The sequence below is a fragment of the Maylandia zebra genome, linkage group LG20 (assembly GCF_041146795.1).
Source record: "Maylandia zebra isolate NMK-2024a linkage group LG20, Mzebra_GT3a, whole genome shotgun sequence".
Taxonomy (NCBI): domain Eukaryota; kingdom Metazoa; phylum Chordata; class Actinopteri; order Cichliformes; family Cichlidae; genus Maylandia; species Maylandia zebra.
This window is the reverse complement of record NC_135186.1, coordinates 34,432,840-34,549,643: the sequence shown is the minus strand read 5'-3', so window position 1 is coordinate 34,549,643 and position 116,804 is coordinate 34,432,840. Positions and strand designations below refer to the sequence as shown.

At 42.1% G+C, this 116,804-nt stretch overlaps 5 protein-coding genes across 9 annotated transcripts; all 5 read right to left on the bottom strand.

Moving 5' to 3' along the window:
* Positions 1-361: 361 nt before the first annotated feature.
* On the bottom strand, positions 362-4,076 carry pim2 (Pim-2 proto-oncogene, serine/threonine kinase). The gene is made up of 7 exons (XM_004568181.4): positions 3,593-4,076; positions 3,009-3,109; positions 2,845-2,895; positions 2,109-2,317; positions 1,840-2,009; positions 1,549-1,725; positions 362-1,428 (listed from the first exon to the last, which is right to left on the bottom strand). Exons 1-7 carry the CDS (start codon positions 3,648-3,650, stop codon positions 1,250-1,252), a joined length of 945 nt encoding a protein of 314 aa, XP_004568238.1. The 5' UTR covers positions 3,651-4,076; the 3' UTR covers positions 362-1,249.
* Positions 4,077-7,286: 3,210 nt separating this feature from the next.
* On the bottom strand, positions 7,287-46,889 carry otud5a (OTU deubiquitinase 5a). Of its 2 annotated transcripts, none has more exons than XM_023152248.3 (9): positions 46,037-46,889; positions 39,162-39,252; positions 20,276-20,340; positions 20,032-20,188; positions 19,808-19,956; positions 18,103-18,288; positions 15,879-16,083; positions 15,666-15,737; positions 7,287-9,230 (listed from the first exon to the last, which is right to left on the bottom strand). In XM_023152248.3, exons 1-9 carry the CDS (start codon positions 46,622-46,624, stop codon positions 9,097-9,099), a joined length of 1,647 nt encoding a protein of 548 aa, XP_023008016.3. In that variant the 5' UTR covers positions 46,625-46,889; the 3' UTR covers positions 7,287-9,096. The 2 variants fall into 2 exon arrangements, with proteins under 2 accessions (XP_023008016.3, XP_004568237.3); XM_004568180.4 differs by having other exon boundaries at positions 39,162-39,255; positions 46,037-46,888.
* A 7,858-nt stretch (positions 46,890-54,747) lies between these two features.
* si:ch211-180f4.1 (leucine-rich repeat neuronal protein 1) lies at positions 54,748-78,108 on the bottom strand. The gene is made up of 13 exons (XM_004568179.5): positions 77,888-78,108; positions 64,542-64,704; positions 64,304-64,449; positions 63,279-63,380; positions 62,795-62,979; positions 62,038-62,280; positions 61,512-61,634; positions 61,260-61,382; positions 60,578-60,992; positions 59,272-59,401; positions 59,000-59,178; positions 58,232-58,390; positions 54,748-57,969 (listed from the first exon to the last, which is right to left on the bottom strand). The coding sequence occupies exons 2-13, from the start codon at positions 64,621-64,623 to the stop codon at positions 57,421-57,423; spliced, it is 2,436 nt and encodes an 811-aa protein (XP_004568236.1). The 5' UTR covers positions 64,624-64,704; positions 77,888-78,108; the 3' UTR covers positions 54,748-57,420.
* On the bottom strand, positions 72,479-75,859 carry LOC143414416 (uncharacterized). The gene is made up of 4 exons (XM_076878717.1): positions 75,036-75,859; positions 73,966-74,114; positions 73,101-73,265; positions 72,479-73,023 (listed from the first exon to the last, which is right to left on the bottom strand). The coding sequence occupies exons 2-4, from the start codon at positions 74,020-74,022 to the stop codon at positions 72,934-72,936; spliced, it is 312 nt and encodes a 103-aa protein (XP_076734832.1). The 5' UTR covers positions 74,023-74,114; positions 75,036-75,859; the 3' UTR covers positions 72,479-72,933.
* A 269-nt stretch (positions 78,109-78,377) lies between the features above and the next one.
* On the bottom strand, positions 78,378-116,366 carry elk1 (ETS transcription factor ELK1). 4 transcript variants are annotated; one of them, XR_001341563.3, is made up of 12 exons: positions 115,296-116,366; positions 103,616-103,824; positions 103,339-103,524; positions 103,070-103,243; positions 102,004-102,150; positions 100,859-101,281; positions 100,622-100,772; positions 100,331-100,479; positions 98,533-98,616; positions 97,123-97,224; positions 91,120-91,385; positions 78,378-78,394 (listed from the first exon to the last, which is right to left on the bottom strand). XR_001341563.3 is itself a non-coding variant. In XM_004568178.4 (12 exons), the coding sequence occupies exons 2-12, from the start codon at positions 115,318-115,320 to the stop codon at positions 91,287-91,289; spliced, it is 1,749 nt and encodes a 582-aa protein (XP_004568235.2). In that variant the 5' UTR covers positions 115,321-115,609; positions 115,705-116,366; the 3' UTR covers positions 82,104-91,286. The 4 variants fall into 4 exon arrangements, 1 of the variants encoding a protein (XP_004568235.2); XR_191642.4 differs by lacking the exon at positions 78,378-78,394 and adding an exon at positions 79,401-79,417; XR_191641.4 differs by lacking the exon at positions 78,378-78,394 and adding an exon at positions 82,104-91,024.
* Positions 116,367-116,804: the final 438 nt, after the last annotated feature.

Below are 116,804 nucleotides of genomic sequence, written 5' to 3'. Positions count from 1 at the left end.
GCAAATTAAAAGCACTGCTCAGACAGACTCTGTGCTCACAGCCCAGCGTCGTGCAGCTTGTTTGGAGTTGACATAAGAGCTACGAGGTCCAGTTCTAGGACTGCGTTGTCTTCACAGGTGAGAGCAGGTTCGCTCTGAGCACATGGTCAGAGGGGCCGATGGCGCAATATGGCAGCCTCGCTTCTGTCAGTCTGCCCCAGGGCAGCTGTGGCTACAACTGTAGCTGCCTCCACCAGTGTGTGAATGTGAGAGTGACTGAATAGTGGAATTGTAAAGCGCTTTGAGGGTCTCGAAAAGTGCTATATAAATGCAATCCATTATTATTATTATTATTAAATAAAGACAAAAAAATAGAACAACATGATGAAATGAATGAATCTTTTATTCAAACGTTGGATCGGTTTTGTTTTGCTTTTGATCCAAACTCTCTATTTAATGTAAATAAACTGAACCAAGTGACCCCGATGACTCACTTTCTCTTCTTTTCACCATAGAAAAACCAAATACATAAGTATCTACAGAGGCAGCACATCCGCAACAAAAACAGGACGTGGGAAAAAAAAAAAAAATCCCCACCTTCACATCAGAAAATGAAAAAGTCTTTTTTCCATATTAAAAACACAGAATTTTCATTTTACTGATAAATCGAAGCTGAAACTGAGAGTGACTCAGTGACCTGAAGCGTGATTGAAAAAAAGTCACAGCTTGCAGGTTTCAGCTTAAAAAAAAAAAATAAAAAAAAAAAAATAAAGAGGCTGAATTTCCTTTGAAAACAGTGTTAAGATTAAAGTGAAGCAGTATCACCTCAAAAAACTCAGCTTCACGGTGTAAAGTAACAGCAGGTGTTTGTGTCGAATTTCTTCTGTGGCACATAAAAATAAAATAAAAATAATAAAATAAATAAAGTCAGTGTTTGTCGTCCTCAGAGTCGATTCAAACAACCCGAAAGATTATCAGAAGAGCTGCAGATCAGCAACTTCCATCACAGCAGCAGCTCCGTTGTGATTACTTATGTGACCTCTGTCCTGTAGGGGGAGCCGGTTGTCCGTCCGAACTTTTAAATTTCAGTCCCGGAACAGCTGGAACAAACCCTGGGCCAAAATAAATAATCAATAAATAGGCAAACCAGCTGAGATAAATAACTTCCAGACGAAGGTGCCGCCAGGTTTAATGTGACAAACAGGAAACGGATCAGGAACGCGCCCAATCGACGATCCTAAAGTCCTTAACAGTCCAGAGTCCTGACACTTCAAAGGGATTGACAGGGAAGGGAGCCGTGCTCCTCACGCAGGCCTCCCCTCTCCTCTTCCTCCTCCTCTTCCTCTTTGTCATTTCCTGCCTTCATCCAGGGATGCGACAGAATCTCCTCCAGAGTGGGACGATCCTCCGGCTGGAAGGATAGACACCAGCGAATCAGAGACTGGCATCCTGGTGGAAAAAACAAAAGAGAAAGGATGTGAAAAACTGGACCACATATTTAGGAGGGGGTCATGTGACCCTGAACCCCAGTCAGGAGGAAACTCCTGTTGAGAAGAACCTGATGCTCACCTTTTGACACCCGCCTGGTGAAACTGGGGCAGGCTCTGTAAATCTCCATGTCGTGCTCAAAGGGAATGTCGCCGCAGACCATGTCAAAGAGCAGAACCCCCAGAGACCAGACGGTGAGGGGGACGGCCTCGTAGCACTGCGATGCGATCCACTCAGGGGGGCTGTAGACCCGAGTTCCTAAGGACGCAGGAAGTGAGACGAGGAGGGTTACAACGTGAAACTTGGAGGCACTGAGAGGGGTTTTGTAGGGGGAGGTTGAGAAGAAGCTATGGGTGTAGAGTGACTGGGTACCTTGAAACTCTCTGTACGGCGTGTCCTTAAGCACCGCCCCCGACCCGAAGTCTATGATCTTGATATCCATCGTTCTCGTGTCTATCACTATGTTCTCGTCTTTGATGTCCAGGTGCACGACGCCGCGGGAGTGAATGAATCGAAGCGCTTCAACCACCTGATGGAAAATCCTATCGGGAAGAACAAAGAACCAGGACGTTAGCGAAAATGTCAGTGACCTCAGCAGAACGCAGTAGCATCATTCAAAGGTGGCGGACGGGAGCGCAAACCTGAGTGCGAGGCTTTCTGACAGCGCTCCTCTCTCCGTGATGAAGTCGAACAAATCCTGGCAGTGCGGCGGCCTCTCCATCACCAGCAGGAAGCCCCGCCCCTCCACCTCGAACCAGTCCAGCATGCGGATGACCCCAGGGTGGCCCCCGTCCTCTGACAGCTGCTGCAGCAGAGCAATCTCCATCGGAACAGGATTGACCTCATCTGGCTGGGGGGAGGAAAGAGGAAGATTGATAAATTATAAAGAAATAATCTGTAGTAGTAGAAGTAGATCATGTCCTAATTTTTGTTTTTGTTTTTTAATTTCTAGTTTTTAAATGAGTCATAGCGGAAATCACAGTGACTGATACTAGTATGCAAATTAACTGACTGTTTTCAGGACTTTCTGAGTCACACGTTTGGGTTTTAAAATCAGAAACTCCAGCCTGGTGTTTTTGTGCCCTGAATCCTCGCCTGCAGGTGGCTTCAGGTGTTTTTTGCCTTGGTGGGGAAACCCAAATGAATTCGCAATGAATAATAATGAATAAAGAGGTGGTGGTGATAGTGGGGAAATCCTGAGGTGTCATTTACCAAACCGTGACGTTACACATTTCCCAACCACCGCCCACAGCTGCAGTTCACCTGAGCCACCGGCAGAGGGCGGAGCTAAACAATCTGAGCTTTGTTTACAGGCGTCACTCAAAACACCTCGTGCGTTTTGGTACACATTTAGTTTAAAAATAAATTATCACTCACCAGTCTGGTCCACTTTTGAACTCTGTCAACGGCAATTTGCTTAATGGCAACCTGGATGGACAAAAAAGGAGTAAAATATTAAATAAAAATCGAATTCTCGAGCAATAATAACGGAGAAAAGGCGCATCTCTTATAATGAACAAACACAGGCGGGTATTATTTACCTGTAGTCCATCGGAGAGCCTCTGGCCTGAAAACACGGAGCCGAAACCTCCGCTGCCGAGGAGAGGACCGCAGCGATACTGACTGAGGAAGGGCTCCTTCACTGAGGGCCAAAACACAAGGGTCACATCAGTGCATGGCTCACACTTACAGACCGTACATCCCCCAACAAGACAACAGAAACTCAAAATACCTTAAGATTTCTACCGTTGTACACAAAAAACGTCACTGCGCACAATTATTTTTAATTTAAAACTCGGATATCTGTCTGATATTCCAGTTTCTTAAACTAAAATAACCGAAATAATCGTTTATAATGTCGGACCAATGCACTCCAACAAATCCAGCGGGACTTAATATATAATATTTTAAAGGCGCCACCTTTAACGGTTTCCCTTTTTAAATTTCAGCGTTTTTTAAACGTTTCACAGCCCCTGAGCGGGCTGTTAAAATCGCTGTTTTTTTGCATGCAGTCTGGCTGCAGCGTGCAAAAGCAGCTACTGCGTTTTGGAGGCAAATTAAACCAGTTTACACGTCCTTATTTGACATGTTTAATCACACATATAACCTTTCTTGTAGTTCTCACCGTTCTTTCCTCGGACTTCTTCCTCCAAGTCGAACTCCATGGCTCTCTTATCCAGCATTTTATAAAGTGTTCCGTCTAGTTGAAGTTAATAAAAGTCCATTCTTCTGTGGGCGGAATAGCTCTTCAGATTTTTAATGATGATTTTCCGTCTTTAACCGATTAAAGCGTTATGCTTTTAAAATCCCAGAAAAGTCAAAGAAAAAGTCCTTTAAATATATTTACTCCTGGTTAATGCGGTGGAAACGCGTTCACAGAAGAGTCAAAACCCTGGTAACCCGCTCCGTCTCTGTTGACCGCCTTCGCTGCTCTACTACAGTGTTTTGTTCCTTATTTAAAGCTATCTAACGCAGCCCCGCCCACTACGCCCTCACTGTCCAATCAGCCGTGTCAATCAGCGGAGCCGTGTGCTCAATGTTTTGAACCGGCTACATTCAAGTCGCGCCTTCATGAATATTCAAATCCCGCGAGAAGAATTCGTAGAATTTGTTTCAACGAACTATCGGAGGAAGCGCGCGCTGATATCTTGACGGGAAAGAGCGGGGCGGTTTCCCCTCAGGGACACGCACGCGCGCACACACCGAAACCAGCGGTTCCTCAAAGAGTCGTTTTGTTGAGCTTCTGTCAAAGTGACGAAGTTTTGTTACCTGCTGACTGGGGTCGCGCCTCATTATAAATGCGGTATTTTTAAACGGTGAAAGCGATAATTACGAGAAGGTCAAAATAAGACAAGTGAGTGCCAAGAATCCGTCCGAGAGGACCGCAGACTGCCCCTGAACCTAATGAAGCTGCTCAGTCTGAGCTTCTTACCACAGAATCAAGTAATCCCATCATTTAACTGACGTCAGATTTTTAAAAAGTTTTAAACTTTCCCCCAGCACGAAGCTAAAACCTTTCTTAGATTTTAAACCATCCTGCAGGGCTTTTTACAAATTAATTTGGCGTTTACAGGAACATACAAACTGTCACATTTAAATAAAAAACGCTGCCTGCGCCTCTTTTAAAAGCTTAAAACACCTTTGCTGCTGATAGTGCTCATGCTCTTATGCTTATTAAGTTTATTATTATTATTATTATTATTATAAGTGCTGTGTGTTTGTCTAAGTGCTGTAAATACAGCTGATTTATTGTTTTAATCCGTTTTCTTTGGACTAAAAGAGAACAACTTTTTTTATTGGTTCAATTACCTGTAAAGGGGGGGGGGTAAAAGTAAACACAGACCTGTACCTTCCCCAGCTGCACCAAGGCCGATCAGCAAGCACTCCAGCGGGTGGTGAAAGAAGCTGGCAGAATTATTGGAACAAGTCTGCCAGAGATCAGTAATATCTTCCCCACTCGCTGTCTGAGGAGGGTGCACAGTATCCTGCGGGACCAACATCACCCTGCGCGCCACCTTTTCCATCTGCTGCCCTCAGGGAGAAGGTACAGGTCTATACAGGCCAGAACATCCAGACTGGCCAACAGCCTGTATCCACAGGCTGTGAGGCTCCTGAACTCTCTGCCCCCCTCTCACGGACAATAACCATATCCAACTTCTTAATAGCAATAAACTGGTCTGCATTGGTGCATCATATCTTTATTCTCTTCCCCCTCCTGCCCCCCCCCCCTCTTTCTTAAATAGATAACTATCATATCTGATATCATATCTCACAGTACAATAATATTGAATGGGTTGCATTGTTGTATTTTGTCATGTTTCTCAGGTCTTTGTCTGAATTTCTACGAACATTATTGCTAAGGATTGTCTTATTGCATTGGAGTCACACTGGGTTAAATATGTACACTTGGGTTTTAAGGGGTATTTATTATTTTCTTCTTTTTTTTTGGGTTGTATGGAAGCCCCAAACGCAATTTCATTGTTCTTGACAATGACAATAAATAAATAAATACTAAATACTTTGAGAAGTTAGTAATTTTAAAGCAGTAGCATGCATGTTTACAACCACCAGTCAAATTTAATAAAAGCTACTGAAAGCTTTGCCTCAAATAAAAAGTTTTGCTGTTCTTCCATATCTGACCTTTCTTTGAGTACCGTCTCATTCTCTGGCTAACTGGTGAAAATGGATCATAATGGATCACAGGACTGTAAGAAGGACAAAGCAGATTTTACTCCACTGCTAATGCAGAAAAAGATTTCATCCAAGTCGTGATCTGATGAATTTGTTCACAAACCTCAGTTTCACTAGTAATACTTTGTGGCCTTCATCAGAGGATGAGTACTCAGCACTGTAGTTACATGATGGCCGAGCTCTAACACCAGTCCATGGCAGCTTGCTTCCGCCACTGATTTTTATTTTTTGCCATCTATAACTTAAAATTTCGAGTTAATTTCTCAAAATGCTGACTGACCCCCCCCCCCCCCCAACTTTCTCATGTTTCTGAGGTGCTAAAAAGCAAACAGAAGCAACTGCTCTTAAACATCAATGATTCATATTCTTACTGGAACTCATTGTTTCATTTGTAAATCAGAGAGGAACATAGAGGTCAGAGAGAAAGCTGCATTAGTTAATCACACTAATATAGTGTTGGCTTTTTGTTGGTTTAACTTTGTGTTTGTGAGACAAGGTTAACTGTTGTTTCTCTTTTCTGAACTGACTGCTTCTTGTCATATTTCAGTCCAGAACAAAAGGACCGGGTTTGTGTCAGAAGTTAGTGAGGGTGACCTCTACCTACACGACTTAATACAGCTACAATTGGAAAAACCCAGAACTTCATCAAACCACATCTTTGTTGATATACAAGTCCTGTGTCAAAAAGTGTCTTCTTTACAGGGTAAAGAGTAAATTTAGGTCCATCGCAGAATCATTAAACCACAACTTCTCATCTGGATTCAAACTTGTGATATCTTTCCACTCTTTCGGTATATTACCCTGTCTCTCGTTCTGGTGTTTTTATACGTATAATAGAATGACCTCCATCACTTTGGCTACGTTCACTCTGCAGGTCTTCGTGCTCTATTCCGATTTTTTGATCAAAACTGATTTTTTGTCTGCTTCTTCACACTACAAATACAATGTGACAGCAAACGCGCTCTAGTGTGAACCCTCAAAGCGGCCCGCATGCGCAAAAGAAGACGTCACACACAACGCGCTCTGTTTAGACCCAGACCAAACAGCATTGTGTGACTGATGGCCCTTAATATAAAGACTTGTTTCGGACGTTACATTTTTGCTTTAAGTTATTTCGTTATTTCGTTATTTACATATGGCCTAATAGTTATCCTTATTGCTGTTTTAGAGGAGCGGTGCTTCAAAGGATAGTTGCAATTTCTGTCAGAATCTGCAGATTATACAGTACAAAGAAAATGTTTGCATTTCTCCAACGTTGTCTTCCCAACACTTTCACTGGATGGCCAGGAAGTGTTCGCGATGTCTTCTCGGGCGCTTCTCCGGTGCTGATAATTGGTGTCTGTCTTGTGTCGGTGACGTAAAAGACGGATTTAATGCGACATGACTATTCAAACAGCGGTCGCTTTCTAAAACATCAGATATGTATCGGATTCAGTACCACATACGAAAGTGACCCAGATCGGATTTGAAAATATCGGATTTGTGCCGTTCACACTGTCACACCATGATCGGATATGGGTCGCATAGGGTCAAAAAAGTCAGATTTGATGCGCTTTCGCCTGCAGTGTGAATGTAGCCTTTGGCTACACTTTAGTGAAAAGGAGAAGGAAAAGAAAAAAGAAACCACATTTTTTCAGAAACATTTTCCTCTTTTTATTCCAAGAAAAAGTTTTTTCATCCCAAACGAGAAAATAAAATAAAACAAACTTATATTATTAATAATAACAACAGTAATCAATCATTAAGAGGATAAGTATGACAATTCTCTCTATTTTTCTCTGTTTTTTTTGTTGGTTTTTTTACGCTTTTCTCTATGATGATATTGGTCGTGGTCAATTAAACATGCAGCTAAATAAGTCCGATGATGATGATGAAGGTAGAGGAGGAAGAGGAGAAAGACAAAAAGAGGAATGGGTTGTGGGGGGATGTTACAGGCCGTGAAGCTGGGGGCGCTTTTTCTGTTTTAGAAAGTAAATGTGTCGACATAAAATGGCCGCCAGTAGCGGTGGAGGGTTGGTTTGGCTTTTTACAGCCAAGCTAAGCTTAGCTAGCATTAAAACATAATAAGACTTTTTTGTGTGATAGCTTGCTCGCTAAAGACTTTGGGTAACTTAGCCTAAACACAATGATTATGGGACTAGCAATCTTCACGCAAAACAACTGCCAGAAGGAAAAATTACTACTTTGCTACTGATTGCTAAGCTAACAGCGACTCCGTTTATTAGCAGCGCTGCTAATGACCTAGCCTTAAAACAGTAAGACTTCAAGTGATAGCCTGCTCACGGACGAGCATGCTAACTTAACCTTAACATTGTTAAATATTTCCAATCCTGATTAGCATGATCAAGTTTTAAAATGCAGTCATTCCCTGACGCAGAATGGCTACCAGCATGAGTAACAAAAGGGCCAAAGAAACAATTCTAACTAGCATAACGTGTGCTACGATAAGTGGGGAGGGAAAAAAAAGCTAACAAACACACCTTCTTTAATTAAGCTAACTGTAAATATAGCTTGTTAGTGGTGTAAGACTTCAGGTAATTGCGTTAGCCTCCAGGACCCTGACGCACAAACAACCAACTGGCCGCCATTTTTTCCCCCCACTTCTGATTAGCGTTCTTCATTCAAACCAATGATGATGTTAGCTGCAGAGCTAACGGCCTGATTTCAAAGAGTAGAAATGTACCGATTGCAAAATTCTGGGCCAATGTTTACAAGTACAATTTGTCCTACAGCTGATACTGATACCAATGTTTGTTTATTTAAGTTTTTTATTAATTATTTTATTTTATTTATGCAAAGGAACCTTCATTGTATAAAAAAAACAAAAAACTCACTGAATCAAAACTTAAAGTCTTTCAGCTCTTCATATCACTACTTTTTATACATTTAGCCTGGACGAAACTGAAGTGAAACAAATGCGCAAACGTCTGCCGCTGTCGTCGCTGAACGCTGTCAAACGGCAGTCAGTAAGGTCGGCAGCAGGCGATGCAGATCTCCCGCCAATATTTCAGTACATCCCTAAACACGAGGATTAAAATTCAAAGCTGCCCAGAACGATGTTTAAATGTCAAAAAGTACAAATTACAGCTGACGCCGAGTCAGCGTTAAGACCGAGCTCCGTCCGAGTGGTAACCAGGAAACGAAAAGACAGAAAAAAAAAAAAAAGAGGCAAGGAAGAGGAAGTGAGATGGGAAGCAGGGAAGAGAGTCGACGGAGTGGAAACAGAGAGATATGAGCCGATGAGGAACCAAAAAAAAAAAAAAGTGCATCATTGTTGGATGTTTTATTTTTTCCCTGGTGGAGCTCCTTCAGTGGGTCAGAGGTGAAGTGGGGGAGGGGCAGGAGAGTAATGGTGGGGTTGGGATGCTGGGGTTGAAGGGTCATTGTTGTTGTGTGTGCGCGTTTTTTTGTTTTGTTTTGTGCGTATCGGGCCAGTTATCAGCTGCTGTCGGGTGATGGCTCTCTCTCTCGATGCATGGCGGCGCTCTGGTGCTTGATTTTGTCCAGGTACTCCTGCTGAGACACCGCCAGCACCGACGCCAGGATCTCGTCGTCCTCCCAGTCTGTCAGGCCTGAAACACAAACACACAAAACATATGAGAACTTTTAATACACAGACCTGCTCTGCTCACATCCACCTCTGCAGTTCAGATCAAAACTCTCACACTCTGAAACAAACCTTACTTCATTTGCTAGCTTCAGGAAGCCAGCTGAGGGACAGTACTTTTTTGTTTGTGACAGTACTCACAGCAGTCTGAAGCACTTTGGGGTTCTTTTAGCACGCAAGGTTTAATTTATGATGGTGACAGTTAATATGAACACCCCAGATATTATCTGCAACATGATCTGCTCGTTAAGTCTGACATCATTTGCCTTTTTCATGTGCAGATGCTCCTTCAGGTCCCAATGCAAACAAAGACAGAGGGAGTGTTGAGAGTTAAAGACAGTCCAAATTATTTCCAGCAAAATTAACAGTGTGGCTGTTCTCCCAGGTGTTATAATAAGCTTTCATGTTTAGCCATACACGATGTTAGACTTGGTATGGGGTCAAAATGTTCTCAGTAAAAGTTGAAATGCTCATCGTGTCATTTGGTGACATGGCAGGAGGAACGCGATGAAAACTGACCAAACGTCTCTGCAGTGTGAGCCCATGGGCTGTCCTCTACATCAGCGGTCCCCAAACCCCGGGCCACAGACCGGTACCAGTCCATGCGTTGTTTGGTACCGGGCCGCGAGAGTTGTGGCTCGGGTGTGAAATTTATGGTTTTCAGTGTTTTTGTTGTTAACTCTGTTTCTCTGGGTCTTTTCCCGTGTTGTAGTTGTGTCTTATTTTGAAATACATTTTTAGGGCAGAGAGGAGGATGTTACTCTCAATGTTGTTGGTGCATTTCAGGAGGACGCTGCTAATAATAAACACACTTACACAGTGAATTCGCGTTTATTATATATTTACAGAATACCACCGTTTTTGTCTTGGTCGTATCATTTTATTTTGTTGTATTTATCCGTGACACCTTAATGGCCGGTCCGTGGCGCAAAAGAGGTTGGGGACTGCTGCTCTACATCATAAGTTTGAAAAATCATATCTTAAACACCCGCTGAGCGTGAACGGTGTTAATAAAAAGCCAGAGACATTGACAACGACACCTGAATAGGTTTCGGGTGCTCGGGTCTGTTCAAGCCTCAAAACCAAAGGGACAAAGCAGGGCACCGTGTCAAAAAAGACAAGAGGCTCTTTCAAAAATAAAAAAATAAAAAAGCAGATGAGGTCACGGTCAAAGAAGCTCGGGTCGTCATAAGTTTGTCAAAATTGAATTAAAGCTCAATTAACAAACAGCTGAATTAATCAACGCCTAAAGTGACAGACCTGTGGCTGCTGAGCCACAAAAGAAATGAAAAATCCCCTCAGGTTTGGTGTGAAAGTGTCAGAAAGGAGGAGGTGATGCAGAGCAACAAACAGTGACATTAACAAAAATGCCTAAAATAATGAAGCACGATTCCCTGAATGGTATCGGTTACTATAAGGATAAGCTGGGCACTGAGCGCTGGCCTCAGATGTGACGTCCTGCAGTGGTTTTTTATGAGGAAATCAGTTTGAAGACTACATATGGACACTAAAAACAACTTAATGCTATTTACCTAAATGACTGAGCTCAACACAGTGAAAGTGTCATTCGCCCTCATTTAAAGTTGTGTTAGTCTCACAGTGTGTCTGTAGCTTCTGGTCAGATGGAGACAAAGCTCGTCCAGTCAGAGTTTCTGCTTTATTTTTGGGGAGTGGGGCTCAGTCTCTGTCTATCCATCTTTTGGTGTTAAGCTAATTATCACGTGTCAGGAAGCTTTTGATGCACAAACAGTTTGTTATCAGCTCTGACAAAAGCTGAATAGTTCCCAGTTAATCAAGCCGGGGTCTGGCTGTCTATCAGCTGTGAACGGTGAACGTATTGCAGTCTATTGTGAAAATTCAGGGAGAGTGATAGTTGTTAAACAGATTTACAGGAAATGATTATAATGCTTATACTTTGAGTAGTTTGATGCTGGTAGAAAAACTACTCCTGCAGAGAGGGTTTCAACTTTGTCTTTTTCTTTTCTGATAATCAGAGCAAATGTAATGAGGTTTTAAATATCTCCCTGAGTTTGCAGGAACAACAGCCAACAACAGTAACGAGAGTCAGCAAGTCCCGAGAGGTGATGGAAAAGCGAATACGACCAACTACGATCGGGACGTCTCCCGCCTGCAGAACGACCATCTGGTCCATCTCTGCTGGACAAATCCAGGCATGTGTTGCTTGTACTTTGCGGCGATTTGAGTGCTGCTGTTACAGAGCACTTTGTTATTTCTATCTTTGCAGTTGTGACTTCTTTTGCTGCGGTTGCATTAATCTGGCATTTGCCATAAACACAAACAAATATCTTTCAAACGATAATGCACACCGCTATCCATCTAGCTCCACCGGGATGTGTCAAAACTTTAAACTTTAAAAAACAAACAAGTTCTGAACCACTGAAAACGAAGCTCCTAAAGCTGTGAGCGTGTCAGGAAACCTGGAGGAGGTGACACAGAAGCACAGCAGAGGGCAGTGAGATTTTACACAAAAACAAAGATTTACTTTATTTTTATGACTAATCGCTTGGGAATTTTATCTGGCCAATTAAAGATGAGCATGCGGCAGTAAACATGTGGTCAGTGAAACCTGCTGTTGATCGGAGTCTCAAATGAACACAAGACACCAAAATTTGTTCATGTAATTTCACCAATTTACATGCAGCAGTTTTATTTCAGCGCAGTGAGTCCGAACTTTCTCTCCTCTGCTCTTGGTTACACTCTCAAGGAGAAACTGATCAAACGATGACAATGACTCTCAAGTGTTGATTAACTAATTTTAGGAGTGGTCCCTCGCTGCCTGGCCATCTAGTTTAAACTCATTAACATGTGTTAGGAAGCTTTTGATAAACAGAACATGCTAATAAGCATATTTAAAGATGAACTACTCAAGGAAATACTTGCATTCATTTATCTCCCCTGCTCTCAGTTACATTGTTCATCATGTAAAGCTGAGGAGAAAATGGTCAAACAAAGACACCACTCAAGTTTCTGTCAGTTGAGCTGCTTCTGGGAGGGTCACGGTCTGCCCATCTTTAGTTTAAACTCATTAACACATGTTTGGAAGCTTGTGATGAACTTACAAATAAGCTAATGATCAACTCTAGTAAAAGGCGAATAGGTCGAGTTTAATCAAGCCCGATATCAGGATTTCTTATGTACTTAATTTATATTAGCACAGTGTGTATCTTTCCCCATTGATAGCTGCTCTGCTATCAGGTGGAGTTTGTTTTATTCAAGAACCAGAGACAAAACCACTCAAGTTTCTGCCACTTTGACTGCTTCTGGAAGGAAATTGTAACTTTTCTTCCTCTTTGGCTTTTGACAGCACTTATTGGCACCAGTTGAAGCTAACTGATTACATTACCATAAGTTCAATACAAGGTGAGAGGGTGACTTTCTCTGAGATTTGTTTTTGAAAAGACATCGTTCATTGAACGATCTGCCTGAGGACTCTGTCTCACCTGTGTGTCTGAGCCTTACAGGAGGTGGATAACTCTGTGACCCCCCTCTCAGCCACAGCCACCAGGTCTGACAACTCTTCTGCCCCAAACTCATGCATCTTTTAGAATTAGGGGCGAGGCCACTTTAGGTGCGAAGTAGATGCTCCTTCCTAAATGCTAAAGTTTGCTTTCACCAATTGAAATAACTGAACTGTCACCATATTTGTGTTGCTGGTGTCTTTGAGAGCATTTTTAATGAAACTAACTGATAAAAAAAATCGCATCTGCGGTGTGGTTAACTGTGCTAACATAACATCAAAGACATCTGTGCTTCACTTTAGGCGAATGGAGTTTTATTATGTTATTAGTCAGTTACATAACATTAATTAGCAGGAATCTATGTCCTTTAATTGCAGCTTGCAAGTTCAAGTTAGCTGATAACACTTCACCCTCTCATCTAAATGTTTCACTCATGGCTCCAAAAACCATCATGACACTAACCAAAGCGCTTCAAATAAGTAATAACAGTGTCTACATACATGTTGACACAAACATGGTTTTGGGAACTATCGGGACCCGACTAAAAGAAACAGGAACCAGTGGCCCGTACATATATGACAGGAGATGAGGTTAATGTGTTGCACTTGTAAGTAGTGTGCACCATGAATGCAGTATGTTCCACTTTACAAAGGCTCGGTGACTAACATCTGAAATCACGGCTCACCAACAGCTGAACTGTGTGTTAGGTAGATGGAGTGAATGACTCAGCAAAGCGGTCCTGATATTACTTTACGGTCTTCTTGTTTTAAACTGCTGGCGTACAGATTTCGCAGCGCTGAGTGGACGCCACTTCACCGCGATGACAGAAACGTGTCGTTGTCTTTTTAGTTTAACTAACAGTCAAAGCAGGATCAGGGGAGACTCAGATACTCATGACACAGTTATTATAACAATACCTCACTCATGATACGATATTATTGCAATTTTTAACATTTTGCAACACGGTGACTTTTTAAATAACAATGCTGCAATTTCCCACCCTTTTTCAAACAACGCCCTCAAAGTTCAGTTTTGTTCATATCCGTTTTATCCTGCTTAAGCTATTATTATACTGTAAAATAAGACTGAAGCATAACCAAAGCCGTCATTAAAAACTTGCCATAAATGAGACGATCTGTAATTGAATGGGGTCAAATTGGCAATTACATGCAGTGTGTTTCTGCATGTAATTGCCAATTTGATATGAGACACACAGAGAGACATCCTGATGAGTTAAATATCATCTTGTACTTTGATAAACACTCCAGAATTCAGCTTTGTGCGTTAAACGTGATAACACTGTTACACATACAGCAACAACAACAAAACTGTGTGTTTTTTCATAGCAACAACAGCATGTACGTCCTCAGATAACCTCACACACACACACACACACACACACACACACACACACACACACACACACACACACACACACACACACACACACACACACGGCTCAGCTGCTTCCTGTTGAGGACTGACTGTAAACAAAGTGACTGTCAGCTACACGAGTGTACGGTTATAGCCGTCTTTCTGAGGACCAGGAGGAAACTTACACCTTGGAGGGACATCTCTGCAAAACTAGGACCACACCATTTGTAATGTGCCCCCGACTGGTGTCTACAATCTGCATTCTGAAGCCTCGACATTGATGGGGTTTTTTTAACCAGAAGTGACCATATTTAGACTGGAGGGTGGAACTTAGCACGCTAATGCTACTAAGCTAACTGGGTGTCAGCATTTGACCCAGATTTGTTCTACACATGTGCAAAGAAAATGCACATGCTTCCTTTGAATGGAAGCTATGGTTAAGAGTAAATGGTAAATGGACGGCTACTTGAGTAGCACTTTTCTACTCTACCACAAAGCATCATTCACCCAGTCATACACACATTCATACAAGCACTTTTCTATACCTCATAAATGAGGAAGCGGATTTATTTAAACATTACGATGCATGCATCAAGGTATCTTGCTCAAAGACACTTGACATGCAGAGTGGAGGATCTGAGGAATGAACCCCTGACTTTCTTATTAGTGGATGACCTGCTTTAAATGCTGAGTCACAGATACATGGCCACACATGACTGTCAGGCACAGGGAACTGTAGCCAGTGGCTATCTGAACTGGACGTGGGTTTTTTTTATTTTTTTTTTTTACTGTTTGTACTTTTGGAGCAGTTTTAAATTAAGTTATCAAACAAATATTATGACTTACTGTAAGGAGGTCTGTGCTGATGGCTGACAACTTGATGACTACAGTTGCTGATAAATTAGTATTCCACCCTACAATCCAAATCCAACTTATGGCTCCAAAACACCAGCATGCTAATGTTAAGTCTTCAAAATGCAGATCAGTGGGTGATGTCACGGTGGCCATGTCCATCTTTATCAGACAGCTTTCTAAAGTAATATTATTTGTCAGATAATTTCCGTAAATACGCTTCATGAGGTGCCAACAGCACAAACTTCAGTTAGTGGATGTGAAGCCTAGCAGACAGCTAACAAAGCACAACCAGCGTTGACCCAAACCTTCGAGCCTTAACAAAATGATTGTGGGAGGAAGTTCTATATAAAAATTATTGTTGCCATGGAGAAAGAAATTATACATAGAAGCCAAAACTTTGTTTTGTATGAGGTTGTAAACATGTTTATTTCTTCTGTAAAGTTAGACATATTAATATGGAAGTCTGTGGGGACTGATTGAACTTCCTCAAGTGGCCATTAGAGGAACTGCAGCTTTTGCAGTCTGATTGGGCCATTCAGAAATGACAAACAGTTTTACATGTGTGAACGTGGAGTCTGAACCTCTCTGTGGAATGGACCTGTAAAGGGCCGTGTGACAGACTCACGTCACAGGAACACACAGTATAAAAAATAAGGTCCTCAAAGGTGTGAATGAGTGTGTGTGACGCTTACCAAACGCTGTAGGTGACATCTCCTGCATGATGGCTCTGTACTCCAAATGGTGACGACTCTGATTACTGGGACCTGCACAGGCCGAGATACATACAGGTACGTCAGGAAAAAACATTAGCTCACACTGTGTGGACACAATTAAGTCCTCATAAAGCAGATTGGTACGTTTTAGTGTGCAGACTTAGAGCCAAGGTACATATGTGTGTGTTATACCTGGGGCGCAGGGGGAGGGGGGTTTGCTCAGGATGAGGGCAGCTCCTGCAGGGGAAGGGGGCTTGTTGTTGGTTGATGGGGGAGTTGTGAGGTCAGAGTGGGAGGGGTCTGAGTCACGTTGCCGTGGTGACCGAGCGCTCCAGTCGTCTAGCCCGCTGGAAGCAGCCGCTGTTGCCGAGCTGCAGGTGGCACTGGCCTTACGAGGCTGAAAAAAGAGAAAAGTTTTGGTTTTTGTTACACCAGCAAAGTTTCATCCACTTAAACTGAATTTAAGACATTTTTTTCATTATTTTTCATGCCTTTATTTGACAGGACGGTTTAAAGCAGACAGAACTGATGCTTTTTAAGTCACTGAGTCAGTAGGTTCAAATATAAATGGCTATTTCTTCTGTTTTACAGGCCCACAAATAACCAGCTGATTTACTGTATATCCTGTTAATCTATCAGAATATAGCATATTAATTGAATATTGTGGCTCCTCTTTAAACTTCCCCTGAATGCTGCAGATATCTCTGTTAGAAACAGGGAAGAAGGTTTGTGTCAGCCTGCAGTTTACAAGAAATCTTCCAGATTTAAATATCCAGCAGTTTTTCTGCATACTGCTTGCATCTTTCATTTTACATCTTCTTAATTCAGTCGTTGCTGTATATAACAAATCAGTGCTGAGCAGCTTCTTCATATTTTAACTCTGAACATTGGTGTTTTTTGGTTTTTTTAAGGACCTTCATTGGTATTCCAAAGTGAAACTACCGACTATAAAAAAAAGGAAAAACCCTACTCATTATTAAGGGGATTTGAGGCAATTTGCTTCACAGGCGTCTCACTCTGTGGAAAACACCTCCACCTGACCATCAGTTATATTTGTTTAACCAGGAAGCTCCTGCAGGAGTGGGTCGACAAAGGGAGCATTAACAAGCATGTTTTTTTATGACGGGAGAAATCGATGCTCTGCTGGAAAACCGGGACAAGCACACGGAGAACATGCAAACTAAACACCGGGTGTGTCAGAGTGAATGAAATGATGGGTATGGGTAGTTGGTATCCTTGTCTTTGTATCTGACATACATGGTCGACAAAAGCAACTGTGTGGCTCACAATCCATCAAAAGTCACAGTTTATAGTTCATTTGGACGAGCACGTTTGATTCAGGTCTGATTGCTACTGCAGGAGGAACAGCGACTCTTGTAAATTACGGATGCACGGTTGAAGTGTTGTCGCCTCGCTGTGGCACGAGCTCATCTGTCGTTCGGCTGAATGAGGTAAATAAATGGTTTTGGTGGCCTGATATGAACTGCTGTATAATTTTCTTTCAAAGAAAAGCACAAATTAGCCAGCTGGCTCTGTGGGGTTTTAAATGATGGCGACAAATTAAAGTGAAAAGGTTCAAAATGTCATGGTCTCCGTGCCTGCCCGGTCGGCCCCACAAGGCTACAATTGCTGTTGCTGTTTTCTCCCTCTCTGCCTGGGCGGAGCTCACTGTGGGCTCCCGCCCTTGGCCCACACACACACCTGACAACACTCACCCATCATCACCGGGAGCACTATTTGAGGCTGGAACACAGATCCTCTCGTCGCTGGATGATTGTACCCCTAACGTTAGTGTTCTCACAGCTCTTGTGCTTCATATCCGTGACTTGTGATTTGTTGGTGACCTGCCTTCTCGTCTGCTTCAGATCTCCCCCCCCCCCGGACCTGCGACCTCCCTGCTACGGGAAAGTGTGTGAGTGTGAGCGGAGAAGACGTGAGCGAGTTACCCTGTGATTCCCCCCGGAGTTTTTTGGATCCCTTCACTGTACATATATTGCACTGCACTGTAAATAAACCACACCTTGGAGATACCTTACCGCTCTGCGTTGAATCCCTGTACCAGATCGTGACACAAAACCTTTTAACCCCGACAGTGAGTGACGGTTAGGGTCACCTATGGCAATCTGATTTTTGTTCCAGGTCCAACTGTGGGTCCTGTTTAAAATGACCATCGACTGAGTTGGTGTTTAGCTGAAAGCACAATTCATATCTGTCTGTATGGTTTGTCTGAAAGCATTAAAAATGAAAGTAAATCCATCACATTCCTACATTACATAAGCAGTTACGAAAACAGGGCGGATGGTTTAAGGATTCTGCTGCTAGAACAACAGGTTTTTCTCGAAAGTGAAATAAAAGCACACAGTTCTGAGTCAAATAATTTTCAGTGAATATTCATGGCCCGGCTCCCCCGTCCCACCTGTCTGGCCTGTTTCTCCTGGTCCCGCAGCCACTGCAGGTAAGACTCCCGGGCCACCTGCTCCTCAATGGCCTCGTTGGTGGCCTCCCAGTCCGTCGCCCTCTTTTTGTCCTCCAGCATCTGCTGCTCGATCCACGACTCCTCTGACGTCTTGATGGCCGACTTCATAAGAGACTGGTCCGCATACTGCGAGGAGGAGGAAATATATTTATTATACACACACAACTCCCTGAGCTAAAAGGCTAAATATCAGCTAGAACAGCGGTTTTCTTTAACCCTAGATTTGGTCAGATTTTATTAGTGACTGGGAAAAGGAGACAAAACAAGGCACAATGTGTCAAACTTAAAGTCCTTCATAAATTTTACTTCTGCCTGCAGGACGGTTAATACAGACAATCTCAGCTAAGGTGATAAAACTCAGTACGTCTTTATAAAGTGTAAAGAGGGGGGCTGAGCATCCATTTGAGACCATCTCGTATCTCTGTTGTCATTTTGAAACCACGCAGCAGCAGAGATATGGAGTCACAGACGGAAACGGCGCCTTCAAAGAGTCGCTGAACTGAAAACAGGCATGCATCTACATAAAAATACGTTTCTGCATCACAAATCTTGAAGCGCTGGAGCTGTAGACGAATGTTTCGTAACAGCACTCACAGGAAAGTTTTCATCAAAAAACCCTGCCAAGTTTGAGACTTGTAGGCTTTGATCTGCCCCCTCTACTGTACATATAAACGGCATGTTTCAAGAAGTTGTTCTCAGGCCCGTTAAACAGACGGCGTGAGACCGCAACAACCCCGACGCCGTGTAATCAAAAACTGAATGCAATGATTTGGAACCAGCAAACCCTTCGATTATTCACAATACAACACAGAAAACATGTCAACTGTTTAAACTGAGAGAAAAAGCTTGCAACTAATTAAGTTAACTGGCAACAGGTAAGCAGCACGATTGGGTGTAAAAGGCGCGTCTTGGGGAGGCGGAGTTTCTTAAAGCTAAAGATGGACAGAGGTTCACCAGTCTCCAAAAAAAACTGGACTCTGCATGCTGAAGTACATCATCTTGAGAAATTTCTGGCGCAGAAAGCAAGGCTGAAAATCAATATTGGATGCCCGTGATCTTTGGACTGTCAGGCGGCACTGCATTTAAGACAGTCATGATTCTGTCATGGAAATCCGTGCATGGGCTCAGGAACACTTCCAGGAATCACGGTCTGTGAACACAGCCTGTTCTCTGTGCCATTCAAACAACAAATGCAGGTTAAAGCTGCAAAGAAGAAACCACACGTGAACATGATCCAGAAATGCTGCCGCCATCTTTTCTGGGGCAAAGGTCATTTAGATTGAACTGAGACAAAGTGGAAAACTGTTCTGTGGTCAGACAACTTGAATTTTGTCCTGCTATGGAGGCGAGAGACCATGCAGCTCAGTTCAAAGCCTGCATCTCTGATGGTATGGAGGTGGATTAGGCAGGAGTCTTCGCTCTCCCATCCAAATCGTTGAACTCGGGTGTTTCAAACACTTCATTGGCCACAGGTGTATAAAATCAAGCTTGATTCGCTTGATTTACCAATCTGTCATGCTCTACTTTCTTGAGCTTTACTACTTATTTATTGTGTTACTTGTTGTGTTTTTGCAGAACTGGGATTTCCCAACTTTTAGGATAACTAAAGTCAGTCTGATGTGCTAAGCGAGTTTGGTTTTTGTACCCCAGGTTTGAAGGCGGGCAGTCCCAGTCCGACCCCGATCGTGGCCTTGTTGGGATTAACCACGGAGTTGTAGTGGATGTTGCGGTGGTAGCTCACTCTGATTGGTTCGTCGTGGTTCTGATGGATGCCGTGGAAAGTGTTGATTGGTTCTGGAGGAAGAGGAGGAGGAGGTTGTTAGATGGATGCGACTGGCTGACGGCGATGAAGGTTGTTTCTCGACTCACCTGTGCTGTACTGGTAAACCTCCACTGGCCTGTTGTACATCTCCGCCATGGCCTGCATCTCGATGTGGTTGCCATGGCAGTTGTTTTTCCTCTTCCTGTTGATGTATGTGGTGAAGTCCTCTGTCACGTAGTTGGAGAAATAATCTGCGTTCTTCATCTGAACGCCAAAAGCAAAAACTTTATAAACACAGACTCGAACTGTAAGAGTAACACAGGAGGAGGAAAAAAGGACGCGTCTACTCACCAGGTAGTCCATACAGTGTTTCCGCACCACTTCATGCATGTCCTGGTCTCCATACACCTGATCAGCTGAGACACAGACACACAGGAAGAGTCAATTCATTTGGGATTCAGTATAAATGCTGGTAATTTGCCAGAACATTAAACAGATTTAAGAGGTTTTTATCAATGCCACTCAGAATTAAACTAATAACTAATTCACAACAACCAAAAATACTGAAAAATACGAATACATTAGGGGCGCGTCGCTGTTCGCATCCACCACCAGCAAACTAATTTCTCTGTCTTGATTTCAGTCAGTTTGAAATGCCTGCATACATGTGCAGGGTCAGTTTAACAATGATGGCTGATTTTCTCCATCTCACTGCCGGCCAGCAGACATGCTAACGACACGAGCATCCAGGCTACCAACGGATTCAGCACTTTTAAGACTTCTGAATGACTGAAGACATTTTTACTCCAATAAAAAAAATTAACTGTCCTGTTGCTGTGAATCACTAGAGACCTGTCGCTGTGACAGCTCCAGCATTTAAGAAAACTGATATTTGGATGAATTCTAAAGACTTAAGATTTTTTCAGGATGTGCAGGAATACTGTAGGTGATTTCCACGAGGAAGCGGATTTAATTTTCCACTAGTCACTTGAGGCTAGTGAGGTTACTTTGTGATCCTTTGACGTCACTCGTTAGCACTGGACTCACTCAGAACAGTGAGCTTGGTTTAGGCGATCCTGAGAGAGGTTAGTTTTAATGAGAGCATCATGCACTGTTGCAGTCTGTTAATTGGAGTATGGACCCCGTTTTGTCTTTTTAAGACTACGCAAAGCTTTGTCTCTTCTTTTCAGTCCTCATTCTCGGCCTCTGCAGCTTTTTAAAAAAAAAAACTGTTTTAATTCATGTGCATGCATGATTGCATGCATTCATGTACGCAAAGTTTTTAAAGAATCCCTCTCGGGTCGCCTAATATTTCAGTGTGGAAAGTTTTACTGGAAGTTTCTGCTTGACGTTGACAACTTTGCAAATGGCAGTGGATGCACAAAGGTCATATCAACCTATGAGAACGGCTGTGTTCTGGTTTGGTTTTGGCTTGTGGTGCAGCTCTCGATTCTTTTTAAACTTTGAGCAGGTCAGTGTTACCGGCATTTAGTCAATACATCACTGCAGGAGGTCAGAGATTCCTGAATTGCACAGAGACGGAGACTGCAGCAGAAAACTTTGAAAATGCCTCTATGATCACTCTGTCTCCTCTTTCAGCTCACGCTCTAGATTATGACAACTATCCTGTAGGACGTGGCTCCAAAATAGTGCGTTTGAAGCCAAGTTCAGGTGCGCTTTGTGATTTTTGTGTTCACCAAACATTACTACTCTAGCTGCAGAAAAAGACATTTCAATTTACTGTAAAAGTTACATTTTATAGCCTCATACTATTGATGTAAGGAGCCTGAGCGCGTCATTGGCTGGAAAGACTTAAGACACCATCTTGGTGTTAGTTAAGAGACAGTTGGAAACCAAACATCCCTTCTGATAAAACCCTTGTCTGCTGTAAAAGAGCACTGATCTATAATTTATAAGCTAGTGAGGATTACTGCAAAGTAGAACAATTGCAGGCATCACGCTCAAAAGTGGTTTCCTCTGACAATTCAAAATAATAATAATAATAATAATTCAGGAATGCTTGTAATCGGAGGACATAAACACTGTTTTGTGCAGATATGACAACATGTGTGCCTTAAAATTTTGATTTGACCTTTTGTGTGGAAAGGGAACAAAAAGCTAAGGAGGACTGGCGAGTCCAGGGTGGCCTGAGCGCCCGCCATTATAGTTGCACAACTGTGCATGCAAGCAAAGGACCAATGTTGCAGCCATAATTGCAGCATTAGTGTCCCCTGCACTGCCTGCACGGCCCTTTGCAGCTGGTCCTGAGTCTGTACAGAAGCAATGCACTTTCTGCACTGGTCAAAAAAAAGCAAAAAACACTTTCAGTGCTGCAAGGATGTGACAAAACTTATGCTGCTGACAACTGATGCATAATAGTTAGTCTGTGAAGCCCGACTTCAAAGCCAAGTGTTGGATTAAAAAAACAACAACCTAAAAACACTAAAAACAAATTAAAACAATATTAATTGATCAATCTGTCGCTCATTTCCCTTTGATTTCACATGTAGATTATTTTCACTGTTTATTAGCCAGTTTTTGTGTTACATGTCAAAAAAATAGAGAAGCAGAAAAAAAGTCAACAAACAAAAATAATGTCACACAAACACACTTCCTGTCTGAGATGGCGGTGGGATGTAAATGAGCCCCATTTCGGTTCAGTTTACAGAAAGTCACATGATCTGTCACCGCAGTAATTCTCAGAACCCCCCCGATGACTTCCTTTTTCTCACTAGCGGTTTGCTTCGTGTTTTTGTGCATAAACATGGCGGTATGACTGCAAAGTGACACACTCATAACACATCTGACACACACACACACGGCTGAGCAGCAGCAGCAGGTGTGTGTGTGTGTTTGTATATATAGATCTCAGAAACATTCAAGAGGGAATCTCCCAGTAATCTCCCACTCAGAGCAGTGGCATGCACCCCGGTGCAGGATCTGGAGCACAGCGAGGTTAACCCGCGGGTTAGTCACACATGCACAAAAACCACAGTTTACTGACCAACAAGTTCTCAGAAAAATGGTGTAAAAGAAGGGCAGCTTCTTTTTTTTTGCAGATAGCCACACTGACTCATGCTGGGATTAAATGACTTTTAATGTGATTGTATTGATGCAGACACGTGTTTAATGCTGCAATAAAATTTAGCAAAACTTCAGTTTTGCTAAAGTTGTGACAGTTTGGTACAAATGACAGTGCAAACTCCAAAAACTCCGTCAGTTTGTCTAATTTCAGGCTTTTTTTGATAGAATAAACATGTTTGATATCATTACACCTTTTCTTCATTGCAGCTCATCCAAAAAGACACAACTTTGACTGGCAGAGTTTGCAAAAGATCTCGTGAACTTTCACACCACTGTTGTCTTCGTCCATCTTTGCACGTTTCTTCAGACTATTTTATTGCTAAGCATCAAGGTGCATTAAACTGCATCCCTTTCACTGCAGGATCGCCAGGATCTGTTGGTCACTGGGTCAGTAACCACCCTTGGACCACGTTTTGCCTACGTGAAGCCTTGGAAGCCAAGTTTGGCTTGGGCAGCGAGATGGTTTGTGCAGGTTCAGTGTTTTTTAGCAGCAACAGGTGCATCTGAGAGTTTGTTGAACAAAGGCATGACGCAAGAAAAGCAGACAGGAGACAAGCACAAAAGACAGAAAACCAGGAGAGGAAGGGACACATGCAACAAGGAGAAGAGAAGGCAACAAGAGGAGAAGGGAAACATAGGAGGAGACAAACAGGAGACGATAGAAGACACAAGGAAATAAGGCAGAAAAACAAAACAGAAGAGGAAACCAAAGCTAGGAGAGGAGATGCGAGACAAGGAGATGAGGCAGGACACAAGGAAATGAGGTAGGAGACATGAGCGGAGACAAGATGCAGAGGAAAAGGAAACAAAAGGGCGAATTTGAGTTGGTTGCTGAGAAATACCACACACACCACGACAGATAGACTTCTGCAGAATTAATAATAAACCACATGCACACACACTCACACCCACACACAAACACGCACACATAAACCACAGCGAGCGTTGTGATTGGTCAGCTTGGACAGCTTTCTCAGAAAGAGGTGGGCCCTCACAGAACCGTGTCCGTCTTGTTTGTTACACCACTGCTGTCGATAAAGTTTTTATCTGAAACTCGCAGTTTGACTCCACCCTGACCGCCAACACCAGCAAAGGCTTCTGGGTACTGAAGTTCAGAAGCAAGCTTTAAATTACCAGCAGCTGGACACTAACATGGACAGAAGGAATGTAGATCCTCTTGCTGCTGATTAGATCTCATTATTATTAGTATTTGTTCATAGTGATCAATAAAAACAAGTTATTATTGATTAGAAATATCAGACATTGAAAATATTAGCAGAACCAACATTCTTGGTAGCAGTATTCATATCTTGGTAATCAAGCTTCCAGCTGACCAATCAGAGAGCAGAGGGACGTCACCATCTCTTCTGCAGAACTTTATCAGCTCCGAAGCTCCGCCCCTGTTTTACACATTCGGAAGCGGGCCGCGGACCACAGAGGCGCCACAGTGACGTGACGTGTGGGCCGCTGGGCCTCACGTCCTTCCTCCTTCTGCAGAATTAAGCTCACTGTCAAGCAGGAACCTCAACTTCCAGTCAGAGGTCAGCTTTAATAACATCAGGCGACCTCAAACAGAGAAGTGCGGCGACTTTGTTAGGTCCTTTAATATGTTCAAAACCTGAAGGTAAACTTACGAGTGGTTCAGATCAGCTGCAGTTAACTGACCCCAAAAACTTCTTTGTGTTTGCGAGCTGGCACTCCACGACCTCGCTCCACAACGTCCGCCTCCCTGCAGCTGTTTATCCAGCTGTTTCAACCCTCAGAGCTGTGAATCCAATTAAAATGTCAAATTCTGGCACATTTTTATCTACCGGTATAATTGTCTGACTGGTTTTCATATTCTTCATACGATTTGTTTTATAGTTTTCTTCTATTTTTGAAGTATTTCTTACTATGTTTCAAAAACGCCTTCATTCTTCACTTGCAGCCTGACCTTTCTTTGATTCTGCAGAAGTTTAACTGTGTTGTTTCTTTAGACACTGAGTCACTTATTTACTCGTAAATAATGCAACATGAACTCAGAGATTCACAAGGAGATTGCAGAGAATTCAAGGGGAAAGTTAAGAGGGAATTTCCTCACAGCTCAGTGTAGGTGTCTGTATTTGTGTGTCTGTATTTGTGCGTGTCTGTGCACTGACTCTGGGTCGGTTTTGAGTGACCAGCTCCAGCCGACCTGACACTTTGACAAGTTTAAAAGACTAAAAGACTTGTTTGTCGAGCTGAGGTGACCGTGACCTGAGCAGCGGTGCTTTATACTTATGACACACACACACACACACACACACACACACACACACACTCTGTACAGGTCTTTGAGTTCTTTTTAAATCCTGCAGCAGGTTTTAGACTTGTGTCAGTGAAATTGAGATGGAAACCTTAAAATCAGACTGAACTTTGTGAGTGAAACTGAGGAAACATTCCTGCAGCTTTTCCACTTTTCTATCAGGATGCTGCACAGATGAAGAATGCTCTATTTCAAAATAAAAGCTGTGTCTTTTGAAACTCGGCGGTTTCAGTGGTAAGGCTAAACTTTTATTCTGGAGAGAAACGTTCTCCATTTTCGGTTTGTGTCATACTCTTTGCAGTTTCACTGCCACTCAGCGAGTAGTTGGCAAGCGCTTGAGGACAAGTCAGCTTCTTCCACACAAACCACAGGGCATCACAGCATCCTGCTGCAGCTCCAAAGCAATCGCAAGGAGGTTATTGGTGCAACAATGTCTTTGCACCAATTTCAACCTGCAGAAACCACAGAAAACACATTTTCCCTTTACAGAAAAATGTCTTTCCTATGGTTAGTTGACCACCTGGCAACCATCCTGCAGTGGCTGGCTGTGATAAGTAGGGATGGGTACCAGTATCCGGTTCTGACATAAACGGTCGTAACCAGACCGAAAAGCAGCGCACATTTCGGTGCTTTTTTTTCCTGAGCTGTGATACACTTTAGATTCTAGCCAATCATTTTACGTTTCCGAGGATAGTAGGCGGGGCCAGGTACGTACGTTCTTTAAGAGCAGAGCTACAGATTAAAAATGTCCAAGGCGAAGCGGTCAAAACTCTGGATGTACTTCACAGCAAAAGATGCAAACTCAGCAGCCTGCAAAAAGTGCTTTAAGCTGATACTGTGATACTGTCAAAGGAGGTAACACCTCGAATCCAATGAAACATCTGGCGACGCATAGCGTTTTTTTTAAAAGCTGAGAAATGCGCTGTATTTGATAGCCTGCTGCGAGACCTCACACCGTGCACATCTACTGCGGGTGTGGTGCCTGTTATCGGACCCGGAGTTAGCAACATACCCAAAAACCCGAAGAGGAGAGTCCTGGCCCCTAGCCCTGCCAGTGTAGCAGAAATGATGAGGATGATGATGCAGCAGCAGCCGTTCTTCTCTGCGTGAGTAGCTTAATGTTGTTTGTGTGTAATTTACGTTGAGTAGGCTAACCACGTTATTACATTAATGCATGTAAGGTGAACTAGCAAACATCATCATAGTTACATGCGGCTGTCTTCTTGTTTGATGGCAGATACTCCCTTCACCCTGGCCAAAAAGGCTAAAATGACCAAAGAAAAAGAGGAAAACAGTTAAACATGAGAGGTTTTTGGACAAAGTTTGTGCTCCATTCTTTAAGCACCGGCACCGTTTCAAAAGTACCGGTTTGGCACTGGTATCGGAAAAAACTTAAACGATACCCATCCCTAGTGATGAGCCGCTAAACATAAATAAGTGAAACTATGACAACCGTGAGTGAAAACCTCTCCAATGAAGTATAACGTTGGACGTTTACCGACTTGTGTCGGGTTAGCGGATAACCCTTTTGTCACTTCTTGATCTCAGCACGATGGAGACCAAAAACCCTAGAGGCTTCCAAATGCTAAGTTCAGAGAGCAGTGGGGATGTAATGGTGGAGACAGACAGCTTTTTGAAACAGTCAATGATATACTGTAACGTTAACTTCCTTTTGGACCATTGTAGGAACTACAGTCTTTGGTGGGGAAGTATCCTCCTTCTCTTTCCTGATACAGCCGCTCAGAGTTTGTTTTTTGTTAATACTTTGCACATTTTTTTCAATAGATGGGCAGAAAAAAAGATTTGCATCTTGTGTCTGTTGTCAACACTCTTCAAGGACCAAGAAGAAGATAACCGTAAGTGATCTTTCAGGAAGATGCCAAACATCACGGTCAAACAGATAAGATGGCTGTTGAGGAACAAATGCAAACCATGTTTATTGTTTTGACGTCTGGCGCATTGTCCACACACAACAGCTCCGCCCTACTGCAGGTACACAACAATGATTTCAATCACAATGACAAAAAATGTGCGCATGAAACCACGGCAGGTGTAAACACCTGAGGATGCCCGACACACCTGAACACACACACACACAGTTATACACAGTTATACAATCTCTGTAACTTTCCACAACTTTTTATAACTCTCAGTCTCGTAACAGTCAGAATCGCAGAGAAACGAATCCAGATGGAGTCGCCTGATGCTGGAAGGGTAAATTTCCAGATGAAAACCAACGGGAAAGTAATTTTCTACACTCACTGAGATTTTTGATATTGGTCGCTAAGCGTTATGTTGGGGTCATCTGGGCAAACTTTGAAGATACCTGACTTCTTCCACATTTTTAGGTGCAGTCAGCAATTTTTCCTGGTTCACTGTTACTGTTACATTTTGACCATGTGACCATTAAAAATGTCTGTTAGACTTTGAATTAATGAAACTCCGAATAACATTTTTTTTTAAACACCAGTGTTTTTCGTTTGGCTCTTTGGGACATTCATGTATGCAGGAAAGAGTTGGGTAGTTGCAACTTTTTTGTGGTAATGCACCCGAGTACTAGTACAGATGTGGATTATCACAGCATAGTTGAACCATGAACATCAGCTGTGATACTTTTTTTTTTTTAAACATTGTATTTTTGCTAATTATTTGCTTTTAAACAACTAAATATGATTCTATAAAATTATTTTATATGAATATACACTATAAATTAGCTTTTTAATTATTGGTATTTTTTAATATCTCAGAATATAGATTTTTTTCTTCATATTTTATCTGAATTTTTAAACACTGTAATATGTTTTAACATTTTCTTTATTTTCTGAAACACAGAACCCCCTGAGACCGTGGCTCAGGGGGTTGGGAAGCGCATCTGTAACCGGAAGGTCGCCAGTTCAATCCCCCGGCTCTCTGTCCTGGTCATTGTGTCCTTGGGTAAGACACTTCACCTACCGCCTACTGGTGATGGCCAGAGGGGCCGATGGCGCGATATGGCAGACTCGCTTATGTCAGTCAGTCCCAGGGCAGCTGTGGCTACAACCGTAACTGCCTCCACCAGTGTGTGAATGAATAGTGCAATTGTAAAGCGCTTTGGGTACCTTGAAAAGCGCTATATAAATCCAATCCATTATTATTATTAAGACAAACTGACTAAAATTAATAAATATATCACTTAGTCAGCCAATCTCTGTATTTGTAGCTCAGGTTCCCGTCAGTGCTGCAGGTAACTCCAGATTCAGGCAATGAAGACACAGACTGTGAAAACTAATCAGGACTCAAGTTTGGAGTTTACCAGACAAACTGGAACAAACGACGGGTGTCCAGTATGAACTCAAGACTGCACACACACACACACACACAGACACACAGACAGATGTAGAAACTATGGAGATTCCACCTCACATACTCCCATGTTTACACAAACTGTCTGGACACAAACACTCAGACGTTGCTCTTACAGTAACACAAGGTCAAAGGTCACTCTGACACAAGTCCCTCTCTCTCTCTAACACACACTGCGTGACTCATCGGCAGCAGGAGGTCGTCAGAGTTTCCCTGTGCCCCTCAGTGAGGTTTCTTCGTGAAGACACTTCCTCTGGAAAGAGGTGACCTCTGACCTCTTTCCAGTCTAGCTGCTGCGACAACCCAAACATCATCATTCAGACGGTGAGAGAGTTTAGGGCCCCGATCCTTCCACAGCTTCAGCAAAGAAACATCTCAACTCTTCAAGTTCAACTTTCAGGCATCCTGACTCGAGCTGGACCGACCAGCGACTGAATCTGCGTCTTTGGAGAGGGCCAAAAAACAGAAGTTGCTGCTGGCTGCAGTGAAAGAATTCCATTTATGTTTCCCGCTGTTATTATTCAGTTTAATTTTGCACAATGACATGAAGTAATACCGTGTGATTCTCATAAGGTGTGACTCATGCGTCGCTCTTTTATAACATTATGAGAAACTACAGAGGACACTTCAAAAAGAGAGCACATGTAAACTTTTGCAAGGGAATGAACAAAGAACCGTAAACACCACCAGAAAATTTCCGAGTGTGTCAATGATTCCATTTAAATGATCAGCATCAATAAGAGCTAACGGGATGTGTGCAGGTAACGAGTCACGTTTGTACAATGAAGAATGGGCACGGTGTTTATTATTATAATCAAATAACTGCAGGAGAACCACTCCCGATTTTCAACAGAACTTTATAAGCTGTGTTTTAATGTGTCTGTTTACGGGACGTATGCTGAGCACACGCTGCCCTTCTGAGGAATTAAAAAAAAAAATGTACGTCCTATCACAACAAGTGAACGAGGACAAAAATGGCCACGCTTTGAAGTACACCTCGTGCATGTAGAGGGTGCAGGCATGAAACCATGGGGAAAATGATTTTTCCAGAATAAAGTTCAACAAAAATGTTATCAAACCAGAACTATAATAAAAGTGTAGACGATACTTAAAACACCAATTCAGACAAAAAAAAAAAGTCTTAAAGCTTTACAAAAGATTTAAACTTTGAATGACGTTTACGTGCCCGAGAGCTCATTCGGACATGTAAATTCAGCCTATTTGTTGTTCACGTGCTAAATAACGTGAACCTGCATCATTTCTGTGTTTGTTTGTGTGTAAAATCCCTGATAACAGTTTTGTCCCGCATTTGTTTGTTGGGATCTGCTCACCGTAAACACAGCCACATAAACAGATGAGCTCACCACAGTACAAATCATCTAAACTTTAAAAAGTGCCAAAGTGTCTCTGAGTTCAACCCACAGACTCGGTCACCTGATTGGCTGAAAGGTCGACGACTTCTGCAGCAGAACTTTTTCCATTCACGGTACACGCTGTGACAGCTGGGACACATGACTGTCACGTCATGTGAGCAACAAACAGCTGTGTGAGCCAAAACAATGAGTCGAGACTCAAAGTGCTGAGTCAAGGAGGAGAGTGGCGACTCACAGCTGGAAAAGACTGTCGGAGACCTGGGAGCCAAAGTGTCTCTGATCGCTGGGAGACGCTGGGATCCTATCAGACCACCCAGTCCCCCCAGTCTGCGTGTCAATGCTACTGATGAGCTGGGAATCTTGTTAATTACCATTAACCCTGAAGTAACTCAAATGACAGAGTGGATTCAATCTTGAGCTTTGCTTTTTTATTTTTTAAATGGCTCTGTTTGAGTTTAACATCTATGGCAGACATGTCGATGTGGAAAAGCAACACTTTGAAGCTAAAAATCAAACAAACACCTCGTGATTCTGATCTGACTCCTGGATTAACAAGCCAAACCTGCTGGGTTATAAACCTAACTCTGTCCTGATCTCATCGCTGACAGTAAAGCGTCGAGGAAACTGCAGTAAACATGCAGTAAAACCAGCCCCGGCTGCAGCACAGGCTGGGATGAGCCGCCTGTCACGAGGTGCTGCTGCTTTGAAAACTGAAATCCACCTGTGGATGCATTCAATGACACTCACTATTTTTTTTATTAAACGCAGTCGGCTGATCTGAACCGACATGAAGTGAAACTGGACGCATGCGAGCTGAGCAATGAAACACGCTCGTCACACTCTGCTTTCCACTCCTGTGACTAACCACGACCAGCTGCAGAGCATGCTGGGAGCACGACTGCGACCAGTCGGCCGTTGCACAACAACGTCAGACATGGGAGACGTTTCCTAATATTTGGAGAAAGAAAAAACCCCACAAACACGTGGGTCTAAATTTAAAAAAAAAAGCAAACACACACACACACACACACACACACACACACACACACACACACACACACACACAGGAATGTGTCGTCAGTGGAAACACACACCGTGTCTCAGCCGTCTGAACTTTACTCTGCATGGTTCAGGTCCAGCTCACATGCTGGAGGCAGCTTTTTTCTGTACTGTACAGATTTTAAAGCCATTAACTTTCAGTCGACATAATAAATAAATAAATGTGACACTGTTTGAGATCAGCTGTTTGTTGCTGAGCAGCAGCTGCTGTTGGCATGCAGTCAGGTCAGGTGTGTTGGTATCAGCTGTTCCTCTGTGTGTGTCAGATGTTGTTAGGCAGCAAACAACTGAGAAACACAACCAGACAAAGTCACCTGAACAGGCTGAACACACGCACACGCACTCTTTCTTAATCACATGACAAAGAAAGTTAAATCCATAACATTTGTGCACGGTGTTGTTCGGGATGTTTGGCTGTTGATGTGGTTTCTGGAGAAATCACTGGTGCGACTCCTGAACCTACTGTTAGCATTTCCACACAATCACAAGAAACCCACCAATGAGAGCGTGAGAGAAGCGATCGATCGAAGCCAAATCAATCATAGCTCATTAACTGACGAGTGCTGTCAGTTACAGTCTCCATGGCGATTAATTAGGGAAAAACTGCATCTGGCACTGATGTGGTTTGAAAACAAGACGTTGCTCTACAGATCTGTGCTTTGTTTGTGCTCCGAGTGTTAAACGTGGTCACGGGACTGAGAGAGCGATCGTTTCTGCTTTCCACCTTAAATCCAATATCTACTAAAATGGAGCTCTGTGGGCAGTTAGGAGGCGCTAAGATTGTTTGAAAGAAGACAGATTTTCCAACAATCTGGTGGAAAAATAAAGCCTGTGGAGTGAAAACTGTGAGCTGAGCAGCAGGTTAGAGAGCAAACTGTCAAGGCAAATTTCCGAGCTGGCATTCGATTCGCGCACGTGCGAGAAATGTTAGAGCTTCAGCGTTGTTTCTACAACAAACAGAGTCGGGACAAGAGACGTGCCAAACCTTTGCAACTTTTTCTCCGTAACAACAAACTGTGGGAGTTTTCCTTTGCAACTATCCCGCCAATAAAAGAAATACCTGCATGTCTGCCATTTTTAATGACCCAGCAGGAATGTGAACTCACACCCGACTGTGTTTACAGGTCGTTCATCAGCATCATGCGTTCCTGCATGCACAGAGGTGAAACGCAAGAGACGTTTTGGCTTTTCCCCTGAAGGACATTCACCAGGATGGCAACACCTGTAACTATCTGTTTCCATCGGGATTGTTTTTCAGGGCTTGTTTTAAAAGAGGAGAAAATATTAAATATTTGAAATTTCATGCAGATAAAGTGAATGAAAATATCTGGGACACTTTGACTGCTGCAACTGAAGGTTTTATTCATTTTATTCACATCTGAAATACTACTGGGGGGCAGGACACTTTAAATGTCACCTCATAAACGTGACGGGTCATGAGATGATTAAAGAAAGAGGAATGAAAAAAATGTCATTTTTTCGACATTTCTGTGAAAGTCGAGGATTTTTGTGGAGTATTTGATATGAAAAGTTACCGAGGAGTTCGCTGAACCTAAAATGAACTCAAAAACCTTTACAGGCGACGGGGAGACAAAATCACACGCCGACTTTATCAAGTGAGTCGCACACGTCAGAAACTGATCTAATCTTATCGTGCTGTAACTTTAAGCACTCGGGTTCATTTCAGCGCTGACTTCAAATACAGGGAAAATATCAAAACAATTATATCACTGCATAAAGTTTTGACATGAGTGTTGCACTAAAATCAACATTTTACTTTTCCTGTATTTTTAATACTTTAATGTAAGGATCACAAGCAGTTACTGAGACAAAGAAGAAAACGTCTCTTCCTGCTGGATCTGGTAGGAACGCTGAGACATTTGAACATTAGGAGGAGTCAAACCTGCAATGATAAAAGATTGGAAACTGATCTAACCTGAAACCGTGTGCGGTAACTCCATCTTTAAAATGTTAAAATCTTATTTTGAAAGCAAAGTCACCTGAAATGCAAACACTTCAAGCATCACAACTCTCTGAAAACTCGGAGAAAAATCTAAATTAACGTTGTTGTTTTTTTTCTGCCACATTGTCTTTCCTGTAAATCATCCCGTGGCACGGTCACAACCCCTCGGGCTGGGTGCCATTGATGCGAAATGCTGCCGTTTCCCCTGCAGCAACGAGGGGGGAAACTACAACTCTCACCCACCCACGCAAAAACACACCTGCCCACCCGAAACAGAAAGTGGTCTTCAAGGTGTGAAAGCAGGTTTAACACATCAAAGTGAGATCAGCTGTGTGTTTTTGTTTTTGTGTGTGCGTGAACAGTGCGAGTTTTACTCCAGAGGTGTCAAGTATGCGGTAAGACCATTATCCCTATACAGGCATATAAACGGATATAACACAAAGAGTAAAATAAATATATGTAGTTATTATTATATCGCTAAATATGACAGTGTTGTGCTTTTGTAGTGCCATTACACATTTAATAAGCAGATTTCAGGGTTTTTCCTGCATGTTAAGGGAAGATTTTGTCCTTCCACCAAAGGAAAATCACCAAGACTCATTTCCTATATTATGTGGGCAACTCATATTTATATGGCTTTCATGTGTAGTTGCAACTTTGAGCCTGGAAAATCCCTGGATGTGGATCATTTTTTAAATATTGCCCAGGGTGTTCATCACCTCTTTTGTTGGCAGATGGATTAAATGTGAATGTTTACTTATATTTCTTTACATTAAAAGAAAAACAGGATAATAAATAACCGTTTGACTGGTCAGGCCAACTGCAGGAGTTTGACGCTGGACCATCACTGCAGCTCCAAGTATTAAAGTAAAAATTTTAAAACATGTGTTTTCATGGGGAATACCCCCCCCCCCAATAAAACAAACAAACAAACAAACAAACAAACAAATAAATAAGTAATAAGAAATGAGGATGTTAAGGGCAAAGGGTGGACTGTAAAATATGTCTTTTAATGGCCTCTGTTGTTTGATGCTGGCTCACCTTAACCGCAGAAAACATCCCAACACTCACAATTCTGACCATAAACTCGGGTATCCTAAACCCAGCAGCAGCGTACCAATGAGCTGTGTGCTGTTCCAGAGGCTCCTCCCTGACATAACAGCCAATGCGATACAGATTGCAATCTTTGCACATCTGGTTTTCCAGATGTTTGACCATCTGTAGTTGCTTTATTATATTAGGCTCAAATATGGGTCAAAAAATAACAATAAATACTTCGTCTGTTAATCACTGGATTTTCTGTACGCTGTGATCGCGCTGACAGAGGGGTTCGGGTAAGTGTAAGAATAACAAGAGACCAAGCGAAGAAGACATTCAAGTAAACGTATAGGCACCAGAGGAGGTGACTTCTGGGAAATGCATCAGAGAGAAGAAACGGCCTCTGAAACCAGACGCGAGATGAGCCACAAGTGGACTAAGAGAAAATGAAACATGACACTTTTTTTCTTTCATTGCACGTGTCATTTTAAGGTGCACGTCCATCGCCTCACAATCGTTAACCTAAAAAAAAGAAACAAAAAAATACGCACGACCATCTCTCTGTCGCGCTCGCCCGACATCATACATCGGTTATATCGGGGTTTTTCCCCCCTATCTGAAGTACGAAACAACATAAGCTTCACTTTCTGTGAATGTGTTGCAGGTTTTCAGTGTGTCTGAGCACTGATGCTGATGTCTGTCGTCAGTCACCTTTCGGAGGTAGACCCACTATGTGGGAATAAGTTTGGAGAGGAAGGTAACACGAATATGAAATCAAGTTCCAGTTCCGAGGTTGCGACCCTTCTGGGTCCGGTAAAAACTATTCAGGTTGTATTTGGTTACGTTCCATAAAAGAAAAAAATGATCAGAATCTGCTCTGAAATTCCCCCTTTGGTCAGGCTCCATTAACCACTGCAGCACCTGCAGCTAAAACATCCACCGTGTTTGAAAGATGGGCGGAGCCACTGTGAGATCAGTGGTAGTCAAGCCTCGAGCTGAGCTTATCACCACTGTGGTGTTTTGAAAGTGGACACAAAACGAGAAGGGTGGCTCCGAGTGTGAAACCAAGAAATATTTTTTTATTTTACAAGAAAAATGTTGTTTTCTAAAGGAGTTACTAGAATGACAAGAAACTACTAAAGTCGACCCCTGCTGGCTATTAGAAAGATCCATCTATTTTCCTGCGCTTGTCTAATTCAGGGCCTATCCCAGCTGCCACAGGGTGCGAGGTAGGGCACACCCTGCACAGGTAGAGCTGGGCGATATGAGATTTTTTCATATCACGATATGTTTTTTTCATTTCAGGCGATAACGATATCTATCACGATATAAGCCAAATAACTATATTTGTAAGATTTAAATGTGCCGTTGCTCACAAGTAAAATGTGAAATAATCAGCAGCTTGTTTTTATTTAAATATTTATTTCCCATAATAAGTTCAACAGGGTAGATGTACTTAAGGAACATGAGACTTTTTCAGATAAATAAAGGCAAATATTGCAAACTACACAAAAGGCAGCCGCTAAAGCGTTTAAGTTTCAAAATAGAACAAATGAAACAGACTAAATTGTCAATTCCACTTAGAAACAAAATATTAATTCTAAAAATAAATCTTAGTTTGTTTTACAGAAGATCAGACAAAACTGACTAACTTTTGTCAATATCAAATAAACTGAGAACTAAAAGGAAATTCTCAATCTCTCCTTGTTGTATAGCTTAGCTTTTCAAACAGTTTTAACAGTTACTTTAGTCTGACAAAAGCCGAATGACGAATTAGCGCTTCCAGTCAGAGACTGAGGCTACGTCCACACGTACACGGGTATTTTTGAAAACGGAGATTTTCCGTTTTTGTTTTAAAAAATAATCCCGTCCACACGTAAACGCAGAAATGAAGGAAAACGCTGCTATGAACATGCCAAAGCAGCAGGTGGCGCTAGATTCCTAACCGTGCAGAAATGTTGGCCAATCAGAAGTCTAGAAGCCTCGGTGGGAAAAAGTAAACAAAGCTGGGGCATAGAAGCAGAACCGAGTCGTATGTGTGGACGGACAGTAACTGTGTGTATATGTAAGCATTTAAACACTGCAGAGAGTAGAATTAACAGTAACAGTATTGTAGAAATTCATTTCACCGAAACAATAACGTGGCGCACAGTGTGACGCATGCACCAGTTTATTGTATTTCCAGACTTGCTTTCGGCACAATTTACAGTGCACGCTACTCTGTTTTTTGTCAGACTTGAAATAGCCGAAATACCTTCACACTACGGAACTTCTATGGCTCTTCCGTTCGACAATCTCTCCGGCGTTGGAACCATCATCTGTTTTCTCTTCGGTCACGCTCGGTTGATTTTTCTAGTCGGCACACTCATTTCCTCCATTACGTGCTGGCTCCATTACCCGCTGGCTGCTTCCCAAACAAACACACGTGCGGCTTGGCACTTGTGCTGTACGTAACAAGTCACGTGACGTGACGCTGCGGCTGTGATTGGTTCAGCTCTGCGCTGCTTAATTTGGATTGGCTGACCTTTTTTTTTTTTTTTTTTTTAAGAGGACAAGAGCGGCGAGGTCTATCGCGATAGCTTAATTTCTCTATCGAGTAAAAGTTATATCGCGATACATATCGTTATCGTTCTATCGCCCAGCTCTATGCACAGGTCACCAGGGCAGCAGGGCTAACATAGACAGACGAACACTTTCACACCTACAGCCAATTTAGAATCACCAAACAACCCAACCCCACTAACTGCATGTCTTTGAACTTTGAGAGAAAGCCAGAGTACCCGAAGAGGAGAACATGTTACCACCACACAGAAAGGCCTTGGCTGGATGGTGGATTCAAACCCAGGACCTGCTTGCTGTGAGGCAACAGTGCTAACCTCTGTGTTGTTAGAAAGATGGCTCAAAACACGTGCCTTAAACCCGCCTTCTTCTAAATGGCCAGTAGAGGGCTCCTATGGGCTGCAAAGCAAAAACCAGTTGTTCAGAAGTTCTGAACACAGGCCCCGGCTCCTTTTCTCTCTGCAAACACTTTCCTGCTGATGTCACAGGCTCAATCGCTAGTTTCAAATCTTATTTCAAAAAACAAAGCTGATTTTGTAAGTTAGGGGGAGGGATGGTGGATATACTGGACAAAGGGTGGTGATGATGCCAGGCAGGAGGGAAAGAGGAGGACCTCAGAGCAGGTTTGTGGATGTGGTGAAGGACAACACGCAGAGGCTTGGTGTGACAGAGGATGGTAGAGACGGGGTGAGATAGGGAGACGAGCCGCTGTGGCGACCCCTAAAGGGAACAGCTGAAAGAAGATGACGATTACAGTCAGGTAGGATTATCCTGAGTGTCCTCACCAGCCAACAACTCATCACAGTCAGAGCGTCTCTTCACTTCTGGTTACAAAACACCAAGACGGCGACAACAAAGATCAGTCATCGAGGCTTCATAACAACACTCCGTCTAACACTGATCCCATTGTGGTTACGTCCATCCTTTATATACAGTTAATGAACTAAACAGCAACTTCAGCTTCTCTGTGCTGCATGTAAATGATCATTTTAAAACGAAAGGAAAAAGAGTGATTTTTGATGTGAGGGTTTTGTTTTTAGCATAAAGGCTCGGTGTATTCTGGTTGACAGGGTGAAACTCAGGAACAACCAGAGTTTATTATCTAACAGCAGGAAGACAGGTGTGAGTTTACAGGTACTTACAGGCAGCGCAAACACACACACATGCACACATACACACACACAGGGCCGGGGTCAGTGCGATGATATAACTGCAGCTACACAATAGCCTCTACCTGAAAGACAACCTGGACTCGACTGAAAGGACCTCTGTGTGGCTTACAGGAACACACACACAGAAACCTTCATCTTTCAGTGTGACCCACATTTCCAACACACACACACTCATACAAAAGAACAGTCTGTCAGCATCAGAGCACCCCCTGTTGGAACAGAGCAGCCCCAGCAGCAGGCTTGTGTCAGTATGACCTCAGGACTGCAGAGCAGGACTGCTGGTGTGTTTTGATGGTAGTGTGTGCTACCGACATAACCTGCTCTGGAGCAGGTTACATTTCACAAGCAGAGAGGAAGAAAAAAAAAATAATCACAGCATGAAGGTGAATCAGTTCTCTGCCAGTAAGAAAAGCTTTTAAAACCTTTATTTTGGGCAGAGTCAGCTCACTTTCAAAAATATAATTTTTGAAAATCTGATCTTAACTGGATATTCTGTATCTGCACTTTTTATTTCATGCTGATTGAAACAAATGTTAATTTAAACGACATTTCAAAGCAAAGTGCCCAGATGTGCTTCGATGTGGCTGCTGAGTAACAGGACAAACTGGCTGGGGTCATTAACTTGAATTTAAATTGATTTTCTTTTGGAACACTTGCCAAACTCCACCTTAACACTGGCTAATGGCTGGGAAGTAGCCACGATGGCTCATGTAATACCTACGATAGAAATTATTATTCAAATCACACTCTCACCCCTGGCTACACCTCTGTGTAAAACCTGATGCTTCGCAGCTGTTGGTAAGGCTCCACCTTATCTACAGCGCTACAGTTACCTGGTAATTACCACAGGGTTTTCTAAACAGCTTTTCATTAAATAACGATCACTGTGTGACCTCTTTTCTTGCTCAGCATTCTCTTTTGTTCATGGAGAGGAAGTGACACGATTGTGGGAAATTACCTGACTTATCAGATCACCCTATGATTACTGCACCTAATCACCAATGACTGCTTCTTATGTCCTGATTGTTTCTCACACTGCTAAATCATTTTAATCGAGGTGAAATCTTTTTAAAAAATGTAAAAATGTAAAATAAAAAAACATAATATATGAAATTAATTTAGCTTAAACAAGAGAATTAACACACAGCAAAGACCTTTTTCAGCTTCGTAGCTGAAAATAGTGTTATATGTAAAATGTAAACACATCAGGGCAAACCTACTGCAACACTGCCATCTGCTGTCAGCCAGAGGAAGTGCAGGGAACCAGCTCAGGAGACACCAGAACGCTGTGTGTGTGTGTGTGTGTGTATGTGTGTGTATGTGTGTGTGTGTGTGTGTATGTGTGTGTGTTTTAATTACTCACCGACAGCTCTGAACAGACACGCGCCGTCCTCCTTCATCTTCTTGATCACAAATCCTTTCTTCTCCCTCAGAGCTTTTTCAAACCAGTGCTCCTGCTGAACACACACACAGACACACACACAGACAGAGTCAGTGAACTGGGCCTGAGCAGCATTATATGTGAGGACCTAGAGGACAGTTTGCTCAGTTCCATTATTGATTCATTGCTGTGTTATTTTCTAGAATAATTAAATTCACCGTTTGGTTGCTAAAGCAGGAAAATGGTGCTCAAGTCCTCCAGGGTTAGTGGCTGGACATAACAAATGAATGAGATCTTCTGCAGGGAAAAGCAGCTCCTCCCATCCTGATCATCAGTTATCTAATGCTGATCAATAACAGTGGAGCAGACACACTGGTTTCTAACACTGCGGATGTTCAGGTGATCTCAGGAGCCCTAAATACCTACTTACTCCTCTTTGAGACACTGCTGAACAGGATGCTTTTTAATTTATAAAAAAAGAAGAAGAAGCAAATAATCAAAACTAAAAACAGTTTATTTCCTTATCATGTGCACTTTTACACTTCTGTAATCACGACATACCCTGATATTTCCCTCTCTGAGGATCAGTCTAAAAGTACAGAAATAAAACTTACAATCACAAACATAGCTGTGCTTTTAACCCCAGTTTTACCATATTTATCATTTTTATTGTTTATGTGTCTAAAATGTCTCACAGGTTCATTATATTCTGTATTTGTTGATGAGCTGAGGAGCTGCACCGAGGACCAGGATAAATCACATAAGCCTTATTTTGAACTGTGAGTCATGCAAAGCTACTCTAAAATGTAGAGATGTTTTGGACTTCCGCTATGACTGTGATCATTTATATAATTTATAATCCTAATTTTAATTTAAACAGGGTTTAATTAACTCAAACTTAAATACAGGTCCAAAAAAAGCAGGAAAACAGACAAATCTGTGTCAACCGAGGTAAGAAAGTTTGTTCGCCTCAACCTGTGTGTGTAATCATCCCTCACAGGCCCTAGAGTAGAGTCCAAGAATAAAAAACACACAGCTGGAAATTAGCATAATGGCTCCTCTTTAAATAAAAAGTCACACTTGGCTCATTAGTCAAACAAAAAGTGAAACCATGAACTAAAGTCAGATGAAGAAAGGCTAAAAAAAACAATAACATGTTTAACACTGGACATCTGTCATAACACAAACAGGTTATAAAAAGCACCGATACCGAAAGTGCGAGTCAGCGACGGCTTCGTGAACAGGACTGAAAACTGGCTGGGTTTAACAGCAGGACACAAATGTCACAAGACGAGTTCTGAACGGATTCGTTCTGTCAGTGCTCGATCGCTGCTGTGCGAGCCGGTCGGACCACTTCAGGCAAAGAAAATGCTCCGATTTCTGAGAATAAAGCTGCAGGCTGGGAGCAGAACGAATGTAAAAAGCATGACCGCGGCGTGGCATCGGCCTCAGCTTTCACTTTAATACAACAACACGTCTGAAGAACAACAACAAACCAGAGACGTTATGTGAAAGAGACACAAGGAATTAAAGAAATTGCACAATTCTGTTTTATTATGCTTTGGCCTCTACAGGGCCACTTAGGGCTGTTCCATATAACGATATATATAAAAACGTCTGTGTTTCATTTTACGCAAAATAAACGTTTTGATGGTCACTGTAGTGGCTATATTAATTTCTTAAAGTTCTCTCTTTCTCTTATATTTAATATAACCACACTATGGACGGACAAGCGCCTGTTTTTATGTGTTGTCTTTAGCAATAACGACGGTAAAACCACCCACATAAACCTTTCACAATAAAGCTCAAGATCCTGTTGAGACTTTTCAAAATAAACTGAATCACGTGAAAGATGCAGATTATTTACGGATGAGAAGCCAAAAAGAGCCGCCAGATGCTAAAAAATAAACCTTAGACTCAAACGTTAGAACAGGCTTTTCCCCGCAGCTAGGGCTGCACGATTAATCGTTAGAAAATCGCGATCTCGATTCATACTTATGTGCGATCTCATTTCCAAATGACAACGATTAAAAAAACAAAAAAAAAAAAGACGACGACGACGATTGTACCGCATTTTGATCCGGGACGTAATCTGCATGAAAACAAGCGCTCACTCTTCCTGCTCAACAAATGACAAGGGCGGAGCCTTATACCACGTGATACAGAAGCTGTGCTGTGTGATGCTAAAATTAGCAGGGAAAAAACAACGGAGAGCACGTCAGGGATGACAAGAAAGTGACAGGAGAAAATCCGTCCCGGTCAACCACCCAAACATCAATAACGGGAACCTTATACAGCGCTTCCCTTTACCCGTCTACCTCCCGCAGGCACAAAGAAATTACGGAGGCTATCACTTATCACCTGACCAAAGATATGGCTCCATCAACACTGTGCAAAACGAGGGATTTAGGAGAATGATCAACACCCTAGACAAACGCTACACAGTGCCGCCCCGCAACTATTGTTGCACTACCTGCTCTATACACGCAGCGTCGAGCAACGGTGGAGACCGAATTTCAAGCAGTACAACATTTTACGGCAACAACAAAACGTGAGACATTTGTTTTTTTTTATGTTTATTTATTGTTTTTATGTTCAGTCTCAACTGTTACGAAGTTGATGTGCAGTTAATAAGTGCAATAAATATTTATACTGGAAAAGAAAATGGTGAGAGAATCGTGATCTCAATTCTAAGCCAAAAAATCGTGATTCTCATTTTATGCAAAATCGTGCAGCCCTACCCGCAGCACGCCGTGTAATAAATACCCACAAAGAAAACGGAGGCTGTTACAACTTATGTCTAAAAATGTATAGTTTCATGCATCGGTTAAAACACTCGACTCCAGCTACATGACGCGCAGCTGCAAACACTTCACGCAAGTCGAGCTGCCCGAGATTTACAGAATTTACAGAAAATGTTACATTTTTGGGATTTATATCGTTATCGGACGATAGATGTCTTATATCGGGATATGAGATTTTGGTCATATCGCACAGCCCTAGCGCCACTTTATTGCTGTGTTTCATTGCAGCACTTTAATGTACTTTATTTAGATTTTTACACAGAGGTTTACTTGCTGAACTGCCCGGTTTTGTTTACACGTTTCCTTCGATCGAGCTTCTTTCGTCTGGGCTATTTTTAACTTTTTGTAAAGTATTATTTGTTCTATTTATCATTATCGATATGACTTGTCGATTCTCACTGGCTCCTCTTTGAGTCACCACCATCACCAAGCAGCACATCAAAGACATTACATTCATACAAATTACTTGCATGCTGTGTGGACGCAATTCCCCTCTTTGTTATGATCACTCAAAAAGTAATTATTACTCACATTACACAGGACACTTTTCTTAAACATGTAAAAATGCAGTACATTACTTAATTACTCCCAGAAGAAAGTAATTCATTATATAGTTCTTACATTACTTTCACGTCACTGTGTAAAATGACCTAAAACACACCGCCTGAGGTAATTTCTCATTTAACAGTTGAAACTGCAGACCTACACACCAACACAAATCCTATTGAGGACACACGTATAATCTGTCTCTTAGTATTAGACAAAGCCTCTTATAGCAGAAAACAAAGCCAACAGCAAAGATGAAAACCAGCACAAACAGACTTTAAAGCGATCGCCACGGTGAATCTACTGTAGAGACATGAACAGGTACAAACGGAGGCTGCAAACTGCTCATCAGTTTGTTACCTGTTGAAGTTCAGGGTGTGTCTGCTGGGCTGGGGTCAGTGTTCACTCAGCTTTAAGTCACTCTGGGTTCTTGGCTAGTTAGCGTTGCAGTTTACACTTTACCACCGCACTCACTCTTTGTGCAGTAAAAATAAAACTAATGACCATATCCTGCACCACTATTTTCCTCCTCCGACACACAAACTGATCGTAGCACAAGTGCACGAACCGATAAGTGTGATCGACAGACAAACAGACTAACAGCCCCAAGGAACTGGACTACTGGGAACTGGTTCTCTACGCAACTGGTTACCGACTCCCATCCCTAATTCAACCTGACATCCTCGTAATCAGCAAATTCTTTGGTACAGTAACTTTTCTATATTAGGAAAATGAGTTTGGCAAATGTAGGTTACAGAGAGACCTTTCATGTGCTATGATTTGTTATAAGCAGCCATCCATGTCCCACTGTGATATATGACCCTTGAGGTTTTTCTCTGGTGAAAAACTGACTTGAAATTGGCGCCGTTTTTCTACTGAAACTATGACATTTCCCATGATGCTGACGCTCAGAGCTGGTTACAGAAAAATCAATCTAAATTTCTAAATGAAAGGACATTCTGTCTGCAGACTGTGAAACAAAACTGATTTGGCTGCAGTTTTTTTAAAATGAAACTTTAAAGTGTTTTTCAGCATTTCCTGTTATGAAGTATAATGACTACAAAACGCTAACAAAATGAGGTGAATTGACTTGTGCCCTGTACTTGGAAGGCCACTAACTTGTTATCATATCTTGAAGGTAACATTTTGCAAGGTTTCCTTAAATATACAAAGTTATTGCACCAAAACAAACACATAAACAACTAACAAGCACACAAAATAGAGAACTTCCATCAGATGTGGATGATTTTATAATAGGCTGTTCCTTATCACTCCCTCCAAATAGATTTTTTTATCTGGCTCAATCTGAACTAAGAAGCGAGTTTGAGGATTTAATGAGGGGCAAAAAACAAACTGCTGTAAAGAGATGAACTCGACTTAAAATACAAGGAAAAAACAACAGTTTCATATATAAATCAAAGCAAAAGAAAAAATTATTTAACCTGCACCAGAAAATACTAAAGACCGGATATAACTTAGAAATATCTCCATTTAAAGCAACCAGGGACTGTAACATCTAGTCCTTTTTACTGAATCAGAAACACCTCCAACATCAAACTGAGTAGCACTTCAAAGTTCATTTCTGCTTGATATAGTCGCGTTATTGATCTGTAAATATCAAACATCTATTCTGCTTGAGATTCAAATTAAAAGCCTCCCTGCAGAGTGCTTCGGTTCAGGCTCAGTTTGTCATTCTGTGGATCCCCGACACTGAGTCAAGTAAAACTTCTGGTTTAATCCCGACTTTTCAGTGTTAAAAAGGCAGTTAACATCTTAAGCTTAGGTTTACCATTGCCATGGCAACTAGGCTGCAGACCTAACCTGCTCCATGTTCACGATAAGAGAGCAAGAGGTATGAAATCACCGCCTAGTGACGAATCAGTTCTCCAGGAAACAGCGTCACCATTCCTGGAAGATCCTGCTGACCTCACTGCACTGCAGAAAGAGTGTTTAAAGTCTTTGTTTTCCTGATGAGCATCAGGAATAAATACAGATTCTTAAGACACAACATAATTACTTGATTTTTGCCTCTGGTTGACTACATTTTTTTTTTTAATTAACTGTTCTATGATTGTACGTATAATCCTAAAACAAAGAACCTATTTGTACTTGTAGACCTTTTATCAAGTCTACATGGAGACCGAGTCAGTGGATGAACCACCTCAGGATTTTTACATTTATTCTTTACTCACTCTCAGACTGTTGAACACCACCAGCAGCTGAAAGAATAACACTTTCTTACACACATATAAACAATGATTTAACTGAACAAAAATTCTAATCAGTCAAATTCGCTCATGTCTTAATGACAGAGCTGTGAGAAGTCTGTTTAGTTACACAGTCGGCTTTCTTCTCTGGCTTCAAACAGACTTTAACTTTATTACCATAGCAGGTCTTTTCCAGTCTTATTGACAAAAACGCCAAAGTGCGCACACATTCATACTAACAATCTGCTGCTTTGTCTGCAGCAGCTGTGTTACTCCCAGTCTGTATTATCCGTTTAACCATATTGTTCACAGTTTTCTATTCTTTGTAAAAATCAGGTGTTCAGCTGTCTGCAGACCTGCCTGTGTTTCTGACTTTTTGTTGTTTTTTTTGTATATTGATAATATCCATGTTAAGGTTACAGAACATACAGAGAGGATATCCGTACCCTGAACTTGTTTCATAGTACAGGTGTCCAACAAACGTGTTTAGAATTTCTAGCATGCAGTCAAGTATCTCGGTAAAGAGTTGTACAAAACCTCATCACATTCTCCAAGAAAAAAAACAAACCCTGAACATGGGCGACTTCTGAACAAAGAAAAACATTTAATTGAAATTAATCAATAGGTAAAATAAGCGTTTGGTGTTATTATATTCAACAGAGAGCTGACAAAAATGTGTCCTGGAAATAGTGGCATGAAAATATTTTAATTCTTAGTTTATATTTCATATGCGTAATATTACGATTCAAAAACGTGTATGTAGCAGTTATTATCCTTCCAATCTGGGAACATCTGGCTGTTTATTTTAGCCTCACCTGAATGGGCCGTGGAGACAAATGCAGCTCTCTTTAACAGTGTTTAAATGTGTGCCTAGAGTGTGTTTGTGGTTAGTTTTGGGGTAAATGTTTAACTGCCAGGTGATCAAACGTCCGTGCTGTTGCTATGGTTGCCCCAAACGGGTTTCTCTTAAGACCTCAGGTGAGCAGACATGATTAGCAGGTTACTTAATGAACGCCCCCTCCCCCCTCCACCACCACCAATTGTCCCCACAGCCTGCCTCTGGAGGGAAACGACTCATTGGGCTTAAGCGTAAAACCGAACAATAACAGCAATTTCTTCCCTCTTAAAGTTAACTTAAATCCTTATTTTCTGCTTCCTAGTGGCCTGTGCTGATTTTATACGTTTTGTTTTCGGTCTTTAAGTACCTGAGTTCTGGTAAAAGTGCCGGAAATCACCTGTGCAGGAGCACTAGCAGCTCCGTTAGCCTTGTTGCTAATGTTAGCTAGCGTTAGCGTCCTACCTGCTCCACAGTAGCCGGGTCCATGGACTGAAGCCGGGCGGCGTTCTCGTACTCGTCCTCGCTGTTGTTTCCGGCTCCTTCCTCCGTGTCCTGGCTGGACCCTACACCTCCCGGTCCGGTCACCCCGGGCTGGCCTCCGCCGGCCAGCGCCCCCACCACCCCACCGGAGCAGGTGCCTGCCTGCCTCCGCCTCTTGCTCAGCCCGGGCCCGGAGCAGCAGCTGCCGATGCCTCCGCCGCATCCGACGACGCCGGACGACACGACGAGCTCTCCGCGGGACCCGGCAACCATTCCGCCGCTGTTGTCCCGACCATCGCCCGGCCCCACAGGGGACACGGAGCCGACGGGCGGCGGAGAGGCCTGCTGCGGCCGGGAGCTCGCCTCAATGCTCCGCCTGTCGTCCCTGGCGGAGGGTGGAGCGGGCTGGTAGGACCAAGGCGGAGGGGAAGCCCTCGGTCGGGTTCCAGTTCGCCCTGAGTGCGGGTGAGGATGTTGGTGAGGGTCGGAGCCGGTCCGACGATCGCTGTCATCTGCGTGGTCCGAGACGCCGACCCCGGAGCTAGGCTTCTTCTTCGGGAGAATAGTCATGGTGGAGAGTGTGGAGGAAGCAGGGAGGGGGTCAGAGGGTGACAAGTCCTCCCTTTCTAGATCAAATAAGACGGTCTACTCGCCCTCCGGCCCGGCCGTTTGGCACCAATCACCGAGCTAAGGCTCTTATCGACCCGAAATGGACACAAAAGCGACGTTTCTGCTCCTTTTCAACGGTTTAGTTGAATAAAAACAAAACGCGTCTCCCTCTTCCGTCCACAGCGCGTCCGGTCACAACATCAACACAACATGACGTCACGTCCGGGACGGCTGCCACGGCACGTTTACGGCAGGACGTCAACCAGACCTTTGTTTTTATTCCGTGTTTATTTTAAAATCCAAACTTTATAATAAATATTTTATTTATTAGAAAAAATCTTTTGTTTGTATACTACTACTACTACAACTACTACTAATAATAATAATAGCAGAAATATATAGTTATTACTAATAATACATTTGACATGACAAACAAATACATACACAAAATAATGAGCTTAATTAAAAAAATAAATTAAATTAAATATAGAATTGCTTTTACATATAACTTTTTGTAATTTATAGTAATATTATTATTAACCTTTATTTAACCAGGAAAAGTCCCATTGAGATTAAAAACCTCTTTTTCAAGGGAGTCCTGGCCAAGAGGTGACAACATTTTGAAATTACAAAGTTACATACATATTATAAGTAACAATTACATTACGTTATACAATTTATTCATTTCAGTTAAGTATGCAAAAAGTATGTAATCAGTGTTATTATTTAGTATGTATTATTAGTATATTTTGAATGTAAATGCAGAAAAAACATCCTGCAGTTATAAGTTGCCTTTTTTCTCAGTGTCTCTTTAATCTGAACTCTCCGCATCTAAATGTGACATTTTCTTGCTGTGTGATATGAGAACTTTTCTCAGAACAAAACTGTGTAGGTGTAATTTTGAAAGGGTTAGGATGGGATTCACGACCAAATATTTCAGGTCAGTTTGCTAGCTGGAGACTTTCTGAGCTACATAAGCTCTCACACAGAAGATGGGCCCTGCAGATCTGCAGTTTATTATTAGGAACTTTCTCTCTGAACTTTTCTCTATATGGACACCTGATTTTTACTCTAAATGCAATTGCAGAAATATGAAGTGTCTTCAGATAAATAGGAACACAAGTTCACATTGCATAACATCATAATCTAAAACTCCACAGAGATAACCCAATGAACTGCCTGGCAGGCTCTGACTTAAAATGTTTCAATTTGATATCTGAACCAAGGAAAACCCTATTCATCTAACCATCCATCCACTGAGCCCATCCCAGTGTTGTGGGGGGATAGGTGGGGTACATCTGTAGAGGTCACCATTCTGTTGCAGAGATATTTACTAATACATATACCTTGTACTTTAAAAAGGCATATTTTCCCTCAGAGAACAGAATTAAATGATGTGACTTTTACCAGGTTTAGATAAGACATATGTAATTTGAATGTGAGCACGAAGTTAAGCTTTAGAAAAGAAAACTGCTGAAAACTGGTACATTTATGAAAAAAGTAAAGTGAGTTGGTTCTTGATCCAATAAAATACAGCTTTTCTCATTTTTATTTCATGAGTTTAATCTTTAATTTCGACCCTTCTGAGTTGTTTGCCTAGATTGTTTCTTTTACAGCATTTTTGTTTTCAAAGGCCGTCATTGGCTGTCGTAACTTAACCCTATTGAAAATAGTAGAACACAAATTTCTTCCTGTCAGGCAGTAAAACAGACTGACTAAAAAAAAAAAAAAAAAAAAAAAAAAATATATATATATATATATATATATATATATATATATATATATATATATATATATATATATATATATATATAGAGAGAGAGAGAGAGAGAGAGAGAGAGAGAGAGAGAGAGAGAGCGCTATCTCTCTCTATATAAAATGTATAGAAAAGTCTGGCCATCTGTCTTTACACAGCGACATAATTCACGGCAACAACTGCTGGTTGAGACAAAAGCAAGAAAACAGCCGAACAATGATGTTTGACAACAGGTCATGTAGGTGTTGCCTAGCAACCAGAGGAGAGGAATCAGTTAGTGATGGAGAACAAATAGACCGCTGCGTTCAGCTCGGCATCCTGAGGGAGAAGCTTCACAAACCAAAACGAACCAGAAGTTACTCCTGATCGCTTTGTTTTGTTTATTTAAAAAAGAGCTTTATGTGCAGCCCTGATGGCGCCACCGTGTGGCCGACGTGCTTATTACAGTCAGGAGAAACAGCGCTGCCGCTGTGACTGTGACCCAGTTAAGAACAAGTTCAGGATGACATTATCTCAAAGAGCTGAGAGTGACAGGAAGCAACCAAACAGACATATGCAATAACAAAACAAATTTCACGCAACAAAAGAAACGTCAGGAGTGAAAACTCACAGGTTATTTTAGTGGATACTGAGTGGATTTATCCTGTGCTGTTTTCAAGGCCAGGAGGGGTGCTGGCTCATGATTTCAAAAGTTATATACACACACACACACACACACACACACACACACACACACACACACTCATATATACATATATATATATATGCGCAGTATCTTAGGACAGAGATCCTCGATGTTGTTCCTGGGATCTGCTGGAGCCACTCGCCTATCTTGGGAGTCACCGCACCTAGTGCTCCGATTACCACGGGGACCACCGTTACCTTCACCCTCCACATCCTCTCGAGCTCTTCTCTGAGCCCTTGGTATTTCTCCAGCTTCTCGTGTTCCTTCTTCCTGATATTGCTGTCATTCGGAACCGCTACATCGATCACTACGGCCGTCTTCTTCTGTTTGTCTACCACCACTATGTCCGGTTGGTTAGCCACCACCATTTTGTCCGTCTGTATCTGGAAGTCCCACAGGATCTTAGCTCGGTCATTCTCCACCACCCTTGGGGGCATCTCCCATTTTGACCTCGGGACTTCCAGGTTATACTCGGCACAGATGTTCCTGTACACTATGCGGCCACTTGGTTATGGCGTTCCATGTATGCCTTGCCTGCTAGCATCTTGCACCCTGCTGTTATGTGCTGGATTGTCTCAGGGGCATCTGCACCTGGGGTCTTGCCTGGTGTGATAGACCCCAGCCTCTATGGATCTTGTGCTCAGAGCTTGTTCTTGTGCTGCCATGATTAGTGCCTCTGTGCTCTTTCAGTCCAGCTTTGTCCAGCCACTGGTAGGATTTCTGGATATCAGCCACCTCTGTTATCTGTGGTACATACCGTGCAGGGGCCTGTCCTTCTTTCCGCTTACATACAGCCTCAGTGTGCCTTCCCTCTCTTTGTTACCATCCGACTACACTTCTCCAGCCCGAACGACATTCCAATGTCATTGCTGTATAGCCTGGTAGTGTGGATCAGTGAATCGATGTCTCGTTCACTCTTGGCATACAGCTTGATGTCATCCATGTACAGGAGGTGGCTGACAACTGCTCCGTTCCGTAGTCGGTATCCGTAGCCAGTCTTGTCAATGATCTCACTGAGGGGGTTCAGGCCTATGCAGAACAGCAGTGGGGACAGAGCATCTCCTTGGTAGATCCCACACTTGATGGTGACTTGTGCTATGGGCTTGGAGTTGGCCTCTAGTGTTGTACGCGACATTCCCATTGAGTTCCTGATGAAGGCTCTCAGGGTCCTGTTGATCTTGTACAATTCTAGGCATTCCAGTATCCAGCTGTGGGGCATTGAGTCATAGGCCTTCTTGTAATCAATCCAGGCAGTGCACAGGTTGGTCAGTCTGGTCTTGCAGTCTCGGCTGATTGTTCGGTCTACCAGTAGCTGGTGTTTTGCGCCTTGGGTATTCTTGCCCATCCCTTTCTGTGCCCCACTCATGTATTGACCCATGTGCCTGTTCATCTTAGCCGCTATGATGCCTGACAGGAGCTTCCATGTAGTACTGAGGCAGGTTATTGGTCGGTAGTTGGAGGAGACCGGTCCCTTCTGGGGGTCCTTGATGATCAGGACTGTCCGGCCTTCGGTTAGCCATTCTGGGTGTCAATATTTCCATCTATCAATATTTTACACTTGACAAATGGAAATGTTTAAAATCTATGTAAAATCTATGACAATACATGTGAGGTCTTTGAATCCTTCTTCTTCAGTTGTTTAATTGTGCAGAATTAACACCACTTCCTGTTTATGTATGTATCATAACCAGGATCATTCATCAAACAGATGCTTAAATGTTATCATGAAGTGTATAAACAATAAAGAGGCAGCAGGCTGTGAGGTGACAAAGTGTATTTATATAATTTCCCCTCCCACACACACTCTCACACACATATCTTTAGTTACAGTTGGTGCTCAGTGTTGAGTAAATAATAACAATAACAATAACAATAATAATATAAGCAATTCTTGAAATATAGAGTGATGCACTTTATACAAAATACCCTGGATATAAGTGTGGAGGTTAATGAGAACAGCTGTGTGACGAGTCGCTGGTTCTGCTTGTTGTTTGCTGTGATGGACACCAGAGGGCGCCCCCAACAACTCTATCAGGTGTAAAGGTTCAGATTTCTGTTCACGTTTACAAAACCAAAACATATTCGGATTCTTTGATTTTCAAAAGCCAGCAGGAGCCACATGTCCACAGTTATTGGGCTTTATTTTATGCGCATGTTTAACAAAGGAAAGCATTCAGAGACCAGGAGATGTTAAACTAGGAGATAACTAACCATCTGAATTTAAAAAAATAACTGCAACAGCCACGAGGTGTATTTTATTTTCATTAAACTGGGCTTAGACAAAAAAGTAGAAAGACCCATCAAATCCATCCATTTACTTAACCATGTATCTAATCCAGGGTCACAGGGGGGTTGAGCCCTTCCCAGCTGTCACTGGTCAGAAGGTGGGGTACACCTGGACAGGTGACCAATCCATCACAAAGTAAAGTCCAGGAGTTGTTTGACAGAAATAGAAAAACATTTGTCAGGAAGCTGAGATTAGCTCATGAAGAAAACACACATCTTTGACATTCCTACTTCTGATGGGAAAACATAACAGGGACGTCAAATGGAGCAAGCTCCTGTTTCTTCGCGGTGAGCGACCTGAGCTGCATGCAAAAATCAAAACAAACAAACAAACATTTTGGTTTTGTAAATATGAACAGAAGGTTATTGTGAGCTGCTTCTTGTTTCTGCTGTTTCAAACATCAAGGAGGTTACACAGTTGGCCTGGTTTGTCTGTTTGTTTGTTGGATTGCTTAAAAAAAACAATCAATGGATCTGCATTTAAACTTTACTGACAGTTCAGCTTTTGGATAACTTTTGGAGTTGATCCAGATCCGGAGCCAGGAATTTTCGGCGTTCTTTACCACTGGGACAATGGACAAAACTGCACATTTCACATCATCCATCAAAGGAGAATTTGGGAGGTAACAGCTTGATGCTCTCAAGGAAATTTCACAAAGTAACCAGAGCCAGAGCCAGATGTCCTTCTGGATCCAGAGGTTCAAATCATGGATAAAGGAGGGCATGTTTAGCCTTGGCGGTGGTGCACAGTGTTGGGCTGCCGTTTTTGCTTCAGTTGGTATTTTGGTGATTCAATCGTCTGTTTTAAAGATTGTTAAAAAAAACAGCAGTAAATTACATTTGTGTCTGAGAGACTCAGAGTGAGGTTCACTGAGTGAGGTTTGCATTTTGCAGTTTCCAAGAAAAAAAGCTTGAAGGTCAAAGAGAAAAATGTTCAGCGATCACTTTGCATGTTGGAGACAAATCTGAAACCAGGAATGTGCAGAAATGTTGAGTTTGTGGTTAAAATCTTAGATTTTAGTTTAGAGTTTATCTCAGTCTGGCTTCAGTTTAAAGCAGAACATCATCACAGTGCAGAACCAGAGAGACACCTTTAAAACAGCATGTGATGTTTGTATATACAGTTCATACTCTTTGAAATGCCCAGAGCATCCTTTGGGTGTTTGTTCCTGAAGTGTTTTGGTTGACAGACAGCTGAGGGAATATTTGGCTGAAAGTCTGAACAACAAAACCTGCAAACTGAGGATCTGTAGGAGGATCAACACACGAGGTGAACCTGTCCCACTGCTGTTTCAGGTGTAAAAGTGAGAGAATTTATTTTTTGACTCTCAATAAAAGTTTACAAATTTAAATCACATTTGTTCGAGTATTCGAGAAGATCAAACCCCAAAATCTGAGCATCATAAGTCATCTTAAAGATCGGGAACATCAGGGAATCAGCTCTGTCTGAAATCAAACCAATCAAACTGTGATCCACTGGTCATGTGACATGGCGGCCATCACAGCAGCTCAACTTTCTTGAATTTTGAGGTCTGGTCTTGGTCCATCAGTTATTACAAAGTTTATTTGGGATTATGGATTTATTAAATTCATTTTTTATGGCACAAACAGCCATCGTGTTCACATCTGAGTGAAGGCAAACTCTGCATTCACCAAAGAAAACCAAACTTGGAGACAGATTGAAGAAATTCTGTAATTCTCGTTACCGCTTAAAAAATATTAATCCTACTTTGACTCTTACAAGAAACGTCGAGGTTGGAAAAAATGAAATAAAAATGAAAGAAAAACTGGCCGATCAAAACGATTGATCAATTTTCTGCCCCCTGATTTATTTGTCTGGCTACTCAAACTAGATGACTGAAACTAAATATTAAGCTCTGTATGTTAGAATTAGAAGATCTCATAATTACCTCTGGATAGTTTTACATTATTGCTTCACAGTTATGAGATCAGAGACTTAAAAACCCCCAAAACAATCTCTCCTGTAGTTATGAGAAGAAAATCCCAAGATCTGCCTCTCCTGTTTCTGGACGTCACCACAGTGGACGTGACTGAAGAGCAACTTTCAGCTTTAATTCAAAGGCTTCACGAACGGAACAAAGGACGGAAACACAGCATTATTCCTAGACTTCCTAATTTTTCAAATATGAAAAAGAATTCTTATATTAAAAATTGCTACTTTGTCAAATTACTTTTGATCCTCTGGAGGATGGTGTAAAAAATGGTTGTAATTCCTAAACAATGAACGTAATCTTGTTCTGAAAGCTCTTGAATTTAAGCACAAAGTCTGCATTTCAGTCACTTTTGGTGAAAGCAGAGTGTTTGTGGTCAGAGTCGGAGCGTAACGCTGGATCCTCGCTCCTCCAGCAGTTTGCAGGCTGTCACACGGACATGGTTTTATACAAACAGTCCTAAACACGAGTGCAAAGGCATGCAGCAGTACCCGCCTCCCGGTGCGGCGTCACCCACAAACCCAGAGGACATCACATGATAGAAAAGAGATTACAGCTCTGCATTAGCGAACAAACAGCAGCAGAACACGGTCACCGTTAGTGTTCGTGCGCAGAGTGCTGCTCCCGATGCAGTCAAATATATAAAGGTTATGCATTCATGCTGCTGATGAAGACGAGTGTGTCCGGCGACGGGTTTCAGGAGGATTAAAGGTCCTGTATTCAGACAGGAAGTGGAGTCTTGTGTTTGGTTTGAAGCTGACCTGAAAGAGGATGGACATCAAGTTCTAAAAGTACAGCTGGAAAACATAAATATTGTTTATATTTATATAAACAATATCAGACAAGATCGCACTAGAAGTATGTAAGAAGCTGTTTGAGACGCAGTATGTTGCCACTCAGCATCCACCCAGAAACACCTCGGGCATCTTTTGGGGCAGTTTTCCTGAAGTATTATCTAAAGAAACGCAATCTTTAACGGTCACCGTGGCATAAAAGCTGCATGTAAAGAATCACCAGTAAAATCTGATGAATAACACTTAAAGGTTGGCTGACTTTACACGGAAACAAGGTTTTAGAAAAGTAGATAACTTAAACTTCTTCCACCATCTTTGCTGTTACAATTCCTCTCACAGGTTCAGGATCCACACTCAGTGGGAGTGCCTTTAGCTGAACATTGAATACAGAAATAGCAGACAAGCTGATGCACTGAAACAAGTTTAGATACTGTAACTAAAGTAGATTACTTTCGTTAGAGTAATCTTAGAGGTTGAGTGTGGAGGTGAACCTGCTCTTGACTTCCTCGTTTTATTCATTTAAAAAAGCCTCTGAACTCAATTAAAAGGAGGCGGGAAAGCCGGTTATTGGAATTTTATACTCTATTTGATTGCTCATGGTGCTTTCTTACTACTATCCTCAATCACACCAGAGGCCTATAACCTAACAGTTACACACTCACACTCTGATGGATGTATTGAGGGCGACTGTTGTGCCCAAGGATACTTCAAGGACCTCCAGCCTTCCAGTTAGCAGCTGACCCGCTCTACCTCCTGAGCCCCAGCCGCCCCAAATCAAACCATTTCTCACCTGCTGCACGACGTGAAGCTGTGAGCGGTGAGCAAACAGCACACGAAGGCATGTCTGAAGGTTTGTTTGTTCGTCCAAACCACAATAGTGAGTACAAAAACCTCCACAGGACCACGGTCAGAGGTCATCTAAGGTCGGGTCATTTCTAGTATGAAAACCTATTGCAGGTTGTTCACAGCACTCGGTTTGCTGGCGTATTTACCTTCCAAATGTTGTTTTCCTATCATCTTTATCTCTGGCTGTGACCTGCGGTCCTGTTTTTGGTTTTATTCATTTAGTTTATTCAATAAGTTTTTAAAAATTTATGACTTTTCAGGTGTTTTTGGAGTGAATTCGAGAGAATCTGTTCATTAATTACCCGCTGTTAATTCAAACACTGATAGATCGCCACCCACTGAGGTCACAACACCAGCAGACGCAGCCAGCATCAACAGAGTTACGTCCTGTACCTTTTTTAGCATGAAACCAAAACAGAACATGAAACAGGGTGCGAGGTGTCTGAGTTCAGTGACTGACGCTCTGACAGCTTTCATGGACGCTGCTGTTGGGAAGTTCTGAGGAAATGTTTAAAATAAGCTGACTCAACAGGTTTTTGGTCTTTGAGAAATCTCATCTGCCAGCATCAGTCAACTGAGCCGATAACAGACGGATATATCAGTGCGTCTCTAAAAGCGTTTTCTTCTCCCTGATGAACTTCTGAGCATCGCTGTCACACTCGGAAAGCTACAAATGAGATAATTTTAACAAAACCCTAAATCTGTTTCATTGCTGTGAAAGAGGTTTGTGTGAAGTTCAGCACCAGACTCGTTTTCATCAGGCTGACGTGTGAACCTGAATACGGGACCTTTAACCGTCTCTGAAGATATTTAAAGTGAGATCTTGCACACTGTGCTGAGTGTTAGTGCTGCATTTGTGTTCATCAGATGAACTAAATTACAATAATCCGTTTTTTTTAACAGTAGAGCTACTGTCAGTGTGCTTGACAGAGACGAGACAGGGAGAGAAAGAAGGGAGGGGGCAGAGGTGAAACTATCCGGACTCACTGGGCTTTCCTCTGAAGAAATGCCCAGTTTGAACCAGCTGCCGGCCCAACAACAGGACCCCGACCCACCGTTTGAAAAGCCGATCTGAGGAGAAACAAATCCAGCGACTTCCTGTTAATGTGTCTGTGTTAAATCTGTCCCACAGACTGTTCAGCTGCTCCGGTTTGACAGAAGAAGAAGGATGCTTTGAGAAAAGAAAACCCCCCAAAACTGAAACTTTCATCCTCTTTTCATGCTTCAGCCACGAAACACAAACCAGACGTCCACTTTCATCCTCGCACAGATCCCAGCACGCACAGCCAGTCGAAGTGTGCATCCCTAATCCTGTCAGATCCTGTTTAAAGGAGTTTTTTCTCCCCGCTCTCTCCGAGTCCTGGCTGATATTAAAAACAGCGTAATACTAAGATTCTTCAAACTCGATAAAATATAAAAATTTAATCATTCGGCCGGCCTGAAGTGCACTCGATAGTATTTCATATTATTTTAGTTCTGGTATTCAGATCGTTCCTTTAATCGAAAAGTCAACTCTTTATTTAATTACCTCTGGGCTGAACCACTGCGGTTAACTGTTGCTGGGCTCCTGACTGGTTCTAGTGGTCATTACACATGTCAACGTCACTGGATGACTTTTATCATTATTTAAAAAGCAGATTTGAGAGAAAAAATGCAGACAGAAATTTTTTTATCCCACATAAAATAAATTTGTGATTAAAATTGGACTCCACATTTTTTTCCTTTGGTTTTGAAAGTGTTTAGATTAATAGACACCAAGTGGCTCCAGGCTCTGTGCTTCTGACGCTTGACAAAACAGTCATGACCCTAATTTTAAGGCCTTGAAATCATCCAGATGAAGGAGTTTTTAAAAAAGAACCTCTGTATGGTTCCATTGAAGGGGGAAACTATCCATACAGGTCAAAACTGTTTTTTGTGGCAGGCAGAAAACATGTTTATTTCTGCTCTAAAAGTAGACATTTTAACATGGGAGTCTATGGGGACGGACTCACCGGTGGAGCCGGCCTCAAGTGGCCACTAGAGGAACTGCAGTTTTTCATAACTTGGCTTTTGTCGCTTGATGATTTGAGAAAAACTCAATTTAAACTGCATAAATGAACTGACTTTAAAGGCACCTACACAGCTGAGTCTACCTGGAATGCAAGTGGTGACCTGGAAGAAAGGAAATCGATCAGATTGACGGCTGATGATGGGAGGTGATTAGCGGGAGTGAGCTGGTTTGGAATAGATGGACTGAAGCATGAAAAAAAGTCCCTTAAGAAAGCTGAGATGGGTGTCCTGCTGCTTTAATCAGTTCACACACCTGACCTCGCCGTCATCTCTTTGACTGTCAGGCTCCTCGCTGAGTCACATGACCCTTTTCATCCATACAGCTTCACTTCTGTGGTCCTCTTGCCCCCCCGAGTGTCTGTCAAACCTCCCCCTCCACCCTCCTTCAGCTACCACATGTACGTCTTTGTGGTGTCGATCTGACTCCCCCCTGCCTCCTCACCCCTCGCTCCTCCCTCCCTGTCTTCCTCCTCCTTGTCGTCTTTGTCCTTCTCGGTCTCGCTCTCCCACAGCGTGATGAGCGGCGGGTAAAGCTCATTCAGAGGGATGGATGTGGCGTGCTGCATGTACTTCTTCAGTGAGTGGCCGCAGGACTTGTGCTGCTGCACGCGCCGGCCCATGTACACCACCAGCAGCGCCATGATTGACAAAGCGAACATGGAGCCCATGACGGCCGCCAGTGCCACGCTGCTGCGCCGCGACGCCACCAGCTCCACTGAGAAACCCGCCTCTTTAGTGGTGATGTTCAGACAGGAGGTGTGGACAGGACCAGAGGGGAGGGAGGAGGAGGAGGATGGAGACAGAGGGGTAGGGGAGGTTCTAGGAGAGGAAGAAGGAGAGGTGGGGTGAGGAGGAGAGGAGGAGACAGTGAGGCAGACGTGGTACTCTGTGGCAGGAAGGAGATGAGTCAGGTTGTACTCCTGCACGTCGACTGGAACCTGGAGGGGGAGGGGGAGGCAGAGAGGAAAATGTAATTAGCCCATCGAGTGCCTCCTGCTGGGTGTAAACCGAGTGTGATAAGATAGGGTGTTGATGACAGAGCCCGAACAGGTTGAGCGATTGATAGCAAGTTTATATTATTCGTGTTTCCCACGCCACGCGTCAAACTTAGTTAAAGCTGAGTCAAAATAATCTGTAAATGCAAACTCCTGTGATGGCTTCACGACTTCCAGCAGTAATGTCATTGGGTGATGTGTTCACCTTGGCCGTGTAGCTGATCTGAGGGTTGTCAATGTGCACGGTTGCACTGGTCCACCGGGGAAGAGGGCCGGGGATGTCATGATGGTTTGAACCCACAGCTGAAGCTCCTCCGCTGGGATATAACTTCCACTCCAACACCACAGACTGTGCGTGAACCACCTGCACATGAAACAAGAAACAGTGAATCACCAGATTCATGGAGGACAAACTGTCTGGAGCATTAGATAGTTTAATAGCAGAAGAATAGAAGGAGGCACTAGAAGAATAAAATATAACCAGAAGAAGTAAAGAAGAAAAACTAGATGAAGTAGAAGCTGAAGAACTAGAAAAAGAATAAATTATAGAAGAAGAAAGGACCAGAAGAAGACCCGAAGAAGAATAACGTAACAAACTGGCAGAAGTAGAAAAAAAATAAGTAGTAAGTTTGATGTAAAACTAGACAAATAATTAAACTAGAAGAACAACTTTAAGAACAAATAGCTAGAAGAAGAACAAGAATAACAAGAAACAAAAGAGGAGTAACTACTCGATGGCAAACATGAAGAAGAGGAAGAAGAACTTCATGAAAATATGGATAAAAATCACACGCTAGACGAAGAACAAAAGAGAAGAAGATGAAGAACTTGAAAAGGGCAAGAATAATAAGAAGGAGAAGATGCAGAAGATATAGATGAATTAGTGCAAGAACTGGAAAAATATTAAGAGCTCACAGCATATTTCTAATAACACCTACACCTGTTCGTATAGCACATGAAGGACAAAACGTACCTTAGCGAGCACCACCAGAGACCCTGCACCACTGGATGAGTTCCCCAACCAGGTCCTTTCTCTGCTGGGGTCATTCCCCCCACCAGACCAAGAGCCGGCATATCCCTGAGAGTCTACGAACACCGAGACACTCTTGGTGTCTGCTCCTTCGATGTTCCAAGCCACACAGGTGTACACACCTGTAAGAGAAGAGCAGCTTTTATGCCACTGAAGGTCCAAATTAAAAATCCACTTTAAACTGAACTGGATTTGAGCCTGCAGCTCAGACTGACCTGCGTCTGATGGCTCTGCGTGTTCGATCACCAGCGCACCAGGATCTGACATCCGATGCTTCTTCTTCCTCCTGCTCAGGCCACGCCCCTCCTCTGATATGATTGGTGAAGCCACTGCCTCTGAGCTCACCTGAGCAGATTCATAATGTCACTCTTTGGTGTCTCTTCACAGGATCATGCACTTTTTTAGCTCTCACTCATTACATGAATTTATTTGACTAATTTGTTTTTTTTAGGTTAAATATGGTATACATCAGGTAGTTAAGGAATGGGCACATTCAGTTTTTATTAAATGTACGTTCAGTTTATGCCAGAGCTTTTTTTTCTTAATGATAAATTGTTTGGATAAATAAACCTTTAATTCTATTTCAGATGCCATTGCTCAAAATTTTTGCTTCATGTCATGTGAAGATACTTGTTTTGGGTTAAGAAAAGATTTTAGCTGGGGTACACGTACACACAACAGCAGACGTAGACTGTGACAATAGGACATGGAACACATGACGGACCGGGGAGACAGGATGAAACACGAGTAGAGGAACACGGGAACAGTCAAGGGGGCAAAACACAGAGAGCGAGAGGGGAACAAGTAGCCAAGAGAATGAAGAGAGCACAAGAGGGACATGACAGGCTGGGGAAATGTGGGATAAACAGGATAGAGGGGGGAACGTGAAATGGAAGACAAGGGAAACAAGACACAAAGACACACAAACCCAGACACACAGAGAGGGACACAGAGGACAAAGACTCAGGGGAACCTAATAACCAAGGAGCTAAACAGGACAACCTAGGCAATAAAGAATAAACTCAAGACTAACAAAATAAACCATAATACAAAAATGACATCAACATACAAGAAAACTCAAAACGGGTCAAATGACCCAGGACGATGACAGTAAGTGACTCCCACGACCCATCAGGGCACAGATGTCAAAGCTGTAAATGTACATGGCAGGAGATTGAGTCGCTGTGGTGATTTAAACCCATTTCCAGGGTGTCTCATGCTCTCACGCTGAAGCTGTGTCTGCTGGAGTGAGTCATTTAGTACAACTTAATGTTGCACTTGATTAATGTAGCTCTGTTATTAGCTAATCGCTAATTATACAGTGGAACAGACAGAACAGTGGAGATGCAGAGGGAACGACACACTGGGGAGTTTATTCACCACGTCCAGCATGAAGAGGAAGTAACGTGTAATAATCACTGTCTGTTGTGATAACTGATTAACTGAAATCAATGAAGTGAAAATGCTCAAAGCTTTGTGTTTCTCTCTGGGACTTGGACACACACAAAAGTTTCTGCCCACCTTGTCACCATTTGGCGTCACCCAATAGAACTGAGGGGCGGGGTCGGCGTCTGCCCAGCACTCCAGCGTAATTGGCTGCCCTGCGCTGACATTTATGGTCGGGGGGAAGGAGTGAGGAGTTATGTGAGGCAGGCAGCTGTTGGTACCTCCTCCGCCCCATCCAACCGCCACCACCTCCTGCAGCTCCTGACCGATCAGGTGAGGCGGGGAGGAGCAGATGGTGATGGAGGAATCCAGCAGCTTGAGGTGTGATTGGTTGCCAAGGTGAGGCCCCCAGGAGGAGAGGCAGTCGCACCGAAGAGGGTTCGAGTGAAGAGAAACCTCCTCAAGAGAATGGAGGGAGGAGAGGAGGTCTCCAGAGAGGAGGCTGAGCTGGTTATTATGGAGGAGGAGAGTCCGGAGGGAGGGCAGGTTACTGAGGGCAGAAGACCGAAAACAAAAGACATTGAATGAGGAAAAAGAAACGAAGAATATGGACAGATAGAAAAGAAAGAAGAGACGAAGAACTAGGAGAATGTGAAGAAGAAGATGAGGAGACAACAGCTGAAGGAGTTACAAATGTACAAAATCTAAAAAAAAAAAAATCTAAAAAAAAATCACTTTTACTCATGAAAAACATAACGTATGTAAAAATAAAACATAACATCAGTGTGGGGTGGCTCAGAGACCGTTAGACACTCACCTGAAGGCCTGTGGGTCCATGTAAGAGAGGCGTGGGTTGTTGCAGAGCTCCAATTTGGCAAGTTCTGGAAGGTTTTGAAAAGCTGCTCGCTCCACCATCAGCAGGTCCTCCATGTTGTTCAGACTGAAGCCAAGCACAACACAGCATTTACTACAACGTGCAACCGTGGCAGCATCCTAAGGTGAAAAACAAAGCCAGAAAACTCCAACAGCTTGGAACAACGTGATCTCTACTTTGTGTTTTCCAGCCAACCTGAGTTCCTCCAGGTGCTCAAGGTTCTGGAAATCTCCCTGCTGGACTCGACCAATCGGGTTCCTGTTCAGGTCTAGGAACTTCAGGTTTGGGAGCACGCTCAGAGCATCGCGAGGAACAGACCTGCCATGAGAATGAAATTCAGCCATGGCTCCAGTGGCAGAAGGTTATGGAACTGAGACCTTATTTAATCATTGTACATCCCCTTGAAGCTAAAAGTGTGTTATTAGTGGACATTCAAGGCTCTGACTGCTGAGAACCCTTTAAAACAACTTTCCCCCCACCCTGTTACATCAACAGTATCCTTCACTACCACTCGTATCAATCACATCACCATTTTCCTTTGATAATGGCTATTTCATCTGTCAACAACTACAAGTTGCCATTTTCGATGCTCTCTGGTCACCACATTGCTTCTATTCTTGCCCTTTATGCATTTAAGACAGGAAAGTCTACTTAATAACAGGGTTATAGCTAGGTCTAACAGGCTAAGAGAAAGTAAACTAGGGGTCCTGTGCTGACGAACCTGAGCCGGTTGTCGTAGAAAGAGAGGCTCTCCAGGTAGTCAAGGCCCAAGAAAGCAGCAGAGGGAACAGAGGCCAGTCCCATTCCTGCCAGGACCAGGCTGTGGAGGCGAGACAGAGGCAAGAAGTTCTTCTCCTCAAGACCCAAGATAGGGTTTTCCCCAATCATCAGAATCTCCAGGGATGGCAGAGACTCGAACCAGCGACTGTCGATAGCCACCAGATGGTTGGAGTTCAGGTGGAGCCTAGGAGAAACATCAGAGAATAGAGAACTAATTCAGATGAAGCTGAATGGTAGCAACATGACAGGTTTTTGAAAGTTTTGGGGTGGATGTAGTCCCTGAGAGTGACCTAGTGAACCTTTAGGAACTTTCAAGATCTGATTATATTGGTCTTTGGTGTTTTTTTTAAATTGCCTTTAATCTTATTTATCTTACTTCTACCGGTATAGTGAATTTGACATGAACAACGACCAACTTCACATTTGCTGGGCCCAGATCTTCGACAGTTAACATCAGAGATGGATGACTCCTAGATCCAGCCTTCAGATTTTGTCTGCTATGATTCTGTTCTCAGAGAAACCCCCACGTTCTACCTCCTGAGTCCTCACTGAGAAAGGTGTACTGGCTTTAGCTGGCTCTGGTGGTCTTTTTAAGGTTCTATTCATCTCATATGCAGTTCTGATGGTCATCTGCAAGATTCTGGGATAAGTTAACAGTCAGAATGAGGTTTGATAGAAGAAGTGGTGGTGGCGATTACCGCAGCAAGTTGGTGAGGCCGGCAAAGGCTTTGGGTCCGATGGAAGAGATGTGGTTATGGTTGATGTAGAGCTCTTCCAGACTGGAGAGATTCCTCAGACAGAAGTCCTCCAGCTCCTCAATGTGGTTCTCCTCCAGGTACAGAGTCACCAGGCGGCCAAGAGAGGACAGGCCCATGGAGCCCACCTGAACAGACAAGAAGAGACAGTATTTCGGTATGAAGCTGACTTAGAGCGGATTATCAAGTTGGACCAGGATGCAGATAAATGTAAACCACATTTTTTTCACTTCAGTTACAAGTTGTAAGCAAAATCCGGCATCTGGTGTAAAGATTTGATCTCAAATCAAACATGCAGACCTACCCACTGCGCCGAACCCCGTGTGAATATGTAGCAGCTGAAAGCTTTCATCCAGCTGTTACTGACATCTGTATCCTGCTGTTCAACAAGACTGTGGATAAATATTGAGAATCGAGAAGCGCATACCTGTGTGAAGTGGTTCTGAGACAGGTCGAGCTCTGTCAGGTTGGTCAGACTCTGCAGTTCAGTAGTTATAGAGGAGATGTTGTTACTCTGCAGCAGCAGCACCTGAAAGGAATGATGAAAAATCACATTCAGAATATATTAACAACATAATGACTGGTCAGTCTTTCAACTGGCTCATTAGAGTCAGGTCAGAGTCAGGACCCCAGTTTATGTTAATGTCTGCAGGGTCTCATTAGTCAAGAACAGAAAATACTCTCCTTTTGATTCAATCCCAAAGCGATGCTCTCTGCAGGCATGAACTGAGAAAGACGCTACCTTGTTCTTTGGGTTCATGAACTAGAGCAGATGTAACAATCAAATTTCACAATAAATCTCTGTCATCTTTGTAAGTAGTTCGGTGTTGTCTGATCCTTGTGTGCCTGCAGACACCCCTGAGGGTCAAAAGAGCACAACCATACACTATATATAGTGATGGATTTGAAAGGTATGTAGGCCAGAAAAGTGAATCAAGTGCATGAATGCATTAAACCTGCTAACAGCCAGCAAGGAGGGTGGGGGGTGGGGTTCCTCTGGTTGCCATTGAAAAATTGATAGAAGTCTGGGAAATGAGCCTATTGCTCCCCTGCTCTATTACCACTGTAAAAATGTTCCTGATGAGTTTATGGTCTGACTTGCTCAAAGTCTCATGCTTTGTTTTGGGTAAATGATGGTCCCGAATAGAGCACAAAAAGGATAGAGCAACGTTTGCTTTGGGTTTGCATCCCGTGACTGACAGCCACTTCTCACATTGTTTAGCCCATGACTCAAGGAGTCTGAGTGTGTTATTAATATTTCTTAGCAATAAGTGAACCAAGCTGCTTCACACTTAAGCCTAAAAGTTGTTTTTTGTTACATTTTTATGACACTGTTGTATGAGCAGGCTTTTAAATTGAAGGCAAGCTAGAGACATAATACATAATAAGAAATGTATTGTAAAAGCTCATTTTTAGGCTCTGCATGGAGGTCCATCCATGCAGGGCTGTTACCTGCGTATCAGCAGAGATGTTGGCTGGTACTCTCTGCAGATGGAGTTCATTGCAGTCGACTGTCCTGGCCTGGTGATGCACAGACTGTGGGGTGTACCACGGCCGCGTCTCACATACACACTGCAGAGGGCACAGCACAGCGCCACCTGGAGGAAACACACACATGCACCAGGGCTCTCTTTAAACAACATCTGCGGATCATTAAATGTCCATTTGCATCCTTTATCCTAATCTTTACCTTGGCTGGTTCCGCTCATTTCAGCACACGCTGATGCTATAACCAGGGAGAGGAGGAGAATGGAGAGAACTTCAGATCCCATGATGCACTGGGCTGTGGCGCAGGATAAATAGCGATGACACGTGCCTCCAGAAGGCTGGTTGGAGTTTCATCTACACAAATACTGAAAAAATAAAGGATAGAATATTTTTTTTAAAAAGAATTTACTCTGTTGAAGTTGCTGCTAGCAGATACAGTTAATCATTAGTTAGCCTAGCTTAGAATTTAATTAAATGTCTCTAAAGAAGTTGAGTAAGTGAAAACACCTGGGTTGATTATGTTGTAACAGCAGAAATGTGGAACCGTCACAGACCAAGCATGAAAAACTAAACTTTAAAGTGACAATGCTGCAGTTCCTTTAGTGGCCACTTGAAAATCAGAATCCTTTATTAATGCCTGAGGAAAGCACGTGGTCACAGAGAAAGTGAGAACATTAACTGAGTAACCTAAATTAAACAATACAATATATTACAAAGTTACAAAATACAACAAAACAGCTCAAATATATACAAATTATAAATAAATTAAAAATATATGGTTGAAACTGAGGTGCCCTTCTTATTTTCTCTGTAGAGGATGTGTAAATATAAAGGGTGTAAAGCTATTACACTGTGTACTGCGCTTTAGATGGAGGAGTTGTACAGGAATGATTTCCTGTGTCGTTCAGTGGTGCATTATGGGTAATCTCAGTCTCTGAGTGATTTGTAGTTGCATTTATTAAAATGTATCTGTACAGTTTATGCACAGGTACATTTGTCACTAGTAAACCAAACTTACTAAATCAAATCAAATCAAATCAAATCACTTTTATTGTCACATCACATGTGCAGGCACACTGGCACAGCACATGCGAGTGAAATTCTTGTGTGCGAGCCCCACAAGCAACAGAGATGTGCAAACACAACAACACAAACGAGCAAAATACAAGAATGGCCAACCTGAAACTAATAAATATATGTACAATATATAATAGTGTATGCATTTCTGGATGTGTATACTAAATATTTTCCTACGTGTGTGTGTGTGTGTGTGTGTGTGTGTGTGTGTGTGTGTGTATACACATTTTTACAAATTAAATAGTAAAAAAAAAAAAAAAAAAAAAAAAAAAAATAATAATAAAATATATAAAATATACAGAGTGAGACATGTGCAAAACAAGTGGCATTTATATACAGTGTGGAGTGCATAATGTTGAAGTTCCAGTAGTGAAGCTGAGGTGTCTATGACGTGTTCAGCAGTCTGATGGCCTGGTGGAAGAAGCTGTCTCTCAGTCTGCTGGTACGGGACCGGATGCTGCAGAACCTCCTTCCTGATGGAAGCAGTCTGAATAGTTTATGGCTGGGGTGACTGGAGTCCTTGATGATCCTCCCCGCTTTCCTCAGGCACCGCTTCCTGTAGATGTCTTGGAGGGAGGGAAGCTCACCTCCAATTATCCGTTCAGAGCACCGCACTACTCGCTGGAGAGCTTTGCAGTTGTAGGCGGTGCTGTTGCCATACCAGGTGGTGATGCATCCAGTGAGGATGCTCTCAATGGCACAGTGATAGAAGGTCCTGAGGATGCGGGGGCTCATGCCGAATCTTTTCAGTCTCCTGAGAAAGAAGAGGCGCTGCTGCGCCTTCTTCACTGTTTTGTTTGTGTGTACTGACCACGTAAGATCCTCAGCCAGATGTACACCAAGGAACCGGAAGCTGCTCACTCTCTCCACAGCAGCGCCGTTGATGGTGATGGGGGTGTGTACTTCTCTGCACCTCCGGAAGTCCACTATCAACTCCTTTGTCTTTGCGACGTTGAGGGTGAGATGGTTGTCTTGACACCAGTGGGTCAGGGCGCTGACCTCCTCCCTGTAAGCCGTCTCATCACCGTTGGTGATAAGACCCACCACTGTAGTGTCGTCCGCAAACTTCACAATGATGTTGGAGCTGTTAGTGGCTGTGCAGTCGTAGGTGTAGAGTGAGTACAGGAGAGGGCTCAGTACACACCCCTGTGGAGCACCAGTGTTCAGTGTGATGGGGGATGAGGTGATGCTGCCCAGTCTGACCACCTGGCGTCTGTCAGACAGGAAGCTAAGGATCCAGCTGCAGAGGGAGCTGCTCAGTCCTAGATCCTGCAGTTTCCTGTCCAGCTTCGAGGGAACGATGGTATTGAATGCTGAGCTGTAATCTACAAACAGCATCCTCACATACGTGTCTCTCTTCTCCAGGTGTGACAGGGCAGTGTGTAGTGTCAGGGCTATGGCATCATCAGTGGACCTGTTGTGGCGGTATGCGAACTGTAGAGGGTCCAGTGAGTCGGGTAGTGCAGAGCAGATGAAGTCTGAAGTCCCTAGTGGCAGATGATAACTCTCTACCCTACCACGTTCCTAAAAAAAATAGGAACGTGGTTTATTCAAGCATCAGCTAAAACTGAAGCTTGAATAAACCAGTCGGCGGCATCATGTTGGCTAAGCCAGTGTTTTGTTTACAGCTTGTGACACACATTCGCAAACAAACATAAATATTTCATTAGCAGGAACTGTGTCAAACTCATGCTGCAGCATCCATCAACACACAGCAGCAATTAATCTGACAACGCAGAGGAGAGGAGGGGGCAGCGGCCTGGTGACACACAGGATCAAATCAAAGTGTGTCTGCAGCCGACCAGCCAATCCCAAAACACACACTCGCTCCTGTTTCCAACACTTCTGAGGACATTAAACTCTCTCACGCTCATTCACTGGGGCCACAACTTTAAAGTACTCTTTGTTTTACTCTACAGTTTTATTGCACAAGTTCCAGCTCTGGTCTTCATTATTTTTCTCTATTATATTTTATACATTTGTTTGCAAAGAAACCACTGAGGTTGTTTTTGCGTGTTTTTATGCAAAGTAGCAGCTCTGACATTGCACTGAGATGAACAGAATAGGATAAAAGAGCCATCAATATATCGGTCTAATTTAAAATGAAACCAAAATCAGGTCTTCAAATTAAAATGTCCTCAATGTGAAGAAGTTGAGTCCCCACAACATGAGTTATACAAGAACACACACACACACACACACACAGCCTCTGTTAATGTAACCAGACAGCCGTGCTGCTGTTGATGTTGCCCACACACACACACACACACACACACACACACACACACGCACGCACAGCGGGATAGGAAATGGGGACACCTTGCCTCTGGTGCCATGGCAACCAGCCAGGAAGTGACATAGCAGGACAAAGGGGAGGGATTGACCTCAGTGCCGCCCCCTGATTGGTCCAGTTAGTTCTCACTGTGTCCCAAATCCACACTGAATATAATCACATGCACTTTATGTGTGTAACATAGACTAATGTTTGTATTTATCATATATGAAACCTTAAATTCTCTAGTTATTTATTTATTTGCTCAACTGGAATGATTTTGTAAACTTGGAAAACTGCACTAAAATAAAAATACAGAGAAAATGTCCTTAGTTGTAGCATTTCTTACTTTGGTAAAAAATGTATTCCAACTTGCCTGATGAGGCCATGATGGGCATGTTTATTGAGACTGCAAGACTGAGTCAACGGCTATCAGGAAGTTGTGTTTTTACTGTAATTGCTGTCCTGATTTTCCTAAATCTTCCATCTTATATATGCCATCCATACTACCGTATAATAATTAAAAGACTAAAATTAATACTGAAACTAATTAAAACAAAACATTTTTAAAAAGCAAAAACAAAACTGAATTAAAAATAAGATGTTAAAATGGCATTAAAATAAAACAAAGTTGAAAATTACAATTTTTTCCTCCCATCGAGTCCTATAATACTGAACACACTTTCAGCTGCCTGCTAGCTTTTAGAAAGAACGCACCATTATCACACTTCCATGTAGGCCTCAGTTTTCATACCTGGAAGCTACTTCAATTTTCACATACAGCCCATCATTCAGTTGTACTGAAATCATTCTATGAAGTCATCTTATTTTCAGGTTCAGCTCATACTCCCCAGTTCTTCGCTCCTTTCCTAATGTGGTCGTGTCTGCTTAAAAACAAACAGGACAAAAAGGAAAAACTCGAGTCTTTAAAACAGTGGCTTCAAACAGTGTGTGTGTTTCTGTGGCAGGCTGATATGAAGCACGGCTGGTAGGTTGGACACAAAATAAGCCTCTACCTGCTGTCCTCCCCTGAGGCAGCATGCACATCATTTAAAAAAAAAAATAAAAAATCATCAGAGAGATGAATGAACACAGAAAATCAGCTTGAACATCATGGGAAATACTACAAGGGGCTCTGGTTAGTTCACTATATCAAAGAACTTTGGGTCCTATGGAGCTGTAGACCAAAAATACACATTTTGGGAAGGGTAAACATTTATTTCTGGTAATTTCCTTCATGCTGTGGACTGATTTAATTGTGCTTCTGTGAATAAATTGAAGTTATTGTGCCAACATTTTCAAAATTCTTGATTAACCAATAAGTATGAATTAGCAGGACACTATTATTTTATGGATAATATGAGCTTTCCTGTGAGAAAACAGAAGAAAATGCCATTTTATTTCTCTTTGGTCATATTATTGATACCATGTTCTTTCTTGATACTGTCTTTCATAGTCTAAAAGCTGGTGTAAACAATTAATTTAGCAATTTATCTTAGTTTTGTGCCACTCTATGTGCCCTGGGCTGAATACCAGCCAATTAATGTGCAATAGTATTATCAGTAAAAGGAAAGGATTCTCTAATAACAGCCGGGCAGTCTAGCATCTGTGGTTAGTTCATGTCTGTATTAAGCTTTCAGGTTGTTTTTGCAGTAATTCTCATAAAACCCCAAATAAATGCTGACTTTGGAAGTCAGTCGTGTTTTCAGTCCGCTGCTGGTTCATAATAATACACTCCAAACAGTAATGATTGTCTGTGGCTTTCTGCCTTTTAATAAGCTTTTTGTGAGGATATAATGTGCAGTGAGTCAGACAGCAGAGCTACTGGGACAAAAGGTGCACAGGGGGGTGGGGCAGATTTGCCACTAGTTCGTTAGCATATTATTAAATATCGCTCATTAAGTTCAAAGGTTTGTTGATGAATTTGCGATGAACGCATCAAACCTGAACACAGCACGGTAAGAACATGTCAGCATTTGTCTGACAGATCGTTCAAATGTCTGAACCTCCTCCTTCTGGTTAGTGACAGACCAGAGGAGGTTCGTCTCTCTGCTCCAACATCTGAACACCCCCCCGCCCCTTTGCTGTTGAGCAGATGGAATATTGATGAGCTGATATTAATTATTTAAGCAGCTGTGAGTGCCTCATTTACTGTCCTTCTCTACAGGCTGTGATTGGAGGAAAGCAGGAGATGCTGGTTAATGAACTGTGACACACACACACACACACACACACACACACACACACACACACACACACACACACACACACACACACACACACACACGTCTGCCTTTGTAAGGACCATCACAAACATAATGCCAATCCGGGACCTGCCTGATTTTAGCTAAACAAATGTTTAAACACTCAGATAGGATTTAAAAGGTCTACTCTTGTTCTAATGTTCCAACAAATGTCCAATTTAAAAAAAAATGTCCTCACTTTTCACTGATGTTATTATTTTGTGAACATCTATTAACTTTTTTTAAGAAAATGTCCCCATTTTGTGTAAAGTTTTTCACTTTTTACAAATGTACTAAATGCTGTTGGGGTTGAACTCAAAAAAGTAGGAAAAAATACATTACTTTACTTAATTACTCCATAAATGAACTACTTTGTTGCAGTACCTCTTACATTGCTTTGTAACATGTCCTGAGATATATTACACTACAGCTACCATTTAACAATAAAAATGTTGTGCAACATTCCTGCACGCTGATATAACTTCCTATCCTAATGACAACACACGAGATCTTTCTTGTCGTGTTTAAGTATGAACCCAAAGCTTAAAATCAGCCTGAAGAGCATTTCACAGAAATTAAGGTTACAATGCTTCATGCCTGACTGTGCATCACTGCTTTTATTACCTGTGTGAAAAAGTGATTGCCACCTAAACCTAATAACTGGTTGGGTCACGCTTAGCAGCAACAACTGATGATTAAGCATTGAAGATAACTGGCAATGATTCTTTCACAGCGCCGTGGAGGAATGTTGGCCCACTCATCTCTGCATGATTGTTGTAATGAATTTTATAAAGAACTCCAACCCATTCAGGAATGCACTGTTAATGACTTGACTGGTTAAGTAAGGGTTAATGTGAGATTTAAAAGAGATTTAAAAAGTAAAAACCTTTTAGTCCTCTTCCCCTCAATCCCTAGCCACAGCAGACTGATGCCCCCCCCTTCACTGTGGATTTTGCAGGGGTTTCTTCCTGTTAGAAGGATTTTTTTCTTTCCCACTGTTGCCAGATGCTAACTCTTATAATGCAGCAAGATGACTGGTGTTGTGATTTTGGACTAAAGAAAATAATATGAATACATTTTAATTGAATTGCTTAAATAAAGCTTGTAAATGTACTAATCTTGCAAAAAAATAATCAAATAATGGGCTAATCAGCTGTCATTTGAGCTCTAGAGTGGATATCATTGAATACTACTTGTCTACTTTTACATTTAACTACTATAACAATAAACTGTTACCAAAATTTGCCATTTTGTCTCTCTGTTGGTCATCGTGGCTTGAGCTGAAGCAAACCTGCCACGGCCTGCTAAGGCCCGAGTTTGAGCTCTTAGGAAGTCCTCAAAGCCATAGATTTGTCATAATAGTCAACCTAATTTTGAAGTGCCTTAAACCTGCATTCTTTTTAACAGCCAGTAGGAGGCAGCACATCTGGTTGCATCAAAGTTTATGGACACTCGGCTCCTTCGACCAGTGACCTCACGGATCAGTCAGGTTGGTCTGATTAAATTATAAAGTTCAGTTTATAATTGAAACTGAAATTGAATTGAAACATCTCACGTTTTAAAATTTTGGTCATTCTCCAGATTAAGAAAGCAGGATTATTTAGAGCAGGGGTGTCGAACTCCAGGCCTTGAGGGCCGGTGTCCTGCAGGTTTTAGATCTCACCCTGGGTCAACACACCTGAATCAAATGATTACCAGGCCTCAGGAGAACTTCAAAACATGTTGAGGAAGTCATTTAGCCATTTAAATCAGCTGTGTTGGATCAAGGACACATCTAAAACCTGCAGGACACCGGCTCTCGAGGCCTGGAGTTCGACACCTGTGATTTAGAGTATGAATATTAGCTGATGGTGTTTCACTCAGAAATTGTTACATAACGAGTGTGTGAGCTCGTCTCAGAGTCAGACCCACCCCCTTGCTCACAATGTCTCATCCCAAACTCCAAGACGGTGATGCTTCACTAACCGAGGAAAGGAGGAAGGAGGCGCAGCTGATTTATAACACGGGACACACCAGGAGCACTTTGTGAAAAGGAATGCATCAGAGTAATTGCTTTAACACAATTATCTAGTTTTCATAATCACACACTCAGAAAAATAAAGGTGCCAACTGGAACCAAAAGTGGTTCTTTAGACTGATGCCATAGAAGAACCTTTCTTGGTGCCACAAAGAACCTTTCAAACAATGGTTCTTTGAAGAACCATTTCTTTCAGTGGTTCATTGAAGAACCTTTAAAGGTGCCCCAAAGAACCATCAAGAAATGGTTCTTTGGGGAACCTTTAATGGTTTTTCAAAGAACCTTTTTAAAAATGGTTCTTTTAAAGAACCATTTTTAAAAAGGTCCTTCAAATGGTTCTTTAAAAGAACCATTTTAAAGAACCTTTTTTGAGTGGTTCTTTAAAAAACCATTTTAAATCTTTCAAAATAAAATGCATCATAAATTGAATTTGAGTAGGGTAAAATAAATACGAGCACAGCATAGACATATATTAATGGTTTATTGTCATTTTGTAGTATACCAAAAGACAAAAAGGCATTTTAACCCTCAGCACGACATCACTACTAATACATGTCACATATTAGTGTTTTAAACAGTAATAATTAAATATATTTGCTATACTATAAATAAATATATATAAATACTATAGCTACAGATAACACAACAAATAATACATGTATTGTTTAATTAATAAAACATCAGAAAGTGATAAAACACATTAGAAATAGCAATAGCTTCATAACAGACCAATAAATCAACACATTTTCATCAGCAGATGTTTGCATGTTCAGTAAAAATATTTCAACAAGTTTATGATTAAAATGATCAATGAACTTTAGCATTACACCATGTAATGTACGTTTCATGTTGTACTCATGGTCCTTTGTTAGTCCAGTTTAGGACAATGTCTCTGACGTATGTTTCATATCAAATATATGTCATATCTAAACAAGCCCACACCTGCAGTTGTTTCAGTTTTTCACTGGTGTTTCCTGTCAGCTGGTCAACCTCTCAGGCGGACATCCATATCAGCCAACCAAACGACAAGCTCCTCCCTTTGTGCTTCAAATCCCTCCCACTCTGAGACAAGGAGCTGAAAGAGAGAGAAAAGAGTCAATTATAAAGAAGAGAGAGAAGTGAAACCCTCCTCAGAAGGTCTGACTCGCATACCTGCAGTTGACCTGTGATGGACTCCAGTTTGGCGTTCACGTCATCCCTCGCCGATGCCAGCAGCCGAGTCTGCAGGGTGCCCTGGAAGAGCTGAGTTAATTCTCGACTCCTCCTGGTCAGGCTCTCCAGCTGGATGAGCCGAGGTCTCCCCTCTCGCCGCTGCCTCTGAACACAGAAACACAAATTGCATCTGAAGCAGGAGGTGCAGATTTTTTGCTATTCTTTTCTAAATCCAGGCTAGATCACGTGGAGGTATTTGGAAAACTTTTTTGGCCAGTGGACGACTGTTGTCTTGCAGAAAGTCAAATCAAACATATGCGATACACAATCAATTCACAAGAACACATTATAAAAAATAAGTCCAGTTCTTGCCTGATTTCAAATGAATTCTGCATCAAAACAGGGTGACAGAAGTAAAACGAGAGCACAAAGCCTCACTTTGTACAAGCCTGCTATTACAGTTCTCCTCTATGCAGACGACTTTCCTGTTTTCAAGGCACAACTTGGATCTGCTGTACGAATCTTATGGATACACACTAAATGAAACAATAGTGTGCATGACTCCAGATTCTGATCCCTCATCCTAATATGGTCCCAACATAGCAACAGCAATAAAGCAGATGCTGAGGCTAAAAAAATACAAAGTCCATAAACCAATGGCTGACATGGGTTTTATCATAAGGGTGATAAATATACAGATTTCAGTCTGTCTTAGAGATTTGATGTTCATTTACCTGCAGATGCACTATACGTGCCTGTTCCATGGTTTTTCACAACATTTTGCACATCACTATTTAATACAGGAAGTAGGTGAACTAAAACAAGTCATCTTTCTTTGTGAGAGGACCATATTAATGAAACAAACCTCAATGACATCATAGGGATCCCTAAAGATGCTCCTGCTGCTTCTCTTCCTCCTCATCCTAAGCTTCCTTCTCCTTGTCCTCGCCTTCCATCCAATTGTAATTCAACCTAATTGTGTTTCTCCCCCTCCTCTTCCTCATTTTGTTGGAGCTGTGAACACAGTTAATGTGAATCTGGATTAATTTGTGCAAACAAGAAAAATCTACAGCTTTTTGGTTAGAGGTGCTCTTGTGATTTAAGCCGGGTAGAGTAGATTTATGTGTTGATGCTACCTGCTTCAGCTCTGGCTGCTGAGTGATATTTACACCCTGGCTGGATTACAAACTTTAACCATGTGCTGAACTTTGGCCCAGCGTTGATACCTCTTGTTAGTATAACGACCTCTTCTTAGCTTGTATGTATGATGTATGATGGTGGATAAATGAAATATACAAAAAAATTAACTATATTACAAAAGAACATCTACCTTGGAAACATCAAATGACTGGAGCATAACTTGTCAACTAGTCCGAAACTAAGTTATACAGGAACAGTCAAGGACACACCTTCTCATGTCACATTTCTATTCATTTCTATATAATTCGATTAGACAATAAAGAGTTATCTAATCTAATTATTCATTCAAAACTCTTATGCATAGCTGCATTTTATACAGCTCATACAGAATTCAAGGTACAGGTTCATGTGAGTATTTAATGTACGGCTCAGATCTACAGAATTTCAGAGTTTCTAGAGCAGACACAGAGCTCACGCCACAACAGGCTTCAGGCGCCATTTTAGTGACTTTAACAATATATTACATTTTAATTTCGGTCTAGCTGACATTAGGTTATGTACGCAGCACGCAATTGAACCACATATTTTAGAAGCCAAAGGTTCAAATTAGCTGGGAGCAGCTTCACTTAATTATAACAGTGGTTTTGTTAGGAAAACAGTTGGATACTAAATTGCGTTGACCTCAACGGCTAACGTATCTAGCTAATCGCTACTGTTAGCACAACATTAACAGCAAGCTACAATGACGAGTAACAAAAACAAAACAGTAATAAGGTTTTAATGGAAATGTTTTACCTTTTCTAACAGTCCCAGAATCCACAGCTTCAAAGTCCAGCAGGTACTGAAGACTGTTATCCGTTTCGCTGTCACCGTCTGTGAGTTTTTTTCCCGAAAGGTCAAGGCCCGCCGCTCGCACACTCTGTCTGCGCATGCGCATCCCAACGACTGACCCCCTCCGTCCGCTCCCTGTAGGTTATAGTATGACGTGTTCTGACGTCACTCTCTCTCTCCCTGTCATTTATTTGGCTCGAAACACATATTAACAAATTGCTCAGTGATGAACAACTACTCAGATCATTTACCTAAGCAGTGCGCTTTGTCAAAACGAAGTGTGTGTTCATTACACTGACATTCTGTTCTGCAATTGTTATTTACTTGTATTTTATAATTTGACTTTACATACTGCTGGGTGGTTTGTAAAGTTTATTATTATCATTATGCTATATTTTCAAAAATATATAATAATCTCAAAAGTAATGCCTTGGAGTAGAAAATAGTAATGCTTTATTAAAATTTAAAACTAAAGTACAGTATTTGAATGTGTGTATTGTGTCTACTGTTTACAAATATTTCTAACTTTTATTTGAATATTCAGTTTCCTACCATCTTCTCTTAAAGGGTAATTGCCAGGTATCCCGCCCTTCCCCTTTGCACACACATGCACACAAAGAAAAAACACAGTATAATTCACAGCCTCATTATAGTGAATAAATATTTATGCCATTTACACCATCAAACTTAGATTGCTAAGGATGAAGAACCTTTTGTTCTTTAAAGAACCATTTGTAATAGCTGAAGAACCATCCACAAAATAAAAAGGTTCTTTGACGTATGATGGTTCTTTAAAGAACCATGAAGACATCTGAAGAACCATTTAAGAACCATAATTTTTCTGAGTGCAGGAAGCCATAACTGTAACTGAATGTGCATTTTGATTAATTCTTCTGCACTGCTGCAGGGACTTTTCAGTGTCTCTCGGTTAAATTCATCTGCTCTACAACCACAAAGAGACACAAAACAACCACAAAGGGACGGATTAACCTGTCTGAATCACTGCGAGCGTGTTGCTGCAGTCGTTCTGTGGAAAATAAACCTGAGGGTTAACTGAGAGTCGAAGAGGTAAGAGGTGATTACATAAAGCTGAGTCGGTGTTGCTGTGGAAACCTTGTGGATGTGAAACCAAGTCGACTGAAGTGCAGAAACTCTCTGACCTACTTTCATTCAGAAAAATCTATTATGCAACAATAAGTCAAGTCATCCTCCTTTCTGTCTGAATCTGCATCAAAATGCCAGAGGTTCACGTCTCCCGAGGAAGATGAGACGAGGGAGCTTCGTTTTAGACGGATGATGACGACTATATAGATGGATTTTGATTAAAATCTGCACAAAAAGCCAGAAAGTAGTTGCTGCTGGCCCGACACTGAAACGCCAGTCTGACTAAAGAAAAGAGTTGCCACTGACGGGTAAAACATTTACACGAGATATCTGTAATAAACTTAAATAGCTCGAAAAAAATTAGTGTTTTGTTTCATTGTTAGGGAATTAATTAGACTGAAAATACACATGCAAGGAGATGGAGTGAGACTCAAAAATACTGTTGATGACATCAAATCTACATTATAAACCCAGTAAATATTTTTACTTTAAGTGGTGCAACAACCTCACCCACAACACAATAAATTATGCAAACCTAATTAAAACAAAAGAATGACTAAAGTCTTAAAGCAGCACCACAAAAACTGCACACCTGGCCCACACTCAAACTGCTACCCTGAAACTGAACCCACGAGCCTGAACGCCAATAAAACACTGGGGGTGGAGTCAAAAGAACCCCAAGAAACACAAAATCCAACAAACAAAACTCGAATCTAATAAAAGGAACCGGAGGAAAGAGGAATAGCAAGCTACACATACAGGTGGAACAAACAGGTGATACTAATAAAAGGTGTGGAAGATGATAAAAAGAAGGAAAAAGAACAACTGTAAAAACAAACACAACAAAAATACCAGGGACCATGACACCAAGTCTTAAAACTTTGTCAATCAGCCCATAAAAAGTGCAGACGGATCAAAGCAGCAAACACAGTTTATTAATACATCTGCAAGAACATCTGGAATAATAATGTTGATAAAAATGTGGAGGCACTGCAGACCGAGCGTCAACCTCACGGGCTGAAAGACGAAACTGCGGCTAAATAAAATCACTGAACCAGGCCTCTCAACCATGTTTGTACTGCTGGAACATTTTTTAAATGAGAAGTCCTGACAATTTCCATCTTTTATATACAGTCTTTGGATAGCCAGGGACAGGGTTTCTTCAAAAACACTCTTTCTACTCATTTTATAGCAAAGACTACAGTTCCCATGATCCCTGAATAAACTGGACTTTTGCTTCGAAACCCAAACTTCATAAAATGATTGTGTAGCACAATCAAGAGACAACAAGAATAACACACCTGTATAAACTTTAAAAAGACACCACATGAGACCCGATTTTTTTGTAAGTAGTTTTGATGTCATGTTTTATATCTAAAACTCTTAAAGTTAAAAATTAACAATGCCTGAAGACTGAAGTTGACTTTCCCTGCACAGTGCGGTAAACACAGAGACTGATTAGAGTCCCGTTCATCTTTTCTCTCTTTATCACTCAGTGTCATCAGCATCCAGCTGCATTTCGGCTCATTTAGGAACAAAGCTCGTGTTTCGCAGCAGCGACTCTTTTTCTTTGTGAAAATAAAGAAATGCTAAACTTTGAGGTGAGTACCCGGGATTAAACCCGGGTTTGATTCATGATTCGTCCCTCCGTCTCACTGTGGTGTCCCTGCAGAGCTCCGTGCTCCAGTGAGGACAGACGCCCATGTTCTCACCTTGCTCCTCCGCCTGCTGCTTCTCCTGCTCCCAGCCGCAGCTGCAGACACAGCCCGGGGCAAAGCCTCACAGAGCCGGGCAGAGCCTCACAGAGCCCGGGCGGAATGAGTCCGGTAGAAGCGGGCGGTTCTCCGGTCCGCTGATGTTTTGGTGATCCAGATGAGGGCGGGCCGAGTCCTGCTGCTGCTGGCGCTTTTATCTGAAGGATCCCTCCCTCTCTCCCTCCTGTCCTCTGTCAGGTCCGCGGCAGCTGACTTCCCATCAGCCAATGGGATTTATAGGCCACTGGACGAGGGACCAATCAGGGAGCTCGGATGCTGCACAGAAGCGCTGGAGGAGGAGGAGGGTGAACGATGATGATGAGGAGGAAGGGGAGGGTGGGTGTCTTCTGACATGACGTAATGCTCCAGATTCACCTAATGACTGAGAGTCTGCGCTCCCCTTGTTATCTCTCTCTACTTTGCTTCTTCTTCTTCTTCTGTGGTGTCTCCGTGGTGCTGTCTGATCTGAGGCACGAACCAGCAGAAAGTTTAAACAGGAAGTTTGAAACTTCACAAGTCAAAATGTCTTCAGTCACACATCAGACGCAAAGAGTTTACTGTTAAACAGAGAGTATCTAAGCATGATGTCAGTGCTTTATAGCTTACATCGCACTTCATCTCTTTTTTATTGGGACATTTCATGGAAATTCAATCAGTGCCTATAAATATAAATTAAATACACTGAAATTAAAAGGTTTTTTAGTTTTAGTGAACAACAATGTAACAACACATTGCTTCATTTCCTCCATAAAACAAAACAATTTGGGGGCTTTGTTTGTATTTATTCTTATTTAGTATAAAAAAATAACCAAACAAACAAACAAACAAACAATGTTGATAACGAATCAAACAACAAACAAAAGAGAAAAGTTTGATAAGTTCTACAATTGTGATTGATCACATGTAGCAAATGTGTTCATGATAAAATGGAATAAATGAATTAATATTATCATTATCGCCTTCATAATACCAGCAACAATTCTAGGATTGTAACGCAATAAGTAAATAAGAAATTGTTAGTATTAAAAAAGCCTCAGAGATTTGTGAGGAGCCACTGCTCTACATCAGAAGGAGCCAACTGAGGATTTTTTGCAATCCAGTCAGAAGGCGATCCCTCGACAGACCCAGAGCTTATTTCTGGGAACGCCTCGATATTCCCCAGAAAAGATGCAGACAGAAAGGTGAGAACATGAAGAAATCAAAAATGGAAAAAGGATCAAATATAAACACGCAGAAACATCCACAGTTATCTTTTAGTTACTGCATTTTTATTTAATTTCCACTGCGAGTCCCAGCGAGGTTCTCTGATCTCTGCGGACGTCCAGCACTCAACACTGTGAGGAAACCAAAGTAATGCGAGACACCTGCTGACATCATGAGTGATCTCACATTGATCCAGTAAATCCTCAGGGTGAGTCAGCGTTACTGTACATGGAGCGAAGGCGAGGATGAGGACATCGAGGTGACGATGGCTCACTTTAAAAATGACTGGACAGAGAGGAGGGAGATGATGAAGACGTTTAAACGGTGGTGAAAAGGAAAAAGAAAACAAGATGCTGAAGAATAAAAGAAGACTGATCGTCATTCTGATCACAGATATGAACCAAACTCCACACAAATATCAGCTAATTTAATATCAGTCAGGAGTTGTCACAGATTAGAGCAGTAAAAAATAAATCCACACCAAACACTTCTCGTCATATCAGACCTTAAATCTTTAAAACACTGACAAAGCAGTGTTTCAGCAGGACTTTTAAATATCTTTATTTTTTTAAATCCGATTCTGATGGACATGATAAAGTCTTGAGACTTTGATCCAGTCAGGTTTCTGATGTCACAAAAGTTACTGATAAAAGCCTTTTAGAGCAGTTTCAAGTTCAGAGTGGTTCAGTTGGATTAAGTCCCCTCACTTCCTGTCATGGTCCGTGGGAGTTTTCCATCTGTGGCTGTGGGTCCTCCCCTTTTGGGTGGGGCCAGCGCCTCACCTGTATTCCGTCTGCAAGCAATCAGCGGGAGAGCTACTTAAACCTGTGCAACCTGCCTTTCCTCACCAGTTTGTTATGCTCGCTAGTGTGGTAACTAGAACTAGACTGACCCTCTGAGACTCATGCTAGTTGCTTCTTCCTCGTGTAACTCTGTTTTCCCTGTGTTTGGAGGTGTTGCATTCCCTGGTTCAATCTCACCTGGATATTCTCCATCTCTTTGCCCTCCGACCTTCTCGTTTCACCTGCTTATGATTGTGAAGTTCCTGCCTCTCCGTCTTTTACAGAATCCCTCCTGTTCCTCTGATGCCTTTTCTGTGCCCGCTCCTGCAACCTGATTTACTAGGCCACTCCCTCTCCGTCCCAGTCACTGACCCTCCGTGGTTATTATTTACTTAAGGCTTTGCCCGCTCTGTATTCTGTTATTTGTTTGTTATTTATTTGGGTCCTTTCTTTGGGTGAACGTCTAGTTGATGACACTTGCTGTTTGCTATTATAACCTTTTCTCAATTTGTGGATAAAACATCATTTAAAAAATTCCCGTTTTGTTGGAGATGAATATGAAAATGAAAGCATGACTTAAATTAAAACAAAACAAAAACCAATTGCAAATATTTAGTGTTAAAAGCACTTCCTCAAAAGAAACGCCAGCAGTCCTGTGTTCACCTTCTTAGCCAATATGGGCGAACCGGGGTCAAACTGCTGAGATAATTATTCAAACCTTTTTGTTTCAGTTTTCAGAGATGTAATATCAATAATCTTTTCTTTTTAAACATGAAAGCTAATTAGACCATAAAAACTGCACCTTGCAGAAAACAGTAACCATACATTAGCAGTACAGTTAAACCAGCGTGTGTGTGTATAGGAAGCAGCTGCTGGGGGTTGAAGCTGATGCTATCATGCTTCAAATCAAAATGCTGTAAGGTGGTAATGTGAGGTCTATGAGACTCGGGGCTTTAACTGCAATTGTTCTCCTCTATCGATGATGAAAATACATTTTTGGGCTACATCTCCTCAGAGCCTCCATTAATCTCTGTTCATACTGGAATAAATGATCAGCGTCTCCCGTAGAACAACAAGACCAACCACTGACAGCTCCAAGGCTCGTCCTTTCTTCTGTGTGGTTTAAGGACGCCAACAGGAGGATTTACTCCACCTGCTCTTTTCCTGACCAGAGGTGAACTCATGTTCAGAGGATCAGAGGTTTAATAAAAAGTAAAGCATGGATTCATGTTTTATTAAACCTCTGAGCTGCAGCTGGATGGAAGCACCGACATCTGATTCCCTCCTCGTTCGAGTTCAACCCAAATTCTCCCACAATGCAAAGTAGGTTTTTCCTCCAACCTGTTTTATCTGTAAATGTGTGTCAGCTTGCACCCTGAGAATCAGTGTGTGTGTGTGTAAGAAGACGCACACACACATCACATAAACTGTCATCAGCCTTCATGTTGTTATCTGCAGGAGATTTATGACAAATCAGGTCAAAGTTCAGTGTAAACAATAAAATGGAAGACTTATCTTTGAAAATTTGGTTGAGGCGAACACACACACACACACACACACACACACACACACACACACAGAGCATCTTATGTGTGTGTGAGAGACTCGGTGTGAACTCCTGCTGAGTGAAAACAATCCTGCAGCCTCTCAAATCCAGATTAGTCTGGATTAAAACTCACTATTCCCATCAGAAAAGTGTGTGTACTTGCATTACTGATGCTATGGGGACATTTGTCTGTTATCACACTGACATGTGGGGACAAAAAGAGGTCCTGGTAAACCTTTATCTTTAACTGTGAAGACTTGGTTTAAGGTTGGGACCTGCAGCCTCCGGCTCTCTAACCTCCACTGGGAGACTCTTGATGGAGAAATGGGAGCGTGTCACATGAGCGGCAAGTGAGGTGGCCCGAGTTAGCGCTAGCATTAGCAGAGATTAAATCCATGGCATTAAAGCGGTGCAGTAAAAGTACCCCACATCCACAGTGATCCACAATGCAACAATCAGCAAAATCCTGAGCGAGTGTTTCCTCTCAGAATTCTTACATTTCTAAATCTGAAGTTTATTGTTTTTTAACTAAGGGTAACTCATCACAAGCACTCAACATGTATGCTAGAAGTTTGAACTAAACGGCTTCCCGTGCCCAGGTATGCTTAGCATTCAAAAGTCATAAATGAGACAGTACAAACTGTACAGGACAAAATAGTTTTATTACCGTCCTCCCAGTGTGTGTGCATGTGTGTTTGTAGAAAACAAGAGGAATCATCAGCATAACATGGTACACCAACAAAAACTAAAGTCACGTCCATAAAAAATAGCTTTTCTTTTAAATGGTTCCAGTAAATAACATGTTAAACATGTAGCACTCTATCTCAGAAAAATAAAAGCAGGCCCCACCACTTTACATCAATAAACTCCATGGCCAATCACAGCCGAGGAGGGGAGGGGCCACGCAGGATCTGACAGCAACGACAGGCCACAGGAACAACACGTCATTAACAACCCCCAGCCCATTGGTCAGGCCTGTCACATGGTACAGAATATATAGCAAATTCATATGTTCAGATTATATTTTGTGTCTATATACAGTGAAGATTTCCACACAAACTGTGGACAGAAAACCTCTTTACAATTAGGAGGCGCGTCAGCCATCGGCTTCCGGAGCTTTCTGTCTGTCATTCTGCTGCAAAGGATCATGGGTCAGTACTCTTTCTCTAAGTTTAAATTGCTAGTTTTGCCCTCAAGACTAGAAATTTAAACTGTGCAATTAAGGCTCAATAACCAAAGGATGAAACCGCTCGACAGACGTGCAAATGTTAATTCAAAATTGCAAAATTAAAAAAAAGTAACTGAATGACAGCATTTAAAAATTTTAATTTTTGCATAATGTTAAACTTTTCTGGCAAGAAAGATTTTAAGCTTAAATTCTAGTTATTTTCCACAAACCTTTGACATAAGGAGGCAGTTGTTGTTATAACAAAAAACTCTTCCCGGTGAAAACCAGAACCGTCATCATTTAATTTCTCTTTTTACGCCTTTTTTTAAACTTTTATTCTATCTTTGTCATTATAACAAGAAGCTGCTCATACTTCCCAGCATGAATGACCTATTTCATATTTAAATTACTAAAAAGTAAAGCAGATACATACATATGATAACAGGAAGCAGATTATAAATATTAGTTATAAAAAGAAATCACTGTCTTAAAAGAGGCGTGAATATTTATTCATTTTTCATGTTATGTTTTGTCATTGAACAAGTCATACATTAGATGTATTACCATATCAAAGTTACTATAATTCTAAACAGTGTTACAGTAAGACAAAGATTCATTAAGTTGCACTGAGCTGGTTTGCACACGAACAGTTTCTGAAGTGCAGCTGGACGGTACGCTCAAATGCAGAATGACCGGCAGCAAAGTCTGTCCAGGCTTTGGACGTCAACGTGAAAAACCCAAACAACTTTTGGTTTATGAGATGAAAACCACTGAGAAAACTCCAGGCCTCAAGTGAACAGACAGAAAGCTCAGGAACAACAGATGTTCCTCACTGGATTTAAGGAACGGCTTCCTTTATAAATGTCAAGAAACCAGAGCAGAAAATCTAACTGATGATGTTTATGAAGTGAAACTCATCACCAAATCCTGAGTACATGTCCACAGACCGCCTCTGACTGCAGGAACCAGCCGGCTGTTTTGGCTTTCAATCTTCGCATGTTCAGATCTCAGGAACCAACTCTACAGAAACCCTTTTCGGGGTAGGAACCGCTGAGTGGCTTCGATTCTGATTCTTTAAACCTGGAGAAAGCGCCCAAGAACTTTGTTAAGGCAGATACCTTTACAACACTTTGCCCCTACAGTGAAAAGATGCCTTATGTAACTGGAGGCAGGGGTTTGCTTTGCCTCTTCCATAACGTGCTTTCCTTTCAGTGATTCACATTCGAGAGAGACAGTTTAAGACTTCTGTGAATTAAAGACGTCTGAAAATATTGTTTTAAGACTTAAAGGCCTGCAGGTGAAGTATTTCCTCAAATGTCACTTTGCAAGCATCTTTCATCTGCATACAGGCAGCGTTTGCAAAGCAGACCCCTCGTCAAGTTCGCTCAGATGGTGATGAGTTTCAAAAACAGAAATCTGGACATTACCCAGAATGCAAAGCAGTTTCTAATCGATATAAAGACATTCGTCATGTTCTGCTGGTGAGAGAAAGGTTAGCTTGAAGTTAAACATGTCAGACTCAAACCCTGCGTCCAAAACTCGATACACAAAGTTATAAATGGCTTATTTTTCATCATCATGCTCTGAAAGAAAGATACACAACAGGTAGTATCTTTTTTCTTTCTTTCTTTTTTTAAATGAGGATGCATCTTTCTTCTGCTGCAGCTGAAATCTTTAAGGCTTCATCACTCTTTAAATCTTATACGCAATATAAACACATCATCTCTGATAGAAAAATAGAGTCATGCTGTAAAGAGAGAACAGTCGAACACGATGGCTTGGTGCTGCGTTTACGTCGCCGCAAAGGCTGGGAAATCCCGCCGTCAGGGACCGATCTGAGGCTGAATTCAGAGGAGCTGATGAAGGATGGTTCCAGCTTGGATCAGGTAGAGAAAACTAGAACCTCTATCTTGAATCAGATTTTTTGTTCCTTTTTAAACTTCACATTGTAAAAAAAATTAAGTAGTAAAGAAAGATGTTTCAGGTATTTAACGAGTTGCAGAATAACCTCAGTGAAGGTGGAAACACTGAATACGAGCTTCACTCAGTCCCTGACGCTCCAGCTGTGTGTGTGTGTGTGTGTGTGTGTGCGCGTGTGTGCTTGCACAGCTATCTTTGTGGGAACCAAATAGAGGGTCAACCTTGTGAGGACCCACCTTTGAAAGGTTGGGTAGTCGGGCTTTTCCTCTCATCTATGAACCATCTGTCCAAATCCAGAGCGCCCCTGTCCTCAGCCTGAACCTCACTGCAGACACTGCACTGCTCTTAGCTCAACCAACCTTGAACCTAAAAGCTTAGATACTTGATACTTGCTGCCATTACATTTGACTGTAAACAAAGACACATTTTTCCATTAAAAATAATCCAAAAAGTGCCAACAGCACACACAAGACAGGTCCAGTTCTACGACTAGCAGAGGGGAACATCTGTCAAATCAAAACAAATTACATTTTTCACAATAATATTTTGTAGGGTGCAAATAGGGCTGGGCCATATTATACCGTTCACGGTAATACTGGTATAATGTTAGGCAACGATAGGAAAATGAAATATCGCGATAGAATGGGAGTAAAACGCGCATGCGCAGTGCCTTTGTTTTCATACGCACATGGCCGATTGTTGAGTGAAACAGATGAACCAGAATTGGTTTGTAAAAATGGTGCAACTTCAGTGATGTGGAACTGATTGGGTGTTTGTCCGTCAGATACACGACAAAGCACATTTTTTTGCAGAACATGCAAGCGGCCGTCGTTATTGTCGTATTTGTCGGACTAAGATGCTCTTAAATCTGGGAGTAATCTGGGTCCTAAACTCCGTATGCTTCAGGTCAAACAACACTGCAGCATCACTGAGCGTTAAAAACTGTCTAAATTCTTTCATCTTTAATAAAACGATCAGCATTGCTGCTTTACCAGGTGTAACTATGAAGTTTAACTTCCAGGCATCCATGAAAACAAAAGTTATTACATTTAACGGAGTTAGAAGTTAGCAGGAAGCTAGCGGAAGTTAGCTCGCTAGTTTCGCTAGTTACCTAAGCATGATATAGCATGTTCTGACTGAGAGATTTCTGAAAAAAATCAAACGTACAGCTCTGCTATCACTTCCAACATAAATGAAGACAGAAAACTAAACAGCAGTGACGTTTGTAGGGTTACTGAAGTTGGGCTAGCTGCTATATAATGATGTGCTACGTGATCGCTAGCGACACAGCTATGTTAGCATAACATAAACAGTGAAGCTGGAGGACGAACACTAACACTTTTCCACTTATAAAAGTTAACGTTAAGGTTCTTCATGGTTAGAGACAAATGCAATCGCATGGCAGGATGCTGTAAACGGACCAAACTTCAGTCAGGAGAACAACTGAGATAATCCATCCACAATACGAGGTTAGTCATTAATATACTGCAACATGGGAATAGAGTAGCTGCCAGAGAATTCAACATTAATGAATCAATGGTACAGAAGTGGAGGAAGCAAGAAGAATGAGTTTAATCAAGTTTGATTTATCTGACTGCTTTGTTTCGCTTAATGTGCCTTATAATCCCGTGCACCTTATGGTCCGAAAAATACGTACTGCACGCTGCAGTTTAATGTTGCAAAGCACCTCTTTTTAACTTCAGTGGATATTATACATGGTTATGCTCAGGACATGTCAGCCCATTTCTACTGGAAATGCCTTTTGGTTAAACTTTCAGCAAGGAATTTGCATTTGCACTGTTACATTTTTATAAAGCTTTAATGTACATAAAAACCAGCTTCTTGTTTAAGTGAAAATAAATGGAAGGTTGTCTTTTTGCGCTAGTAATGTTGTGGAGTTGTATTTTGTCTCGCATCAATTATATCGTCGGTTATATCGTTATCGCAAATTTTCAAATATATATCGTGATAAATATTTTTGGCCATATCGCCCTGCTCTAGGTGCAAAGACCATTTTACCTAAGTTGGACATTTGAACATGAGTCAATAGTGACTGACTCACTTTGGCCATTAGTGGAAGTGCAGAAAAGTGCAGCTCCTGCTGCGCTTCAACGCCTGCCTAAATTTCTCCAACTTGTCTGTTGAACTTTAAACACTGTTGGAGCAAAGCAACTTCCGCTTTCTTGCCTTTTTCTGAACCGGTCTGCAACCCAAAGCATAGTATTGTACAGAAGAAATATGGATGACTGTGCATTTCTTTTGGCAGCCCTTCCCATAGAGACTACCACCAGTGGGCCCACCTTTGCCACCAAAAATCTCTTAGCTCAGTTAGTGCAGTATTTTCTTTCCCCCATCATACTTTTCAAGTAGAAACAGGTAGTTACAGATTTGGTAATGACACCATGCTGCTGGTAAAAAGCACAGCAGTGATGCTGCAGTAATTTGTGGCGTGGTCGGCACAGCAGTGCACCCTAAACTGTAATCTTAAGAGAAATGTCACTGAAATATCGAAACGTAATGTTATGAATTTGGAGAAAGGGGTAATTCAAATATGAACACAAGTTTTCGTTAACTTCTGTTTTCTTGGAGCATGTTCTGCACCTTCTGGGTATCTATGCCCGAGCTTCCTCCTCACCCTTGATGCAAACGTGGGAGATGATCTTATTTATGTGATAAAGACGTGTAAGTGCGCAACGAGCCAGAGCGCAAGATGTGCCAGCAGTAGCAACATCACAGCGAGTAACTGAGCAAAGCTTGAGTTAGCATGGACGGACCGACCCCTCCAATGAATCCTCACAAAGATTGCATTGTGCGTGTGTGTGTGTGTCTGCAGCCTTGGCGTCACACACAGAAGCATAGAAACACGTTAACAGCTCCAGCAGCAACAACGATAACAACAGCAATGACAACAGCAACCTGCAGGGCGGCAACAGTCGGGTCAGGTTACCGTGGCAACCACAGCTAGCATTAGAAATAACACGAACAACAACAACAACATCAACAGTCTGGGTTTTTTTTTTTTTTTTTTTTTTTTTTTTTAGAGGAACATGAGTCAGTGTCTGTCTACAATTTTGGGGGAAACAAACAAACAAACAAAACAAAACTTTTTTTTGTCTCTGCAGGTTTTCGATGTTGCCACAAGTTCCCGTCAAACACGCTTTAAAAATCACATGTTCGTGTAAATCAAGCGAAACTACAGGTCATCGGAGAGAACCAAGTATCCAGTCTGATCTGCTCGGCTCGACTCTGTTTCAGTCGTTTTCTATTATAATACAACCGCATCAGTGTCCTTGGGGTTGCTGTGGCAACACCGCCAAAATTCCTGTGATGTCATTCGTATGCGCCACAACACAACAGTGGAGGATATCGAAGCGCTGGTATACCTGCTGCCAAACCGATGCCAAGTGTCTGCACCTCATCACCGGATCACGGTGTTGGTTTGTGTGGAGCCACTTTCCCTCACTGCCGGATTTCAAAAATGGCGGTTTGGAATTTTGTAAAGGACTTGCTCTCATGACACATCGAGGGACGCCACTGACTGGCCCATCTGCTGCATGCTGTCTGTTGACATGCAGTCACATTTTAGGACCATTCAGAACCCCAATGGAGCAGGTACCAGGTACTACCACCTAATGGGAAACCCTGAAAACCGAGCCGAGCAGGTATTAGTGGAAAAGGTCCGTAAACAAAACTAAAGACTGCACAAAATCCAACTAATCATTGTTCTAATGCATGAAGCCTCCTAGTTGTTTGTAAATCATGTACAGTAAAACTCATATGCTTCATAGCCGATGCTGAGAGAACAAAACATACGACCGCATGTCTCACAACCTAAAATTATCAAACTTTACCAGCAAGGATTTAAAAAATGTTTAAAACTGATAATCTGATACTTTGTTCTGCAGAGTTTTGATCTTTTAAAGTTCTTAAGTGGATAAAAATCACTGCGGTGCCCTGAAGATTAGAGGATGCTCATCTTTGAATAATCTCAAATCCAACTGTAAGAACTGACGGGACAACATTTAACACAGTTATGTTTAATCGTTAATCAGGTTTCAGTTCAATTTTAGTTTGTTTGAGTTTAGTTTTTAAATCAATGAAAGTGTTTAGTGTTAGTTGTTAGTTTTTAAAGGTTTCATTTCTTCCTTTTTCATTCAAATTTATTTAATTTAATTTAATTGGAATTAAATCAAAAAGAGTCTACGGGGTTGAAGAGAAAACCCCAACAATCAGCTGATCCCCTGTGTGCAACACAGAGGGCAGAAAGAACTTCTTTTTCTTTTTAAACATGAAGAGATCTCCAGAAGCACCAGGCTGAGGGAGGGGCAGACGTATACGTCACCCGAGAATCAAGAAAGAAAACGTTGCGATCTGCAGCAGGGAGTGAAGAGGTGGGAGAGGAGAAGGAACTCTCAGTGCATCATGGGAAGTCCTCCAGCAGGCTGAGCCTACAGCAGCAAAGCTGAGAGAGTCTGAAAGTGGAGATTAGCCTGAACACCGAAGGCTGTGCCTCTCACTCTAAATTTTAGAAACTCAGTAAACAGAAGTAAGCCAGCAGTCTGAGAGTAAGGTGTTGTGATGGGATTACATGGTACTACGAGGTCGTTGACATTTGATGTGGTCAGATTATTTATGACCTCGAGGAGTTTAAGTTCAACTCTGAGAGCAAATTTTACCAAACTGACAAAGACTAAAGTTAGAGCCAGTTCCTGTGTATTTGTATTTTATCTGAAAGTTTAGTTTTTATTTAAATTTCAGAGAACTAAATTTTTTTCACACACAGATAAACAGATAAATCAGCCCCTGCCATCAAGGATGTCTTCAGAGATCCAATTAAATACGCGTTTAAGCCATAAAGGAAAAAAACATTTTCTTAGTCATCTTGTTCCAAGGTTGACACTAAAGACCATCTGATGCTTTTCTAATGCCTTTTTAATTTTGAAATGTTGTGCTGATGTTTGTACAAAATGAGGACGTAGACTTTGACTTGGATGTTGGAGAATTTATGTTTTTTATGGTTTTTGGTGCTTTATTAAACACAAATTGATCAAATTATTTGAAATGTTTCAATCATAAGCCCCGGTATGACAGAGTGTCATTAAACTCGGTCCTTTGTTGTTGGTTTTTGCACGGAAAAAGCTTTCAATATATTAAAGGCTATCCTACACTCTCAGTGAAAGGAGAATAAATGCGACTCTTTCAACTTGTGGCAACATGACTGCAGATTTGTTCCAAGGCTTTTGGAACAAAACATTTATTTTTCAGAGCTGCTCAAATAAAATCTCTGGAATGACTGCTGAGATTCAAACAATAAGCAGTTGTTAATAAGTAACGCAAACTCATCTATCACTGTTTTAAAAACCAAAGGAATGTGACTCTGTCCTCGGTAAAACCTTTAAATCAAGTCTGACAGACACTTCAGTTCAGTTTGGACATTAAACTCTGTGAGAAAATATACAATCTGTCACATTTAGACACTTTTATAGAGAAAGAACTTGGCTTTGAAAAACCTCAGGTCCACCGTCATCTTCATCCTTTGTGATTGGTCAGTTCGAAATGCTGCTGAGGAGTCCACTCGAAACAAAACAAACAATAAACAACCAAAAACAAAAAAAACAGGCCATGCAGAACCAGAGAAAGGCGTGACCTTTAAAATCGGCCAGTAAGAGCAAAGCAACAACCCTTAAAAGGCTCTGAAAGTCGTTTCTGACGAAATCCAGCAGAAGGTGAGTTTATAAAATGTCAGTGTTGGTGCTGAAATTAAATTCCAACTGGGAGAGAGTCGCCTGGTAGCTTAAAAAATGAGGGAAAAAAAGATGAGACTGTTTTAAAAACAGTCAAGAACCTTTAAGGAATCTGCAGAGAAAGGTGCATTGAAAACAAGACAGAAATAAATAACCTCGAATTTAAAAAACAAAAGATCCCATCAGAAAAAATGTGAGATTATGAGGAACTGCAGATCCTTTTACACACAAACATGTGAACGTTCCCTCCTTCCAGTCCGCGATCAGTTACTCCCAGAAAACGTCAAGTCAAATCTTCTGTTTAGTAAAAACTCAAATAAGAGACGGCTCCAGCTTTTCTCCGGTTCCCCTCCGTCACACACTGAAGAAACCGTTTGAAAACAGACATTTGTTTGCTGTCAGTTTTCAGTAAGCAGACCGGCTATAAAAGCCATCTTCAAGGTTAAGCTGTTTTATTTGACAACAGTCACGTCAGAGCACTTTTGCATCGCAAGGTAAAGACCTCACAATATTATAGAAAGAAATCCAACGACAGGTTTAAAAAACACCAGTAGAAAAAGAGAAAAACATCCCTCCGTCTTCTCGTGGCCTTTAGTTGCCGTTTATGTCCTCGTGTCGGGTTCAAGTCGAGAGAAGCATCTGGTTCTCTCGAAACCCCGCTGTCATAGTGTTTGAGTACAAAGCTATGAAAGAAACAGGAAGGTGGAAGGAGGACAAAGCGCAGATTCCCACCTGTTGGAAAGTGTAAGAATCAGCGGAGGGTCTGACTGATCCTCGGCTGTGAACGCGTCCACCAGTGAAAGGCCCACACAAACCATGACACCTACCCAAAAAGAGTCAGCCGATGCAGCCTAAACTTCTCATGGCGTCGGGTTTTTAGTGATGCATTTCAGAGTCAGTGCAGATCCGGCTTTTCCTCCGACCCTCCAGGAGTTGAGGAGATCATTGGGCGAGGTTGTGCCCGGTGAAGAGCTGCTTCAGGCGGGCGGGGAGCTCAGGGCTTCTGGGGCCCCGGGGAGAGGACCACGGGGGTGGAGAGGCCGTCGACGCTCAGAGCCGGGATGTGGATCTGATTACTGCCGTTAGAGGGAAACTGAGAAGAGACAGAAAGAGACACTGAAGATGAAAACTTGACGTTTTATTTTGAAGGAATGTTAGAAAATATCCTGCCAACTTGGTAAAAATCAGCTGTTTTTCAGCTTCACTTTCTTTTTTGTCTTTCTGTAGAACATGATGCACACTGATGAGGTTTATGAATTATTTTTCTTCCTCAGTAGCCAATTTACCGATTCTAGGACATTTAAGGCATTTTTAAGCAAACTGAGCCCGTCGCTTCTGAACACTTTAAGGTTTGCACATTGACGGAAGAATGTGTAACTGATTCCTTTTTATGCCTGCATGCCATTTTATCTGTAAACACAAACGCTTTGAATAAAGTTTTGATGTTAACAATCCATTAAAATTTGGTTCTGCAGTCTTTTATTTATTTATTGGTTGAAAACCGCCTCAACTTAGAAACCATGATTCTTACAAGTGTGGTGTGTGTTAAAGTAACATATTAAAATTTAAAGTATCATGTCACATTTGACCTCTGACCTCACACATCTGGGTTTCTTTCAAGTTGACCTATAAATATTTTATATCTTTAAAATATAGTCAAGAAAACGAGAATGAGCTGCCTAGTTAGAAATAAACTGTAGCATAATGTTACATCATAAGTTGGTGTTATTCATGCTGCTCTTAAACAATGTTTGCATACAAAATACAAACACTATTCCCTTAAAAGTAAATCGTGCCCAGAGACTGAGGTGTCTTGGTGGAGATTTGCGATCTTGCAGTTTATCTTGTCTCATTACGTTTTTCCAAGAATAACACATCACACAATGACTCAAATTAAACACTTTGTCTTCAGATTAAAGGTCGAACATTTGAGTCTCTGGAGAAAAGTACTTGAAATGGTTAAACTATATAAAAGCAAAACTCCCAAACAGTGTCTGTAAACTCTGTAAAGTCCCACTGGGCACGTGATGGAAGCTGAAAAAATATTCTGACACTTCATTTACTTAAAATACAGACATAACCCTGAGAAACCCAGGACTCAGGGGTACTTACTATGATTTAAGCCTGCCTGGTTTACCTGTTCTTTACTTACATTTTTAATGTAGTACTCATAATCTCAGGCCTCAAGGGTTACCTGTACCTCTGCCTGCTCTAAAACTGCACACTTTGCCCTTGTACACTGGTCTGTCTCGATAAAGAGGCAACCTGTTTAAATAACAGATATTTATTTATAGTCTCACTAGATCACTGAGGTCTGGTGAGCACATGGTGGAAAATCTTTCATATTTGAACATTTCCGCTCGGACACAGAACGCTTAAAAACTCTCCTTTTGGTTTCTTCACACTTGTAGCCCAAATCCTCATCTTACAATGTAAAAAACCAGCTGAACACTTTTTCCGTTACTGAAGAGTTAAAATGGGTTAAAACACAGCTTTTTCTAGCAGGTCATGAAAGATGTTACTGAGAAGCTGCAGGGTTTTCACAGCCTGCAGTTTTTAGCTGCACCACAAGGAGGCGACAAAGTATCACAGCGTCACGATACAAACAGCAGAGAAAACTTAACACCTTTGTTTCAGAACACAGGACGAAATGACTTAATGATACTAGTTATAGACAAATAAATGCTTAAACTACCCAACTGTGCACACAGGCATGCAAACATTAAAAAATATTTAACGTTTGAAGCTTTTCCCTCTTCTTTTTAAAACATTTTTTGGCCTAGATCCTCGCACCGCCCATCCTTCCTGCCTCCAACACATCAGCTTCAAGCGCTCCCTGTTCAACGGCTGTCTAATATAACCCACATCCTGACAGGTCCCATTGTAACGAGATAATGTGCAGTGTATTTTAGTGCATTATAATCATTATTACGACTCCGTCAGAGAGAAGACTCAGAATGTGCTGTTGTTTATGCACTGAGTGAACTGAACCTTTAATAACAGATAACAGACGGACTTCAAGCTGGGCCAGAAACCTGCAGACACACAAACCAGCTCTGTGTATTCTCGTTCATCTATCAATGTGGGGACTTGTGTGTATCTTAGATCATGCGAGGACGCCCCTCCTCACTTTGATTGAGACCTTCAGGTTTAAAGGGTTTACACCTGGATTTAGGATTCATGTTTAGAACTATATTCAGATTAAGGCTGACGTCAATACGAGTCCTCACATAGTATATGTGTGTGTTTGCGTGTGTGTATGTGTGTGCGTGCAGGCACCCTGGATCAGATTCAGGTACCCGCAGTGCACAGTAGCCGTGTGTGTGTGTGTGTGTGTGTGTGTGCTTGTGGTAGAGGAGCTTGTGTCCTGAAAACCAGTTTTTATACTTTGGTGATTCTGTGATGATGCTTTCCTCTTCAATGCCAAATAAGTAAAGACAAGGGCCTCCCATCAATGATGGTCATCCATAAATCGTCTTCTAATTTCACTACATAAAGCCAGTGTGGCCGGACACCATGCTACAGAGTCTCCACTGAACATATGACTGATGCTACGCTGATGCTTCATCGTGTCATTTTATCGCTCAGTAAATTGAAGGCGAGTCAGTTTTCATGAGCGAGCGACAGTTGTTGCTTCATACAGTTGACTTACTCGTTCTGAAAGTGTGTTAACGCACAGACTCCCATGTTAAAATGCACAACTTTACAGCATTAAAAGGCATGTTTACAGCCTGGTGCAAAATCCCTTTTGGGCCTCTATGAATATTTTCCACCTTCATAACAACTGAACAGGCAGTGAATGCATCACAGTGTGGGACCTGCTCAGTGCAGACGTCCATCAACACTTCCCAGAGAACCACCGGCTGCACATTGCCCTCCCTGGAGGACATCTCCAGATCTTGGTGTCTCAGCGGGGCGAGGAAAATAATTTAAGACCCTTTTCACCTTGGACATCTAACTGTTCAACCTCCTGCCCTGCAGCACAGGTGCACCAAGCGCCGGGTAAAACAAACTCAGTTTTTTCCCTTGAGCTATCACAAATTTGAGCTCGTATAAATAAACAAAACAAATGATTATTTAGCAACTAATGTGAAGTTCAACAGTGAATGGTGAATCCTTAATATGTGTGTGTGTGTTTTCTTTATAGCAGCCTTTATTCTTTACATAGTTTTATAAGCTTTCATTGTTTTCTCTCATTTTTCTACTTCAATGTTTTTGCACTGTACAGAATATTTCACCAAATCTTGGATATGTCTTATGTACAATGGCGATAAAGGCTTTCTACAGGGAGTGCAGAATTATTAGGCAAATGAGTATTTTGTCCACATCATCCTCTTCATGCATGTTGTCTTACTCCAAGCTGTATAGGCTCGAAAGCCTACTACCAATTAAGCATATTAGGTGATGTGCATCTCTGTAATGAGAAGGGGTGTGGTCTAATGACATCAACACCCTATATCAGGTGTGCATAATTATTAGGCAACGTCCTTTCCTTTGGCAAAATGGGTCAAAAGAAGGACTTGACAGGCTCAGAAAAGTCAAAAATAGTGAGATATCTTGCAGAGGGATGCAGCAGTCTCAAAATTGCAAAGCTTCTGAAGCGTGATCATCGAACAATCAAGCGTTTCATTCAAAATAGTCAACAGGGTCGCAAGAAGCGTGTGGAAAAACCAAGGCGCAAAATAACTGCCCATGAACTGAGAAAAGTCAAGCGTGCAGCTGCCAAGATGCCACTTGCCACCAGTTTGGCCATATTTCAGAGCTGCAACATCACTGGAGTGCCCAAAAGCACAAGGTGTGCAATACTCAGAGACATGGCCAAGGTAAGAAAGGCTGAAAGACGACCACCACTGAACAAGACACACAAGCTGAAACGTCAAGACTGGGCCAAGAAATATCTCAAGACTGGTTTTTCTAAGGTTTTATGGACTGATGAAATGAGAGTGAGTCTTGATGGGCCAGATGGATGGGCCCGTGGCTGGATTGGTAAAGGGCAGAGAGCTCCAGTCCCACTCAGACGCCAGCAAGGTGGAGGTGGAGTACTGGTTTGGGCTGGTATCATCAAAGATGAGCTTGTGGGGCCTTTTCGGATTGAGGATGGAGTCAAGCTCAACTCCCAGTCCTACTGCCAGTTTCTGGAAGACACCTTCTTCAAGCAGTGGTACAGGAAGAAGTCTGCATCCTTCAAGAAAAACATGATTTTCATGCAGGACAATGCTCCATCACACGCGTCCAAGTACTCCACAGCGTGGCTGGCAAGAAAGGGTATAAAAGAAGAAAAACTAATGACATGGCCACCTTGTTCACCTGATCTGAACCCCATTGAGAACCTGTGGTCCATCATCAAATGTGAGATTTACAAGGAGGGAAAACAGTACACCTCTCTGAACAGTGTCTGGGAGGCTGTGGTTGCTGCTGCACGCAATGTTGATGGTGAACAGATCAAAACACTGACAGAATCCATGGATGGCAGGCTTTTGAGTGTCCTTGCAAAGAAAGGTGGCTATATTGGTCGCTGATTTGTTTTTGTTTTTGAATGTCAGAAATGTATATTTGTGAATGTGGAGATGTTATATTGGTTTCACTGGTAAAAATAAATAATTGAAATGGGTATATATTTGTTTTTTGTCAAGTTGCCTAATAATTATGCACAGTAATAGTCACCTGCACACACAGATATCCCCCTAAAATAGCTAAAACTAAAAACAAACTAAAAACTACTTCCAAAAACATTCAGCTTTGATATTAATGAGTTTTTTTTGCTTCATTGAGAACATGGTTGTTGTTCAATAATAACATTATTCCTCAAAAATACAACTTGCCTAATAATTCTGCACTCCCTGTATTCTACAGTACGGCTCCTGCAAGAAGTTTGTGGTTCTGTTTTGTTGCACTAATTAGCCGGTGTCTGTGTGTGATGCATCCATACAGTCTGTAGCTGCAGCTTGCTGCAGAACCCAAAACCAAAGGGTGACATGATGGTGGCTACGTCCATCTTTTATACAGTTTATGCTTTTAACCACTCATTTCTACGCCGGGCTGTGAAAACACAGCCTTAGGGAAATAAGAGAATTTTTCTGCTTTTATGTTTATATTTGTTTAAAACTTGGCTGCAGAAAAATATTTCGGTGAAAACTTATTTAATGACAAACTCAACAGAAAACATGCACACAGAGATAAAGGGACGATAATGATGACAGACGGCCTCTAAAATGATCTTTTCAGCGCAGACTGAGACATGAATTGTTGCAGAAGGAATGAAGCGGATCACCACAGGCAGTAGGATTTCACTTCTGGTGTAAATGAGCATCTAAGTGTCTAAACTTCCCAACTAACAGCTGCTGATGTATTGAACGTGAACCAGTGTGCATGACGGCGTGCGTGAAGCGACAAGCAGAACTGCAAACTTGCTGCACAAACGTGTGAATTTTCTGTGAAACTGAAGCTGTGGTTTCATTTACCAAACCTGCATACAGACAAAGACCAAAGCATTATGTGGCTGTAAGGTAAGGTTCAGTGTGAGCTCTGCAAATGAACAACCGACAGATTATATTTTAAAAGACGAGTATCTTATTGTGAGAACCAGCTCTGAACACTTTTTTCTTTCAGTTTTCACCACAAACTTCACCTGCAGACTGATTCTTTTCTCTTTCACCAAAACAATATTGTCTTTTAGTTCCTGCACATGTTTCCAGCTGATTAAAGGATTTTACTGTGAAGGAGTTTTGGTACTGAAGTGAATTTTGTCGCACTTGTTATCGTCCATTTGTTTGTGGATTTGTGTTTCAGGATGTTGGAACTGCATGCAGTGGGCTCAGTGTATTTATTACCTGGAAGGAAAGTTTAGCTGGCGATCGAGGAGCGATGGGACTGAGCGTGCTCCAGAAGTGGATGGTGGAGGGAAGAGGGCTGGGCGTCAACAGGACCGGAGTCTGGAAGGATAAATGGACAGAAACATCCAAGAGTGTTTGACAGGAACGAACATTTCAAGGAAAAACAATTGACAAATGATTCAACTTCCTGTGTGGACGTCCCAACCAGATTCAGTTCTGTTTACATCAACAAGTCAGAGTATCTAACAGTGAAATCCGTCTTTATTCCTTTCTGTGGAAGGAATGCAGTTTGTTCCTATCAGCCGCTCTACAAATGCAGATGACACATTTAAAGACAGAAAATGTTAAAAAAAAGAAAAAAAAAGAAGAAGCTTTAATTCAAGAACTCCTGACACTGCAGAACAAATCAAAAACAGGAAGAATGACTCATCAAAACAAGCTTCAATATCAATGCAGCATTTCAGATGAAGGTTAACTGAACAATGGACTAAACCAGAGCTCAATCTGATCTCAGCCAGTTAAACTTAAACTTGAAAGTCTTCATATGTGCATATACTCTAAATTTGTTTTAGAGTGAACAAGAACAAGTTCTTAATGAAAATGTTTGAATTCAATGTACCATCCTTTTAGCTGATGGACAGGCTTGCTCATAGGCTTGCCACCTATGAGCAAGCGCTTTGGCGACAGTGGGAAGGAAAAACTCCCTTTTAACAGGAAGAAACCTCCAGCACAACCAGGCTCAGGGAGGGGCGCCCCGCCTGCTGCGACCGGTTGGGGTGAGAGAAGGAAGACAGGATAAAGACAAGCAGTGGAAGAGAGACAGAGGTTAATAATAACTTACAATTAAATGCAGAGAGGTGTATAAACACATAGTGAGTGAGAAAGGTGACTGAAGAAGAAACACTCAATGCATCATGGGAATCCCTGGCAGCCTACGTCTATTGCAGCATAACTAAGGAAGGATTCAGGGTCACCTGGTCCAGCCCTAACTTTATGCTTATAGTGTCTGTCTCCTGAATCCAAACTGGAAGCTGGTTCCATAGAAGAGGGGCCTGAAAACTGAAGGCTCTGCCTCTTGTTCTACTTTTAAATACTCTAGGAACAACAAGTAGGCCTGCAGAGCGAGAGCGAAGTTTTCTACACTAAACTCTCACAGTCTGCTGTGTGTTACGTGATTTGAAATAAAGATAATTTAAACAAACAGCTATAGACAAAACAACAGATAAGTGACGTTCCAGGGAATTCAAGGTCTGTGGTGCTGTAGAGGAAAGTGTTTCGTGTCAACTTGTTGTCAGCAGCAGCGATGCAAAGAGGATCGCTGCTAGAACGACACAATCCTCCAAGTTGCGAACAGACGCCTATATGAATAAAGACACGTGTGCCACACATAGACAAGCGAGTGTTTACCAGAGCGTGGGAGGTGATGACAGTCGGGGTGAGCGTGTTGGTCGCTGATCCAGGAGCCAATAAACTGTTAACTGCTGCATTCACCTGCAGAAGGAACAGGAAGCAACAGCACACGTTTACCTCTAAACACAGCACGATCATTCACTCATACACTTGCACATATACACAATATATATAAATCCCTATAATCCCATAGTTTGGAGAAAATAAATACATATGTTAAAAGCTCTGATGTGTTTTTGGATTTTTATTTAATCTTGTGACTGCCAAGGCTCACACGGAGTTAGAGTTCAGGGTGAAAGCGCCTACACGCTGTGAGATTTCAGCAAACCTATCAGTCGATTAGAAGTGTGTCACAGAGCTAACAAACAGACTGCAGAATGATTAAACTTATGAATCATGGACTGTGGAGAAGATTTTTGTTTACGTGTCACATTCATCTTGGTGCGCTCATGATAAGGACTCGAGGACGCAGCACACAAAATATCTTCAGGGTTTTCCTGGATAAAAACATTTTTGGCAACCCGAAAACTTACACAGCTTTACTACAATATTCAAGACTTTAGAGCTCTTTAAAACGATCACCGAGGACTAAACTCTCTACTTAAATTATTTGTTTGTTAAACAACACGTTCTGGGCGTAGCAGGCCTGCTTTGTGTGGGCGTGTCCTATCGCTCCCTGACTCTGGTGCCATCCTTTCCTCCTGCAGAGTCAGCGCACAGACTCCACACAGCAAACGACACTCGAGTCCAAAAGCTGTGAAGAAGAGTCGGTCAGTGCCAGTGGGCAGGCTGGCAGTGTCGTTTCCTGCCGTGTGGAAAGGAGTGCATGTTCCGACTGTTTCATACTTTGTTAACAGCATCGACATCTTTCTGCTGATGTCGCTTTGCTTTTGACAGAAATAACTGCCCAGCTGTGTCCCTATTTAAGATCCTTTTAATAAAACCTAAATCAATAAAAGATATTTAAAGTGATTATTTATGCAGAAGTGGAAATATCTGGGTTTTTACAGAGTTAAAATGAGCCTCTGTGGGGGTGGCCACGGACTTCTGCATGACTGGCAATTAATTTTTGTTACTGTCTTAACAGTAGTCTCTGCATATTCCTGTTATTCGTTGTCATTTGTAGTAGATCCACTGCCACTTTAAAAATATATATTACAATGTGTACAATAAAATATATATGGACTTTTACTCTTTGTTAGCAGGATATATGTTATAAATTTGTGGTTACACCTAATCTTGTTGTATTCTGAAGTTGTCTTATAGTCATTTACATTTGCAGTATGTGCTGCTGATGTTTAAAGAAAAGAAAACGAACACATCCAGAGCGGCTAAAAGCTTTAAGAGAAAAAGCTAAAAGCTTTTCGTCCTGGACGTTTTATTTAAGTGCTGTGAGACTCATATCACAGACTCAAAGGATTCTGGAAACTTCAATTTATCTGATAAATGTCTAACGTTCAAGTTGTTACATAGCACACATAGTGATGTTTCTCCATTTCACAACCAAAACCTGCATTTTTCCAATGTTAAAACATGACTATATGAGAAAATGTCTTTGAGGGATTCACAGCTAGATGATGAGCCTGGTATCAAAGCAGAGGTGAAAAGGTGACTGTAACTGTTTTGACCAGTCACTTATCCCGCCGGTTGCTATGACATTTGATTTTATGTCATAGCAACCCATAGCAGCCATAGTCTTCCTGACTTTCTGTTTTAAATATTTTTTTTATGTTTGTAAAGCACATCTGAACTTTTACATGTGATGTTTAGTAAAGTGACCAGCAGTGTTGCAGACCTTATCGAGGGAGAGGCCGGGGGGCAGGGAGGGAGAGGAGGGTAGCTCCAGGCCTCGTGGCTTCTTTTGTTTCGGAGGAACGGCGTCCGAGGATGAAGCTGCTGGAGAGGTCACCGGCAAGGACGTCGTCACCGGGGGGATGACTGGATCTGAAGGAAACAAATCGCAGGAATGAAATCTAATGAATTATGGGAATAGACATAAAAAGGCGGTCTCGGTGGGCTCCACCCAGAGAGGGAAGAAAAACCCTTTCCTCAATCAGGGAGATCATCTAAAATGCTTTCCTGTCACCTGTTAGCGTGTCCTGGCCCTCACCCTCTGTCCTCTCCTCCTCTGCTGGCTGCTGAACTCCAACCCCGGCATCAATGCAGGGCGGGGGCGGGCTTTCCACAATGGTGGGGGGAGGCTCTGGCTCTCCCGAGTCACAGATCAGCTGAGGAACCTGGATGGAAGAGCACAGGGCACCACCTTAGCACCATGTTTCTGTTAAACTTTTATTAAAAACCCAGAATTTCCTCCTCCTCTTACCTCCTCCACCCGTTTCCCATCCAGTGTCACCATCTCCAGCAGCTCCTGCTCTGACGGCAGATTCTCCTCCTTGATGACGATGGGTGGAGGACGGGCGGTGGGAGGAAGAGCGACAGAGGGAGGAGGAGCAGCAGTCGTCATCGGCACCTGTTGCTGCTGCTGATTGGGAGGTGGGTTGATAATAACGAACACAGGGGCAGGGTGAGACTGATGAGGAGCAGCATGCGGGTGGTGAGAGGGGAAGTTGGTGGGGTTGGTAAGGCCCCCACAATCCTCCTGCTGTGGGCCCTGTGTGCCCATTGAGACATGAGGAGGGGGGACGGGGCTCACCGTGCCCCCTCCGAGAGTGATGAGGGCAGACGGGTCCCCCATGTTGGTGAGATAAATCTGGGGAGGGTCGCTCAGCGGAGCAGCAGGAGGATTCTGGGAATGTCAACCAGAGACGAGAACGATGTTATTTTCCATCATATTTATAACGTTCCAGTGGTGGATGTTCATACTGAATACTGACAAAGGTGCAAATAATGACTTCAGTAGACGTACAAGTAACCCCTGTGAGTCAAAAACAGGCTTCGTTTAAAGTAGTTTTTTCTACTCTTGGATCTGTACGATGTCACTGAGAGCAGAGATATCTCATAAAGTCATCTAATGCTGGGCACACACTGTGCTATTTTTGGCTCATTTTGAGCAGATTTTTTTAGTCGTGCGACCGTTTTGGTGATCGGCCCGAATTTCGCCTTCATCGTGTATCGTGCCTCGTGTAGTATACGTGAGGTAACGAGAAGCGATAAACACCTCACGACCAGCTCCCGATCATCAATCGTTTGGTCGTAAGAAAATCAAACCTGTTTGAAATCCTGTCGGCCGTCGTGAGGGCGTCACCGCAGCCTGTGTGTGTGTGTGTGTGTGTGTGTGTGTGTGTGTGTGTGTGTGAAAGACAGAGAGAGAGAGAGCGAGCGACAGATTTTCTGTTATAACCTTCATGTTATGGACGCACAGCGTGAGCATCAGGCCATATCAGAGCATCAGGCCGTATAGTGTGAGACCCTGCGTCGTGACCTACGAACTTCTAATCGCACAGTGTATGTCCAGCTTTAGGTGTTCTCAGCCAAGTAACCAAGTACCAGGCGTGACTTTTTACTGACCTGTGATTGGCCATTGGAGTTGGCTGGTATCTGTGGGCTGAGAGCCGGGGTCGGACAGGGAGACGTCTGAGTGACGATCACCTGGAGAACAGAGTCCGCAGCGCTCCCCACGGACGGAGAGGATTTAGACTCCGGTAACACACACACCTGAGGAGGAGGACACGCCAAAAACGGCCCGGAGTTAGAGCAGCTGACTGCCACAAATAGTGCATGTGCACATGCGTGTGTTCGTCATATGGCACAGACATAGACATGGCACGGCAGCGCAAGGGTCAGGAAGAAAAAGTGTATTAGAGATCCATTTGAAAAATAGAAAAATAAATAAGAAAAAAAAGCGTTTAAAAAATAAATAATACATTAACAGGAGAAAAAGCTAAATATTGCTTTTACTCCTAATCAACTTATAATGACTACGACCCTCAAGATGGGTGAAGTTAACGATAACAAGAAGAATACACTGATTTGACAAAGACTCTAACCAAATGTCATTGAAGACACAACCAGCCCCATCTATCTATGGGGCTCAAGCGCTGTGAGGCGATCGTGGCTCAAGAGTTGGCAGTTTGTCTTGTAATCGGAAGGTTGCCGGTTCGACCCCCTGCTCTCTCTGTCCTGGTCGTTGACTAAGTAAAGCGCTATACAAATACAGGCCATTTACCATCTATTTGTGCATAGACTGGCATTAGGAGCCCAACAAGATTAAATTTTCACTGCTTAAATGTACAAAGACAGTGATGTGAAAACAAGTGTCTAATATTTCCTATGAACAGCACCTCGTTTTTCTGTTCAATTTTGCTGTGATGTGACTCTGGATCAACTTCAGAAGCAGGTCACTTATTAACTGTGACTAGGTCCTCCTCTGGTAAAATAAATACGTTTGCAAAAAAAAAAAAAAAGCAAATCCTTTCACAACCCGCATAAATCACAGGAATTAAATAACAAAAAAATGTTAGCTGCACAACCTCAAGCAGTGTGAAACACAAAGTCCAGCAGCTGCGCTGAATTATTATTATTATTATTATGAAGTGCACAGAGGGGTCAGGGGGTAACATTTAACTCTTTTTACCTCTCTCGGTGTGCGATCAACTTTGGGGACAGGCTCTTGTTGCAGGAGGAGCTCTGATTTGATTGGCCGTGGATTGGGTGAGGCCTGCAGGGATTGGATGGTGAAGGTGGAGTAGAGGCCGGACTTCATGTAGTCGTTTCTGGAGCTCTTCTGGGAGCTGCTGGGTGACGAGCGCTGGTGATCCACGCAGACAGACGCAAAGAAAGAAAAAAAGCAATCAGCCAATTATTCATAACACCCTGTAGGAAACAAAGGAAGTGTGGACGTACCTGGGGCAAGCCCTTTGTCGGACAAGTTGGTGCCACGCCCCCAAGGCTTTTTGATTGGTTGTTTGAGTCGCTGACGTCCCTCCTCTGGCCCTCCTCTATACTGCGTATCCCATCGGGGAGGGAGGGGTCAGGCTGACTTACAAACTTATAGACAAACTTCTGGCCGCTCACCTTCTTTATGATATTCTGAAAGAGGGGGAAAAAATGGTGAGCCTGCCGACCTGGAGGTAACGTAGTACTCGTTTTGCTGCAGTAACAGTAGTATTATCAGCAGTACCTTGTCGTAGTAGTATCTCAGTGCCCGGCTCAGTTTGTCGTAGTTCATGTTGTGCTTGTTCTTGCGGAGCCCCCACAGGCGGGCCACCTCCTCGGCGTCTAGCAGCTTGAACTCGCCGTCCTCACTTGTCCAGGAGATCAGGTGACGCTGCCGCTGGTCCTCCAACAGATGAAGCAGGAACTGCCACAGCGTGATGGACGGGTCCATCGCTGAGGACACGGACAGACAGTTGAGGATTGTTTCAAAAATAAAGACCATGCTTATTATAGTCATTTATGGGCAGCTGAATAACCACTTAAATGCCACTTAAATCCAGCTATTAGTTATACTTTGGAAGAAAGGAGTTCTTTCACTGGCTGGCAGGAATAAATATTTAAGATTTCAAAATATTCTAAAAACACTTCAGCAACTGTATTTGAAGGAGACATGTGAGGCAAAACTTTGCTTTACATCTACACTCCCGGGCATTCCCAGGCGCGCCACATGCAAGCCTACAAAAACAAACAAACAAAAAAATAAAAATAATAAAAAAGACGAGGAGCACAAGTGTCACCGTCTGCACGGCTGCTACGCAGTCTGCTGCCCCCCGAACACCTTGTTGGCTCCGTCTGCATCCCAAGTGGAGGATGCAACCCAGAAGGAAACGGCGATCAATCCTGGGAGATGTGCTTTACATTCAAAACCATCTGCTACACTGGCTTCAACTCGCTTACAGATTAGCCAGCATATCACACCGCTCCTTTCTGTGCCCAATTTTTCATCTGTCAATTTTTGAAGAAGAATCATGTTTATTAAATCAATTACTTAAGACTGATTAAAATAATGGAGACTATGGTTTCCAGTCAGAAATCCAGCATAAAGCTCAGCGTAAAACTGCTGCAGGAAACCAAACAGGTCATCAGAGTAATGAATGACAGGTGAGAGCACAGGTGGGCCAGCTCACCTGAAACAAACATCAGTTTACGGTATAAAATCACAACAGAAAAATAATCTGCCACAGTTTTACGAGGAAATAATAAGTCATTTTAAAGCTGAAACTTGCTTAAAGCCTCGGAGTGTAATACTTTCTGACTGTCAGACACAATCACACAGTCAGGGGATTTAAGAGAATGAGTACTCTCCAGCAGAAGCCAGAGAGAGACTCCTCTGAGAAGGTCAACATTAAACAGATTACACAGAGGGAGATGCCTGTCAGCCATGGAAATGAACCTCATTACCATTGGCTGACCTGGTACACAACTAACCTATCGAACACCTTGGAAACCATCGCCATGGTGAGACCTTTCATCAATGGTAACCAAGGGTGAGGAGAGAAAAACAGAGCAATGAGGAGGGTTCACTGCTGACATCAGCTCACAGGCACTCAGTACAGCCACTGTGGTGTCAGCATGAATCTGACACACGGAGGACCAGGGATACTCGGAGGAGGATGTGAAGCCCTTATTAATGTTAATGATAACGCTGAAGATTATTATTGGTTTTTAGCAGTATTTACAGTTTGTTTACAGTTATTTGTTGTTGGCAGCAATAAAAAGCTGACCTCTATAGTGGGATGGTCACCGCTGTGAGAGAGGGATGTGATGTGGTCAGAGTGCGATAATATACATGTCCACATTTTGAAAGCAGGCGCAGTAGCTCATCTGGCCATCTTGATTCACAGGTTATTACGTGAAGTGACAAATGTGACCTTGACCTTCAGCACAATCACAGGATTCACAGAATCACCAATCAGCACACAGCGTGACCTGACCCTGGACGGGATAACCCACCCAAATATATTAAATATCTAAAATTTTTTTCTTGGATGTGTATTTTTTTATGCATCCAAGGGGACGCCACCATCCATGTTCAGCTTATCACTAGCTAATCCCCTCGCTCTTATTTTGAAAGTCCAGTTACTGCTAACTAGCTCTGACTCCTCTAGACTGGGCTCCATCTTCCCGAGCTTGCTGCGGTGCGTCACTGTGGAGCTGCACTCCAGTCCCAGAGTAAAGACTCTGCATTATGGTCTAATTTATTCTATACTGGACTATTAAAATATTTAAAGAGCAGAACCTTTAAATGAATATTTATCTAAATAAATAATTCAAGCAAATGTACATGAAACTTATTGCACCGTGCAAGTTAAAGACACTGATCCAACTTTTCCCAGTACTGAGCCAACACCCATGATAAAATGAATGATCTGTATCAATTACTATGAGGAGGCGGCTGGGATTCATTCTTTACACATACGGAAACATGTGGCTCCACTTAAACACAGATTTCCTAACTTTGTACAATAAAATGTGACAAACAAATGCATGAAAACTGAAAAGCATCCAAATGATCATAAGCTGTAAGCTTCTTCCATACTATGTGAGCCCTCCCTCCCAGCAACCCACAAACCACTGCTGGCATGCCACATAGTAAACAAAGAAGAACTGGATAAACCAGGTAATCAAGTTTGGGAGCGAGCATCAGATCCAAATCAAACACCGTTCCAGACTGTTACTGTTCGCTAGTGCAAGTGCACATAATTAGGCACAGTCAAACTCAATAAATCAGAACAAAAAGAATGTAAGTGAATGTGAAGAACTGCAGAGACGTCAACAGAAACAAGTTTTAACCAGCAGAGCAGAACGGTTTACTTTTTCTTTGAGAGGTTAAAAAAGGAAAAGCCTTTGCTCTTCAAACAACGCTATAGCTGCAGACAAAAGGGAAATAAAAGCACCACAAAAGCAGTACCTGGGTAAATACACTTTATTATCTTCCACCACTGCTGCTCAGTAATGATAGAGCAGAGGCTTCAGCAGAATTCTTGGTGTGCTGTTTACCTTGTGCAGGAACAGCAGAGCAAAACCGTGAACCTGATCTCTGCAGGAAAATTCACACAAACACATGACGACGATTACGCCAGATACAAGGGCGCTGCGCGAATTAATGAATGCAGCAGCTAATCTCTGCGCGCAGGTTTCAGCGTGGCACAGAGACGAGTCAGATTGCCCTCACACTGTGAGCTGACCATAACAACCACCGCCGCAGACGGTGGGAATCCCATTAGAAATTCTGGTTTCTGAAAAAGAAACTGCATCTGATGAGTTAAAAAATAAGAGCCGGAGCCGAGCGACTCGTGCACCTCTCTGCTGACAGTGCAGCGCATTTATTTAACCTTTATAAAAGCTTCTTCCTCCCCCCAGCTGCCTGATCTTCTGTTCCATCAATCCCTGTAAATAAATAATGTGAATGCTGTTTAAGCATTTCACATAACTAAAACCCTCTGCACTTTTTTGGCACTTAACTACTTCTGTATACTTTGTGCTACGGAAACCGTTCTTTTTATGAGTTTTATTTGTTGGTTTGAATGAAATGGAAAAATCTTCTAATCCTCTTTAAACCCACCCTACTTTGAAACGTAACTAGTTCCGCATACTTTGAGCTAGAGAAAAAACTTTAAACCGGTCCCAACACCATTAAGGTATTACTAGTTTTGTTATATCTTTTATGGTTTTCAAAAGCCCTGCATCATGGATGGATGGTTTTCAAACAGTGACATTTTAAAATTTATAAAAGAAAAACTAGAAACTTAGGCTACGTTCACACTGCAGGCGAAAGCGCATCAAATCCGATGTTTTTGACCCTATGCGACCCATATCCGATCATGGTGTGACAGTGTGAACGGCACAAATCCGATATTTTCAAATCCGATCTGGGTCACTTTCATATGTGGTACTGAATCCGATGCATATCCGATGTTTTAGAAAGCAACTGCTGTTTGATGGTCATGTCGCATTAAATCCGTCTTTTATGTCACCGACACAAGACAGACGCCAATTATCAGCACCGGAGAAGCGCCCGAGAAGACATCGCAAACGCTTCCTGGCCATCCAGTGAAACTGTTGGGAAGACAACGTTGGAGAAACGTGAACATTTTCTTTGTACTGTATAATCTGCAGATTCTGACAGAAATCTGCAACTATCCTTTGAAGCACCGCTCCTCTAAAACAGCAATCATGATCATTATTAGGCCAAATGTAAATAACAAAATAACTTTATAACTTAAAGCAAAATTGGGAAACGTAAAGTCCGAAACAAGTCTTTATATTAAGGGCCATCAGTCACACAATGCTGTGCGCGTTGTGTGTGACGTCTTCTTTTGCGCATGCGGGCTGTTTTGAGGGTTCACACTAGAGCGCGTTTGCTGTCACATTTTATTTGTAGTGTGAAGAAGCAGACAAAAAATCAGATTTGATCAAAAAATCTGAATAGAGCACGAAGACCTGCAGAGTCAACGTAGCCTAAGACTCAGTTCTCAAACCGATTACAACATCTCACTCTGTGTATTTGCACGAGTCTGAGCTTCGTGTAGGATTTTTGCGACAGCTGCAGATCAATGCTCCAAGTTACAAAAATGAAGAGGTGACTGACTGACCAACGCGCTACAAAGATTGTCTCTCACAACACAGGATGTGATGTGAAAATCGTCATGTGACACCTGAGACACAAAGGATGCAGTGAGCATAAAAATGACTTAAGGATGCAGACACAAGCTGCTCCTGAAAGGTGGATTTAAATTCAGCAGATTCAGACCAGTGACTGTATAAAAGACACTGGTTCAGACTGATTGGCATAGAAACACAGAGAACAGGTGTGTATCACAGTGTGTGTGTGTCCTTATGTGCAAACATTGCTGTGTGGGGACATGCGTGTCCACATTTGTGTGATAGGGGTGTTTACAAACTGCCACCAATCAGAAACTGCCTGCTGAGCTAATTTCTGCTCTTTTTCTCTTGTACAGCATTTATTTCAGCACTTCTTCATTTTGATGATCTTCAGCTCCAGTTCTGCTCTTTTTTTGTTTTGAAAAAGGAATTTTCAGCAATTGAAGCTCAGTTTAGCTACTACTTGTTTTTATTTAGTGCATTTTCAGTTTTTGGTACCCTTGCTTTTTATACTTAAACTGGCTGATATTTTAGTAATCTTAATTCTACTACAGCCAAGATACTTGAGCAACTGAAAAACGAAATGCCAGAGTCAACATCAGTTGCAGCCGTAGTTTTATAATGAACACGTTCACAAGTTCAGAAAATAAACTATTACACATCTAGATGCCAGAGTGTTCACCGGTATGACAGCTTTGCTCTGTCTTAATCCATATTCTGAATACGCAGACTTTTCTGAAGTTCCCACAGGACAAACGCTGAGAGGAAAACAGAAAAACCCAAACACAGACTGAGTCGAACCACTGGTTTGTTCCCAGAAACCACGTCCTGTTGCACTGTGGTTTCTCTGCTTCCTGACATCAGTTTGTCAGTCAGATCTCAACATACTGTTCTGGTTACAGGGGAAAGTGTCTGGTTTTACTAAAGGAAACTAGTCTTCAATCAAACTTTGTCTGATTGTGCAGCTTAAAAATATAAAAGATTAATTTGTCAATGATTTATAATATCAAAGGAAATTAAACAATATTTTGTTACCTTTTGGTCGGATAAAAAGCCTGATTGATTAATGGATTTAAAATTGAAATCACGATTTAAAACAATGGCAGTTTAAGATACATTACCGACACCTCTTTTTCTAACACTGTCGGCTTTTCTGAAAATCGTTTTGTGGCTAATTCCTCAATGCCAATTAAACAGGAATCCATTCTGACAGTAGCTCTGCATGACTCACAGTTCAAAACAACCTTCATAAATCTTATACTGAGCCGTGGTGCAGCCCCTCAGTTCTTCCCCTGACTGAAACAGGTCATTTTAGGTCGTCTCTCTAAGTCGAGATTCAGAGATGCCCCTGAAGTGCTTGTGGTTCGACAACCGATGAGCCAGAGCCGACAGACAGGCTGCTTTTAGGGATATTTGGACTGTGTCTGTAGCCCAGTTACTCAAATACTATATCACTGCTATTGATCTCTGTGTGGGTGAACAGTTGGCCACTTTCTGAGTTTTCACATCTCTTCTAAACCAGCCAAGTATGGCATAAAGTATGGAAACTGTGATGCCAAAAAAACAAAACAAGATAATAGAAATATGATTTAGTTTCATTAGAATATGTTCGTCATCTGTCATAGATAAAGGAAACAGTATATATTCCTGTATGAAATGCAATGGGGTAATAAATGACACCCACTTGGTCATTTTAGTCGCCTGATGATTAAGGCCATCTTAATCTTTAGACCTAAGAGTAGAAATAAACTCTCTGAAACTGGGTGTTTGGGCAGTCTGAAGCTCTTTTGGTGCACATATATGTCCTCGTATATACGCTGCCTTCATTATGTTGAAACTTTGACTGTGTTTAATATAATACAGCATTAATGCACTTCAATACGAGCTTTGACACCGATTCTATTTAAGAGGAAATGAAAAGAGTATCAGATAGCCCCTTCAAGAGCAGCAGGAAGGGGAGGAGTCCGAATCTAACCTGCCAAGCAGGCAGGTTAGATTCGCAGATGCTCTGAACCTGGCAAGTGGCTCACAGTTTAAAATCAGCTCTTTTCTTGAACAGATAACCCAAAGATTCTCTTATTTCAGAGTCAACAAAGTCAAGAGGTGTCTGGAACATGGCAGTGAACATGTACTTTCCTCCAAAAACACAGACTGACACAGCAGATAAAGAACTGAAGACGAACATCCTGAAAGCTCAGAAGATACAAATCACCACTTCTGGTCAAAACTTTCAGAATAAAGTCAAAGCAAAAACAGGATGTTTGTGAGAGGGACCTTCAGCCTTGAAATGACGTGGAATCCAACCACACGATGGTCCCGATAGCACAGCTGACAGCGCTGTGACTCCTCATCAGCACGCATCATACCAGAAACATGTCACATCTCACAGCATCGCTCAACACACATCAGAATGAGTCAGTGTTGCCATGGCAGCAGGTGATATTACATCACAGACCTGACACTGTCTCCATGATAACAGTAGGCATCATGTCTGTGATAGGGCTGTGTTAATGACAGTTTTTACAGTGAAATTCAAGCAGACGCCACACTTCATAAACCACACAGGCCCAGAGCGCTTGGATCTTTACTGCAGTCTGTGCCCTAAACCTGCATTCGCTCTATTGGCCAGCAGGGGGCAAAACCTATGTTTGCAACACCCCCCCAAACAAAACAAAACCTTACTTTTTACTAGAGATGAACCGATCAGATATTACGTATCAGTATTGGTCCGATACTGACCTAAATTACTGGATCGGATATCGGAGAGTAATGAAAAATGTAATCCGATCCATTAAATATCACAAAAGCACCTCACAAAACTTGCAACATGGCGTAACTCAGCTCTAGGGCTGCCACAAACGATTATTTTGATAGTCGACTAGTCACCGATTATTTTTGCGATTAGTCGACTAATCAGATCATGCATCCATTGAACGTAAAACGTACAGCTTATTGCACCAGCAGCATCTGCTCTTATATAACTATCATTAGCTTACAGCTTTAAGTGTTTAAGGTAAGTGCTAACTAAAAATAAAGACAAGTTGATGGGTTATTAAATTTTAATGACATTTGCAGATTGTTTCAGTGAAGTTTAATAAACTCCTTGCTATCTAAAATATAACAGGACACCGCAGTATATTCTCGAGCATCTCACACTTCTGATAATCAGCTGTCTCCTTGACGTTTATTCAGCTGTGTAAAAACTATAACTTTAATCTCAGCCAAACCGATTTACTCAGGAACTAATAAAATACTGAAAAAGCCAAACAATAACAGTTTTAAGGTATCTAAGTGAAAGCGAAAGACGGCAGTGGGTTTGAAAACGATTTGCCGGGAGTCCGGTGTTCTCACGGCTCTAGTGAGCCTAGCCCCCGGCTAGCTATCGAGCTGGTGGGTAACAGATGTCTCCGAAAACGTCGGAGCGCTTTTGAAAATATGTGGTGTCTTGTAGGGCTGCTCGATTATGGCTAAAATGATAATCACGATTATTTTCACTGAAATTGAGATCTCGATTATTTGACGATATTTATTTAACCCTTTAAGACCTACCATAGAACCAAGTCCGCCAGAGCTTATATTATTTTTTTACATGTTGTAGTGCCATTTGTGGGAGCATTTCAAGTTGCTATACAACTGTTATAGCCCATATTTTAATAATATGTATGCATTAAGTCCATAGTAACTACATTAATTGCAAAAAAGTGCAATAAACTACAAAAAAAATTGAAAATCGTTTTTGTTTTTTAACATATATTTCTACTTGGAGAAATTTAAGAGGTTTATCCCTCAAAACTTTAAATACAAAAAAGTTGCAAAAAATAGTTTACAACAACAGGAAATTAATTTTGAGTGTCTTCATAGTTTTATTTTGGAGATACAGCAATTTTTATATACTGCAGGAAAAACAAAAACAATCCTATGATGCAAATTTGCAAAGAAAACAGCAGGTGCATCAAAATAAATGATTTCCAGCAGTGCAATTCGAGTTCTAAGCATCCCAGAAACTATTCAGAAAAGTCAAACATGACCAGTATAGGCTTTTAAGGCCTACAAGTAAAAAAAAACTACATTTTCCGCGAAAATGACATCACTTCCGGTTTCGGGCAGGAAATGGCGGACATGTGATAGTTAGCGGTGACTTCTGTTTCAATGTGCGAAGTGTTACGAACAGCTGATCGGATCGGCAAAGCGTGTTTCTGGAATATTATGTTTTTGTTCCTGCAAGCGCTTTTTATGCAATTTATGTGGAAGGAAACCGTGACCGAGGACAAGCTGATGACATAAGATGTAAGTTTCATATGCAAAACAAATTATTGCGCTAGCTTACACGGTTCAGGTTCTACAGGGATTTAAAAATAGTTACACAAAACGGAGCGTGCTGCTCTGACCGGCTTTAAAGGGTTAACAATAACAATGTATTGAATAATGACTTTAAAAAATAATATAAAATAGTGTGCAACACCACTGAAGTTTTTTTTTTTTTTTTTTACCTCTCTTTTCAACCAACGGCAGTCACTCTCCTCTCCAAATAACTTCTGCTTAGCTTTCCGAGCTTCCCTCGGGTCCTCTTAATCAGCGGTCTCAACCTTTTTTGCGCCACGGACCGGTTTATGCCCGACAATATTTTCACGGACCGGCCTTTAAGGTGTCGCGGATAAATGAGGGAGGGGCTAATAATCGGCTCAGTCATTTTTAATGATCGTTGAAAGCCCAGATCGTAATCGTGATTAAAATTCGATTAATTGAGCAGCCCTAATGTCTTGATAAACTGAGAAGATATTTGAGGTTTACACAGCTACATTCTCGCCTGAAAATATGCTAAACATTTATTTTGTGACCCAGAAAGAATAATAAGAGTAATATTAAAACTAACTAGCTGCCGCCATTGTTGGAAACTGAGCTGGGCTGCGATATGAATTCTGGGACACTGCTTCTTCTTCTTCAGGGTTTAACGGCAGCTGGCATCCTTGTACATGCAGTGCTGCCATCTTCTGTTTCAGTCCGTTATTGCACTCTTAAATCATGCTACTTATTCCTGCGTCTTTTGTGATCTTACAAAGCTTCAAACAACGCGTCGACGATTAAACCAGTCGTCGACGATTTTGATAGTTGACGTAATCGTGACTAGTTGACTAATCGTGGCAGCCCTACTCAGCTCATAACCTTAGCCCGTCGGAGCAGTATGTGTCACGTGATAGAGCGGCTGTGGCACATCAAATCCGAATTTTTTGACCCTATGCGACCCATATCCGATCATGGTGTGACAGTGTGAACGGCACAAATCCGATATTTTCAAATCCGACCTGGGTCACTGTCATATGTGGTACTGAATCCGATACATATCTGATGTTTTAGAAAGCGACTGCTGTTTGAATAGTCATGTCGCATTAAATCCGTCTTTTACGTCACTGACACAAGACAGATGCTAATTATCAGCGCTGGAGAAGACATCGTGGCCATCCAGAGTAGATGTCAGTGAAACTGTTGGGAAGACAACGTTAACATTTTATTTGTACTGTATAATCTGCAGATTCTGACAGAAATCTGCAACTATCCCTAAAACAGCAATAAGGATCATTATTAGGTTATTTACATTATTATGTAAATAACAAAATAACTTAAAGCAAAAATTGGGAAACGTAAAATCCGAAGTCTTTATATTAAGGGCCATCAGTCAAACAATATTGTTTGGTCTGGGTCTAAACAGAGCGCGTTGTGTGTGACATCTTTTGCTCATGCGGGCCGCTTTGAGCGTTCACACTAGAGCACGTTTGCTGTCGCATTTTATTCGTAGTGTGAACAAGCAGACAAAAAAATCGGATTTGATCAAAAAATCGGAATTGAGCATTAAGACCTGCAAAGTGAACGTAGCCAAGGTTACACACGGTTTATTAATTTAATGCTGATAACAGGTATGCTGTATCACACACTCACAGCCAGAAAGTTGGCATCGGATTGGAAAAATGGGTCAGATCAGACAGATGGGCCACAGCTATGTGTCAGGGCTTTTGCTCTGGCTAGTGGTCAATGAAGTTGTGTCATTTTTGAACGAATAGATACTGCCGTTGTACATTATAAAACAAAAATCATTCATTTAGCCAACAGGTATTTCTGGTGCCAACTAGCAAAAGCAGAACACATGGAAGCAATCGATAACCTCAATTGCAGCCCAAAACCAATCAGTATCATCACAACGTTGTTCCATTTTGCACAGTACTGTAAAACTGTAGTGCATACTGTAGTATTTTTGCTCGACCACATTGCCAAGCACTTGCATTATATCTCGCAATGGTGTGCAGCATGTCCTTGAAAAATCTAAGAAAGTGGACAAGTTAAGGACAAAAGAAAAACTCGCAGAACTAAGAAACTGTTTACATCAGACAGACAGCATCTGAAAGTCACGTCCTTAAAACAAATCCAGCAAAAACCTGACACAGGACCTGAGAGATCACTGAAGTTTCAGCAATGATCTCAGTGGAAGGGTGGCAGTCAAGAAAGCAGTGAAAGGGAATGGAAAAGGAAAGGTTGATGTATGAAAATTACACAAGAACTCAAGTGAAAATCACTGACAAAGGGTCTAATTGAGCAATTAATCCAAATTTGATATTTCTGAGTCAAATCATCATCAGTATGTATGAAGGAGGTCAGGAGAAAGCTACAACAGTGTCTACAGCCACCTGTAAAACACTGTGGAGACTCTGTCATGGTTTGGAACTGTATTTCAACCAGTGGTGTTGATCTTTTCAAAAAAGATGTAATTAAAACTGCAGAGACGTACAAATAGATTTCGATTCACTATGCAATACCATCTCAGAAGTTACTGATTGACAATGGGTTTTTTTAGCATGCTGCATTTCCATTTATGTTCATATGAATTGATAAAATAAAGCAGAAACTGTCATTTTCATAACCCCTGTATTAATCTCTAGTAGTGTGCTCTGCTCCAAATCATAAACAGGTATTAGTGCTGTAGCAACAGTAAACATATAAACACACACCATCCCCCCTGCAGTGACTTTCTGCCCCCCTACTGTGAATAGTTAAAGAGCATTTAGTGTGGATTTTCTCTCTCAGGCTGCAAGTTTGTACACGCCTGCAGCAGCATGAAAACAATTCAGGTCCAACCCAGCTGCAGGCCACAGCAGCTTCCACACACCTGTTGCAAAGCTGCTGCTTCTTCCCTCCAAAGTGCACAGAAACACACGCAGGACTGCGGTACACACACGCACGCAACTGTATCCTGCAGCAGTATTTCTCACCGTTAATCAGTGGGTTGGACTCCATCTTCAGCAAAACGATCCTTCTCGTTGCTGTTTTCTATCTCCCAGATGCCTCACACCACCTCCATGCTGCTGTCCTGCTGTCAGTCTGTCTGTGTTTGTTTGTGCGTCTGTGAGTCTGTTAGTGTGTGTGTGTGTGTGTGTATGCGCTGGAGGGGGTTTACAGCTGTCAGAGCCAGGCTGAGGAGGCTGAAGAGGAGGCGACGTTCAGCAGCTTCTCTACCGGCCTGCTGGCGTTATGTAACCGCTCCGAGCTGCCGCTGCCAGGCTCCCCTACCTCCATGATAACCACACTAACGGAAAGCAGAAGTTATCACAAAAACCGATATGACAAAACAGAAAAAAAGTCCCTCTTATGTGTCAAAAAACAATCTTCATCCGCTGATACCTCAGTGATTAATTAACATCCACTGTGTTAGTTAGCGTCCAATAGCTTTTCACTGGTTAACAACGCAAATTAGATCCATTCTGCGGATGTGCATGGGGCAAACTGAGGCGATTTTCTCCCGCTCACGTCCCTCTGCCAGAGCCTGGATGTGTTCAACAGCTAACTGGCTATAAGTCCGCTGCCAGGCTAACACTTTTTAGGAAAAAAAAAAACTATAAAAATAATAGACGTCTGTGTATATTTGTCTCATCTGTGGAGTCCGTGGTTGTCGTTTAACCACTCCGGTGATGCTACTTCCGGTGTTGTACTCCACAAAGTTTACACAAGTTCAAGGTTTCTCCGGGCTGCAGCGCTTAGGTTAGCTTAGCCAGGCTTAGCCTAGCCTAGCCTAGCCTAGCCTGCTGCTATGACAGCCCCCCGCCTTCCTGCGCTTCTGCTGGTGCGTCAGCCCCCCCCAAACAGCCCCTCCGACTGCGGGACAGATCTAAAAGGAGTACACCAGGAACGGTCCACAGGCCTCCGGCATGGAGAAAAAGTAGTTTGTACCATCTGCCCCAGGCTGTTAGTAGGCTGTGTCCGAGGATATCGTATTTAATGCGTGTTTTCCCAGTTTCTTCCTGTTTGGAACCACACGCCTCCTCAACGCTTCCATTCTCGTCAGATTAGCCTCAACACAAACGGCATCACTTCCGGTGTACCTTCAGATTAAAACTAAAATGGCTCAAGCGCCCCACGCTCTCTCTGTAGGAAATGATCGTTTTTCATTCTTATTGCTACCATAGATCTTTTTAAACAAGCCTTGTAACTTTGATATTTTTAGATTACTTAAAATCGATTATTTGCCTAAACTCAGGAATGGAAGCTTGTTTCCAGCACTTTTTAATTTAAATGTATTTTTTTTTTTACCATTATTACTTATTTATTTTATTATTCATTTATTTAATGCTAGCCATATGCCAAAATTTAAGTTTAGTATCTCAAAATTTTGAGTTACTCACATTTTTTAAATACCTAGTAAGGTATTCACCTTTTGCAGAGCTTGACAAATATAAAGATTTTTGATCATTTAACTGGTTAAAGAACAGTTACAGTGACTTGTT

Excerpts from the sequence above, each read along its gene's own strand:
- pim2 (XM_004568181.4), bottom strand. The coding sequence starts at position 3,650 with ATGCTGGATAAGAGAGCCATGGAGTTCGACTTGGAGGAAGAAGTCCGA. Across the intron at positions 2,896-3,008 it reads GGCTCTCCGATGGACTACAG|GTTGCCATTAAGCAAATTGC; the intron begins GTAAATAATACC and ends TTGTCCATCCAG. Across the intron at positions 2,318-2,844 it reads TTCAAAAGTGGACCAGACTG|CCAGATGAGGTCAATCCTGT; the intron begins GTGAGTGATAAT and ends TCCTCCCCCCAG.
- otud5a (XM_004568180.4), bottom strand. The coding sequence starts at position 46,624 with ATGACTATTCTCCCGAAGAAGAAGCCTAGCTCCGGGGTCGGCGTCTCG. Across the intron at positions 20,189-20,275 it reads AACACTGTATGGACTACCTG|ATGAAGAACGCAGATTATTT; the intron begins GTGAGTAGACGC and ends TTTGGCGTTCAG. Across the intron at positions 15,738-15,878 it reads CCCCTCCCCCTGCGCCCCAG|GTCCCAGTAATCAGAGTCGT; the intron begins GTATAACACACA and ends CGGCCTGTGCAG.
- si:ch211-180f4.1 (XM_004568179.5), bottom strand. The coding sequence starts at position 64,623 with ATGGGATCTGAAGTTCTCTCCATTCTCCTCCTCTCCCTGGTTATAGCA. Across the intron at positions 61,383-61,511 it reads GAGCACCTGGAGGAACTCAG|TCTGAACAACATGGAGGACC; the intron begins GTTGGCTGGAAA and ends GCTTGGCTTCAG. Across the intron at positions 59,179-59,271 it reads CGCAGAGCCATCAGACGCAG|GTGTGTACACCTGTGTGGCT; the intron begins GTCAGTCTGAGC and ends CTTCTCTTACAG.
- LOC143414416 (XM_076878717.1), bottom strand. The coding sequence starts at position 74,022 with ATGAGGAGGAAGAGAAGCAGCAGGAGCATCTTTAGGGATCCCTATGAT. Across the intron at positions 73,266-73,965 it reads ATCCCTATGATGTCATTGAG|AGGCAGCGGCGAGAGGGGAG; the intron begins GTTTGTTTCATT and ends TTCTGTGTTCAG. Across the intron at positions 73,024-73,100 it reads CCATCACAGGTCAACTGCAG|CTCCTTGTCTCAGAGTGGGA; the intron begins GTATGCGAGTCA and ends TCTCTCTTTCAG.
- elk1 (XM_004568178.4), bottom strand. The coding sequence starts at position 115,320 with ATGGAGTCCAACCCACTGATTAACG. Across the intron at positions 102,151-103,069 it reads TTGATCGCACACCGAGAGAG|GTGTGTGTGTTACCGGAGTC; the intron begins GTAAAAAGAGTT and ends CCTCCTCCTCAG. Across the intron at positions 97,225-98,532 it reads TCATCACCTCCCACGCTCTG|ACTCCGGTCCTGTTGACGCC; the intron begins GTAAACACTCGC and ends TTATCCTTCCAG.